This window comes from Vidua macroura, chromosome 4 (assembly GCF_024509145.1).
Source record: "Vidua macroura isolate BioBank_ID:100142 chromosome 4, ASM2450914v1, whole genome shotgun sequence".
In the NCBI taxonomy this organism is placed as follows: Eukaryota; Metazoa; Chordata; class Aves; order Passeriformes; family Viduidae; genus Vidua; species Vidua macroura.
The window spans coordinates 25,740,002-25,851,262 of record NC_071574.1 but is presented as its reverse complement, the minus strand read 5'-3'; the positions used below and the strand labels follow the sequence as shown (position 1 = coordinate 25,851,262).

General features: G+C 39.0%; 3 protein-coding genes across 10 annotated transcripts; 1 reads left to right on the top strand and 2 right to left on the bottom strand.

Moving 5' to 3' along the window:
• Positions 1–4,861: 4,861 nt before the first annotated feature.
• GSTCD (glutathione S-transferase C-terminal domain containing) lies at positions 4,862–50,518 on the bottom strand. 5 transcript variants are annotated; one of them, XM_053975790.1, is made up of 13 exons: positions 50,499–50,518; positions 48,091–48,195; positions 46,305–46,736; positions 44,655–45,116; positions 41,178–41,432; positions 40,309–40,402; positions 16,748–16,863; positions 16,468–16,512; positions 15,954–16,082; positions 13,420–13,553; positions 11,697–11,727; positions 7,808–7,877; positions 4,862–5,542 (listed from the first exon to the last, which is right to left on the bottom strand). In XM_053975790.1, the coding sequence occupies exons 2-13, from the start codon at positions 48,181–48,183 to the stop codon at positions 5,406–5,408; spliced, it is 1,998 nt and encodes a 665-aa protein (XP_053831765.1). In that variant the 5' UTR covers positions 48,184–48,195; positions 50,499–50,518; the 3' UTR covers positions 4,862–5,405. The 5 variants fall into 5 exon arrangements, with proteins under 5 accessions (XP_053831765.1, XP_053831770.1, XP_053831767.1 ...); XM_053975795.1 differs by lacking the exon at positions 15,954–16,082; XM_053975792.1 differs by lacking the exon at positions 50,499–50,518 and having other exon boundaries at positions 48,166–48,190.
• A 63-nt stretch (positions 50,519–50,581) lies between these two features.
• On the top strand, positions 50,582–68,119 carry INTS12 (integrator complex subunit 12). 4 transcript variants are annotated; one of them, XM_053975797.1, is made up of 8 exons: positions 50,582–50,670; positions 52,026–52,179; positions 56,987–57,150; positions 59,016–59,162; positions 59,673–59,860; positions 63,573–63,732; positions 65,027–65,179; positions 66,926–68,119. In XM_053975797.1, the coding sequence occupies exons 3-8, from the start codon at positions 56,995–56,997 to the stop codon at positions 67,505–67,507; spliced, it is 1,386 nt and encodes a 461-aa protein (XP_053831772.1). In that variant the 5' UTR covers positions 50,582–50,670; positions 52,026–52,179; positions 56,987–56,994; the 3' UTR covers positions 67,508–68,119. The 4 variants fall into 4 exon arrangements, with proteins under 4 accessions (XP_053831772.1, XP_053831774.1, XP_053831771.1 ...); XM_053975796.1 differs by lacking the exon at positions 50,582–50,670 and adding an exon at positions 51,312–51,520; XM_053975798.1 differs by lacking the exon at positions 50,582–50,670 and adding an exon at positions 51,836–51,955.
• A 5,811-nt stretch (positions 68,120–73,930) lies between these two features.
• Positions 73,931–109,853, bottom strand: ARHGEF38 (Rho guanine nucleotide exchange factor 38). Its single transcript, XM_053975788.1, has 14 exons — positions 109,664–109,853; positions 98,925–99,121; positions 96,348–96,471; positions 91,602–91,749; positions 88,583–88,600; positions 84,385–84,584; positions 83,753–83,886; positions 81,918–82,022; positions 80,617–80,739; positions 78,501–78,821; positions 76,598–76,738; positions 75,265–75,463; positions 74,827–75,086; positions 73,931–74,116 (listed from the first exon to the last, which is right to left on the bottom strand). The coding sequence occupies exons 1-14, from the start codon at positions 109,848–109,850 to the stop codon at positions 73,931–73,933; spliced, it is 2,343 nt and encodes a 780-aa protein (XP_053831763.1). The 5' UTR covers positions 109,851–109,853.
• Positions 109,854–111,261: the final 1,408 nt, after the last annotated feature.

The following is a 111,261-nucleotide window of genomic DNA, read 5'->3' as shown; positions in this document are numbered from 1 at the left end:
CCTCTCTCCACGTGGCTTTGTTAAAAACTGCCCTCTTTAATACCGCAGGGCTGTGGTAATGCTTTGTGCACACACTCAGCTTTCTACCTCCACAAAGGTCTTAAATTAAATCCAAAGTACAAGGAGGAGGAATCCTGACACTGAAAATGTCAGTGGGGTTCCTGCATCCCTGGGGCAAGCAGGTGTGAATTTACATACCTATGCATCCTCTGGGAGAATAAAATTAAAGCATGTCACCCTCTATTTTCCTGAACTGCACCAGGTGATCTGATAATATTGCAGCTGGCAGAGGTGTGGGTCAGAAGAGGAGATAAAGATCATTGTTTTGCACTTGGAAACAAACTTGTCTGGAAAACTGCAGCTTTCAAAGCCTTGCTGTGGATTGCAGAAATAAGGTGACATCTAGATCCAGAAATGTTTGATTAAAAATATTCCAGACTCTTTCCCTTTCTCCACCCATTAAATGAGGATACCTAACACACTGGTTTACTGTGCCAGTTTTGGAACACTGTCATTAGGATTCAGCTGCAGTCCAAAGACAATGCACTAACCTTAGCTGAGCTTCAGTCATTAAGCACATACTTCTATTTCCCATAGCTGTGTCTGACATAAAAAATTAGTTATTTTGTCCCTGTGTGTCGGAAGCAGCAGTAATTAGTGTATAGACAGCATACCTGGTAAAGCAAAATAAGGAAAAGGTAGGGGCTAAAATTGCTACAGCAAGAATTTCAAGTATTTAAGGTTGGGAAGAAGCCCTAACTATTATGGGTCAAATAATCTCACAGCTTTTAGACAGCTCTTTCCAATGGAGCACATGAATACTTGGAGTCTGTGTTTTCTAAGAGAAAATGAGTGACATTATTCCCACGTTACCAAGGGGGAAAAACAAGAGTGAAAGAGCTTCGCATTGCTTCCCCATTGTGGGGGGACAGGGACAGGAGCCATCCAAGGCTCACTCCTGTTTTGCTCTGTATGTTTCATGCCCAGGAAAACACATTTCAGGCCTGAAGTCCAGCAAGTGAGACAAAAAAGGGAGAAAATTGTAATGGCTGATCATCTTTTTAGAGGGTAATAGTGGGATAATGTTAATTCCTCTCCTTGTATTGTTTAAATTCACTTAAGTGATTTATTATAAAACTATCCTCAGCATCTTTATCTATTTTGAAAATTCAAGTATTTTCTTAAATTCCCTATGAGAAGACTGCAGAGAAGGGTACTTCTTTACCCATGTAATTTCTGATTAAATAAAAGCTACAAGCAAAGAAAATTAAGTTGCTTTCAGTTTTACTCTTTGTATAGAATCTTAATATATTATTGACTTAGAAAATTGAATTTCTTTTAATGATAGTTTTAGTAAGCTGAAACTTGCTAAGCACAAGCTACTGAACTGAAACCTTGATGGCCAGGTAGCTTAAGTGCAGGTCTGAGCATGGAAAGTTCCAAGGTTTTCTTCATTTTATTAGAGGCATGTAAGTAACACTAGACATATAGACAGGTAAATGCATGATACCTAAGTTTCAATTTTGTTTAAAAAATGGTAATAAACCCACAGGAACTTAGACTGAGATTGTACATAAGGAATTTGTTATGACAGGCAAATGGTCCAAGGCAAAAGCACTGAAAGTACTTGATCATGCTTAAAGGAAAATGTGCTTTTCCTTCTGCTGACAACTATGCACCGCGACTGAAACCAATGCTTTAACTCTTCAGTTACTTTTTTGCTAATCAGTGCTTTCCTAGACCAATACTTTCTAAAAATTATATACATACATATACATATTGAATGGGTTAATTACTAACCCTATACCAAAATTTTAAAAGAAAATTGCCTCAGCTGATGGTGTTGAGCCATACTAACATCTGTTTAAACCTCTTATAAAATCAGCTGAGTGCCATTTCATTGCAGGTTACTTAAATTTACTTGACCATAAATGGTTTCCTTAAATGCTCCTTTTAATGAGAATACCTGGCATTGCATGTCACCTAGGAATATAGCTTTTAGAAAGACATTTCTGCTTACTGTCGTTGCATCCACCAAGTAGCTAAAAGTCTAGCAGAAATGAGAAACAGAAAACATCAGTCTAAAATTCATGGCCAACCTTTATTAAATAATTTTATTTGTGTCTGTTGAAGAATTATCTTTGATTAATTTTGACCACACATGTAGTTTTCATTAATACCAAAAATCAAAAATGGCTTTATCAGAATAATCGTAACGTTTTACCTTTTTTTGTTTAGATCAAGCGACATAAAAATTAAGGGGCACAATGAACCTACTAGGAATGTCCCTTGTTATTAATGCCTAAATATGGTAATAAGAAGATCTCTTGAAATATGGCTGAAGAAGCAGATAAATAACACAATAAAAACTAAATGAAAAACCAAAAATAAGGATACATGTCCACACAGATTACTAACTTTTAACAAGGCTTGGTCATCTGTTTCCTTTTATAAGGTTACTTTTTCCGGCATTACAGCCTACAAGGGAAACATAAAAGACTGTCAGTGGAAAATCATGACTATGCTAGGACAGCATTTTGTTCACCCTGTAGCTGATCCCAATGGGCCAGACAAATGAAAAATACAAATAGTATTTAGATATGCACCTTGGACATCAAGATAGCTCCTTGCATAACTAGCTGCCAGAACAGTTGTTCACTCACCAGGACCACACTGTCTAGTCACCTTGTTTAGGCAATTTTAGGCCTCTATTAATTCTATACCATTTATGTATACAGAAACATAGGGCAAAGTAACATACCTAAAAATTAATGTAACTGAGTTCGTCTTTCTAGAGAAAAGTACATGCCACAGTTTAGCAATTTAATCTGTGTTGAATTATGTATTACCTCTTGCTGCAAATCTTGATTTTTGTTTTTTTCATCTCTTCAGTTTTCAATAATCATCAGTTCATCTGTAGTATAGTTCAGGCTTTACTATTCATAGTAACATAACTCCATCCTTGGACATTAGAAAGATTCTGTTCTCCTGAGAAGAAACCAGAGCCCAATGATGCAATAGCAACAAGCTCACACCAGTATCACAAACGGATTGCAGCCTCACTAATCCTGTAAGCCACCAAAATTATGGATATTGTGAGATGCCAATAAAATATTCCCAATTTTGGGAAGGAAAAAAATTTGTCATAAACTCACTTTGTATAGTTTGGCTCATCCAAGAAAAAACAGGATGTCATGCATATAAACACAGCACTACTTCTGCAGGTCTTCTCCCTTGCTTCTATAAATCTTTTCTTCCTGTGAAGCCTATTTCTTTGTGGGATTGCAGATACAAAATAATTTACTTAAGTCACAAGTAAGCAACACCTGTGGGAAACTGTCATTAACATAAAAACAGGTACTTTAATAAAATGGGAAAAAAATTCAACAAATTAAACACAGATTGGTATTTGGATTCTTGTTTAACTTAACCTGTTTTTCTAGACCATCTGAAGCACCCAATAAACTCTTGGACATTTGTCCAAATAAAGTTCCTTTTCCACCTGTCTTTTTAAGAAATCCTGGTTTTGCCTGTTAAAAAAAAAAAAAAAAAAAAAACAACAAACCAAAAAAACCACACATCCCAAATATATTCCTTCTTTTCAGGTAGATCAAAAAACTATTACAGACACTTGATACAGATACTGTAAAAAAATGTGAAGCATGTAAGAGCACAGAATTCTGCTCTGCTGAAAGTTCAGTATTAATGCATAGTATCAAACCATGCCAAATGTTCAATACCACCATAATTAAAACATTGATATTGCTACCCACACTCTGGAGCAGAAAAGTGTGAAAACCCTTACTGTAAACAGCATCACAGTTTCCAACAGGTGCCTCACCTTGACAAGTTCTTCCTTCAGCAGGAAGGAGGTCATAAAGAGAAATTTGCTCACTCCAGAAAAGTAATTTAACATGACTAATGTTCAGATTGACATACCACTAATTCAGAAACTGAATTCCCATTGGGCAAGTATTGCAGAAAACTCTTGAGACAACTTGGTATCGCCATGTATTTTGTATTTGTCATATATTCTTCAAAACTCCAGTTCCTCCTGTAACCACAGATAGCTGTAGAAAAAGTATTTCATCATTATCTATGGAAGAACTCAGGCTAAAGGTAGGAATTCACTCCTCCTTCCTCACTTTTGTGCTTTTTAAATAAGTGGGTAGCGTTCCATGTGTTCACATTTAAAAAAACCAAGTATTTAGATCTTTCAGATATCTAAGTTTCATGAATAATAAAGTATTTTTGGATCCTTTTTTTGCTCCAATACCTATTGTTTGTAATTCAGTTAGCCATGTCCTGAAGCTATGGTCACAGTTTTCAAACTTCAGATTATTTAAATTGAAACATGGCAGAATTCACAGATGTGTAAAACTCCTAAATATGCAGTAAAAATCTCATTAAGAGCTACCTTCCATTGTGTTTGTGTCAACAGGCGATTTAAAATTTGGGGGGAGATGGAGCACAGGCAAATGCTTATTTTCATTTTAGAGCAGTGTAACCACAATTATCTTTTCAAATGGTTCCACACTGCAACTTTTGTCAAATTTTAAACTGAATATCAAATCAATGAAGATGATGTATGTAGACACATGAACTGTTCTTAAATATTTCTTCTGGACAGCAAGTTTTTTATGAATAGGAATCAACACACTTCTATTGCCAATGCAACAGTGAAGGATCCATTCGCTAACATCATGTCTAGCTCCCACTTTCTGGTCAATGGTTTCTTTCAACCAAATGTCAAATGCCTGGTTACAGAATCCTTGCATAATATTTAAAGGTAATTCTGAACTCTTTAAAAAATTATTGGCAAGGTATAATATATTTTTAATAAGCAGACTGAGGCCCAAGGTATTCTGATGAACTTTTATTAAAAATAATCTTCCTACAGTAGTATGGAATTCTTTAGCAAAGACAGGCCACCACCTGTTGCACAGCCATCTTCAGTAACACAGTAAATTTGATCTTCTCTGTTCCTCTGGTGATCAGCACTGCTGGCTGATAACTGCTCTGCTTATGAACACAAATGCTGTTTTGACCATGAATGCAATTTCCAAGCAGCCAAGACACAGCTTTACTGAAAAGGAAATCACCTTTCCTTCAACAAAGCCAGTTTTTTCTAAGCTTTTACAGATGGATAAAATTCCATGCACAGTCATTAGATCCAGAAACTTCTCAGTATGAGAACCAAAAGTTGCTTAATGACACATTACAAGTTGATTTGTGATGCTCTGCATGCAGTTTGCTTTTTTAGGACTTTGGGGGCTGCTTCCCTTTCCGAAGGCAATGCGTTCAAGATGCTGGATGTCTGCTTCCCAGCGTTGCCTCTATCTGCTGGATGCCATTACACACTGAAAATTTATGTTCAGCTTCAAATTGAATGCAAGTTTCACACTCTAAGTAGGGATGCCCACAAACATATTGTTCTTTGGAGAGCAACTCTCTGGCTCCATAGATATAACTTGGACAGAGTAGTTATGTTCTTCTGCAGCCCATGCCCGATCCAGATCCACAAGTCCCATACACTGCTTTCCTAAAATGAGATCAAGGGAGAGCACAGAAACTCAAAATGTAGAAGCATTATCAGAAATGTGCACATAAATATTCAATGTCAGGAAAACACATCAGTAAGCCATCTAAAAAATAAGTTCCAAATCTACTTTAAAAAACATCTTAATCTGGTTTACGTTCCAAATGACATCTGTGACTTCTAACCCTCATTTAGTAAAGACCTTGAAGAGATTATTAACTTTTTATATATGAAGAAAGGCACAACTATTTAAAAGTATTCTCAAACTTCCAGAAAAAAACATGCTTTAGTGTAAATGGGAAGAAGAAAAATGCCTAGTTTACCCCTTAGCCCTCTCAATTACCAGACTTCTACTCCCTTTATAATCATAGCTGTTTCTCTCCTGCACTTTCACCTAAAATCTGAAAATCTCTGGTTATTGAACATAAACAATAGACTAGAATACCAAAAAAGTGATCCAGTGTAATTGATATGAGACATATTACTGTAACTACTTATAAAAAAACCTACTAAATTGTTAATGCAAAATAAGCTTATTTTAGATTTACCTGCAGAGAAAAAACAGGAAGGATAGAGGGTTTTTTCTGCTTAAAAGTTTTTTATTATGATACAGCCATGACAAGATGATGGGACCATTTGTCTTTACTTATTTACTCATTATAATTGATTATTATGTTCCAAAAAACAGAATTGACTTGTCAGATTGTATTTTCAGCAGCTTGAAACTCTATTGAAAGGAAAATTTAATGCTACTTTGAAATGTTTTATCACTAGTAGTTACAGTCTCAAGTCAACAGGGCACAATCCTGCTTCAGTCTCAAACACAATGATCCTGCCTCTTCCCTTGTGCCTGATAGAATTCTATAGTTAAATGTATTTGGGGTCTGAGATGAAGAGACAGGAGCACAACCTGTTTGCCTTTAGAATAGGAGTCTGGCATTCCAAACTACCCTCTGGAACAGCTTACCTCTCTTCCCTGAATATATAAAGAGCTTTTGTGCCTGTATCATTACCAGACCTGTTATGCACCCTGGTCAGGTGCCTCTAGAAGTTTTGGGCAGGTGGCACCAACACACCCTGCAGTATCCTTGTATTTCAGAGCAGTTGGTGCACATCACAACTGAATGCAGGGCTCAGTCCAACCTACTCTGTCTGTCCACAGTGAGCCCATGCCCAGAACTATCTTCTCCTTATCAGCTGGATTCCTTAGTTACAAAAGAATTTCAGTACTCTGAATTCACTATTACGACATTTGGACTCAGTTCTGTTGGTAGCTTGAGATTTGAGAGGGGTAGCAATTAGGTTGGAGACAATTTAAAGATACAATTATAAGGGAGGGCCTGAAAAAGATCTTTCGAAATCAGTCCTGTATGAATTTGTATGTTGCAGGGAGAAATCACTAGTTTATATAACCAACCAGAGAGAACTCTGCAAATTACATTTTGTAGCCCTATCCTTCCACATTTGTGGTTTCATAGAAAACCACCTTCTGTGGTTTGTTGAACAAAATGGCCACTGTCTCTAATATTACTATTACAAGTGTACACCCTGTCAGGGCAAAACACTTAGAAGTTGCATTTGTGGGGAAAAAAAAAAAAAAAAAAAACCCTGCAGTTTCAGACACTAAGAACAGATAAAAGTTACAATCTCTCAAAAAAATTTTTTTGGGTCCAATTTCAATTTTCAGTCCACAGCATGGAGTCCAACACTAGTAAGTGAATACTGACCTTTTTAAAATTTGTTTTTCAAATATTGTGATGATGACAAAAGAAACTGACAAATTTACTGTCAGCTTTTATACAGGATCTTTATTATTTCCTTTTTTGCAGCGAGTATAAGAAATACTTTCAATTGTTCAAATTAAGCTTCTTAAAAATATTATGCTTATTAGCTAGTACTGCTTTAATATACTTTGTAAATGTTTATTCTAAGCCTAAAAAGCAGCCTTATCTCTAAGCAGACTTTGAGTTCCTAGCCCCTTCTGTCTTTTCTGACCTGGAAGCTAGTTTACAGCTTCCATCAAAACAATAATGCCAGACAGTAAAATGCAAACTGTCACTTTAATATTGATGATTTTGGAAGAAGAAAAACGTTCCTATAGCAAGAAGGGAACAGCAAGAAGTGAAATGTGACGAAACTTAAATTTTTGAACTGTCATCTGAAGACATCTACTTAATTCCCCATTCATAAATGTCCTACTTCTTCCTTTATGCATCAAGGTAAAACCATTACTGGCATGGTTTATACAACAGCTGCAGAAATTCATACCAATTAGCCTGCGTTCAGGTGGAAGCTGAACAGCTGTCTGATCTGCAAATCTGCAAAGGATCATGTGCTCCTATAAAAAAGAAAAAAAAAAGAGATTCATCAAGAAAAATCAGATTAAATGCTTAAGTGTATCAGAAATGCTACCACATTGAAGCCAGTATTTCTAAAAAAATTCACTTGTGTGGAAATCCCAATTTTTATAATGCAAACACGTGTTTAAGTCAAGAGTTTGTAATCACTGCCTCATTTCTCCTCATAAGTATTTGTTTCTTGCTAAACTTCCTAATTCTTTACAGTAGTTGAATGGGATGCAATGTATACAAGACAGCATTCTTCAAAGACATCCTGCAGACTAATTTTGCCTTCAATAACTGATGAGCAACACAGCCATCTTTTAGCAGAGTTACAACAGGGCAGCCTCCCTGCATCAATAAGCAGCAGAGACAAAATTCTTTAACAGTTGATTTGAACATTTCTCCCAAGTAGTGTTTTTGAATCCCAGGATAGGCTGGTGTGTCAAACTTCCTCTGCCCTGCCAAATCCAATCAGATCCTGAAGGCAAAAAATACCTGGCTGTGAATAGGAAAGTTTCCTCCAACAAAAGGAGCACAACTTACTTTCAAACTACCCCTGTTTCATTAAAATTTTCTGCAGACACTTCTATAGAAGAATTTCTCCCTGCCCACTCAGCCAGGGGGATAGTGCAGGGGAGGGTGCAGCAGCAGAGCTCCATCCTCACTTGCCTTCAATGCCCACCACTCGTGCCAGCACAACGGCTCCTCAAAGACCAGCCAAGCCCAGGAAGGTAGGTTAGCCAGGTGGTGAGAGCAAGAGCCTTGCAGGTGTCAGGGCAGAGTAAATCAGAACTATCTTAGAATCACACAACGTTCCCAAGTCTCCTGCAATGTTATGGGGAGGAAACTGAAATGGGCAACAACACAAAGTGCTCTCCCAAGCAAAGTTTCCAGAGCTATAATTCTGAAACAAGGACATGTGTCTTGCATCAAAAAGATTTTTTTTTTTATTCTTGCCTGACATAAAATTATGATTTTAAAGATTTGTTTCTTGTAACAGGTGGAGAGAGTAATTTCACCTAAGGATACTTCAGGTTCTTCCAGTATTCTGAAGTAAGGATACTTACTCCAGCTTTTTTTAGAGGGCCACAAACATCCAAACCTTCACTCCACAAAAAACCTTCATATTAAATCAAGATGGCAATTCCCCCAGTACACTCCACCAATTCATAAATAGACATCTGACCTCAAAAAAAATTCCCATATATTATAAAATGAAATATTATAATCGCTTGATACAGAAATATCACTCATTTAAACATATTTATAATATCTTGATGCAAGGATATTTGTTCCCTAGTACAGTGCATTGACAGGAAGATTTCCAGCTCAGAGCTTCATAAAAAATATGGAAGCAAAATAAGAACATGTCATAACACATTTAGGGCTTTAAACATGTTACACCCAGTCAGTTCAGTTCAAATATGGCTACTCCTGTAGTACAAAAGAGGTGAAAATGTTAAACCCAGATGTGACCAATGAAGAACAGGGAAGAAGGGGTCCCATGGACTATGTGGCCACTGTTAGCAGAGAAGCAGCAGTGATGGGCAGCTTGGGGAGAAAAAGAGGGATCTATAGAAGAGGGTGAAGACCCACGTTAGCACACAACTCCTCACCAGTCTTCACGCACCTGACAGAACTTGGCTCTTTGCAACAGCAAGTTCCCAGCTCTTTGGACCAGACCAGAGCCAAGGTAAGTCTTGTCACTTTACCTGAAAATCTGGACTGACTCCAATCCTTGGCTTCTTACGGTGTGATCCAAAAAGATAAACTAGAATCTGTTATGACTACATTGTTTCTCCCTGACACAATGATTACATTGTCATATTCCCTGTTGGGTGAAATAAAAAAGCATTTCTAAAGCAATGATTAGAAACTTCCCAAAGTGTGCACACAGAGTTAATTTGTTTACTAGAACACCCACCTGTTCAATTCCTATTAAATTTCCAAAGCTGTATTTGCAAATTTATACAGTTCTACTTTCCAATTCTCTTTGTGTCTTGACAGAGTCTCAAAATGTATCATAGTAAAAATCTACAGCTACCATAACCTTATTCCTTGCAACTATAAACAAATGAATTATAACATAATGTTCTCATCAAAAAAGTTCTGGAAATGCCAGACTTCTGGATGTCGTTTTAGATCTCACTAAAATGAAAGATAAGAGAAATTAATTTAAAATGGGAACTGGAGTGGGTGACACAGACAATGTCTGGCTAACACATGGCAACTTTGGCTGCTAGCCAATAACCTGTAAGAATTTATTAATATGAAATATAAAAACACATATAGCTAGCTGCATAACAGAAGTTATTTATAACTAGGATTATCTGAGGCACCAACCAGCCTAGACCAATTGTATAGACTCTCATGTTACTAAGAGCAGCAATATTTTTCAGCCTTATCTTTGACTCCTGTGCCCTTCTGCAACACAAATAATAAAATTCTGGAGCTTCTGCAATACCAACAAATCCCATGATTTAAATCTCCATGGTTTAACAGATTAAGAAGAAATTCATGAAGTTGCAATGAGATTATACACACTATCCTAATCTAGGCATCCTTGACTTTATAATTGACACCATCTCTCTCTGTACTGTCAGCAGGTTTAATAATGCTAGTAAATAATTTTTTTCTGAACTGAAACCCGAGTTCTTTGAAATTATGTCGCAGAGATGCTGAAAGGAACATTAATCATGGGAAAAAATAATGGCAACTCCAAATCCATCATCTGGCTTTTGGAATCTCAATCTCAATCTTCGGAATTTCAAAAGGCATTTATTACCTGATAACTGAACTTCCCTTATAAGATGGCTGGAGATTTTCTGAATATTTAAAACTCCCTCTAATTTAGGGATTAAAAAAGGATAATCTCTGTTTTCCTGCCACAAAAATTATCTTTGCACTGCCCACTGTTTCCAAAAACATTTGGATATTAGAAATACCCTCCTTCATTTCCATATTTCTGTTACAAAGACTTATTCTGCACTTCCAAAAAATCATTTCTACATTGTAAAAGCCAAGAGTCCTGTCTAGGATTTGAGCTCTAAATTTACATAACCCTGCTTCTCTCAAAAGGAAACATGTTCTTTCCATGCCCCATTAAGTGCCTCTAACCTTCAAATTTTGGGTTGCTCATCACTAACTAGTTTAAACAAGACAAAACTTAACAGCCCAGTACCAGTTTTCTGCTGCCCACTTCTCTGCTCTTGTCCTTTTCCAGTCTCCTGTTACCCTTCACTCTATCAGATCTGTATGCTTCAGTGATAATTTCTCCTGATTTCCTCTCAGATTATCTTCACAGACCCCAGCTGCTCAGGGTCAAAACACACTTTAATATTTTAAAAATAATTTTGAACAACATTTTAAAAACTGTATAAAATATAAATACTGTATTAAATTCTTGCTGATCTGTTTAAGCTTTCCCCATTTACTATGTCCAATGTTTTAGACATAAATTAGAGGGAGGAATCTAATGTTTATTACAACAGTTGTATTTAACACCTAAACAAATTGGTATCCTGTAAGTTTTAACTGATACACATTGAAGTACCTCAGGAATGGCTCACTTATACATTATGACAAAAAAATGGGGTTTTTTTGTGGAGAAACTATTTAATTTTATTGAAGAAAAAAGCCTTTAAAATGGATGGTGGAGAGAACACACAGTGGCACCTGCACAGATGATGAACATTTCACTTACACATGCCCCTCCTCACAATTAGAAGATAACCACCTATATTTCATTTGATAAGAAGACCCACTGAAATGCAGGAGACTGCACATAAACATCTTGCTTCTGTCCTTTTACATACCTTGTAGGACAAAATTTCTTTGAACTGATGACTGAAAAAAAAAAATAAATAGATCAATTCACATGTGAAAACAGCAAAAGTGGAAAACAGAAGCAATCATTATATACTTGAACACATTTTAAAAAACCCAGCATTATCTGTGTCATACAGAAAGGCTTTAAAAATGCCAAAACCCATTACAGTTCCAGTTTTCCTAGTATTAATAAAAATTCTCACTTTAAATCATTAAAAATGCTAACAAATACTTACTGTGGTTTTCTCATTGTCACACAAATACTTTACAAATATTTAATAATACACATATATTTTGCTTGTATCACAAAGCTAAAAGGTCTTAACAATGGAATTGAGTACAGAACACAGCCATTATGGGGATACAGCCAGGCTATCATGTTTTATGATCCTATAACATAAGGAAAAAAAGAAAAAGCAAAAACTAAAATGTAGCTCAAGACCAGGTCGATAGTTTTTCATAGACTTATGAGGTTAGATTGAAAATTTCAGCAAACACAAACATTCTTGCAGCATCCACAGCAACAAAAGTTTTCTAAGTGATCATTTCCAGTCTTTGTAATCTAAAAATGCAGCTGATGAAAAGTTAAACATAAACCAGCCAATTTTAAAACAGCCAATGAGAAAAATCATATGCCTGATTATTTTTAGAAAGCTTGGAACTTTATTGCCTCTTCATTAGGAGACTTATTTGTTTTATTTTGTCACAAGACAAAACAAAATAGATGGATGTATCAAATTGAGTAAGGAAGAACAGTTATAAGTTATAAAGTTATAACAAGTTATAAAGGATTGCTTTTTATGCACTTCTGTGCATAGAAAGAACACTTTGATATTATAGAAAAGTATGAAAAATATTCCACATGAATGTGTAATATCTCTTTAGATTTGTTGATACCTTTTGAGACTGCATCTGTCAGTTTCTTATTTTAGCAAATATATACTTAAGTCATTGATGTAATTCCTGGTAGAATTAAATCTAATTCATCTTGGGCATCCAAAATGCAAAGCTCAGTTTTATGAACAAAAAAAAAAGCCAACCAAAACACAACTCTTTTCCTCTACCTAGTTCTGACTCAGAAGGCTGTTTAACCTCTTCTCTTCTGCCACTTTATGCTTATCTTTTACATTTTATTTATACCAAAGGCATTAAAATTCTTAAGCATGAGATATATTAGTATCTCCCACAAGGCAGATTTGAAGACAAAATATGTACACAATTCATTGAAAAAGTATTAAAAATATGAACTGAAACACAGGAGAGCCTATCTACTTGGGAATAAATCAAAGGAGTTCTACAAGCAGTAAACTGTGGTAAAAAACAGACCGATTTCTTTAAACTGACTGCTTACATCTTCCCCCAACATTAAAATGTCAATTCCCCTTTTTAGAGTAATTTTCATGAGCTTTCTATGAACTTTGTGATTTTAAGGTAGAAGGTCTGTATATAAGATACTGTATCTACTATGTTGATTGTATAAAGCCTTCTGAACCATGACTAGATAAATCCAGAAAAAAATAATCCAGGAATTACCAATCTGCCTGTGAGGATGGGTTGACAAACAGGAGGAAACAGTTTCCTTGTAAATGTGAATCAGCTTAGCCTAGTCACTCTCAATGGCCCTCAAATGATTAATTCTATACTCTTCTAGGATTTTATTCCCTTACTTAAATTGATATTTTAGGGCTTATCTTGCAAGCTTGAGTTTACCTGCGTGGATATTTGAACTTGACTGTATTTTGAATGAAGCCGTAGCAGCAGGGGGAGATGACAAAGGATGCCCGTGCCCTGAGGCAGTGCTCAATCACCATGTCTGTGGCCACCCCGCAGGCGTGCAGGGCCACCTACAGCAGGAAAACAACCAAGGAATCAAGAAAATTCATCACTGGAACATTCTAAATACAATCCAGCATTTTTTAGTTGACTTAATTAAATGCACGAGGAAGTTTTTGCAACTAAAGCTGATACACCAAAGGTCTGGTCCTCAATTCTCCAGTTTTTCATTCCACTCCTTTATATCTACGTTGAGGAAAATTTATTTCATTAACAAAGAATCAACACTGAAGAAGGGTCACTCACCAAAATCACTCAGAAGGCAGGTGCACTTCATTGTGATATCAAATAAACTAAAAACAAATCTCCAGAAAAATAGTAGTTGCGGAATACATAATAACAGAAAAACTACATGGTGATTTGTCAGAATTTTTTGTCAAGCAAAAAGAACTCAGAAATACAAAGAACTATGTCAAAACTGGACTTCAACTAACCAGTAAGAGAAGAAACAGATATACCTGAAGGTCACATCTAAATAAAAAAAATTATGCATAAATTTAGATAATTTGATTTTCAAGTACTGAGAAAAACCTATAGGAAACAAACACTGGAGCTGGGGGAGGCATCAAATACAATTTGCCCACCTTTAATTTTTTTTCCCTCTCCGTATTCTTTTATTTCTTTTTCTTAGTGAGGGGCTCTTCAACTAAAACTAAAATAACATTTGATCACAACTACCTGTGAGCACTGACGTGTTTGGGCAACACACATGCTCCACCCAAATTCTTTTTGCTCTCCTATAGAAAAGCAAATGACTGCAGTACTCAGTCAGGGAAGGCAGGCAGCTCTCTCCTGTCTATACCTGGGATGCCAAATGCACCACTGAAATGGGGCATTATCTTCTCTGCCTCCTCCCAAAGAGTAGGCCTGGTGCATACTTAAACTAAGGACGTTTTTGAGGCACATATCTGCTTTTATGCAGCAGTGTGGATTTATAAAACTACATCGTTTGCTTTGTTTTTTGTTCACTGTACGTTTAGAGAAGATGTTTAAGACTGCAGAACTCAGATTTCAGAGTTCAAAGCTGTTTTTCAAGGTAGAGCAACTGGGAAGGTAAAAACTTTGCTCTCAGATATACATTAAAACAAAGTCTTTTTTGTTTCCAGTCTGCTTGCTATAAGCTCAGCTGAGGAGACCATTAATCATCAACTGAACTGTAATTGCACACAGATGGAAACAAATATTGTCTCAGGCAAAACACTAAAAAATTTACAAGAAAATAATTGTGCAATGAAATTTTCTGCTCATATGAATTTAACAACAAAATTAAACTAGTTTAACATCAGGAAGAGATTCTTAATATCACAGCTATCAGATTATCATGGAATGCAATTATAGTTACTTCCTCATCTATCCAAGTGGAAAACAAAGATGTCTGCTTTGCATGCAGAAAAAGAGACCTTAAAACAGCAGCAGATAAACCAGTAGCTTTGCTGAGCCTGTATGACCTGTTACACCAAATGACTTCTTCTTTGGCTTTCTGAAAACCCATTTAGTTAAGAAAAAATCCCAAATAAAATTGAAGACAAAGCTTTCTCAGTATACCCTATATATTGAACTCACTATCTGAAACAAAATAAAATATGAAGACTAATGCAGGTATTTGGAAATGAAGGGCTGGAAAAGAAGGATTTCCAAGTGGACTCTTCTGACATATACTTCAATATCTCCCTTGTCACAAAACTTGAAAGAGAGAATATAATACTTTTTTTATTAAATAAAAACTCCACAGGGTTAACACTGTATTAACCTTTAAAATGGGCCCCCAGAAATCAAGACAGGAATTCCAATGACCACAAAATTGGAGACTCACTTCATAAAACAACTATTTCACACACACAATTCAGTGTATTATTCATGAGATCCTGGTATTTTGAAACAGCTCTCTAGTTCACCCACAGATTTATTGACAATGTAGCACAGAAAATAAAGCTAGAGAATTGGAAATTTACACTTGGAAAGACTGGGCTAAAACAATTTATTCTCTCCTCTTTCTCCTGCACTAAATTTCTTGTCCTTTCTTAAATAAACCAACCAAACAGTTAAACAGCACTGTTCATGTACCATAAACCTTCAGCATTACCTATCCCCAGCTACAGTCAAAACAGGCTTTTAGATGGATGATTTAAAGAACAGTCAGTCTTGCATGGAAAGCTTGCGCCTTGTCACAGAGGTTCATATTCTATTAACAGTATGAAAAAAATAGATGACAGAAGTATTTACAGAGCTACAAAACACTATTTATGCCTTATTCTTCACTAGAGCTGCAAAATTCTAGACAGGACATTCATCTCATTTACTTTCACAGTCTGTAAGGACATACAGAATTTTATTCTCTCATGTATATCAGTTGTTTAAGAATAATTAATCAGACACTGAAGTTTTGAAGTGGAAAAGTTATAATCACTTACCCCAATGTTAAAAGTCCCATTAAAGTAGTCCAAATTTGCTTGAATGAACCAAATGTTGTTTAAACCTAGTTCATCACTTCTGTCTTTAGCACGGATCAGAGACAACTCCTTATTTTCTATGAGTATCACCTAGATTCCACACATAGGAGAAACTAAGGCAAAATAATACTGAGAAATCGAAATACATTACCAAGCAAAAAACTTTGTAGTTTGTTGAGAAAACCTCTGACTCACTTGTGGCAGAGTCTGAGATCTACAAAATGATTAGCTGGAAACCCAGGAACAATCAAAGGCATTTAATACTTGCCAATATTAATCAGCTTGAAAATATTTTATATTTTCCTATAACTTTTATCTTCTCTGGAAAGCACCACACACATTTGGGGACTATGCTAAAAAATTTGCATGTTTCAAACCTAAGTCCTCTGCTGAGACAACTGTGACTTTTATGTGTCCTCTCTACATACACATCTTTTTAAGATGATTACCAGAAATCTTTTTATTGAGGATTTACCTGACATGATGGCATCATATAAGCAAGAACAATTCCAACATGGCCCTGTGAAAACGGAAACAAAAACCAAAATCTGAGTCACTTTTCAACACTGAAAAGGGAACACTCGCTGTTCCTCACTAATTATGTGATGAGCATTCCCATACCAATGAGAGAACCTTTGAAAGCAGCTAAAATTTCAACATTTGCACTTCTGCTTTGCTTAGTGGCAGCAACCACCCAGCACTGCAAAGATGAAAGTTGAAAGAAAATGCACCACATAAACAAAAATATACATTACCCCTCCACTGCAAAAATCCACAATCAAATCTCCAGGTTTCGCGAGCTTTGTCACTGCTGCTACCAAATTATTCAGCTGCTGCTGCTTCCTGAGAGCCCGGTCTCTAGACATCTTTCCTGGGGATGACAGAAAATGCCTAAGCATGGGTAACTGTAAAACACTGCAAATGCCATTTATAGCTGAGATTAAAAATGACTGGAACACTTGCACATCTTAAGCCACTTCAAGCTAAATTAATATTTAACGTATTAAATATTTGGTAGAACCTTCTCCAAAATTAACTTTCTAGTTGTTGCTGTTAATGTATCCTTAGGAACAAACTCATATAAACTTAATGTAAAGCAATCGAACTCCTTCCTGTAAGCTCTGGCCTAATTCTCCTCCAATCCTGTGATTATGCCCAGAGACAGAGTTCAAACACATTCACAGTAAAGTTATCAAAATAAATCCTCATTTACTGTATCTATATACACTATCCTTTAGCATTTTGGTTTTAAAACTTGTACGCTTTCTACTGTCAATTTTTATTTTTCATACTAACCCGCCCTATTTATTTAAATTACTGCATGTGCAAGAAGGTACTTCTCAAAGTGACTATTTCTACATAGCAAAGACTGGCTTTCCATCACATCTGTAATAACCAGAACCGGAAAACCTATTAATTTCTTTCAAATGTGCTTGGAAAAGTCCAACACAGAGTTGCTTCAGATATAACGAATTTGTTTAGTCAGCACTTATCTATTTGTAAGGCTGTGTTTTCTGTCAGTGGGGCTGAGTGCTGACAGATCTATTAAAGACTCTTTTTGCTTGTTCAGAAAGCAGAGTTTGACACAGATATTGACAGCTCATCTTCACAATAAGAAAAAAGTACTGCAATGACTCTTTAGTATTAAGTACAACTCCTGAAAACACCATCAAATTTTCATACTGTGCAAAATCAGCAAACAGATTTTAGGATTCCTAAAAATTAAAAAGTGAAAGAGTCACAGGTTTCATCAGCAAAACCAGATCCACTACTTAGTACTCAGTTAGTCGACTTCATGAGTATTGAATTATTAAGAAAAAGAATTGTTTAAGAATTACCCAATGGTCTTCAAACACTCTCGCAATTAACTCTTCATGGTCACCAACTAACAAGCTTCATCCTCTTTTACTGTGCAGGCAATAAGTAGTAAATAGTCCCTTGAAAGATGGATAAAATCAAGCTTGAATCAATAGGACTTTTGCCTGCTCTACCTCTGTATTTTGAGCTTGGTAGCCAGAATTACAGAAACACAGCAAACTGTGATGTTGCCTGCAGAGAATGTTAGTTAGCATGGCTAACTAGTCCTTCATTACAACAAACAGGAAATCTATTCAACCAAAACTTCTGCATCTAAAAATACTACAGTTCACTTTGCATTTTACGAGCTGTGATAGTAAGCAATGTTAATTGCTGTCTTCAAGAACAGTAAGAAAAAAGTAGTTTGAAATTTAGTCCTATAAGACAAAACCTTGAGGAACTTGACATTTTTATACAATACACTGAAAGACCCCCATAAAATGATTTTCTTCCTTCATTGAGAACCCAACCAGTAGATTGCCATACAGCCCCAGAAAAATTAGTTTTCAATAAATGGTCACAACAAAAATATTTTATTTGGTTTCACAAATCCAACATTACTGTTAATTCAGCCCATGTCAAGCAGAACTTCAACGTTTCTGTGCATTCAGAGGTCTTGCACTTTGGCACAAATAAATATTAAATTTTCAGAAGGCAAAGCCCCCATTATTTTTGTATTATCTTGGTCAGCATTCAAGTTCTTATAATCCTTTAGTCCTCAAATAATTCTTCCATATTTCTCAAGTTAAACTTGAAAAGTCACTAAAGTACCCTTAAAAAAAAAAAACACACCCCATACATCACCTCTAAGAATTTAACTCTATTCCACTTCCAAGTCCTACCACAGTACATCTGCACATACAGCTACCAATACAGACATGTAATACAGTATGTGCTTTCTCCTATTACATACAGTAGGGTTGCATACTTCTATTGTTTCAGCAGAAGTATCTTTTTCATTTTACATAAGCCTTGGTTAACTAATTCAAATGATAACAAGATTCTACTTTTCATGGAAATTCAGGGGAAGTGTATTCATTGCTATACTCTTTAAGTACGGCAAAAAGGCTCAGTAACTACAAAACAACAGATAACGTTTTACTGTTTTATACTAAACTGAACAAGTTTTTCTGAAACCACTGCTTTTTTTAATGGTAGTTCCTTAGATAATTCAGGATATTCTAATTATTTCCTGTCATGGTTTGACACTGGCGCAATGCCAGTGCCCCCATGAAAATGCACTTTCTCTGAATGAGTGCTGTGAGATGTAAGGAATCCAGCTCAGCTAACATTTATTTACAAAGAAATACTTTCAACAGTCAAAAATAATACCGACAAACCTTCTTCCAAAGAACTCTGCCAAATCTTGCAATAAATACAATTAGCAAAGCCAATAACTTTGCTGAGGTCCATTGGTCACCTTGGTGACTTGAACAGTGTTCTTCTTCAACTTCAGCTGCTTTTATTAAATCTATGTGGGCCAGTGCTGAAAGCTCAAGATGTGCCCTCCCCCTCTCCAGCCTGGGACCACCTCCCAGCAATTCTCTTCCTCTCCTTCCAAGCAGCAACCTGTTAGCTTTCAGTAGTATCTGTTCCCTACTTTTTGCATGACCACACCAGAGGAGAGAGGGGAAGAAGCATCAGGAGATGGGCCAGCCAGTCTCAACATCATCTCCAAGGATGCCCTGGCAAAGACCCATTGGAATCACAGTCTGAAATACACACTACATCAAAAGGCAAAGAGGCATGCAGGAGGCAAATGTGTCTCAATTCTCTTCTATCTTTTATAATAGTGGAGGAAGACAACTTTGATTGGGCAGAAAGGATGATTATATTTTTTGAGCACTACTTGAATTTAATACAGCAAATAGTGGGTCTGTGGCTTGTTCACTTGGGCGCAACTCTAAGTAGGGGACTCAGCAAGCACGGCTGTTGAGAGAGAAGTCAGACCACATCCTGCACTGGGACTTGAATACCTCCTCACTGAGATAAATCTGTCTATTTAGAAGCAAAAAGTTACATTCTTATGGTTTCAGCTTTGGGAATAAAGCAGACTTTCACTCCAGAGTAGCTATAAAACAATTAACACCACAAAATGTCTCTAACCAATTCCTCAGTACAATCTAGATTGTAGAATAACACTGACCTTGGCTCTTCACTTGTCAGGCTCAGTAGAAATTGTTTTCCTTACATTCAACTCCCTTACAGTTGTCAAATAATTCAGTCTAGCTGTTTGAGTGATACTGGACTAAACAGTATCTGACACTGGAAGTCTGCTTCTTAGTTACAAAGAATATACTTCTTTAACTATCTGTGTTAAGCCTAAGGGTCAGACTTTGAGCTCTGACCTGAATGCAGAATTCAAAGGCTGGCCTCTAAAAGAGTGGTTTTAAAAAACCTGTTGAATTTGATCATTAAAGTCTTTCTTATAATGTGGGATACCTAATCTGCTGGAATTCACAACGAAAACATCATCAAATTATTAAAAAAGTTTCACAGCTTTTACATTTTCTGCTCCATCAGAGCCCCCAAAATCTAATGCAACTAACTTACACAATAGGTGAAATTTCAAGAATCACTCTCATTGAAAAGTAAATGGAAACATTTAACTCTGAACAGCATGAAATTTTAAAATAAGTATTTAATCAGCACTTTCACTATGTTGAGATAATATTTCTATGTTATCCTACCTTCAGCAATGTAGAAGTCTAATTCGCATTTTGGAAGGCCAGGGAAAAAAATCATCAGAAAGAAAAAAAAAAAAAAACACTTTGAAGCATCATGAAGTATCAAAAATCCTTGCAGCCAAAACTCTATGCTGGACTTTTTTTTTATTTAGAGAAAACTACAGCAAATGTTAATGTTTTTTTTTCATTCTCTTGATCTTGTTGCTTTACCGAGACTTTATTCCCAAGGTATACCCAAAAGGAACCTGTAGGTGGGAAAGTATTATGCTTTCTCACTCTGCAGAGAATCTCACAGAGTTACAATGTGCTATGAAGACAGAGGGGCCAGAGACCTCTGAATACCACCAGGAGAACTAAATGCTCACACCTTTCCAAAAGGCACATCTACAAGCTGCAGCAGAAAGATGCAGTTAACACAAGATCATGTGGCAACTCTGCTGGCTTTCTCTGCTCTGAGTTTGAGCCCTGTTACTGCAGAGGCAAACAAAAAATTCCTTTCTCTACCATTCCCTTGCCTGTACTACTACTTCTAGGGATGCCCAGGCTCTCTGTGGGGTGCTACACCACTCCATATGGCGTGGGTCTCTCACTGCTTGTTGAGCTATGTCCCAGTGCTGCTTGCCATATGTAAACAGAATATGTACACTTCAGCTTCCTCATTGGCCTTCTCCAGGCACTGTGACACTGGTGCAGAAAGCCAAACAGCTTTTAGCACCAAAAAGAATTGTTGTGTACTTACAAAGAGAGATTGTAATAATTCTTGTAGGTTTTTCAATGCACACACTCGTAAGTGAAGCCCTCAGAGTGTAACTCACTTCTTCTCTTTAACCAGGTATAAACTCCTATGCAAGGACTAAAGGATACGCTTTATTATTTGTGTGACCAAGAGACAACATTTACCAACCTTTTATTTTTCCCTAAATTTGGATATTATATTGAAAGAATTGCAAGGAAGGAAGCTTGCACACTGAACAATTCTCAAGAGAAAACAGTATAAAACAGAATAGCATCTACGGTCATTGCCCGTTTCCTAACTCTGCTAACAGAGATGACTCAAAACAATCTATTATCACATTTTAGTTCTCAGTGAAATAGAAGTCTATTATATTATAACTAAATGGATGTGTTTGTTTACAAAGGCTAAAACATTTGTTCAACCAGATAGCTTAGGGTTATTATTGATTCATTTGCTCCTTCTTTACATTTGAAAATTGCTATTCTGATCTCTCTTTTAACACAAGTGATATGAAAATACTGATTTCCTCTTAAAGCACTTTTCCGATTTAAGTTCAAAAGTAATGGAGTTGGGGCAAATTAAAACAACCAAACCATCTAGTTCTGATTGTATAAGTATTTCCTTGCTTTTGCATCAGTTTTAATGCATTAGTCCCATCACAAAATATACCACTTTATCCCAGACATTGAAAAAAAACCACCCAGCAACACTAACCAAAGGGCTGTGCTTTTATTACTGTCCTCCAGACTTCACCTCCTCCCATTTTTAAGTTCTCTCTCCATTCATTCTTGGAGAATTAAAATATGAGCTAGAGATTCAGTGAAAACACTGTTTTATAGATGAAGTTGCAATGCAGAAAACCTAATTTTCCTTCCTTTTTAATACTAACTTTTTATGGAATACCTTGTTTTATAATATGCCTGTATGAAGCAGAAGCAAACATATCCTGAAGGCCAGAGTGTATTTTTATGAATAAAAGCAATCAGCAGTCATTTATCCACACAGTTCAGATGCAGGTGGTTGGGCTTTTTTTTGTTGTTTTTTTAAGCTTTTTTCCACCCTACTGGATGTTTATCGAAACATACTTTGGAACTACGATGTTTGGAAACATCCCACGTGCCATTACTAGCTGGTAGAAGGGCTTGTAAATCTTTACTTTTTTTAAGAGGTAACAGGCACATATGCCAACTCTGCAGCTTCACGTATTTCCAAAAGCAGCAATCTCTATCAAATGAAGAAAACTGCTATTAAGTTGTCTTGGCCTAGTTGGAATCCTATCAGAGCACTGCACTATTTCAGTTCATCCCAACAATTACTAGGTTTTCAGGAAACTTGTGATTTGCTTTTTAAATAACCTTTGAGAAGCTTGGGACTAACAAATGGCTTGATAAAGGCCAACATTTTTTGAACACATGGCTACTCTGCACTTGGTAGCTGAGAAGGCATCAGTCTCCATTCTGCAAAGACCAGACTTGGAACACTTGAATGTTCCTGAGAAGCCTCGGAGAATGAGCAGTATTCTAAAGTCACTCATCTGCACATATTGTAAAAATGGCCTTAGCATTCACTGGGCTGGGGGAAAACAAACAAACAAAACCTCCTAAACATTACAAATGAAGCCTATAAACTACCCCTCTGGAGAATGTGCAGCATTCACTTTGAGTCAACAGGTAAGGCCAGAAAAGGAAATCCCACAGGCCATATTACTTTTTATTACATAGGTTATGATGAAATGTGATGATGTTTTAGCTACAGTCAAGGGAGTAGGAGAAGAGAATGCTACAATGCGTGATTTAAAATATATTGGGCAATAATCAAAAGGACAGGAAAGACAACAGCACTCCATGAGAGCATTTTATTGGGCTTTTTTAGATAGGAGTCCCTCCTGATGTTACTAACCAATCTGCTCTTTATTAAGGCAAGCTGTGCAAAATAGTTTTATGACTTCAGAAACAAAAACCCCCCTACATCTCATATACACTATCTTGGTGTAGTCTAAAAAGGTCAGACAGCTATGAAAACTGACCCTTGACAACCTAAGCAGGAACTTGGCCTGCTTTCTTTTTTTTTTTTTTTTTTTTTTGCATTAAAGTATTTTAAGCAATAAAAGTCATCTTTAAAAACCATAAAGACATACAAACATTAGTAAAAAATGAAAATTAATGTTGAGGTCCCCCTGAATGTAACTACGTTCTACTTTAAAAAGATTTGTTTGGTTTTTTCCCAATTATCTTCAAAACTTTTCTAAATATTCAGCAAAAAGCAAACTAGAAAACAAAGACCTAACAGAATGTTAACACATTAATCTACTGTTTACACTATTTTTAAACTATTTTGTACTAGATTATGAAGCCTCTATATGTACTTAAATTAATGAGTGCTATCCTCACTAGTATGTATTTGCTAGCCATGTTCTTCCAAGTTTTTCACATTATGTTATTGCCAACAGCAATCTTCACAAATATCATGTGTCAGCACCTTTCCCAAAACATTAGATTAGTTACAAAGTTCTCAGCTCCTACACATTTAAGCTGAGAATGTCGGTTCACCCTTCTTCTCATTCTGAAGCCTTTGAGAGTCATACTTCCAAGCTATTTTTCTAGAATCCCTAAGATTAGGGAATTATTTTGTTTTAAAATGTCATGACAGAATTATGGGCAAAAACAAAAGACTCTGCAGTCACCCTTCTTTCACTTCTTTGCACATGTATTCATACACTCCCTCTCTCCCACTCTTCTTTCTTCACCTTTCCGCCTTACCTTCACCCCTTTAGGGTCAAGATTCCATCAAGCCAGCTGTTTTGCCTGTATCTTATGCTCCTTACGTGCCCAAACCCACCTACCTCTTATGGCCAAGTGTAAGATGTGAGGGAGAAAGTACAGCAATACAAAACTTAAAAAGTGAAAGATGATAAAACATTTGGTGAAGAATGAAGGAAAGGGAATAGCAGCCTCTGCTGTACTAAATGTGGGAAAAGGTCTCTAACTCCAAAAGGAGTGCTGTTCTACCTATGCACAGTCTTATACCAAATGTCAGCAATATCCAGGCTTGGGAGGCAGGGGTTGCTTGCTTTCTGCAAAGTATCTTCAAATTAAGATGTCACTGCCTGACAAGGAAACCAGAATCAAATGTTTTGTTTACCTCTCACAAGCCTAATATACTGATTAACAGCTACTGTCTGGCTGAGAAAGGGGAATTGAAGTCAGTTCTCACCGGGGACTAAGAGGGCTTGTCTTTGTGAAAACAGGAGAGCTCCTTCCCCAGCAGGTACCAGAGGCAGCTGCTGCCGAGGTCAGAGCAGAGGCCAGAAGCCCCTGCCATTCACACTCACAGCTGGCCAGCAGCAGCTTGCCTGCAGGGGACCAGCTCTCAGCAGTTAAGAGGCAGCAGGAACAGAGACTTCCCTTTCTGAGTTCCTTATGCTGAATTGTTTATAACTGATTGTTAAGGAAAAGGTAAGGACTGAATTGCCTCTGTACAGGAAGGAAGTCGTGAATTGCAAAGAATTAAAGGAAAGCCCAAAAGAACCAATCCAATACATTGTACACCAACTCATGAATTCCCATCACCACCTCCTGTCTTTGATTTGCTTATCAATAAGAGTGAGAGAACCTAAAATAATAAACTAGAAACAAAAAAAAACTGCTTGAAAGACAGACATGCTTCATTTAGCCCTTATGTGTCAAGCAATTGATGGCTGCAGGACAAACAGCAGGACTTTCAGCTTAACTTCACACATTAAGCCTGTTTACTTTACAAAGATGAATGGCTGGAGGAATTCCTCCAGAACATCCTGATGAAAAGGAATTCCATCCTTGAAATTTCATCCTGAATTTCAGTCATTATGAAAATCAAATCCCACACTGCAAAGGTTTGATAACTGAGATTTCAACATGCAAATAACATCATTTCACAATGGCTGTATACAACTTCCAAACAAAGACATCCCATCCGAGTTGCACATGGAAAGGCCAAGGTTACACATTTCTCCATTCTCTGAATTGTCTGATCTACACACTGCAATTATCACAGCACTTATACCTTGATCCTGTATAAATCTGGAGTTTATGAAATTTTTAGGAAATTCAATCAAATTTGCTGTATGAAATGAGTGTCTTTGGTATTCATGTGCTTTATGTTAGCTAAAAGGGCTGAAAAAACATTCAAGAGTTCAGAGGAAATACAGGAATTACAGAGCTCCATCATAAGGTTTTAATTCAGTAACAGTAACTGCTTGACCACTCAGCTTTTTTTCCTTTCATTTCTTTTTTTTTTTTTAATTAATTTTTGAAGCAAAGTTGGGGCAGAGAGGAATCAAAATGAACTGCAGGTTAGATAGCAAACACAATTATTTCCTTTGAATATATAGCTAAATAGGATATTTTCCATATAATTTAAGTGACTCACCAGCTTTGGATAAGTGTTCATTTAATCTCTGATGTTGAGTATCAGTATCTGCTTGTGCCAGGTTACCAGTTTACCACTGTAAATGCTGATGATAAACATTAAAGTTTGTTTAACCTCCAGAGCTGCACTCTGGAATAAACAAACTTTTGCCATTAGTAGTTCATATGACAGATTTTAGAAAAGCAAACAATCAAAACCACGACTAACAAAAAATTTCAATCAGCATTTCTCTTTCCACACTCTTTTCCCTCCAGTGCTTTCTCGGACTATGAAGGCACAATGAGTAAGCCCCAAGCTGCTGAGATGGCAGTCCCTCAGCCACAATTAAGCGCCTGTTACAGAATGCCTGCTGTGCAGCTTTGCAGGTAGCATGCCACGGCCAAGTACAGTTCCTAAATTGCCCTTTAAAATGTCTATAGTGCTCTTAGTAACCAGTTCGGGTTGAAACCAACATGTATCTCAGCATTCTCAGCTTGGAAAAGTGCTGTAACTAAGCAGAAAGAACCAGACCACTGGCTAATCAAGACTGGCATTTACTATTAGAGAAAATAACCCAGGCTTTGTAACAAACACATTCCTAAAGACAGCCAGTCCATTGGTACCACCACCACCTTTACAGTTGTAACAGATATTTATCCACACTAACAGAATCAGGGCATTTTGCAGAATGCTTCTGTTCAAAGTGCTCCTTTTCATTATTGTCAGTAATCCAAATGACCCATTCAAATCCTGCCAAGTTAGGTAAAGCACAAATTGACTATAATCAGCACAAACAAATTATGACACAGTGGAAGACAAACCAAAGAAATAAACAAAATAAATACCTACTCCTTTCCTTTCAGTATATATAAACAATAGTGTAGTCATCTGGATCATATTACATAGCAATAATCACCCATTAGCAAGTAATGCTACTTTATTGCACCCTTTATGTCAGAAAGATTGTGAAGTTTAACAATCCTGCCATCAATAGAAATGACAAGTCAAAAACATGCAACATGAAGACAGTAACATTTTACATCAAGCTTAGAAGATGAGAATTAAATAAAATTTCAATGTGTTTTAATGCATTTCTGAAGGACTACACACTAAAAAAAGGGGGAAATTCCTCTCAAATAACACAGAACTGGTCAGCTTATGCTACACTACACATCACAAATACATTCCTAGAAGGTTTTCAGAGCATGTATAAAATACCAGTTAAGAGACAAGTTGATTATATCAATTCAAAAGCTGCCTAACGGTGGATTTTTTTTTTTTTTAAATTCCGGCTAATTCAATGAAAGATAACCTCAGAAATACTGAATACTCAGAAAATTTAGTTCTGCACACAGTTCTCCACTACCTACATACATGCTTGACAAAAGAGCAGAAGAGGGTGTTCTGTTATTATAAGGAATAAAAGTATCCAAGCTTGAAAATACTGTCACAGGTTAATTCATTTTCCTGAAATCCAAAGCAGAGGCAAGAGTTTCCAAGACAACAAATACATGAAATTGGCACTTGTTGCCCAATCAATGGCTCTAATAATAAAAGGTTCCTTTTTCTTGTGTCGTAAGCAGCTTTGTGCCAGGTGGCCTTTTGTATTATTCTTACATAGTTTATGAAAGCAAATAATCAAGAAAATCCATAAATCCCTTCAACCATCTTTGAAACAGAGAGACCTGGATTTAAACAGGAGAAAAAAAAAAAGCTAATGAAACTGTGGGCACCAGCCCAGTACTGCACTCCAGCTCCCCAGGCTTTTCAAGTAGGAGCATTAGGAAACAAAGTCATGACTTCATTTGGCCCTTCCACAGCAAGAGACTTGGAGCAGCTGGCTGCAGACAAAGAGCAGCACTTTCGGCTTTACACATCACTTCTGTTTACTCTACAAACTACCAGCATACTTAAGGCCACCTAACTAAACAGAAAGGTCAGCCAGAAATTTATGTCCCACACAAAAACTCTGTACTAATTAGTTTAAAGGAGAAAATGTACAACAGTATCCCCTATGTCCTCATATTGTTACTTTATAATATGTGAACAAAATTAGACAAAGTTTTGAGGGGATGGAGACAAAAACTGTGCAGCATGAACCAAAGTCAATTCAAACAGCTTGCTGAATTTCTGTAAATTGAAGCCAACAGAAATGAAAAATTATGAACTCTTTTCCAACAGAAATTAATCAACTCCCTCAACTAAACAGACTCAGACTGAAGAAATATCTGCCTTCAGAAATTTAAAAAGAAAATATATCTCCCACTAACTGCCAGAAGGCATGTTCATGAAACATCTGCTTTAATGAAAAAATACACAACTAAACATAGACTTATAAACCTAAGATAATCAAACAACAGATAATTATTTCTAGTGTGTTATGTAGCAAATGGGCTTTGACACAAACTTTATGTGCCAGTATAATGTCAAAGGAGCCAAAAGCTGGAAAACAAACAAAAAAGCCCAGTACAAAAAGTCATCACAACAATGTTTTTTTGGGTAAGACCTCTGGAGGCCCTACTGCCCTTCTAGTGCAAAAACCATCTCAGAACTCCTTTTCCTTCACCATCACCAAATGTGGATAGAGTTGTGGTACTGCAGGTCATACAGACAACATTTACTCCGTCATCATCTTTTAATGCTGATGCAGAAATTGATCTAATAGGTCACCAAGTATCTGTGGCTATAGACCCCATAATCACTTAGTAAACTGTAAGAGGGCATGTCTAGCATTGAAACAAATGAATAGTTTACAGAAATTTACTACTTTACAGAAGTACCTGTTGAAGAAATGCCTCAGTAGTGCATCTGCTAGGCAGTGTCTCAGCTAGCAGCTCTTAAACATAAAATTTGTTCTAATATATAAAAGCACACATTTCTGATAAATGGCTATAGGAATGCTTCACATCATTTAAAAAATGAGGACATTCTAAAATCCCTACCATAAAGAGGAAAAGAAAACCTCTATACTGCAAGGATTATTTGGTATATTTGAACAACTTTGGCCTGTCATATGAACACACACAAACTGGGCTTAAGCAAATGCATATCAAGCTCAGACAGCAATAGTTACCTTCTTCAGAATAGTTAATAGTTTGCATGTTCTGTTATGTCATGTCCACTGTCCTAGGTTTTCCTATTCACAAAGCCCACACAGAAGAATCTGCAAGATTCCTACTGCACCCCATTCAACATACAATGTACACACTGATAGCCAGCATTCTTTCTCTGGACTTTTAGCTGTGCAGGGAATTGAGAAGGAAAGATCCCAGTAATACTGGTCTCAAGGAAATAAAAGCTCCCCTAACTACGTGAAAGGAACTGAGAAACACTGGGATCCTTCACCTTTGCATGGACCCCACCTTTGAGAGCAGGACACATCCACACTCCTGTTGGGAGCTCTGAGACAGATGTTCTGCAGATGTTTGAGCCCTTATTTACCCAGAGAGCAAAGGATGCATTTGGAGAACAGTAAGCTAATGGGGTATGGATGTTGTGTGCAAGTTCTCCTCAAGCCAAAGGCACAAAACTGTTCTGACAGTAACTAATGCAGCACAGCACAAAGCCTAACCCACAGTGAGAAGGTTCATCAGTCAAGCCAATAGTGTTATACAAATAAAATCTTTTAAATGGGTGTTTCTGCTTTAAGAGTGGGATTATTTTGAGGCAATTTGATGGGATTTTTATTATACTTAGATTAAACCACTTCTGGAGTAAACCAAGCTGAGAAGACCCAAAGTCAGAACAAGCATATCTATAAAAAAAAATAATACTGCAATTACATGGAAAAGTGCTTATTACAATGGAAGAAAGAAGACTGTATGGGACTACAGAAGTATCCTTAACTGAGTATTCAGTAATTTTAAGAGGTCTTTTTAATTCAATAAGCCATGAAAATCTGAGCTGCAAAATGGTAATCACAACCTCCACTGTGTACCTGCATAATGGCAAATAAAAGTGGCAGAAAAATGCAAGATAGTCTACAGGCACTGAAATTTGAGCATGGAAGAGAATCAATGGTTTCCTGTTCAATTCCCCCCTTAAGTACAAAGGAATTCAAGATCCTTTGATAAATCAAAGTCTGTAAAGCCTATTTCTTCTCTTGTAATGCAGCTTTATACAAAAATATAATAACAAAGTATGCTTCTAATTTTACTCATGTAGCAGCCACTGGATGTCTTACAAATGGACAACAGACCATATTCTCTAAGATTTGAATTCTCCACAAAGCTGTATTGAGTTAATAACTAAAATATTACAGTGCTAGGGTTTTTCTTTTAATTAATTAATTAGTAGTGAAAATACTTCAGAAAAATTTGTTGAGCACTGTGCTCTGTCCCTCTCTGACACACAACAAAATTAAATGAAATATAAAATTCCTGCAGTAGGGAGCGCTCACCTATGTATCATATTTCTGATACAAACTGAAAGAAATAACTAGTCATTGCTTATTTCTTCAGCATTGTGTATACTGCACAGTAGCAAATCTGAGTCATCTTAATGAAGAACATAAAATTAAAAAGTTATGATTCTACTGAAGCTCTTGTCGCTCAGTTTTTACATGACCTCAGCAGGACTATTTCTACTCTGAAACAAAGTACACATCTGGTTGCAGTGAGGAAGAGTAAGCACTACATGCCACTGCAAAAATTAAATTTACTAAATAAAAACAAAGTCAAAAGGATGTTTCCTTATATCTGTTTAGCTAGCTTAAGAAACAGACAGTTTTTAAACAACTATTTCCGTATTTATTAAAATTATCAACAACTTATTAAAAAAACCCTCTACATTCATAAAGAGTCTTGAACTAGACATGAGATACTACCTAATTATTCAAGATTAACTAATCCTTGCAGGACTTTCAGGAAAAAATATACCACAAAATCTGCTCATCTTTCCAACAGCACAATCAGGAACAAGTGTGTCCACCTAAACCTGCATGTTTTGAATGTGACACAAACCCAGGCAATGTGTAATCTACAAGCAACTCCAGTGTTTTGCAGAAAGTTACTCCTGTGATTTTCAGCCCCACTGTTTGTCATTGCAACAACCTACCAACCTGATCTTTACATTAAATTCCTGACCTTGTGGCTCAAATAGGAGTTCAACGTTGATAATCTCTGCCATATGTTCTACTTGCTCCCTACAAGTGGGAATCAGCTGTGACCATGATCTTCATGGTACAGTTAGAAACATACAGAGGTGCAAAATGCATGTATTAACCACAAAAAAAAAAAAAAAAAAAAAAAAAAAAAAAAAAAAAAAAAAAAGAAGTGGGCGACACAAACAAGAACAAACTAAACTTTGTTTACAAAACAATTAAGATCCAAAATGTCAAGAAAACTTGACTGAAGGTATGATTTCTTTTCTGCATTATGCCTTACCTAACATCATCCAACTAAGTTACAGAGAGCTCATAATGCCAATATACATCAAGTGAGATCACAAGTGGGCCAAAGCATCCGGTAACAAGCGCAAGCAGAGGAATGTCAAATACGTGCTGTAGATAAGATGGAAAGCAATCCATTTGGCAGATGTTTTTGAGTAGCATAAAATAGAGGATTAAGAAGTGTTTTGTCTCAGTTCAGGCTGGGTTTTTTGGAGGTTTGTTTCAGAGAAGCAGATTATTTTAATGAAGAAATCATTTTCAGGCTTTCAAAAATGATGAGAGCATACTGAAGAAATAATGGCAATGCTTCACAAAAATTGTCAAGTAATAGACTGTGCTCAAAAAATACTTTATAGAACACTAACAATTTTGAAAGATGGCTATATATCAATTTATGTTGGCTTTCATGATTATATTCCTCAATATTCAGTATTAGCACACATAGAAAAGCTATACTTTATGAGTAAAGAACCAAATTAGCTGCAAGAATAAATTCAGAAGCTGTTCAAGAGCAAACATCCTTTTCTTAACCCTTGATTCTAAAAGTACATACAAAAAAAAATATAAACCTCCTAGTTACAAGACTTTTCACAGTATTTGCTTACAGTTTTGTAATAGAAATATGGGGCATGATTCAAGATATTTTATCTATAAATTGACTTATTTCTTGCACAAAACTAGCAAATATTGTGCAAGTAAAATCACCGTGTTGTTTGCTAAAGACACTGGTTAATTAAAGTCCCCTTAACTTGTACCAAAACTCATGACCCCATCCAGGATGCCGTATGAAATCTAGCTCATGGCAGTCCATGACATCCACCAACATTTCTCCCCGTCTCAAGCTATGAAGAGAAAGAAAAGCAGTTTCCATATGCAGCCTTGAATGTTATGTATCCAGCCTAGAACCATTTACAACCTGAGCGGATGTTTGTTGCAGCCATAAAGGCATCAGGTACGAAGTTTAGGACAGCAAGGAGTGTTTGTATAAAAGAGCAGAGTTTAAGAGTCCATTTTTACTTTTGTCCAGCATACTCTGGTTCCTAACAAATGAAATTCTGCAGAAAACATGCAATACAACCAAGAGCCAAGGTAAAAAGTTTGTCCATTTGAGCTTCATGGAAGCACTCAGAAGTATCTTAAACTTCGAGGTGAGAGGATGTTCTTTTGTTTCTTATATCTTGTCACTAAAAACACAAGAACACATGGAAAATCTGCAAGTGGGATATTCAAGAGCATTTAAGCAGATTTAAGAGCCCTTCACCAATCAGATACATCAGAAAATTCTAGGGAAAGTGTGCTGATGGAATGACTACATTAATGATATCTCAACTGGTCTACTCACACTCATGACATTAGCCACTCAAACATCAGCACAAATACCAACAACTCCATGACAGACGCACAAGTGAAATACAAGCACCATAACTCTCTCCATTACCTCTGGATGCTTAGATCAATATTCCACACTAGGAGGGGACAAATTTTATTGCTTCAGATCAGGTTTGACTCATTTTAATATTGAGATTATTCTCCAGTTCTTCTACACTTACAAAATAATTCTACAAAAGAGATGAACTTCCTACTTGCATTTGCTCTTCAATACTTTAAAAGTTCCTAAAGGATGTGAACTCCTTTTGATACTGCTATAGTAAGATGCCAGAAATTTGACATGAGACATGAGCCAAAAATTAACTTTTCAGAAGCATTTCCAAACCATCTGGAGAAGAGGCATTTAGAGTACAAAATAATTAATACCACCTTCAATAAAACACTAAACATACAGTAGTCTGACCTTTCCTTTGTGTAATTAAAATTTTTGAAAGCATCAAACTACTCAGAACAGATTATGAATCATTCAAAATAATAACTACACTTTTTTTAACACTATTAGGTTTGGGTTGTTTTTCTTAAACACAGCAGTACTGACTTCCTTGAAATTGCTGATTAGAACTTTAAATTAACAACTGTGCATAAAAACTTGCCTTCAGGAAAAGCCAAAAGCAAACTCGTGACCTTATCCAATGTAAAACTGTATCCAAATCAAGTAATGCATTCATGGTTCTTAACACGAATATCCAAAACCAATGAAAGTGCAGATGGAAGCCATAAGCAACTCCAAGAGACAGAAAAAATCCTCCTTAACTCACGCTTTGTCACAGCTGATTTATGGTTTGGAAACGAATTCCATACCTCAACTCTGCAACATAGCAAGACTGGGGGAAGGAAGAAGAAGGTGAATGCAGCCCCTCGCACAGCGCTCACCTTGGAACACAAACATTATCTTCAAGGTACGTTTTATGTGCTGGGATGAAATATCCTGTAATTCATCAACTCCTTATAAAATGTCAATGAAGAGCTCCCAGAAATTCACTAATGTTGCACAGAACTTGACAATACCTTGGTAATGATTCTGATGTACTCTTCTATACTTGTTCTATACTTGCAATGTACAAAATTGTGACATTGGAAAATAAGTTGTTCAAAACATGTCTGCCTGCATTTCTGAAGGAAACTGTTTAGTTTAATAACCACAAAATAAAACTCCATTTTATTGACTATGATAATTTATGAATGCACATAAAATCTGGGCAATCACAGACTCTGGAAACTATCAGTAGCCTTAGAAATAACTACTTAAGGATATTAAGTAATAAATAGCAGAGATTAATAGAGTTTCAGTAATCAGGTAAAATCAAAACTGCAAATTAAGAACACAGCTTGAATTATCGATTCACAAATAACCTACAAATAATCTAATGGGTTCTCCAAAGAGCATAAAAAAAATTAAATCATCTATGAAGTATTTCGACTTCCAGCAAGTCCTACTTTCCCCTCAAAGAAACAACAAATAATGTTTTTCAAGGACTTAGCACCACAACAAAATATGAGTGCCAATAAATTTGAGTGAGAACATAATTTTAATTCTTTTGATGTGTTTGCACAATTTTGTCACTGAGAAAGAGAAGTAGATACACTTGGGCTCAGTTTCATTTGCTTTCTAGGTAGTAGTCTTTTCTATGCATAAGCAGAGACTACACCTTCCTTCTCATACTTAGTCAATCTGATCTTATCCTCTGTGTAATTTCCCAGTGCCTTTATTTCTGAAAGCAAGATTATATCAGGAAGAGAATTCATAAGAGGTTCAATTAAGAGAGATAATCTTTTTTGCCTTGTTTCTGGGGTTCATTTTCAATGTTTTGCTCCTCTGCAATGTTTAGGCCACACAGCTCTTCACATTCTGACCTCCATTTTTCTCCCATCCTAATGGGGATGGTCACATATGTGCTCAGAGTGCTGTTACAAAATAAAAAATTAGTGAGTTACTGGTTAGTTCCTTTACATCCTTTCATTTGTATATTTTTTCTTCTAACATATTCAATAAGTTATTTCCCTTTCCTTTGAATTGCAGCCACAGCCTAGCCTACAATGCTTTTTAATTCCAAAACATTGGCTCTTGAACTACTGCCGTATTTATTGACCAATTAAAAGAAAATCTCTTGCATAAATCTCTGCATGTTGTTACTTGTAAGCCAGAAAAAAATTTCCAGAAATTTCCATTATGCTCCTCATTTCCTTAGAAATATCTTCCCAGAATTACTCCTTTTCCCCAAAGAACATAAAACTCCAGCAGAAGCTGAGCTGATCAACTTTCCCTCTCCTTCACTCCCTGCTCAGCTGTTACCTCTTTTCTTGGACTTGAAAACTTTCAAGGCAGAAGGTGTTACTCTGCTATATGTTTATACATACTCAGCAATTAATGCTTTCAGGTGTACTCCAGCACAATGAATGTGTCAACTGTTAAATTACCAACAGTAATTCAAAGAGGGGGAAAAATGTTTTAAATCATTTTTTACAACAGGGGTTTCCAAATTTTGGGACTAGAGATTACTGAGCTGAAAACTGCCACATAAAAAGCATCTTTCTCAAGGATGACTCCTTAGTCCAGGATACAGCTCCATCCACCCAGGTACAGCTCGATATGCAAAGAGATTGTGCTGCCCTCCTGTGGTTTGTGAAGATTTTAAGCTCCAGAAGTCTGAGAAAAACAGAGCTGAGAAAAACTCTGATTCTGCTCTTGAAAGACAGTTTGCACAGCTAAACATTACACTTTGAAGAAAGTCAAAAAACCAAAGTGCTGTTGCAGGGGTACCAAAAGTCTCCTGATGCCTTTGCCTGAAAGGACCACTTAGACTTTGCAGAGGAAACACAGAACAGCTATGTTAAAACTCACCTGTCCCTCAGTTACAATGTGCAGAAAACAGCAATTTAAGTGACCCACAAAAATACTGCAAAGACAGGTAAAAAACCCAGAAGTTTAAATCCTTGTGTTAATTATGCCACACAGGTAAGTGAATTATGAATCCCCACACGCTGGGATATGGCAAATGGGTGACACAGAAGAGCTAAAGGACACAAGCCATACACCCTACCATTGATGTAACTGGGATTTAAGTCTAATGACAAAACATACAGAACAATCTTCAAATAAGCAGTGAAAGCATTTTACAGCAAGAATAGTAAAGCAGATCAAATATCCCTGTTAAAGTCAAGATTGGTGCTAGAAAAAATCAATTTAAATTTTACAATAACTGGAAATACTAAGATATTAGTATATTCTGGAAAAAGATTATGAAGAGTAATGTCAACAACAATTTAACATTTTATCCAATAGCATATCTAGAATATTTGGAGATAGAAAAGTGTTAACTCCTCCTCCTCCTAAATCTTTCTAATTAATACAAATATGATAAATATGTCATCACTGCCTTCTCTACAAAGTGACACTCTGTAGCACCACATCACTCTTAAGTACACCTTAATGACCATTAAAGGATATTAATTTCTATATTTCTATTCCTCAAAAATACCTCTGATGATGATTTTGAGCCATGTTCAAAAGAAAATGTCTTTTTGAATCATATTAATCATCTGTATATTTGCTGGACATTGTTCCACACCATAACTGCTAGAATGGATCAGCACTCCTTCACTCCTCAGTAGTGATCTTCCACGAAAAATGACATATACCTCCATACTCCATACTCCATGTGGAGTACTTTAGTACAAATGTAACCTCTAAACCTCTGGTTTAAGAGATGAAGAATGTAACTTTGGGGCTCTGTGATCCCATGAATAAGGAACATAGAAATATAAAAGGGAGAAGGAAACTAGTAAATTCTACTACAATTATATAAGGAGTAAAAGAAAGACCAAATAGTTTAAATGAAACAAAGGGCAGAGTTACTTAGCAGGCTACTTAGCATTTATTAAAGATTTCTCATTAAGATATGAAAAATTAATTTAACAACTTGTTAAAAAATATTTGCTAGGCACCTATGAGTTAATGTTTTTGGGGTTTATGCCCTCCCACATATCTAATAACTTCAGAGACAAAAGAGCAAAAAACCTCACATTCTAACAAATAAAACTTATTTTTCTATCTAGGGCAGATCAAATTCACTCAAATTCTATGCAGGTAAAGTCAGTTTAGGCCACTGACTGTCAAGTGCAGACATTTTGTCAAAGTTAATTGTGGGTTAATCAAGAACATGCTTCAACTATTAGAACCAAGACAACTGTGAATTTACAAAAACAAATCACTATGAATTGTCTTCAATACTCAAGCCATAAATCTGTAAAACATTTCAACTGCCAAATTGCAGTATTTAATTCTAATTCTTTAGTATGTTCAGTAAACAAAAACAAACCACAACAGGACTAAAAAAGCACACACTGAACTTTATGTACAGAACTCTACAAAACAAATCTCTCCAAAGCCTAATAAACTCCCAATTAACAAGGACTTGCGAACAGTAAAAATAATCAGTAATCAGGTAAAATTAAAACTGCAAATTAAGGAACTCCAGGAATTAGACCTCATCAAAACCTGAACTTCTGTTGTAGGGGATATTCAATACGAAGCATTAAGGCTTCAGTAATTCTCTGAGGGCTTACACTTAGTCCACAAAGCACAGCACTGAAACAAAGCTGACACCTTCCAGTACGACTATCAGCCACATGAAAGTCCATCAAACACTCATCACAACAAGACTTTACAGAGCAGGCCAAACACCAAGGAGAATGTGTCCTCACCTGAATCAAAATGCAGCTGTTAGAACCTGGTATCACTCTTTCTAGTATGATTTTTAATAAGATATGCTAGCAACAGTAGTTTTTTCTTTGCAGATTTTGAGCATTTCAGAGGCTGTAGGTTTGTCATTTAGATCAAAACATCATTTAAGAAAATGCAACAGACTTCAAGCAAGCATAAATATACTGAACTTGTATTCCTTACAATGCATATGCATTGATTTCATGAGGCATGGAAACCAGCTATGTTTTCAAAGAGTATTCATTTTAGTAAATCATTGTACCTAAAAATCATTACTACATACTAATTTAACTTTAACATGTAATAGCTTTGCCTCCTGTCTCCAAATAGGTATTATAAAAATATAAAATAATTAATTCCCTTCCCTTGTTTTGCTTGGTAACCCAAGACAATCACAAAAGAAAAGGGGAGGAAAACTACAGTAACAGTAGGAACAGTGTACATTGCCATCCATGAGTTATCTAGTTTGGTGACATGCCTAAGCTATTATTTTCAGTTAAACCTGAAGAATTTTTTGTCTAAAAATTACTAATTGCATTCAAATTTGCATGAAAATTGTCCTCAGGCCAACTACACAATGTTATATCCCTGAAAAGATCCTAAGAAGTCACATATGAAATACAAATTTTTGCAAGAATACTCTTTTTAAGGCAAGCCAGTAAAAGATGATACACCAGTATTGCCTATATTACAAAAATGAGCATCTTTGCCTTCTCTTTTTTACTGAAAATTATTTACTTCTCAAGTATGTATCAAGAATGTGAAGCAACCTGGCTGTGTTGCCATCCGAGATTTCCAAATCATGAACTGCAAAATATAATGCACACACAAATATGGTTTAAACTTATTTAAATGAGTGCAACAAAACTGAAACTTAAGGGAAAGTTAATGAGAAGCAGCTTCAGTTGAATTTTCCTTGGACTGCTGCACCCATGTGGCTTGCAGGCAAAGAGCTCTCTGATATGGAAAGATCAGCTGAAGAAGGATGAGTTCCTGCTTCAGGATGCCTGAGACATTGAAATAGGCTAAAACACTATTAAAAAAATCTTCAAAGTCTTTCAGAAAGTTCTGACAGGCCTGAAAGGGAAATAGAGAACTTTAAAGTGTTTCTTTAAACTCTTTTTGTTTTACAGAATAAATGACTGTCTGGATTTAATTTTAAAAATACAGTTGCTTTTAACTTTCAAAATAAAATACACAATTTGCATATCTTCATTAGCAAAAGTTTTCATAAAATGTCAGATTCCCTAAACCATCTTTGATTTTTAAGCATAATGTATTCTCAACTCAGAAAGCACTTTTCAAGTCAAAATATTCAAAAGGTAATACCAACATAAAAAGCAGAACAAATTAAGAGTGACCTAGCCGCACAAAAAAAAAAAAAAAAATCCCAGAAATAACCTGGATATACTGAATCAATTTTGGCCATTTCAAATCAAACAGCTCTGCATCTAATACACCATTTATTCCACAATTATAATGTTATTCAGTTCTACGAGCAATTACAAACAACTTTAACATGGACACAAGGTCACAAACGTTTATATTGGTTAGAAGGTAATTACATCATTAAGTGCTGTTCCTTTCATTAAAACTAATTTTGTTTATGATGAGGGTTAGAAAATTTTCCAAGTTTTCTTTTCTCTGTTGAGAGGCCATGCTGCAATAAACTATCCCTTACTTAATAACAGTTCTGGAAACTGAAGCTAATACTGATCCTTCAGGATTGTTGTTTGGTAGCCAAGACTGTTTAATCAAAACATCAGTTAATTCCACAGAACTGGAATACCATGCTCTGTGTTACTGCTCTAGCCTGTGTTATTCAGAGGTACTTAAATTTCAAAGATGTTTCTAAACTACAAATGTAAACACTGTTTTACTCTGTAAGTAAAATACCGTCTCATACATACTGTTACTGAAATGATGGTTCATTTCAAATGAAATACCATAAATAAAGCAGTTCTTTTAAGTTCTTTTACTTCCTGCTTAACAAGTATTTCAACTCATGAGAAAAGCAGTAAGGGTTTGTAAGACTGTAGGTCAGTTACCTCTCATTCTTGAATTCCACAGTTGGACAAAAAAGTCAAGTTTTAAACTGTTTTAAAGGAAAAAATAAATTCTTGTTTTAAAAAAATCTCTTTTTTTGTTTGTTTCACAGTAAACACAATGTTTGATGAACAAACGTGACACTACCAAAGGCTTCTATCTCCATATATCCTCAGAGTAATAAAGCAGCAACAAGGGTTATCACTGTCCAACCCCACATTCACACACTTTCCCCTTCCCTTTAATGTGCTTTGGATTAGCCTAAAGGAAGCACCTCTAATCATATCCAGCCAAATTGATCTTAATACTCACAAAGCCTTTGCAGCAAGTAGGAAATGAACCTGAAGACAATGAATCCATTCACACACACAAGCAAAAACGCCACAACTGACTGAAGTTCCAAAAAGGAATAAAACCCCCTTTCTGATGCTGCCTAATAAAACCACAGAGAATATGTTGCATTTCTTTGTTGGTCACAAATTAATCTCCTCTTTCCCAAACCTCACATATAATCAACAACAGCACAGTATTTTCATTCAACAGTCTTATTTCAATAAGCCCCTCTTCCCAAAATTTCCAGCTTCTGCCTTGCTAGGGAAAAAATGAAAACATTTCCTATGATGACATACATCAGTACAGGGAAATAATCACAAGATATATCTGATTTTCCTTCTGTCTCACATTGTGACTACCTACACTTTTATACTCTGACCTGCCACCCTCCTTTTACTGTCTGTACATAATGACAACCGCAGTAATTTCATTCCTATGGAAGATATCTATGGATTGCCTTTACTTCTATGGATAGAAGACTCAACACAACCAAGCACTGAGCTTGGTTAGGACTTTTGGGTTGTGTCAACGGCTGACTGAAATCAAGGCCAATCTTTTGGTCCCAGTTTGCTCATCAGCTGTTGATGACCTGAGGGAAGTTATGTCACATGTGTCACAAACAGACTGAATTTTAATACAGATTTGAAATTGCTTACCTGTCTTAGGTCTGGAACATATTGAAAACTGGCATATTTTCTTATGAAACAGTTAAGTAGCTTCACCATAAGAAGACCCTGTTAAATACACACAACAGACATACAAACCCTCACCTTCCCCAGGACTGACTGCAGATGGAAGACTGGTCCAGTCTAGGGTCCAGCTGGGGCATGGATGAAGAGAAAACTTTGCTTCAATTCCATTTTCCTAAATGAAAGGAGGAAAAAAATAAATTAAAACCTTTTACCCACTTAAGATGGTATCAGAATTCTCACTAAATTTAATGGCATCAGATCAAACTGCAACACTGTCAGTGAAACACAGTCAGTGAAACTGGACAGGCAGATAACTCTACATTACACAACATTCAAATTATGTATTTCCCTCATTCTCACAAAAAAACCCTCCTAATTTTTTTTTAGGAAGTGCTGTCAGCTTCTATGCAAAAAATATTGAATTATGGAACAAAACTTATTAGGGTTCTCAGATGGTCAAAGCTTTAATCAAACAGCAAAACAAAAAAAAACAAAAAAAAAAACAACAACAAAAAAAAAAAAAAAAAAAAAAAACACAAAAACAAAACAAAACAAAAAAACAAACAAACAAAAAAAAATACCCAACCCAACTGAAAAGGTTTGATAATGAAGCCAAACATAAAAGCAACAGTTTTTTGTCATTCTTTATATAAATATGTTTAAAAGAGAAAGACAGTATTGCAATTTAAAAAAAAGTTACTTTGATTATTCAGAATTATTGATAGGCCTCCAACAGTCCTATCTTTGCCCAACTCCTGAATGAATCAAATATCAGAAGAGAAGAAAAAAGTAGAATCATTTCTAAGTCAACATGTATCAGACTTCAGACAAACAAAGGACATTAAATTGTTCAAGGCTGTCAAAATTAGCTTGTGCAATTCTAATAAATTCTACCTACTCCAAGCAATTATGACTATAAAAATAACTCATTAAACAGCTTAAATTACCATTAATTTAGTCATGGTTGGCCTTGGACCACCTATAAAATGACTGTCTTCATTATCCTCTTCTAACTCATCAGGAACTGAAGTGGAGTCCTGTAGCTGTTCCTCAGGAGCAGACACCAACTCTGGAAGCTGGAGAAGCTGCATGTTGCATTTGCCAGCAGCTTTCTTTACTCCAGGTACTTCTTGAACTCTTTGATACCAACTGGATATCAGCGGCAAGTTTACCAGATTTTTGCCTTGTTTCTTGCTGGAAACCTAAAATAATAAAATGAGAAGTTTAGTGGCTACAGTAAATTTCTTACTACAAGCCACCAAAAGGCATAAACTACAGGAGTAAGCTCAGCTCCATGCTGAGCACAAGCACTCACAGTGTGATGGCAATACAAAAATCAGCTGGTTCAGAGCTCCAGGTGGAATTGCCAGTCAGCCATTTAAACTTTATCTGCAATTCCCATTTGCTCAGTAGGATGAAAAGGTTCACATGACCAATTTTAATCATAATTTCAGTCAGTAACAGGAAAACTCCATATAAATAATACTCTTAAATATGTGCTATTTCCTGACATAGGAATTACTCTTTTTGGTTGGTCGTTAGACAAAAAACCCCAATGCAGTAATTTGCAATGAACTCTTAGCATGACATTATGGTACCGGAATGGTCTTTCCCACAAGTACCCCTTAAAAGCTCATCCACCAACAGCTGTTTTGCTGGGAACTACAAGCCTGAAATACCTCAGACTTTGTGGTTAACAGGCATACATTACTCCTGGTCTTTAATCAAGTCTTTGCACTACATCTGCAGCTTTTTTTTTTAATTAGTACTGATTTTTTAAAATCATGTATTGCTTTCTACAATCTTAATTTCACATTTTTATACAAACATGGTAACTAGTATATTTATTTTCTGAATTAAGTGTATGTGATTATGAGTTAATGTAGCCTCCAATAGAAACTAGCATTTTAAGTGTAAAAAATGAAATAAAAGCATTTCTTAAGTAAGAATATGTTGCACATATTTAAAAAAAAATATACCCAAATCACTTTTTAAGATGCAGTCCAGCTACTTCTTAAAAGGATGCACCTGACGAAATTAAATAACTTTTGTTTCGATTCCCAAATGTTCTAGAACAATGGAGATCATCCTCTTACAGGAGAGGTTGAGAAGTCTCCTTAGAGACACTCAAAATATAACTGGACAGGATCCTGGGCAACTGGCCCTAGCTGACCCTGCTCTGAGCAGGGTGCTTAGACAAGATGAGCTCCAGATGTGACTTCCAACCTCAGTTATTCCAAGTTCAACTATTCTGTGATGCTGTGCCTGCTTTAAACAGAAAATTAAAAATCATGATTACAAGAACAGGCAGAAAAGGCCATGCATTCTTCCCCGGGGCTGTCCGAAGACTGGAAATAGAAATTGGTAAAGAACACTTGAAATTACATGAAATTTCCAACAGCTCTCCTGCATGCTGTGTTTATAATATGCTTAGGGCAATCACAAGTAATTAGCAATAGCTAAAGGAGCAAAAGGATGAACTGTGTAACTTTAGTGTCAAATTTAATAACCTAATAGTAACACAGGCAAAACCACATTAATTCAGTTAAGAAAGAAATCTTTTGGAAAGCAATTCTAAGAGGCACTGTTAAACTTGTTATTAAGTGTTCTAAATTGTATTTTAAAAAGTGAATAGTGTTTTTTCCCAGAGGAGGACCTGAGCTTTTGTTGTACTTCTATTCATTTTCAACAGTTACAACTAATAGAAGGCATAACAAAGGTAACCTCAGAATGATAACAGCAATGAAATGAGGTAATGAAAAACAACACTTTGGCTTCATTATCTTACTTTTGGTAATTATAATTACAATCAGCTAGTCAGGTCTCCTCATATTTATAGAATGATATTTTCCAGACACATACTTAAGACGTCATTATTATTCACACCCTTAATTCCAAGTGGAACTGCAACTACATTGATTTTTTTAAACACAATCCAGGAAGTCCAGTTATACAAGTGACAAATAACACTTTAATACAGAATTGAACTCTGGGAATTCAATTCCATCAACAAGAGCAGTTTCAACTCACTGCCTGCAAGAAGCTTTCAAATGCAAGTTTTTCAATTTTGATGACAACTGTAGGCATCAAGGTATAATTGCTTAGAAAATGATCATTCACCAGAGAACAGAAATAAACAAACATTATCCCAGAGCTCTTGTAAATTAGATAAAAACGAAACTGAAAGCCAGGTTTTCAGGGCAATCCTTGGTGTAAGCTAACACAAGTGTATTGTAAAATACCTAGCTCATGAACTGCAGAACACCAGGGCTCAAGGGTAACATATAAAAAGTCAATAAAAACAAAATTCTTGGCTGCTCACAGTACCTCCAAAGAATGATCCCAACTATATTGCTGAAATCAATTAAGCATCTGATGCAAAAATCTTCTCATGCCTAGCACCAGTAAATCAAATATTACTGTACAATGTTATGCTCTTATTTAAAAAGGTCTTGGAAAAACAAAGGCTGAAATACATTAAAGTTTTTTAAATAGCAAGAAAGCTTTTTGTCTTAATACTTTTGTTTAGTATCATCCATACAGAAGTTGCTGTTTATCTCCAAATACGTGATTTGCAAAACAAACAAAGCAGATGTGAATTAAGAAGCATTTCTGTAAAATAACTCATCTCAATTCAAAGGCATTCATATTGCTGCCATCATCATACAGAAATCCACTGAGGATGATGATATCAGTTAAAGAAGTTATAAAGTGGACACTTGTCATATTATTAATATTTGATAGTCATTATCTTGATTTTCGAGATTGTTATCCTTTGTCTGACTAACAGCATCTTCTCCAGGAATTCCATTTGTTTTCAAACACCATAAGGGAAATTTGGCAAACCAGCTTGCAAAATCAAAATGCAAATGTTCCTGGAATAGACACCAGCTTAGCTATAAATCTCATACAGTAACTGCAGGAATAGAACTGTAGGAGGCAAACTCACTGAATCATTTTACAGTGATGGAAAATAAAGACATAGTTGTAATTTCCTTAAATCTCTCCTATGCATCTATCCCCATAAAACTAAGTACACAGATTGTGCTGAGCAAGACTCTTGCACAGTCTTACCACAGAAGTTTTTCCCACTGTAGAACTAGTTTTTAAGTTGAGCTCAAGTCACCTGTACTAGTATTTTTAAATTATTATTTTCTGGGCAAACTGGTGCCAAAATATTTCAGTATAATATTTTAACAGTGCTTTACTAACCATTGATATGCTCTGTATCTAGAAGTAACTTTAGTGACCTCACCAATCCCTGTTTTCTGTGTTTGTACAAAAACAAGACAAATCTTTGATTTCGGGTTAAGGTCACATTGAAAAAACCATGATATGTTTCAAGTTAACATATTTTACAACTTTCAGGTTCCTAAAAAACATACAAGTACACTAATTGATATTTGCAAAATTTGTCAGCTTACCAAGAACTGATGGATGCATGGCAAAAGCACTAGATCTGCCACAGTAAAATAAAGCCCTTCTGCAAAAACGTGGTCCAAGAGCGGAAGGTCAGAGGTTTTTGTTCTCCTGATGTGAGGGGCCTCCCTGCTGATTGCCTCTGGTGCTTCCTGGGCAAGTAGTTTGGAGAAAGCTACGCTCAGTTCCAAACTTGATGGTGGATGTTCATGGACATCTCCTACTTTTAATTCCTCTGCTGCTTCTTCACCAAGCACAGGCACTGCAGCCTTGGCACCTGCCTTCTGTTGCTGAAGTTTCTGCCTTCGAATTTTGTCATCATTGTGTACTCGGACAGGCTCTCCAAGCTTCCTTTCCAACAGTAAAATGTCAGGAGGAATAGCCTGGCACTGCTCTGGAGAGGCTGTCAAAAATCTTTCAACAGCCCGAGGTATGCCGATCTCACACAGCCTGGTCCACTGGCTAACCTGTCAAATAAATGTACATAATTAATCTCTCTACAGAAAGAGAAACAAAATCCAGGGTAACTTTTGGTTATTCAATCACTTCAAACAAAGGAATTCCAGCTTTAAATATATTCTTTGTTAATCTTAGAAACTCAGATATTTCTGTATTGCTTTTACAACAGCAGAGTTAGGAAGCTAAATCTTATATATAACACAACGGTTATCCAGTACAGCATATTTTTATTTCCTTATTATTGACATAAAATTAGGGTGGCTGTGTAACTCATAAGAAACAAATCTGTGAACTGAGTTGAAGGCACGGTGATCAATGGCAACCATGGAAACAGCAATCATGCCAGGGTGGAGTTCTGCCTCCTGAGAGGCGTGAGGAATGCAAGTCTAGATGGATGAGCTGCCAGATGAGTCAACTGCTGTGTGATAAATGGACTGACATCTCAACTCAAAGGGTAGTGTTGGTTAACAGTTCACACTCTACCTGAAGGCCAGTTAGGAGTGGAAATCTTTAAGGATCTATGCTGAGGCCTATCCCATTTCATCATGTTTACCTAAAGGGGGGAAATGGAATACACTCCCATCAAGGATGACATGGAATTGAGAAGAGCAGACAACAAATTCCCAACAAACTCCAAGGTAGAGCTGCTATTCACATGAGCCTGTACAGATTAGGGAATGAGCTGAGAGGAACTGATGTGAAATTCAGAATATTCCACACCTAGGAGGGACTTATCCCCTGGAATGGCACAGGCTAGGGACTGACCACCTGGCCAGTTAGCCACTCTGCTGAAAAGATACTGGACAACCTGGTGAGGAAGCTAAACAAAAGTCACCTTGACAATGAAGGCTAACAATATACAGTGCTCTTGAAATCAAAATCAGCAAGAAATTAGGTGTTTCTTAGTTTACTTCAAACTTTATAATTCATACTGCTAGACATAAAGCAAAGATCTGACCTTCTTTTTAACATTAAGGTTCTTTTTGTGCTGCTAAAAAGTAGGATCTTCAAAAATAATTATTTTTCATCTTTGTGCAAAAATACAGGTACTTCTCCATAGAGAAAATTGCATTTTCTAAGCCAATTTAAGTTTTTTTACTAAAAGAACTTACTTGACATCAATATTAAGAGTCTACTTCAGAGCATTTAATGCTTATTAAAAAACCAATCAATGTATCTAAGAGAGAGACACTCACTTCAGCACAGGCTTTCAAGCAGGTCTTCTTAAAGCCCAAGAGTTCCAAAACATCCTTTTTAGATGGATCTGCCTCAAATGTTTTCTGTATTATATGTCTTAAGACCACAGAAAGCCCAGCTCGGCAGAATTTGTCATCTTTCATGACAACAGCAGGTAAACTGCAGCTCTGCACAACCACTGGAAGCTGACACCTGGAGATTAAGTGGACCTCAAGATCGCCAACGAGGTTTTTTGTCACACACTGATCACCCACATCTTCGCCAGTTGGCACTAAAAAAACTTTAAATAATTTGCAGTCACAGTAGGATAGCAAAAACAGTGAGATAGATGTATGAAGAGGAAAGATACTATCTCTGTACTGATGAGAAAAAGCCAAATATAAATGTTCTTCAGCGACATTATCTTTCATCTTCTTCCTGAGATGAAGTTCCTGAAATAGAAATTTGAGTACAACATCCATAAAAGAATACAGAGTAAAAAAAAAAAAAATTTAAAAAAAATTAGATCACTGGTTCTTCCACTATCTGCTACAATTAATTTTAACATAAGACACTGCTAAAGACATCCTGCATGAATAACTGGTGGGCCCTTTCTTAAGAGAGAAGAATGGTTTCACATATACACTGTCTCTTCACATACAAGATCATGGATAGGAAAATGTTCTCTGTAATTTTTTTTTTTTTTTTACATTTTAGCATATATCTGACATCAACTAAAACCTAAAGAAAATGTTTCAATTTTTAAGTGCATAAACATTTTAGAGCAAGGCTTTGTTTTCTAACGTTAAAATCTTCCACAATATTAACCGTATATTATTTAAAAAAAACAAATTCCTGAGCACATATCTACAACAGTCTGTTCTCTAATACAAACATCTGTCTTTTTGTAACTGCTAAAAGGCATTCATAGCAGGTATTTAGGCCATGGGAAGTAATATTGGTTTCTGTATTAAAAATTAATCCAGAGCTGGGTGAGATAATAACTGAAGGACTCACAAGCAAATAAATATTCATCTCATGATACTACACAAACACCTCAAACACACAACTACTTTAAAGCAGTCGAATTCAACAGTAGTAAAGCTGAAATTATTATCTTCTCAGTATATTAAAAACTCACATTAATTTTCCTTCCAGTGGGTTTAAAGCTACATTTTTTCCTATTACAGTATTCCATAGGAGTTTAACATAAGGCACTGGTGCAGTAATTTTTCTGCTCCATCACTCAGCAGAATTGCCCATTACCTGAGAGATGACAGGTGACACTGGAAAGCCTCAGACACTAGATGGCTCTCTTACCACAAGTGACACAGGCCACAGCTCCAGCGCAGCGAGGAAGAGAAATTTAAACGGTGCTGAGAAAGGCCAGAATAGGGTTTTATATATATATACAAAAAGCATGAGTGACACTGGAACAGCACCAGTCTTTCACATAACTGTCTAGATTAATAAGGTCTTTGCACAATTACACGTATGATGCAAGTATTTTTTAAAAAAAGTTTTCATTTCATACATCTTGATTATTAAATTTATTTTTTCCATGTAGACATGTACGTCACACTACTTTATATTACCTACCAGAGGGCCAAAACAATTGCCCAAAAGGAGGGAGTGGAAGAATAAAATCAAGTCTACCTGGCATTAAGAATACTAATGTCTGTTATAGTGAAACATTTTTAAACCACTAAATGACAAGAACAGTGGCTCTGCTAGGAGTACTGTTGCTTTTCTTTAATTAATACACTGCCACACAAAGAACAGGAGAGTACACAATGCCATACCTACTTTACCACAGGATATTTTATTTGGGTAAATCTTGACAGCAACGAATTTGAGACAGACTCTATATCCTAAGCACACCTCTGTGGTAGAAATCATCCAGTGAAGGCACTGCCAGAGAGGTAAATGAAGAAGAGTTACTGCTACCACAGTCACACCCATAGCTTCTAGCATTTAAACTCCTATTCTTGACTACAGTACCTCTTTCAATATTAAAAAGTATTCTTGTATGCATTTGGGTTAATATTTTTGTTCTCCATGGGAACTCAAAGAACTCAGAAGTCCATCTTTTGCTGGGCATGCAAACCACTCAAAAATACACATTCACCTAATCACTCAATTTTTTCTTCTAGTTGATGTTCCTGGACTCAATCAGCTACATTGGTCATTTTCATGTTATGCAAAACTGCAAAATATTTTGGTAAACCCTGACAAGGTTTCTATTTCCGAAGTATTCAGAAATACTAGTATTATTCTATAGTTTCCATCTATTAATCACCTGTTCTTAAAATTTATTTTTAAAAACTTCTTACAAGTAATTTTAACAAACTGGGCTTCCATAATGACTGCAGCTTGATACACAAGTCATTAGAATATCAACACATTCAGTCTGGATTTATTTGAATTGTTAGTTATTGCAAAAATTTCTGTGTCTCTCCACCACACCAGTAACTGAACATCTCACAGACTTTCCTCTCAGAGAGCCTTGCAAGGTGAAAGTTTCCTGTGTTCCTATAACATATGTGAAAAAGCAAAAGCACAAAGAGAATTTATAGTTCAGTGTCGCACTGGAAGTCTGTCCTAGGGCAAGCCAAAAATTTGGACATTTTTCTATAAGGCTGTGTTGTTTGGTTGGCTGTGAGATTTTGGGGGTTTTTAAGGTCAGTCTACGACAATGAAAATTACAGTCAGGCTAATTTTATTCTCAAATCTCGCAGGGAGAAACTAAAATAACGTGTCCAGGAGTTCTGTCTATAAGCGACTTTACCTCTGTTTCCTCATTGTTTCCTGTATAGAAGAAAGGCCTTCTTGAATCATCACTTCAACTGAGCTGTACACCCTTACACTGCCACACTCAACCCCTCTCCCGTATTTTTGGAGAATTCCTCTCAACATTTTGTCTCTAAACACTGACATTATAAAGTCGCTTCCTGTATTTTTTGTTTCTAATACCAGTGCTCTTCCACATTGTTTTGGCTCTGAAGAATCTATATTCCTTGTGGATTCATGCACAGATTTTCAATTCAAAAACTTAACAGCCTACCTGGTTGTCCATTCTCGCTTAAGTCTTTTCACAAAACTACAACCCATCCATTAAATGTGTTATTAGTTCCTTGGCAGCTTACTGAGACAAAAGCAGATGCAGACATACACAATAAAATGAAATGTGCAATACAGAATTAACCAAACCTAGTAAGACATTGCACCATTTGCTCACGGTATTTTTTCCTAGCACTTTTTTCTCTAATTAGACCATAAATTCTGTGGGAAGAGATGGATTTTTGTTCTATTGGCCATATTTACAGTAGCCATTGCTTGAAAGAGAGAAAATTAAAAGCAATGATCAATATGGGATTTGTACCATAATTTAAACGGCAAAGATAAATAGCATTGCCTACCTTTGGTATAAAAGACACCTACTTTAAAATTATAAATATTATATAAGTGTAACTTTCACTAGCTGTGCTATTTTTTACCATTTTCTCCTCCCTTTCAACATGCTCTAAACCACAGTTAAATTAGGTTCACTCTGCCCTGTTAACAACGTAATAAAGAAAAACACTGTTTTAAAAACAAGTGTTTCCCATAAAAACTAAAGACAAATAAATAAGTACATAAACATCCTCTTCCTTTTGAAAGGAAAAAGATGAAAAAGATCCTATTCATTTGTTGATTACTACACAGTAAAATGGAACTTTTGTTAAGATGGCGCATTAGCATTTAAGAAACGTTTAATATAATGCCACTTAAAAACGCGGCAAACATTTAACTTATCGCAAAGCATTTTTTGTGCTTTAAGGCACATAACTTGAGAGCCTGGAGTTGTATTTCTATCCAAGACGATCCATTTACTGGACGCGTTCAGGGCCACCCTGCACACAAGGGGAAGCACAGAAGAGCTTCGGACCCGAGCTGCAGGCGGGTCTACGGATGAAGTGGAAGTTGTGGACGGTTCTGGAGAGCCAGATGCGGGCGGGACACGGGGGCCGGCGCCGGGACACGGCACAGCAGCACACGCCTGAGCTCTGCAGAGAGCGACACCGCCGAACCACAGCTCCCTCGCAGCCCCGCTCCCTAAAGCCTCTGCTCTCAGCCGCTCTCGGTGCCCACGCAGCGCTGCCGAACCAGCCCCGGGACTTTGCCACCGCCACCTTCCCTCTTATCCTGCCCTTTCTCCCGCTCCTCGTCCTTACCCCGGCCCGGCCGCTGCCGCCCCGGCTCCGCCCCTTCCTGCGCGGCCCGGCCCGCACGCACCGCCCGGAACTGCCGCCCGCGGCCCGCGCTGCGCGGGGGGACTGCGGTGGCGGCGGACCTGCCTGGGCGCCTTCCTCGTCCTCCTCCTCGTCCTCCTCGTTCTCGTCTCCGGTGAGACACCAGCGGGCGGGAAGAGGGGACTTGAGAGGCGGAAGAGAGAATCGGGAAGAGGAAATTTGAAGTGGGAAGGGGAAAGGAAGAGAGCCACTGGGAGGATGAAGGGAGAGGGGAGTTGAGAGAGGGAAGAGGGGGTTTGGCAACAGGAAGAGGGAATTTTGGGGTTGGGGGGAGAAGAGGGGTTTGGGAGGAGGGGAGGAAGAGGGATTTAGGAGGAGACAAATGGGGTTTGGGAGCGGGGATGAAGAGGGAGATCGGGAGAGAGCAGAGGGGTCTGGGGAAGAGAAAAGGAATTTAGGAGGGGGGAGGAAGAGCAGGTTTGGCAGCGGGAAGAGGCATTTGGGACGAGAAAAAAGGAGTTGGCAGAGGACAGTGAGGGCAAGCTTGGATGGGAGAAATAGGATGTTTGGCAGGAGGGAGAGAGAGAGAGCTCTCAGGCACAGCTGGCCGCTCTTCCCCTCGGGCCCGGGCGAGCTTTGGGTGTCCGGGGGGGCCCGGAGGGAGCGGCGGCCGCGCTGTCCCTGTGGGACACGATGGTGCCAAGGGACGGCCCCTCCCGTGCCTTATATATATATATATATATAATGGTTGTAGGAGGGTGGCATTTTTATTCTTTCGAGCATTCTAAAGTGTTGCTTTCAGATGAGAGGCCTTTCCTTCGTTGGTAAAAAGAAATCCCAGGGAGACATTTGCAGCGAGTAGGTTGCGGAGGGTCACGTCTTGGCTTTGGCGTAGCTGTTTCAGAAATTCATTTTTAACTAAAGTTTGCTTCTCTCTCTGAGAAATGATACCCAGGAATTTGTACACTTGATAAGTTTCAGTGTGGACATTGAATAAAGCAAAGGTGAATAATGCAGTAGTGGGGGTGTACTCAATTTGCCCGTGTTTTAAGCCTATGAGCAGTGACATGTTGAAACATCATCAGGTCCATTTTCTGCAGAATATTGAAGCTCAGTGGTAGCAGGGCTTAGCAAATCTCAGTTGTGCAGGTACAATTATCACAAAATATCCTGAGCTGAAAGGCACTCACAAGGATCGTGCCATTTATCAGGAAAGGGATTCACAAGGAAAATACATCACCACTGCTGCGTGGAACAAGTTTGTTACTGACAGCAGACACAGATGAGGGTCAAACAGTTGATGTCTTCTTTGCCACAGACTTGACCTGTAAGGTCTCCCAGGGCCTTTTGCCACAAGGCAGAGCTTAAGGAGAGGAGGAATATAAGTTGTGGAAGAGGATTGAAGCAGGATTGTTTCCCTGATAAGTCCATGGGCCCAGGTAGACTTCATTCAAGGGTGCCAGCAACTGACAGCATCTTCACAAAGCTGCTTTCTGTCATCTTTTAAAGGCCATGAGACTGAGGGAGATCCCAAAGAGTGAAGAAAGGCAAATCTTATCTTCATAAAGGGCAAGAAGGACAAGCAAGAGAACTACAGACTGTTCAGCCTCATTCCTTCCTCCTGTGAAAGGATCGTGGAAGAAGCCATTTGTGGCAAAAGAAGGTAGAAACTGGGAAGAGCCAGATTGGCCAAGGATAAATCATGCCTGATCAATTGGCGTGTCCTCTGTGACTAAATAGCTAGATCTGGAGTTGGAGGGAGTGTTGGATACCAGCTGCTGTGGGCTTACGGGGATATAATGGAAGCTTGAATTTTCCTGAGGGTATTATTGGAAAGATATAGAGCCAGTCTTCATACTCACATGCACAATGGGAGAATGAGAGACAGTACAACTTAAAACCTCCAATTCAAAGCAAGGAAATGAGGACAGTGAGGCCTTGGGACAGGTTGGCCCGATGGATTTTTGCATTCCTGTCTTTGGAGATTTTCAGGATCCAGCTGGAAGAGTCCTAAGCAAGCTGGTCTGAATTCAGTGTTGACTTTGCATTGACCAGGAGGTTGCACAGGGGTCCCTTCACACAAGGAATGATTCTGTAAGCCTGAAATAATTCACTGTTTTTGTGGAGAAAACAGCAAATATAAGGCATTAATGTAATTTTTAAAATATTGGATAAGCTGGTTGTAGTGATACTGATTGGAATACTAATTTAAAAGAACATTATAAAATATGTTGTAGAATAGAATGTAAAATTAAGGATGCCAGTACTAGTAACTTCATAGCAGGAGATCTTACACGTGTCTCAAAAGATTCTTTGAAGACGATGACAAGGAAATTAGAATGGATTAATACAATTGTTCTCATTAATACAGTTATCCAGACTACTGAAGTGCGTGAGTTTTGAAATGTCCCTTGTGGAAAGTAACTGAGAAATTATCCTGTCATAAATCAAGTGCTGATTAAGATAGTTAAGTAGCTGAAAATAGAAGTTCTTTTTTTCCTGCTTTTAAGACTTTCCTAGATCTACTTTCTTAAGACTCATCAGATGTGAAAGTGACCTGGAAGAAGCATTATTGGTAAATAAGCAAAATCTGCCACTGTCACTGTTAATAGATGTAGTCAGGGAGAGGGTAAATTCTGAGGAGCAAAAGGATCCAAAGTGACAGGGAAAAGTGAATTGTTTTTATGGTGGTAAATGAAAAGCAGTGCAGTGAATGTGTTGGAAGGAATTATAAGTTGTTGATTCATGTGACTGTATTTTAAGGTAACTGCTACGTATCTTGAAGGTAGCTGAAAAGGATATGTGAGTGAAAGGCCTTTTAATCATAAGTGGCAGTAAAAAACAAAAATATTGATGAGTTTATAAAAGGATGCCATTATAGCAGAAGTCTTTAATAGCATTGCAATATAAATAGAAGGTGTGTACTTTCTTTGAAAAACATCTTTAGTAGTACACATGCCTCAGAAAATAATAGGAATAGGAGCTCAGAAACAGATGGTTGAATATATGACCATATCTGAAAATGGAAGTAGATCCATTTAGCTGCAAGTTATGATGAATAAGATAATACATGGACAAGTATGCAAAGCAGTGGATGGCAAATGAATGAAAAAAGGCAGAGGGCTCCTACATCCTATAAATTTAATAAGTCTTAAGTTGGAAGACCGTGTATTCTGTAGAGTGCACAGTTAAGGTTGATTGTATTTGGCAGAAGACAGTGGTATACTCAAGAAATGAAAGAATCCAAAACTTCTTGTATGTTTTAAGAATAGCAACTCACTGATTAACATCTATGTTTCCCCATGGATTTAGATTGTCGCCGTTGAGCAAGAAACGACACAGATTCAGCAGAAGGCTGTTTGCACAACAGCCGCTTTAATACGAAAAACTCTCCTCTTTTATAGACAGCTTCGACACATTCTACTTGATTGGCTAATTAACAAAAACATCTTTCTCACAAACAGTCCTTGAGAAGAACAGAAAAACAGAGTAGGAAAACACCACCTGCAGGTTGTTTATACTAACAAGTTATCGTTTCTTTACAACTCTCTAAAAGTCTCACAAGTTCACTATGAGAAAACGAATCTCATTTTCTCGCTCTCTGACCAGGCTGTCACATCCACATTTAGATCACTTGGAATAGTCCACCTTGGTTGAGAAAGATGCTTTTAGGGTTAGGCTGATGGGTGAATGCTGGGTTGCAAAAGGATGTGCTTGCTTGGTGCAAAACTTGTTCTGCTCAGAATTCAAAGGTTTTAACACAGCCCTCTGATCTCACAGCTGCATTATCAATCTAATGCAGAAAAGACAGTGTCATACTCACTCTTTTCTAAACAGCATTTGAATTATTTCCTGTACAAAGATTCTACTTCAAGAAGAAAGTCAAGGAGGTCTGTCTTGCAGAATAGCCTATGGCATCATCATTGAAACGCTCTGCTGTCCTTGTCGCAAGGCTGTCACATTGCTGTATGCTGACTTGACTGCCAGAGGAACAGTTGTGCATGAAAACACGAATGAATGAAATTGGATCTTAGGTTTATAAGTGTCAAACCACTGGTTGATACTTAGAAATGGTTTGATCTGTGAACATCTGGAAAGGGCCACTACCAAAGGCAATAATTTGCCTTTTGGACCAGGACAGATGTTGTTAGTAGCCTGTTTGACAGCAGTGTTACTATGGTCCCATAAGGAGAGCATAATTATCAATTTGCTTTTTTCAGATAATGTTATTTTTAAGACAGTTACTGATGTGTTCATCTTTCCATTGAATATACTTACCTTCTCTAACTCACTAATAGAAATTTGAAAATACATGACTAAACTGAGCATACTTGTACTGTTTACTAAGCCCAGTTTCCTCTCTTCTCTTGAGAAATCTCTTGTGATTTGTTAGTCGTAAGCGTAGTAGCCTAGAACATTATAATTGTCCTCAAGAACAGAAAGAATTGCTGCAATTACATAGCAAATAAAAGAATAAATATGGAGAACCCTTTTAAAAATTGGGGTTTTACAGTCCCTTTCAATATATGTTTTTTAAAAGCTATAGCTAGAAACAAATCTGGGAAGTGTTACCTTCAGAGAGGTGAAAATTGAATTATGTTTACATTTATTCTCAAAATATTAGAGAATGGCTGTTGAGGCTGCCTGTTTCTCATGTACACAAGTATATACTCCTAGTAGAATTCCTCTTTTGCTCAGAGAAGAACTTGAGGGATGTTTTTTTTAACAGGGAGTTCTACAAAATTTCTGAAATTAGTGTATCAATTCTGCAGTTTTCATTCAACAGAGGGTTTAGCAGAGTCCTGGTTTAAGAGTGTGTGGTACTGACGCTTGGAAGGCATGTTCACTGAACAAAGAAATGTGGGACATAATCTACCCACAGATCTCAAGAGCAGCCTGAACATTTATCAGAGGTAGATGGATAGAGAAAAGAGGGTATGTGCTTTCTATGTGAATTCACTTTTTGTAATCATCAGAGAGAGACCGAATTGCCGGGACGGGGCTTGCGCCGTGTGTGCTTGATCAGTGATACAGCCGAGTGAGTAGCTGGTGTGTAGCACTTCCTGGCAGAAGTTCTGTGGCCACCAGAAAATGAATTGTCAAGTACCAAAGATTAAGGAAGAGAGAAGGGGCTCTTGAAGAGGTTTCTTAACTCTCTGCTGGGTCCATTGATAAAATCCCTATGAAGTTCTGTATGTTGAACCCCTTGATTATCTCAGTCAAGTGATTCTCTGGTGTCTCGTGAAAGCTCAGCATGAGATAAAGGTTCCTGGGGACAGGTAGGCAGGTGTTGAGTGAGCAGCCTGCCAGTGCTGGTGTTTTGGCCAGAGAGGTAAAAGTTCACTGCCATGAATATCAAAAGGAATTCATTGGACAAAACCTTAGAAGCTTCAGCTGAAAACGCTGTCCAGACAGTGCTTTTATGAAAGAACTAATGAAAGGCTTTTCAAGAATGTCTTCTAGATTAATGTAGGTAAAAACCCAAACCTACAAACATCGTGATGTATTTTAAATTAGACTTAAAGGGATTATTAACAATAACACTTCTCATACATTTTTAGAAAAGATCAGGAAACTTCCCATATTATTTCTTAAATTATTAGTTGTCATTTACTGATTTAAGTTAGGTACCTATCTTTGTAGGAACAATTTCTGGTGTAAATGCTGTTCCTTAGAGTTTTTTAAAGAAATTAACACAGTGCTCCAGAGTGTAGGAATGCTATGGGGCAAACAATTTTTTAAAGTTCTTGTAACCTTTTCCTCAGTTGATTCAATTTCCATGGACATTGTGGCATCTCGCAGCTCTGGATAGTCATTATCTGACATTACATTTGGACTGTCACATGAGTATGTGGATAGGTCACAATCTGAGTTACAAATTTTTTCACTGTTTCAGCTACATTTAAAAATTTATTTTTCAGCTATTTAATATATAAATATATAAAACAATACACTAGCTGTTTATATCTTATCTGTTACAATGAGCTGTTCTTTTTAGAAGTTTCAAAAGTTAATTTTTCTACAAGTAAGATTTTTCCTAGTTTCTCATAAATGATCAACGAGGTAGAAATCACTGTATGTGCAAAAAGTATTAAGGAGAACGGTAGTAATTGCTTTTCTTGAAGTTAATATTTATTTTGCATACTTTTCAATATTTTTATATGTGAAATATCAAGAGTATGAATTTTTTTTCATTTACGTAAGTATGATGAGTTTCATTTCTGAATATCATATATGCCAAAGAATAAATTTGACATTCCAGATGTCCAGTCATATTCTAAGTTCTACAGCACTGAAGTTCATAGTTATCTTCTAATGATAATTAATTCACATATAATCCTTGCTGTGGTTTAATATAATTTCATTTTAAAAAGAAAAGAAATCTTCTATTTGCCACATGCTGTTTGAATTATGCTCTATGTGAATAAAGTTGTCATTGTTTTTCTTTTTTCTTTTAACTCACGTTGAAGACACAACTATGGCTGCTACAGTGAACTTGGAGCTGGATCCCATTTTTCTGAAAGCCCTGGGCTTTTTGCACTCAAAGAGTAAGGACTCTGCTGAAAAGCTGAAAGCACTTCTTGACGAGTCGTTGGCCAGAGGAACTGACTCGAGCTATCGTCCCTCTCAGAAGGTACTGCTGTTAGGGAGCATGGCTCCTTTTTGTGTGCCTTAATAAAGCTCCTGCTGTTCCTGGTTCCTCTTTTACAGCTGAAAGGTTAAAAGAGAATCAGAAGTTGAGGAAAAAGAAAAAGTAATTATGGAGTGTTCATATTCATCATTCCCCTTCTCCATACAACATAATCCATTCAATTAATGGAAGTTAATGGGAAGAAAATCTTTTTACCTTGTTGATCCACCAAGACATAAAAGAGATATTCAGCATTATATCAGACATGCTGTGTAAGGTGCACCCAAACTTACATATTTCTGCAGTTCCATTTCAGAGCTAAAAGTTCTTTAAAATATAGATTACCTTTGCCACAGAGAAATAAGGAACAAAATAAGCTATTTACCTATAAAGATGTATCTCTTTCCTTGAAATTCTGTTGATGAAGTCATATGAGAAGAGCACCAAATGGTTCAAAACAGAAATTATTTGCAGGCTGAAACCATTGCTGTCCAATGGACAAACATTACTTTTCATCTACTGAAAATCACTGAACACCTGCTAGAGAGAATATTTGACTCTTAAGATGAGCGTATGGAAATAGCTAAGCAGGGACATCCTTGTGCTGCTGTGTATTGCCATATGGATAATGAGGTCTTGTTCTCCCCTAGGATGCCTGCATGTCAGCCTGCTGTGTTCTAATGATGGTCTGTATGCTGATACATTTGGCAATATTTCATTTCTACGTGGCTCCCAATAACTGAAAGGCAATAGTACTGCTCAGCATACATCATACTTTACTGTGTGGTCTAACTCCTTTCTGTTCATCTTGTTAACTCCCTGAAACCTAACACAGGTCTCAAAACTCTCAGGTGCCCTTTATCTCAGAGCTCAAAGAAGAAATGTGTGGTTTAAAGATGAAGCAGGGAGCTGAATAACAGTGCAAAGAGGTTTGGGAAGCCAATTCTAATAACAGCTTGGCTGGAAGTCACCTACCCTTAGGTGAAATTGAGGTTCAGGCCAGAGGAAGAAATCTTCTGTTCTCTTTTCAGTATATATCTAATATCAGCAGGACTGCAAAGGTCAAAAATGAAAAAAAGTACAAGCATTCCTTTCCTTGCATTTGCAGGCTGCAGGGTGAATTTGTGGTTGACCATGAAATCCAAGAAGAGAGTAGGGAGCACAGGATTACCACAGTCAAGTCAAGGAACTTTGGAGGGCTGAAGCTCAGGCCTTAGGACTTGTCCCAGTATACAGCAGAGAATTGCTCCCATCTTACCAGCTGGGAGGGGATACCTTGCTCGTGCCCATCAGTGTGACTGGTCATTCATTTACAGGATCTCCTGATTATTCATTTGCTGACATTAATGTGTCATTAGTGATCACCACTGATTTCTGTTGAGATCTAAATTTATTAATCTGATAGACAAATATGGACTGAGATTAAGAGGAGGTCAATATTTGTCTCCATGAAGGAATGAATTATTGATGTCTGGTTATATCAGTTGTCAGCTTGTGTTTTTAGCTTATATTGAATTTTGTCCTTAGAACTGTCTGAAAATTCATGTTCATTGCCTCTTTGAATTTTAAAAGCAGAATCTCCTTTTTAATTAATGTTCCAAAGAGGATCTGTCTTTGGAAAAGGAGCATATTGTCCTCAGAAAGGTTAGTGGTAAGGAAAGATTTTACTATTTCTCTGCAATTTAAATGGTGATTTGTTGATATGATATGAAAATATTTTAAGAAATGGGTTTTTATTTTAGAAAGTCTATATGTAGATGATCAGTGTTGTATGGCATATTGTTTGCCTGTCCTGTTATCTCACTACTTGCAAATTAGGTAGAAACTCAATAGCAGAATTTGGCTTCAATTTTTGTTTCTGTTTCCAGGAAGTAGAGCAACCAAAAGTATCTGTCACCAAACCCATTAAGCAAGAGCCTAAAGCTTCATCCAGTTTGCCTTCTGGCAACAACAATGGGAAGCCCACTGCATCAGAAAAGGTGAAAAAAGAAACCGAAAAGAGATCTGCAGACAAAGTAAGTTATTTTTGTTCTCTAGTGAAATAACTTGGTTAATAAACCCAAAGGTGTTTTAGACAAAGCTCCCCTTTTCAACTCATCTAGCCTGTGAGCTACATTAGCCAGTCATGTTGCCATTTCAGCAATCTAATAAATGTCTTCTTGTAATTATTCTGTGATTGTTTTCCCTGCTCATTGTGGGGAGGCTGGACTTAAGGGGTGCCTTCCAAACCATTCTGTGTTTTAAATCCTAAGATATTATCTCATAAGAGATTACTAAAATGTAGCAAGTTGAAATAGGATATTCCCAAAGCTTTTTCAAAGATTTTGAGGTGAAGTACAAAAAGGCGGCTTGAGCTTCGAGTTCATAAATATTTTGAAGAAAGTATGTAATTAAAGAAATACATTGTGTGTACGCTGCGTAAAGTACACCTTCTTATACTGTGAATATAACTGTTCCATTTTAACGCATTTTAATAATCTGTTAGCTCATTGTATTTTCACATTCTCTGTGTGTGTGTTTAATAGACAAAAGGGGATCCTACTGAAGGAGCTGATGCACCAAAGAAGCCCAGGGTAGAGAAGCAAGAGGCTCGTTCCTCTCCTATTACAGTTCAGACAAGCAAGGATTTATCCATGCCTGATTTATCTAGCTTTGAGGAAACCAGTGCTGATGACTTTGCTATGGAAATGGGATTAGCCTGTGTTGTTTGCAGGTAAGTCAATGTTGCTTCTTTCCAGCTAGGTGTAGTTACTTTTTTTAAAATTGTGTACCACTGAGTTAATGCTTCTCAAAGTTTTTATTCCAGAAATCACTTAATCACTTAATATCCAAAATTGCTAATACATTTAATGCTCCTTCATGAATAAGAATGGATTCTTGAAAATGGGAATTTCAGAGAGTGAACCAGCTTTTTTTCTGCAGGAAAGGACAAGTGAAAAATAAAACTAGATAAGATGCAAAACCTATAATGACAATTACATTTTTCAATTATTGGAAAACAAAATATTAATATCTAGCAATAAGCATTTTTTTAAAAATCAGTTCTCATCTGAAAGCACTTTCAGGTGGTATTACTATGAGATCTGTATGTGTTGCTCTACTTTTTCTAATCATTTGACATTAGTTTACACATAGCCATGTTTTATCAGCAAATATATCTTGCAGTGAAGACAGGTTGTTTTTAGGTTCTAAAACTGGACTTATTAACATGGTACTAGCAGTCCATTTAGTGTTAACAGATGTACAAAATACTTTTGAATAACTATCCTAGGATCAAATCACTGACATCAGGATTTTGTTTCACAGATCATTTATATCCTTGTTAGGCCCCAGTGCTGCCAAAGGGAACAGTTTGGCTCTCCCAATTGTACCTCCTTCCCTGGACTGTTTAGGGGGGTGTATTGCCAGTACAGTTTGTGATCAGCTGGATCAGCTCTCCACGTGGGTTTTTCAGTAGGTTTGAGTTTCAATCAGCTCAGTAAGAGTAAATTCTTATGCTGGCACATGTGTGGATGCAGGAGTGTAGAGCCAGGACAGAGAAGAAGGACAGGCCTTTTGGCAGCAGTATGTATTTTAGCTCAGGTTGAGTCAGTTGGGAAACGGTGTCCTATAATATTATTCTTTCATCGTTTCCATGGTTGTTCCTGTTGTGAAGATAGGGAAGTGTTGTCAGTGCCCAGAGGATAAATTTCTGTAGTTACAGATTATTATGCTGGTGACCAGTTGGGGACTGATGGGATTTCATGTTATTCCCATGTGTTAGATCAAGTATTTAGTTTCTTATTATAGATATTGAAAAAAGAAGAAGTATATAAATATCTGAACTTTACCTTTTTTCCTGTAAATTCTATTTTTCCTGTCTCCTAAAAGAGGCAAAGCCCCATTTAGCGGTATGTTAAAATGCTACTAAAAATAGTAAGGTATTACCTTGTTTGGTAGGAGGGGATAATGAGGTTCTGTTTATACAGTCTTGACCTGCTGTGGATGATTAATTCTGTGTCTTCCGTGGCAAAGTAAAACACTTGCAGGCATTATGAGAAATGCCTGCAAAGTAAAGAAACAGAAGAAAGAAAATGCAACTCCTGTGCCCAGTGTAGCCAAGACTTTGAAAGGCACAGGCCAGATACATGGTTCCATTAGCTGTTCCACAATCCCTGTTTATTTAAACTGGCTCCTGAAGGCTTTGCTTCTACCCATTCATGGTCACCAACTCAAGTGTTCTTGCAAAAGATGTGTCTACCCTGGCTAGCTAAAATATCTCTGATGCCAGACAGTGGGAGAAGCACTGCTGGGGAAAGAACAACTCATTAGAGAGAGAGTGGCAGCAGTCACCCCAACACTCTGGATTGTTTCCATTTTACATGGAACCTGCTGAAACTGATGTCACATGGTTGTCTGTCTCCAGCTCACGCTGGACTGGATGTTTTTCACAGGACTTGTGCTTTAAATTTCTGAATCCAGCACATTGGTCAGACAGTATTCCTCTATTTATTGCACCCTTTTTTGGGGTAATATCTTGAGCCAAAATAATAACATCCCTGTACATTTTTAAAATGACATCTTTTAATAACTAATTATTCAAACAGTTGTAAATGAAAACATGTCAAATTGCAGAATAGGTGGAGTTCATAGCAAAAGAGTTTATATTGCTTAAGAAGACAAGCTATCAAGAACCCAGCTGTGGGTTCACAAATGCAAAAAAGTGCTTTTGAATATTTATAGAAGTAAAAACTAAAGCAGAGGCATGGAATGTTTCTTCAAGATTTGCCAAGTGTAAAATGTATTTTCATAGTGATTAGGTGTAATTATTGTTGATGCCTGTGGTGTTTTTCTTCTTTTTCTTTTATATCAAGTTAGTTGTTCTTTTTTACTAAGTTAGGCATAAGGAGGGAGGGAGTATTAAAATAACTTCATCCTCTCCAGTACTTGTAGTCTGGGAAAATCAGGACCACTTACCAGTTATGGAGGCTCCTCACTGGCTCCTCAGTTGTACAAAGAGGAAATACTACATGCCGTTTGTAGATGATAGCAAAGTTTTCCTCTCAAAAAAAAAAATTTTAAAAGACTGGTTTGGAAATAACAACCTAATTTTCTATTAATACTTCTTTATTGGTTGGTTTTTGAAGGTAAAAAATCATTAGGTTTGTTTCTTAGCTGTCTTAGAATTTTAAAGTAAGTGGTTTAACGTGTTTCTGAGCATGAAGAGTTCATTTGTTTTTAATCAGTTGGGGATTGTTTTTTGTAATTTTAAAATGGGGTGAGTCTCCCTTCTTGAGACCATTTGTTCTGATCCAGTTTATTTAGGAATAAAAAACAAACCAAATATCTTTTAAATATCCTGAATGCCAAATAATGGTCCCTAGAATTCCAGAAAGGTTTCCCTTTCTCTTTTTAAGTAGCCTGTTTAAAAGAGAAGTCTTCCTTAGAGAATGTTCCAGTACTTACGTGGACAATACCTTCAGACTTTGTTTTTCTGTTATATAAAGAAATAAGGGATTACCTTTCCCCATGTATCTACAAATAGAGTTTCCATGGTTACCTGGGTACCTGCTCTTCGGGGATATGAGCAAAAGCAGCTTAGCAATTAAATAGCTTGATTTGTCATCTGAAAGAAGGAATCATTAGGAAAATGGTATTTGGGTAATTCACAGGCAGACTCCCAGCCATGTATATATCACTAATGTGTCATTTATACAGCATGATTACTTTCAGCAAGGCCCACGCAAAAATGAAACCCTCATCACCAGCTTGCATGTTTGCTTCAAGGCAGGACTGCACAATTAATCCTTTCTATTCCATCTCTCCATGATTCTGGTATTATCTCAAATTCCGCGTGTCTGTTTATGGGGTAGAGACCAAAGGGATGGCTAATAAAACATCTTCAAAGTAGCGTAGAGCTTGGGTGATGATGTTTTTAAATCCTGCAGCAGAAAGCACTCCTACACTCCTACATGCTTGTCATTGAGAAATTATTTATTCTTGAACTGTACTGCTTTGCAGCTGACAGCAAAATTACCCAAATGGAGACTGTCCCTCATATGCTATTTAATGAGGAAGTCATAATTGGCGTGCAGTGATGTATCCATAAAACGCCCAGATGAACCAAAGCAGGCAAGACTTGCATCTCTAATCTAAAAATCAAACAGGGAAATCAAGACTGTCACATACACATGTTTAATAGAATTAGGAAGTCTTCAAATCTCTTGAAATAAATTGCCTTTAAAAAATACCAAATTTCTAAAATGTTAGTTAGGAAGAACTGATACAGGAAGAAAAGGGATACATTCAATTTGCCACAGGTAGAAAATATATGTGAAGAAAAAATATTTTTGTTTTTTTATCTTAAGCCTTGCAAAATTTTCAACAATTGGATAATCCTCTAAGTGCTTTCTCCCATAATCTGTTCTTAACTATTTGCTCTGCAGGCAAATGACAGTTACTTTTGTGAATCAGCTAGTGGAGTGTCAGGAGTGCCATAATCTCTACCACCAGGATTGCCATAAACCTCAGGTGACAGACAAGGAAGTGAATGATCCTCGACTTGTCTGGTATTGTGCCCGCTGTACCAGGCAGATGAAGAGAATGGTAGGAGTCAGTTTTTTGTCTCATGTGAGCACTATTTGAATACAGCAGGCTATTTCTACTGTGTGAGAATATTTCCTGGGTTAGACGAGTCTTAGGAAGCACGTTGGAGAACCATTTTTCTCAGCAGTGCTTCCCTTGCTGCAGCTGTGGTTTTCAATGTAGCATCTCAAAGAGTATTCTGTAATGCACTTCTTAAACAAAGCTTTTTAAAAATCAGAAGGTGAGTGAACAAGAGTGAAATAGGATTGTTTCCTGCTTGGCAAGCAGAAGTTAAAACCTTTTTTTTTTTTTTTTTAATTTCAGGTGATACTCAGCTTTTAGTAATAGCCCAGCAGTTTAAGTTTTCTTATCAGCTTTGGATATGAGTGGTTCTTTTCCTGTAGGACAAGACTGCCAATTTCAATCTGATGTGTTGAATGTTCTCAGGGTCAAAAATAAGCTGAGGGTAGCACATTCCAGTTTCAAAAAAAAATATTTTAAAAAGCCTTTATTTTGATTTATCTGCATGACTGAACAGTATTCTACCAGATTCCCACTCATCTCATTATGAGAAAGAAACATAAGAGCTTTGGGTGCATGCAACATTAGTGACTTTAGTTCTGATGTTTTAAAATCACACCCAGAATACAGAAAAATACAGCAGAAAATGTCTTTTGAAACTGTTTTGCAGTAACTAGCAAGTGTTATCTGTTGAAATGGCTCCACTAAGAAACAAGGAAAGAAGGGAAAGTAAGATCCTGGCCTAGGATGTACCAACATTGACTGAAATACATGATTATTCTGATGATCATCAGGCCTTTGAACTCAGAGGAGTGTTTGCTCGATGTCAGTTCCTGCACAGGGTAGCCAGTTTAGCCATTGAGCAGTTGCTTTCAGTATGGCCTTTCCTTTTTTTGTTTTGGCATGAATTCTGCCATTTTGCCTGCCACTTCTTAGCAGGCTCTTGCAGTCTACATCCCAGTACTGCTGGACTGTGTCCTTGTCTTCTGCAAGTTCACCTGTCTGCCTTATTCCTGTAAATGCCCAGTGCTTTCCTGCTCTCCAAATATCAACACTGCCACTCTCTCCACACTGAAATAGCAAATTCTGTTCAGATGCTTTTTGGCTGGACCCTGTCCCCAGTACCATACCCAGCACACCTCCACATCCCCTGTTGCCTCATTTCTCAAACCTTGTAATTGTAAAGGCTAGATTGCAATCTTAAAATGCTCATGCTGTTTGTTAACAGTCAAAACAGTCCATGTTATGTGGCCCATAACTTATTCAGGGTGTTTTTTTCCTACCATTTACACAGGCTCAGAAGACACAAAAACCACCTCAAAAACCAGCTCCTGCAGTGGTTTCAGTTGCACCAGCTTTGAAGGATCCATTGGTCAAGAAACCAGAAATCAAGTTAAAACCTGAGACCCCACCAGCTTTTCTGGCATTCAAGAGAACAGAAGTCAAGGTAATGTAGTTTAAATTTACCAGAGGAAGAGTTTGTTTCACTGCACAGATAATAGGGTTTTTTCAATTAGACCAATCTTTTCACATAAGAACCATAATTGAAAATAGTCTCTTACACTATGTGGACTGAGTAGTAGCACAGCATAGTGGGTTTGCATGAACACTGAAAGAATGTGGGGGGAAAGCCTCACTTCACACATGGATACTCCATCTCTGGAAGTGTTCAAGGCCAGGCTGGGTGGGGCTCTGAGCAAAAGAGATTGGAACTAGATGATTTTCAAAGTCCTTTCCACAACCTGAATAATTCTATGATTCTATGAATTGTATAAAATACATTATTTGCTCTCTCTAGTCAAGTAACTTATGTGTATTTTGACACTTGGAAGTCTTTTTCTCATGGCAACAGTGGTCTTGACAGTGCTGGGTTTACACTTGAATTTGATGATCTTGAAGGTCTTTTCTAGCCTAGATGGTTATAGGGAAAGTGTTGCTGACTCTGTGAGGTTTAATTTAGGAGCTTCTTAAATATAATCTGATCTAGGGGGTGGCATTCCTGCCCATGGTAGGAAGGTTGGAACAAGATGATCTTTAAGGTGCTTTCCTGCCCAAACCATTCTGGGATTCTCTTCTTTAATTCTGTGTTGCCTCATGTTTCTGTTTCTCCAAGTTAAAATATTGTCAAAAGGTCAAATTGGTCAAAGGCGGTAAACCAGAAGCAGTGTTATAAATAACAGAGTAGTCTAATAAAGCATGATCTTTTCTTAGGAAAACACAGTTTTATCTGCAAATCAAAGCATTTATTCATGTGCTCAAAGTTATATTTGCCATTGCTCTGCCTGGATGCAAACCATCATGAATACTAGGATGGGTATTGCTCTAGCACTTATACTTGTGAATTACTTTTTTTACCTCAGCAGAATGTGCCTAAACAGGTTGTAAGACCTGGGGCCTGATTTCTTCCATCAACTTTACTGTTTAGAAGTTGTCTGAGTATAGTATAAAAGGAGTATTACTTTAATAGAGAGGTTTAGTTTTTGTTTTGACTCTGCCATTTGGTTGAACTCTGATTTAAATCAACAAATCATCTTCACCTGAAGCCTGGTGATTGTAGAGTTTAAGGTGTGGGAACTCAGTGTGGATAGTGTGCCTGCTTCACAGGCAAAGGGAACCCATGTTTGCAGAAAGTTTGTTTTTTGCAGTACCTGAATGGGAAAAGACTATAGGATAGTATTTTTTTTTTCATTCTCTCTGTGGTACAAGTTGCTAAGAACCAAGAAGAAAGGAAACAGTTTAGATACTCCTACTTCAACAGTTTCTTAAAGTACATGCAATACTTAATTGCTCAGTGTCTGATTTTGTCGGAGCATCTGTCAGCTTGTTGAAAAGTGACACCTGGTAACAACAGTAAATAAATAAAAAAGAAGCCACCACCTTTTATATAGTTCACAAATTTGGGCTTTTATTGTTCATGGAGAGATCACAGTGCTGTGTGGTAGTCTGTTAAGTGTACAGAAGAAAGGGGAGAAGGGATACTATGTTCTTTGTGCCTGGGAGATTAAAAGTTGGCTGCACCTGGCATCCTTTCCTGTTCTTGTTAGTACTTTTCAACTGTGGTGACCAGTGGTGAAATATTGTCCACTCACTGGGTGTTCCTGGGAAAAGAACTGAATCAGAGGCTCAGTGTATTCCTGCTGTGATGTGTTACACAAATAGATGCTGCTATAATAAGAATGCTTATTTATTTTAGACCTCAGCAGCAGTTTCGGGGAACTCTGCCAGTACAAGTGTTTCCTCCTCAGCAACGAGTGGCCTTACAGGATGGGCTGCTTTTGCAGCCAAAACCTCCTCTGCCAACCCATCAACTGCCAAACTGGGATCGACAGCGCAGAGTGCCAGCGGGAAACCTGCAGCTTCTTCAAATAACCAGAAACCCGTGGGTTTGTCAGGGCTGGCGACTTCAAAGACAGGACTGGGGGCCAAAATAGCTTCTGCCAACAACAGCACAAACCCCGTTCAGCTGAAGCCTCCTCCGCCGCTGACCCTGGGGAAGACGACGCTGAGCCGCTCGGTGAGCAGCGACAACGTGAGCAAGGCGGGGCTGCCCAGCCCCAGCAGCGCCGCCCCCAGCACCGGCGGCCAGGCCGGCGGCGGCAACGGCGGCAGCGGCACCGCGGGCAGCAGCGCGGGCGGCGCCGGCAAAGCCGCGGCTGACACCGGCAACCAGCCGGCGCCCCTGAAGGGCCCGACCTCGCAGGAGTCCCAGCTCAACGCCATGAAAAGGCTACAAATGGTCAAGAAGAAGGCTGCTCAAAAGAAGCTCAAGAAATAGTCAGGCTGCTTGCTGATGTTGTTGGTTGTGTGCAGTGAGACAGCAGCGTCGGTGTTTTACTTAAAGGAAATCTCCCAGGTACTGGACTGAAAGAGGTTAAATCAGGGAAGCCCAAACTCTATGTTATACAGAAGGTCAAACTTTAATAATTCTGATATTCCTTCTGCCTTTCCAAATCTGTGAATTTAATGTTAGACGAATTCATTATTACATGCTCCTGGTTTTGTAGCTCAGAGCACTGAAACTTGAAATTGTAGATGTCAGGTATTTTTTAATATTAAAACCCCCACATTTGTGTAGATACTTAATAAATTGAACTTGGTAAACCATCATTCTTAGATGTTAATAATAAAAGGATTATTAATCTGGGAAGTCATTGCCACTCTTCTTTCGCCCCATATTCTAATACTTAAAATGCTTCAGATGTTCAACATTGTGCAGTTTATTACCTCAAATTATAAAGCTTGTTAGAGGAAAAAATACTTTAATTTTAAAATTTAACTGTTCAACAACAGTGTATTTAAATTGAAATTTTTGGTTTGGTAGTTTGCTAAATTGGCTTGTTTTGGTTTTATACAGTGAGAAACTTCAAATAAAAAGAACAGAAGAGAGTCAAAACTGTCTTCAAGTTTTCTTAAAATGTAGAGAACCATCCTGTATTTGAGAAATATCAGGTACTCCAGCTCTCCACTGTTACCCCTGACCTGTACTTCATGGTTTGTGCTCCCTCTTTTCATCCCAGCTGCTCCAGGTTGTTTTCAGCTTGGAATTGGCTCAAGGTGGGCACTGGAAAATGACCTTGAGTCTTGCTCTCTGTGACCAGCATGTGGCAATTTCCCTCCATTCCTTCTGTGATGAGGGGAGCATCTCTAAACATGAAAACATCTTGGACTGTATTGGGTTTGCATGGCCAGTTTGATTTTCTCCTTATCACATTAATCTTCCCAAAGCAAAGTCTTGCCCATGATGGTAATTGGTGAGTGATCTCTCACTCCCTTTATCTTGACCTATGACCCTTCCATCTTATTTCTGTGTCCCCCTACCTAGCTGAGGAGGGGAGTGAGTGACAGAGCAGCTGGGGTGGGCGCCTGACATCTGTCCATGGTCAACCCACCACACAGACTGGCACAGGTAGGTGAAAGCTACTGTTTTTCTTTGCTGTCCTATATTTTAAGTGTGTGTAAAGCTGAAACATGGCAGCTATTTCCCATACCTCATTTCTTTCTTCACAATTAAGATTTAGGCTAAAGTTCCTTAAACAGCCAAAGGAATAGTTTCATTTAGTCAGGTTTGTCTCAGCTGCCTGAAAAATGTGAATATTTTTTCAGCTATTATTTCCTGTGGAGGGAAAAAAAAAAAAAAGGTTTTATCTTTGTAGTGCCTGCAGCTTCCAGGGCTGTGTAAAAATAACAGCATGAGGAGGAGGAATCCAGAACTTTTACTGCTTTTTGATCAGCCCATCCTTCCTCCTTTCCAGCACAGAGGGTTTTTAATGGTAGCCTAGTAGGAAAATACACTGATGCAGGTTCCATTAGCAAACAGAAGGCATATTTTCTCCCTAAGTGTTAATCAGAAGACTGTTGCCTACACTAAAAAGTAGTGTGAAGATAGATTCTCTAAATGACCAAGTGCTCCTATGTGAAGTGTTCATTCCAGTAGTAAAACCTGCTCCCAGAGGAGTGTTCAAGGTGCTAGGTGCCTCTGTCTTGCCTCTGAACATACATAAAGCTTTGCTTGTGAAAGTGCAGGAGCTTACATCTCAACTGTGCCCATTACTTTAGGTACCACCAGTGGGTGAACACAGGCAGAAAAAGAACGATCCTTGTTTTCAAATTGTGGTAGCTAGTGCCATTTAGAATAGTCTTCAGACCTGATTCATCTTTGCATCTATAACTCTGGTGTAGATGGACTGTAGGGTCCCTCCATTCAGAATGAAATAAGTGATGCTGTGCTTTTTATGCGTGCCTCTCTTTTCCCTCTAATAAGGCCAAGTCTGGCTGCACTCATTGATAGCACTGCATTAGCAAAATCTGCAATACAGGTACAGTTTGCATCAGCAAAAGACTTCCTTCCACTGTAACTTTCCCAGCTTCCTAAATGAAATACAAAGTCGTCTTCTGTTGGTATAAAAATGTCAGTTAGGATTGTGATTCTTTGAAGTATTATATCAGAAAGGATTTATAGCAAAGACCAGGTTTTTTAAATCAAGTGTTTCGCTTGAATATGTTAGATAGGTACTGCTGAAAAATAGAGAAGATTGAAGGGAACAGTTGCTTTCTGCTTTGATGTTACAGTTAGGATGGAATTAACAACTGTATTTTCAGGAAAGGAGTCTGTTCTACAGGCTTGTTTGACTGAAGTCATGTGTCAGGTTGAGGAATGTAGTGTAGGGCAGGAAGAAGGAATGCCCGTCTGAAATTTGAGAAGCATGCCTCCTATTTAGTAAAAATAACTGGAAAATAGTCCTGTGATTTTTCTATCCCCAAACCAAATTGCTCTGTGATTTACTATAAAAATAGCTACCTGACTTTTCTTAAATGTTTTAGAAAGTGGTGTGGTAGTATTTTACTTCCACTTAAATAGGATGTTTTTTTTCATAGATGCCCAATTTCTGATACCCTCAGTAATTATCTTCTACAGCTCATAGTGGTCACAATCTCAGGAGCAGCTGGAAAAGAACAGAGCTATGCTAACATCTGGAACCTTGAAGAGTATTTTTAAACTTCCTTAGTATTTTTGATAGTGCTTGAAAAGTCTAATGTATTGATCAATAAGCTAGGATGCATCCTAGAGATGCAGCATTTTATCTGAGGCAACTATTTCCTCTGCTAACTTTGCAGGCAGATCTTGGATAGCATATAAAGCTCTTTGCTTCTGGAAAACATAATGTTTAAAAACATAAATAAGAAGAAACATCTTTGCAAAAATAGATTTTTATTATTACAATAATTTAAAAGAAGATTTTTTTTTTTTTACTATTTCTCAACAAACTATATTGTAATAGGAATTATCAGTAACGGATCTATGGGAACAAGGATTATCATGGCTGTGTTTCCTAGTGCAGGTGGTAGGTCCACTTCATCTATCTTCATTTTTAAAAGCTATCTTAAAATGACAGCAGAAGTATACTTTAGAGTTTGAAGGAAGTAATTTACTCAGTGAAGCTTCCAAAGATGAAAAGTCAGAAGTAATAATTCTTCAATCTGTGTTTGCATTGAAAAGCTGAACCCCTACTCAAAGATCACCCAGCCAAAGGGAAGATGGTGAAGCACAGAGGTGCCAAAGGTCAGAGCCTAGGATTCCACTGTGTACTGGCTTGGACATTTTCTGGGTTCCAGGTTATCAATGGCAACACATAAAAACATTCCCTGAATGGAGAAGCACTTCAGTTTGAGTGGACCCAATCTTGGAAGTACTTGTACATATTTATTGTCACAATAGCTCAAGTAAAACACACATTTGAACAAATGCAAGATCAATCCAGCAAACTGCAGCCTGTTCCTGCTTCAATCAAAATAAATTAGTTTTGTCATTAATGAGAATAAGAAAGCTCTTAGACTACTGTAACCTTCCTTATATTAAAAAAAAAATCCAGATCAAAACCACTGCATATTCTTACGAATTTCTGGAGCCCTAACACAGCTCAGTTTCTAGTATTTAAAGCACTGTCTTAACAAAAATATGAATTGTTGTAAATCCTTAATTTGGAAGGTTTTAGATTCAAGGCACATCTCTTAATTTTCTGCAATTGCTGTTTGCATTCATCTGTTTTAAACAAAAATAAAAGTGCGATATATTCATAGTATCAAATGATAATGGCTAACAATTTGAATTTCTGAAATGGACTAAGCCAATCCACCTGGGTACCTAATTACATACTTTTACTGGATCCCAAGTTACAAGGTCACAATAAAGTCATACAATTATCCCACAATATAAAAATTATTATGGATCCTAATCCTACAGGGATTTCATTTGGCCTACTAGGAGTTCCCAGATCACCCAGAAATTCAGGTGGTCAACTCCATTCATCCTTCATTCCTTGTTACTTCAGGATCAGGATACCTAGCGAATATTTTGGAAAGAAGCATTTGAGTACTCCTTGAGACAGCTTCACAGAGTCTGATTCTTCATGGCAAATGTATCTAACACTCAAAATCTGTGCTCTCCTGTGACTCAAGCTGAGTTCTCAGTGCTAAGACTTCAGAAATCTTTTTTTTTCCTCTTTCCCTTGATTAATTTCACTGTCTGAAATACAAAACTTCATCATTGTGCTTACATGACTGCATTAAGCCTATTAAGTACAATTCAGTAATTTCTAAAACTGTTTCATCTATTGGAAAGTATAGATCTCAAAATAAATTTTAAGACATAGCTGAAAACTGTCTTATGTTTATCTTCCCCATAATCTCAAAATGTAAAAGCCAAAGCAGTAAAAGGATAGCAGTGAGTCTTTCAGTCCATTCTTCCAAGCTGATACTCCCTCTGCACTTTTATTTTCTTCTTTTAACCAAAGGTGAAGCTTTCCATAAAAGCAGCTAAATTAATTCATTAAATGATTGAGAACCCTTTTTGCTTGCTATGGGAACAGCAAGGCTTAAGTGCCTGAGGTGATATACAATAAGGCAAAATAATGCTCACTGGATAGCAGTAGTACACAAAGATTCCCACACCAGATTCTGGATATCTATCTCTGAGAACTCTAAAAGTTTCTCTATCATATGATTTAATCCAGCACAAATTTCAGGTTTAATCTCTGTGATCCCCTGCTGCATTCAGTCTCGGAGCAAGACTGACAACTTTTTCTACCCTTCTATAAAAATAATCTGAAAATTGAGGACATTAAAGAAAATGAAACCAGGTTCATCAGTACAGGAGAAGCTATTGTGTGTAGCAACTTCCCTAACTTTTCTCATCCTTTCTTTGCTGACAGGTTATTTTCTATTACATTTCACTAAGCATTGTGAATCATTTCATCTTCAAACATCACTCTTCAAATTATGGGGAGTAGAAACTCAGACAAAAGCTTTAGAACAATTTCTATTTACCCTTGATCACCAACACTACCTGCCCCCCCACACCCCTTGATTGTAACAGTGTTGTCATTTTTGTCATCAGCACAAGCAATTATGCAATACAGAAAATACCTGACAGTTTACTTTCAGTTGCACTATTTGCAGCAGGCATAATCACTTTTTTTGTTTCCTTTCTGCAGTGCTTTACACCAGGTCTTCGTTAATCACTAGAGGACCTTGGCATTGCTGTGGTGAAATACCTTGTGTCGAGCACTCAGATACCAATGAGAATCACAAGGAAGTGTTTCCTGTTTGCTGTCACCATTCAGTCTATCTTAAGTGCAGGGCACCAGCCTGATCTAAGAATCACTGCAGTCAGTGAACCTAAAGAAACTTATTGACTAGATATTATGATCCCTGCTTAAGGGATCTTAAGTCATTCCTTAAGTCTGACTTAAGGAATCAGAGAGGCACTAAATAGTCATTGCAAGGCACCACTCGGCTTTTCTTTTTTTCTTTCTTTTTTTTTTTTTAAACAGTAAATTTCCCAAGACTAATAACACAGGTTTCATTTCACTACACAGATCTTGCACTAAAGCAGTTATTGTGGAGACATATGTGAATCTCAAACCTGGGGCACTTCCATATTGCTGCAAACTGTTTCTACCATATGAAGCAGTTGCATAATTAATTTGAAAATTATAACTTCTTTATGTCACAGTACCTGTTTCCAGTGTCCCCTCTTTTCCTTCCTGCATTTCTATATTTAACTAAACATCCCTTCTTCCCTGGGACTAGTCACTGGTACCACCACACCTGGTATGTCTTAAGTTGAAATGTTTCCTTAAAAATGAAGCCCTTTTTCTTTTCCCAATCCAATAATCTCCACTGAGAAAAAAAGATTCTTCACAAAAACAGCTGAGGATAAAAACAGACAATCAAAAAAGCTCAAGTTTTAAGATGTGTCTGTGTTCACTGAGATAACAGCTCAGGAACAACTCACCCTACAGTATCTCTGATGACAGAATTTGTCCTTTTTCAAGGCTAATTCTCTTCATCTTGAATATTATTTGCTAAATACCATGGAAGAAAAATGTAATTTCATCTGTGATTTGTACTTGTAGGTTGAGTCTTGATGTACGACTCTTTGACAAAAGAGAAAATTATGGGGTAATAGAAAAGCAAGCTCTTCAGCACGTTAATCAGAATCAGTCTTCCTGTTAAATGTTTCCTCCCTCAGGTCTTGACAAGGTGATGGCTTTTGGAGAATGGAGGTTCTCAGTATCATCTGTGTGCTGGATACCATGGCTTCTGTCAATCACTTGTGAGCTTGCTTTGCTTGCAGCAAACCTAACAGCTGTTTATTCCATCTGCTTCAGAGAGTCTGGCTCAACAGGACCTTCCCCTCCTAAGCATATGTCATCTTCCCTAGATAATTAGATGGTACATATCCCTTCTGACCTTTTGCTTCAGCTAGCCACCATTCCTTATTGCCACTCAGATCAGAAAACCGAAGTATCCTCACCCTCTGGTACTCCTGAAGGCTGAGTTCTTGATCACTTCTAGCTTGAAATGCATAAACAGCATAGAAGATCTGAAAAAGGAAAGCCATATAAACAAAAATCAGAATTGAAAAGTGTAGCCACATGTTACTTGTGTAGCTGTGTGTCAGTAGGAGTTCTGTATACAGAAACATCATAACATGTACAAACCAGCATTCAACTCCATGGCTTGAAATTTATAGACAGGGCCAAATAAAAAGTAAAATTGAAGCATCTGCATGACAAACAAATCAATGTCCAAGACCTCCTCACCTTACAACACTGATAAGGTTTTCAGTTCACACCAAGTGGTCATGGATTGGATGAAGAATTTTTCAGCAAGGTTTCCTCACAGAGAATCACCTCTCCTAAAGCTCCTGTGCTCAAATGTGGCACACAGGTCACTTCTGTGCCTTGCTGATCAGCATTCTTGTCACAGCTTTCTTGTCACCAGTAAGTTGGAAAACTCCCTGAACTGAGCTATTTTGCAAGTTCCTGCTCCATATGAGAACCTTGAGGCATACATGGAGTGGGATGATGCAAGAGTGTCTTCTGTGACACGGGACTGTAATTCACAATTTAACTGATTCTCTTTTCCTACCTCACAGATATTTAAGAGTAGAGAATAACAAATTCCTGTGTCACACTGGCAGATTGGTGCCACTCTTTTCTGGTGTGTAAGGAAACCATTTAAATTACTAACAGTATAATTTCAGATTTTAAATAGGAACAACAAGACAGGCACAGTGTGTATCACACTTACCTGCTGATCATCCATACCCTGAAGAGCACCAGTCCCCGTGCCATTAATTACAGGATTTTCACAGAAGTGAAAAGGTGAGGTGCTGTCACTCTTCTTGTACCCTGGACTCTTTGTGCTGCTGTCAGTAGGGGGCCGTGAAGAGACAAAGAGGCTGATGTCATCAAAATCATCATCACCAAAGCCATTTTCTGCTACATCCTTCTGTGCTTTGGCTGGATTGTAAGGCCTCAGGAAGGAGGAATACACATACCCTGTGAGGACTAGAAACCAGAATAAAGGGACAGAAAAATAAACAGCAAAATGCTGGTAAAATCATTTCATAACCAACCATTTTATGCAGCTGTCAGTATGACATAGGCAAACAGATGGGGCCAGAATGAAAAGAAATCAATATCCCAAAGGGAAGCTGTTATTGGGATATTTGTGCAGAGAACTTACTTCCTGTGTCAACAAGCCATCTGCTTGTGCTTCCAAAGGGGTCCTTTTGCTCCACAACAGCCACCAGTTCTCCTTCATGCAAGTCAATATCGAATTCCTGCGCGGCGTTGCACTTGCGCTTAGCCTGGTACAGCGACTCGGTGCTGTACGTGGACAGCAGCTTGGACCTGTGCTCCTCTGTTTGGCGTGGGGACTCCAGCTGGAAACAAACAAATTATATTTGTCCTCAGTAATGCTGAGACCATTTCCAGATAAAAATCTGTGTGTGCTGCATGTGGCAAGTGACCCAGCGTTTTTACACACAGACCAAGGAGTTACTTACACCGGGACCAAATCTCCTCTGCATATGCAGGAAGAACCTGTCCCACTATATTATTGCTATATTAACAGGTGAGCAGTAAAGGGCAGATTTTAAAGAAATGTAGGAATTTCACTAATTAAAGACCTCTTAGTCTGTCCTCTGCTCTCAAAGAGGTGGTGTTCTGTATGTGAACTCTCTCCTGCTTAATTGGTTTTCTGTAGCTATGACCTTTGTATTCCCATGTAATATCACAAAAAAAAGCATAATCCAAAAATGGGCTTAGGTGAGCTAAGGCCACATAACAATTTCCATGATAAGGCTTTAGGCAAAAAAATCAGTGGTACCCAAACTGGCTGCTTTTTGTGTGAAATTACTGCTCTAAATGAGGGCAAGATGCCATCAAACCAAGGGTTTGGTTAGAGGACAGGGAGGGGGGTGCTGGACATCAATGGGATCTTAACATACCAAAAAGCAAAAGTACCTGTGCCTTCACTGATGGTGAAAGGAATTCTACAACTGCCCCAGCTTCTCCTATAAACCTGCACCCAAGTCCTTATTTTTCTGTAAACTAGACTCCTAAAACCTTCAGAAATAGCTGATAAGATTTGGAACACAGATTTCCTGGTGGATTTTCTGAATCTTCTGCTGTGGGTTTGTATGTTTGTGTATGTATGTGTGAACACCAGTACACGTAACCAGAGCTAGGAAAAAAAATTTCTGAATTAGAAGACTAAGATGCACCATAAGAATATTTAACAAAAGAAGGTACTAAAGTATACCTTAGCCTTACCATGTGCTTAAGGGCCTAAGGGCAATCAGAGGTAATTTCAAGTGGAGTTTCAAGATATTAACATGAAAAAAAGTGAAAAATCTTCAGAAGTTAGTGGTCAATGAAAACTTCACTCCAATAACCTGATTCAGCGTCACAGTGGAGAGACAAAGCCCAAACCTTTAGGTGGCATAAAAATTGATTTGTTTCAAAAGTGATCAAAACAGGATGGTTCATAGACAATTTGGATGTATGGAACTCACCGGAGAAGGAACAGGTTTCTTTTTTTCCAGGCTCAATTTTCTCTCAATAAAGATTGCACTGCTGTTTTCTTTTACAAAATTCAGCTTGTGAATCTCCTCTATCAATTGATTCTGCACTTCACAGATGCTTGAGGAGGACAGCTGCAAACACAAATGTGGGTTAGATCTCATGTACAAAATGGTAGGGAGATTGGAGAGAGCAGATTTAATTTAATTTGCTGAGTGCTAGGAGTCAGGAAATCTGACAAGTTATGCCTATTTTCTGCAGAGCCCATAAGCAGTGCACTTTCTACATATGAGATGTAAAGAGAAGAAAGGTCTTTACTTAAAGAAAGTTTCTAATAGATGCTATTACATTTAAAAGACATAGCAATTGAAGTTAAATCATTAAAAATATTCTAAATGGTGATGAAAATGAAGAGCCTTGCATTTATGCTACTAAGCCACCTGCTTTCAGATGCAAATGGGCATCTCAGCAGCTGTCAGAGTGGCCAATGTGCTGCAAGGCTTGGAGTAGTTTACCCCACAGCTGTGTGTTTGTGCAACTGAGAGCTGCCAACAGGTTAAGAATTGTTGGATAACTGAGTCTCTGTCTGCGGCACTGGATAAGTGCTTTACATCTACGTGTAATACCAAAAGCATTTGCTGATGTAAACAGGAAAAAAAAAGAAAAATAAGGTAATTTCATAGCCAGAACCTCACAGAAAACAATAGCCAATACAACAGCTTTCAACACATGAAAATATCAAATTACAGGGATGAGATTTCTTCATGCAGAAAAAGCCTTCATTTTCCCATTAAACACCATAGCTTGTTTGCTTAATTTTTCAGCTGCCCCTTACTATAATGTGCTCTGTTCCAGCCTTGATGGAAAGGAATACTCCAGAATTGCCTTACAAGAGTGTGTTTCTCAAGCAGCCTTGCTTCTGTTCAGATGAGTGGATTAGTATGTGTGGAAGGCATTGTTGCAGCTGTGTTTCTCAGGAGGTTCAAGTCCTCCAGGCGAGGCTATTCATTATTGCCAAGAGATATCTGCAGGAGTTTCAACATCATATTTGGGGTTTAAAGCAACTTGATTTTCATAAAAACTATTTCATTGGATCTCCTAACTTGTTTCTCTTTTGCAGTCATCTGTGACTCTGCAGTCTAGCAGCAAAGGAGGCATTCATGTACTTTCTTATAATTTCCTGTGTTTTCTGGGCTAGTCAGGGTACATGCTAAAATATGCTAGCAGCTGCCTTCTTTTTGCGTCCCTGTAATATTCTTACCATTACTATCACTGCAACAGCAGGAACAGTTCCATTAGGATCATTCTCAATGGAAAGCCCAGGTCTGACAAAAGTTCAGAACAGAGGTTTCTCAAAATTCACTCCAGAGTGATCTTACTGTGGCCTTCAGTATGGAAAGGAGGCCAAGAGGAAAGCTGGAGAGGGACATTTTACAAGGGCATGTAGTGACAGGACAAGGGGGAATGGCTTTAAACTGAAAGAGGGCAGGTTTACACTGGTTTACTGGGACCCTGGTGAGGCACTGAAATTGCTTCTGCAAGGAAACTGTGGGTTCCTTATCCCTGGAAGCTTTAAAGGTCAGGTTGGATGGGGCTTTAAGCAACCTGGTCTAGTGGAAGGTGTCCCTGTTAATGGCAGGGTAATTGGAACTAGATGGTCTTTAAGATCTCTTCCAACCAAACAATTTTGATTCTATGAACTTAATTGTACTAAGCTTGCAAAGGAAAATAACCTCAAATCTGACTGTGCTCAGCAGAACAAACAAAATCACGAAATCAGTAAATCAGTGTAGCTTTGTAGATATGTAGATAAGTCCTACATAACTTTAGCCAAAGCATACAGAAAGAAGAAAAGAGAAATTAAGGCACAGCTACACCTGTTTCTAATGTACTTACTGGAACAGGCACCACGACAGCGGAGTTTGATTGAAGTGCTTCAAACATAATATTCCTGAGGAGGGTGATGAAGCAATGTAGAGAGTTCAGCACAATCTTTTTGGCTGCTGTGTTGAATACCTGAAGTTCTTCCACTAGTTGTGCATTTAGAGCCTCATAGTCTTTCTTTGCCAGGTCCAGCTCTTCTCCAGCTGACCTCTGAAGGTAGCTGTTGTAGTCCAACAACTTGTCATAGCGCTTCTGGATGAGCTTCTGAGGGCCTGGAAACAGGGCTTGCAGTGCTGAGAGAGGAGTCAAGACAAGCTTGTCCAGCTGAGCCATCTGGAAAGTATAAACTTCTCATTACCTTATTCATTCAGTCCTTCAGATGCCATAAGGGGTTGAGCCTGATGGCAGCCCATCAAGCAATCTGTTAATCACTCTTCACAAAACACTGCTGCCAGAGGCAGTTTCAAGCAGGGTCCAGCATGACTTATAATCTCGTTCATAATGGGAGATGTTATTTTTTTAGATCTTAGTTTTTCAGTTTACAGTGTCTGCAAATGGCAGTGGTCCCTTGGAGCATGCAGCCTCAGGTACTGCTCCTAGGGAGCTGCCACTGGGGGAAAACAGCAAGGATTGGTCGAGTGATCAAATAAAATTGGTATTTCCTTAGCTGGAAGGCCCACACCAATATACAGTCTAAAGCCAATGAGGTCTTATTAAGTGGCAGCCTTGAATTCTCTCAAAGCTGTTTTTTTTTCTTTTTTTTTTCTCGCCTGGAAACAGCTGTAACTCAATTCCTGTTTAAGCAAACACAAACAATCATTTGATTTGATTAAATTAGGTTATGCTTGTTGGTTTTATCTCTAGTAATCAACAAAATTAGACACCTGGTAAAAAAACCAGTCTTCCTCAGACTTTTCCATTAGTCTCTAATTGTCTCAAGGGATTAATATTGCATGAAATAAAATTTATTTTTGAAAGTCATTTGTTCAAATAAAGCACAGGCTTGTAGTGAGTGAAATTCATCATCATATTAAAGCTCTTGGACATTCTGTGTGAATTAAGTTGTTGGATTGGATGTGAGAATAAAAAAGCAGCTGCTTCTGCATTCTCGAAAACATGTCAGAGGTGAGGACAGATCCATTTTAGCCTCAGAGTTGCTCTCCAAGGCCAAGATGATGTACACTGGCTAAATAGCTCCTATTTTATTTCCACTTGAAAAACTGGGCTGTGTTTAGTGAACTGATTTTTAATGCATTAAGAAAACAATTCTTCCAAACTGCTGGACCTAATTTCTTAAAAAGAGGCTACTGGGAATTTCTGGCCTGAATTTTTTTCCAAAAAATCTTATAAGAGAGGAAGGTATACATTATTGTCAAATGTACCTCCATCTCTGAATTTTTCCAACTTGAGCAGCTGTTTGAATAAGCAGCCTGTCCCATTTTGAAGAGACATTTAAGTATCTTATTATAGCGAGGCAATAGAGTTCATTTTAATTCTGAAAGCAGAAGACTATTGAAAAACTATTACTATTTTTTAAATTGATTTATTAATTACTATATGCTATATTTGGATTTTTCATGGTTTCCCTATATGAAGGATTTGACAGCTCTGTGTTAATATCTGGACTTGATGATCTGAGAGGCCTTTTTCCAGTTAATAAATCTGAGATTTTTACAGATCTGTGATTCCAGGAGCTAACAGTACATAAGCACGCTATCAATCACAAAAGTCACTCAAACTGCAAGTGCTGGTAAGAAAAGTTGCAAGGCAACAATCTGCTGCTCTTTTCTAAAGTTCAGGTGAAACAAATAGAGAACTGTTCAGGTGATACAAATTTAACACAAAGATTTTAGTATAAACCCAGGAATTTAGCTTGACAGGTTTGCTTTAGTTCTTCTAAGGAAAACACAATGCATTTATATTGTATTTTATCTTAGTTCTTACAGAAATTCAACCAAAACCCCCAATTATCTTTCCCAAAAGATTCCTATGTCGCTTTCTCTCTCCCCACCACATTCCTAAGCTTTTTTTTTTTTTTTTCCTCTTTTCTGTCTTAGTCTTCCTCACATACAGCTGTTTTCTCAGACATACAGATAGCTGTGTAATACTGGACATTGCATTAACTTACAAAGTCTTCACATAGATTTGCAGTGTTGGTCTGTTTTTCTGAACAGTCATTGACTTCGTCATCTTTATCTTGCAGGATTTCCTGAAGCCCAATTATATTCTGGGCAGCCAGATGTAGAGAATCCTAAATGAAAAGATGGTAGGAAGATGAAACTATTACAATCTATATTAATATGCTGCATTCACTCATGCATCTACTCAATAATACTGCTGGAATCAGAAATATTTTCCATCTCTGACACCTGTGCAGTTGCTGTGCAGTTTCCAGTCATTGTGAGGTTGTTTAAGGTGATAATATTTTCCTGTGCTTTGTCTATTTTCAATGTAAACTACTTAAGAATCAAGCTGTTAATGTTCAACTGAAAGAATTATGCCCTAAACTAATGAATATCCCACTGGAATTCAGCTACTCCTCAGCAAGAAGCTAGCTTACCATGCATCCTCAAAAGTCTCTTTGGGGGACTAAGTAGGACTACACTGGTGTATTTCAGTTACTCAAAATTTAAATTTTAATGAAGTGTGGATCCATTTGGATAAGGAGCAGTCAGCACCACTCCAGGCAACAACCCTCATTGGCTGAGCTCCCTGGCCTTTCCCTGTTTGCAGAACCAAACACGGTGCATTTGCCAAAAGCCCCGGCCAGCTGGTTATTGATCTTGCCTATCTCCCAGACAACCTCCTTGCCTGGCTAGGGCACACTTACACTTGGACAGGCCTCATGCCATCTGCAAAGCTGGCAAGTAGTCCATGGGAGGGGCAGGTTGATAAATCACAAACCAACCTTCATCTCTGGAGAGGAGGGTTGAAGCAAAGACATTTTAGAGAACTCGAGCACTCTGTACATCTAATGCTAGCCCTCAACACAACCGAAACACAGGAAAAGGGAAGGAGTCCTTCCATCCAGGATATGTATTTTAGAATGTTTTAATTCATGTGGCTGCAGCTCAGTTCTTCAATCTTTAATAGAAGCAGTTAGTGCTTCACTGCAGCTAATGGGGGTGACAGCTTCACACAGAGATTGAAAGGCCTGACTGTGCCACCAGACAGAACCTTCTTCTCTGCACCTGTGGGTCTCCACAGAACCTGTTTCTGTCAGGGGAAAAATGCAAAAGTGTGGGCTTCAAAACTTCTTTGCCATAGGTTCAGTAATGCAGTGGCAGAACAGCATATTTATTTAATATTCTGATGTAGACAGCCCTGCTTATAAATAATTTGGTGTTGCCCAGCCAGTGGCAGAAATGTGTGTAAAACTGGTTATGGACAGAGTTTGTGACCACAGATTGCAAAAAGGCCTGTACCCACCTGGAGATGTTGCGAACAGAGCGAAATGTTCTTCACACACAATTTCACAGTCTTCTCTAGACTTTGAAACAACTTTTCTTCCTTATTAAAAGTTCCATCTTTCACCTAAAATAGACATTTGCTCTGTTATTTTGGCAGCCCAAAGGAGCCTGGCTAATGAAAGAAACATCCAGAGCGCTGCTAGAAAAATCCCTGAACTCCTCCCTTTGAAAACAAATCAACCCCTAATTCTCCCAAGCTCCAGCTGTAATTCAAGAAAAGTCAAAACCACTGGACAACACAGCAGAGAATTTAATTTTTAATCCTTGTGGGAGCAGGGAGTTGCTTTACTACAAGACCGACAAAACACTTCATTTTCCTGTGTGCTGTTGCCCCACCTGAGGAAAGGACTGAGGAAACGGTGGGATGGATATTTCCGAGGAAAAGGTGGGATGGCTATTTCGGAGGAAAAGGTGGGATGGCTACTTCGGAGGAAAAGGTGGGATGGCTACTTCGGAGGAAAAGGTGGGATGGATATTTCGGAGCGGGGGCCGCACCCGCGGTGCCGGGGCGCTCTCCCGCACGCCGGCTGTAGGTGGAGCTGTTATCCCGGAGCCGTGCCAGCCTTTCCTCTGGAAACGCCGGCAGCCGCCGATGGCCTCGGGAAACTTCTTTATGCCGGCTGGGAACACCCTGAAAACGCGGTCATTTCTGCCCGTCTTTTCCCGCAGGGGCTTCAGAAATCTCAAGTCACGTCTTAGTGCTTTTGCCGTGGGGGTGTCAGCGTGTTTCAAGACGTGAGTTGGGAACTTTCTCAGTCTAATTAAGCAGGAGAGACGGCTGAATCTCTAACAGATGCATTCTGATACTAAAATGATCCTCAAATGTTTAAAGCTTAATTAGAAGCAAAACCAAGAAAACATAAACCAGAAGTTTCTAAAGAGAAAAAAAAAAAAAAAAAAAAGGAAAAGAAAAATCACATATCCTCTTAATCAAATTTAATTCCCTTTTTCTCTGATCTTATAATCTTGCTGGTGTCTGTCACATTCTGAATACAAAAATTTCCACTGTATAAATAAATGGACAGAAAAAAAAATATGTGGGTGATTTGGGTCAGAGAAAGAGGATAAATACTGATAAAAAACAAACCGGGAAAAAATGGCATGTATCTTGTGAAGTCACATCTAGGAAGGCAAGTGACCTTGTATAATCAGCCATCTCATGCAGTGAGGTGCACTGGATATAATTTTCAAGGTCATTTATAATTGATTTTCTTTGAGATTTCGATTTAAGCTTTCCTGAAAATGTTTATCCTGATAGATTTTGAATTATAACTTTGAAATTATGAAGGAGGATTTTACTTTTGGCCGCCCAACACCCATCAGACTCATCACAGAGTTCTTTGTAGTTTTGATGTTTCCAGGTCTTTGCACTTGTAGAGGCAAACCCTGTGGCCTTTCCTAATTAGAGGTATTGCTCATCTTCCTTGGTGGATTCCAAACCTTAATGCTACAATATGAGCAAGATGGACTGAACACGTTCTCAGCCTTGACAATAATTATTGCCAGGGTATCTGCAAAATGCTGACCTCAGGCTGAGTTTCACAGAACTATCTCTCACTTCCTCTCTGCTGAAGACCAAAAGTTTGAGAAACTGTTGTGTGAAAAAGGAAAAGGTGGAGAACACATGACATTATTTTCTATTTCAATCACAAAGATCTTTCCTGTCTTCTGTGACAGTCAGAAAATGACATTATAAATTAGGCAGGAAAAAAAGCAGCACCACAAACTCCATTTCCAATACGTTTTGAAAAACTGAAGCTGTCAATGCAAATCTGCAGTTGGATGAGTAAGTACCTGAGGTTCTCCTCTCGTCAGTATTTTCAGATGGCTGGTGACCCTCTTGGACTTCTTGCTAATGGAGTGAATATTCAGTCGAGAAAACTTTTCTTTAAGGGTTTCATCATCATCATTCTTCCTATACTTCAGCACTGCAGACAGAGAATTTCATTACATCAGTAGTCTGTATTCGCAGGACTTTTCACAGGGACAGGCACACAAATATAAAACCATTTGAGAGCAGACACTTTGATATAATTTGGGGTAATCTTGTGTGAAAATGCTCGAGGATGAAAACCCCATTATAAACACTAACCTTGGGAAGAGTGAAATTAGGGCTTTGACCTGGCAAATCTAAAAAAAAAATATTGCTATTACTGCATCTTAATTATTATCAGTGTTTGCAACTGCATTACAGACACTATAACATGAATTCTTTCCCTATTTTCATACTGGAGTTACCAGTCAGGTAACATAGTTGGCTGAGGTCAAGGGACAATAAGGCATTGTTACCCTCTTGAAACTCAATGTGTTACACAACTTGAGTGGCACCAGCTAAAATTTATATAGTGAAATATCTGAGCTGAAATATGTCTTGTAATGGCCAGCTCAAACCCACAAAGAAAGAACTTTCTGTGCTGTTTTCTTACCTAAATCTTTTCTCCTTTTAAGTTCATTGATGTTCATATTAATGTTTTTCATAGCAAAAAGGGCATCTTGTAGTGCCTCGTGGTCAGGGTGAGAAGCAGGAGTTGAGTTCAAGAGCTCACGGAGTAACAAGGGATATTTCATCAGCCGTTGCACTGGTTTGATCAATAGGGATCCCAGGTCCATTAGATTTGGCTTTCCTCTGTAATTTACACCAAAATAATTGTCACAAAATTAGAAATTCCTTGAATTGCAATTACCACTCAAGTCAAAAAATAAGATAAATCTGTGAGGGAACAGGGGTGTTGTAAAGGAAACCCTGTTGCCCCCTCAATGAGAAATACACCCCAGGTCTCTGAATTTTCTGTTTTCAGAACTTAGCAGACATTAGCTCTGAAACCATCCCACTCAGTCTAAAGGTGCATATGGTATAACTCACACATCACAACACTCAGGAAGGGAGATGTAGGTGGAAGAACAAATAACAGGAAGTTTGAGAAATGCGTGTGAGCAAGGCTGTTGCATCCTGCTCTGGGCCCTCAGGCTTAAAACTGCAACATCTCCATGCTGTGAGTAACTGGGATGCCTGTTCACAGTGCATCCCTTCTCACAACACCCCTGACTTGGCACAGTAACCCTTAAGCTCTACGGCCTTTCACCTGTGGTTTTTCTTTGCTGCCTGCCAGTCAGTTATTTCTAATGATGCCTCAGCTTCCAAAGGGTACCAAAGCTGGCCTGGGGAAATGTTGAACCCACAGGATATTCACACAGGCTTGATCCAACCTGCTGGAAGGATCCTTTACATAAAGGCAAAGCAGGCAACTGGCCAGGGTGGCAGAAGGATGAGAGCAGGTCAGTCCCAGCTTCCAGCATGGGCACAGGGATGCTCTGTGGCTCTAGGCTCAATCCCCACTGGCTGGGCAGGGGCAGCAGAGCAGCATCCCCAGGCATTCAAGTGGCTCAGGCCATGAAGGCCCCCCTAAGGTCTTGGGCCCCAGCCAGCTGAACTCACTCCCTGCTCCAGACAAAAGCCTTTGCTTTTACTCTCCAGGCTGGAATGGGAGAGGCTGTGCAGTTTGTGAGCTGTCACAACAGCCTCAAAGGAAACAGGGAAGGACTGAACCACATGTGCCTTCACTACCTTCATGTGGCTGGTAGAAACATGGGTTTCCAGAATGGGTAACACCAGGTGGCCAAGACCAGGGCCAGCCACTGCTGAGATTCCAGCAGCAGGACAGACATGTCCACGGCCTCCCCTCATGACAGCACACTCCTCAGCACACCAGGCACAGCTCCAGCACCAGCTACCTGACACCTCCCCATTGAAACTGAACATGAGCTGCTGGTGACAGTGTGGAAGGCAATAAAACACCGCAAGCTTTCCATTTGCATGCCCAAAAAGGCTTTTTTGGAGCAGAAAATGTTTTCTGACATTAACTGTGCAAGAGTTAAGGGTAGACAAAGAAGGATTTTTGCATATGGAAAGATGAAATAACACAATGTAGAAGGAAGTACAGAAAATAGGGAACAGCCAAATGGTTTTGCAGGCTGACATCTATTGTTTTGTGCAACAGAAAGCGTAAAAGGAAAAACCCTTCATTCCTACTTTTATATGTGTAAAAAGTACAAGAGCCAATCCTTACTTGCTGACTAATTAACTAACAATTTGAATGCCTTTGAGAAGAGACATCTGCATATTTAAACCATCTCTCTCAAACAGGCATTATCTGTAAAAAAGTTCTGCATGAAAAAAATTTAACAGTAGATGCCTTTTAAGGCTTCCTCATGTCCTGAAACATTCTCATCATTTCAATCCCCCTCATTTCCCCTGTATCTTACATTAAATAGAGAGCTGTTTTTCCTTCTTTCAGCTTCTGGCAGCAATAATGAAAAAAAATCTTAAATTGTTATTGTTTTCTCTGAAAAGCCCTATGAATGCAAATCTATAAAAGCTGCCTCATGAATGGAAAAATCTTCAACTGTCTTCTCTTTATATAGTTGCACTTTGGACAGCTGCCCAAGTGATAAACAGCCCTCTGTTCGGTATCTGCATGACACAGTCTTGCAATATGGTGTGAGAGATAGCAGGTTTGTTATATGATAATGACTCCCTGGGGCTCTAAATGCCACAAAGTTTGACTCATCTAATTCTCCCCAGCAAGATTAGCTGAGATAGCCACTCTCCCTGGACGAGTCCCATTTGCAGTGCACCCTGTTAGGACCCACCGGCCACTGGGCAGGACACGGCCTTGCCACACCACTCAAGCAGGAGAGTAACGCCTTGTGACATCTATTGTGCAGAAAATTAAGTTGATAATTCATTTGTGATGCTACTTCAGCCTTTACCCCACGTTATTTTGAATTTAGCAAGTATCCTAAGTCACATGTGACTGTACTAATCTCACAGCAAATGATTACCGTAGTGCTGCAGTGAATGCAGCTGGCAAACTGCAGTACTGGCAAACTGCAGTGAGCTCCACGGCACAGCCTCCCTCCTGCCTCACAACAAAACAAAGTCACTAATACAGACACATTCCCACTTGTTTAAAAAGCCCGTGGTGGTGAGCTACACAAAGGCAGGGGAGGCAGGATTTAGTTTCATTTGCTCTCACTACAAGGCAGCTTGGTCCAGTGGCAAACACGACAGCCAGCATGGTACGGGCTGGGCTGAGGCTGGTGTGATTTGCAGCTGCCAGTTCTGAGATGGTGAGCAGGAATCAGGCTGCAGCAGAATCTTGGGCTTCATGGTCTGCTATGCATGGCTTTATTTTACAAGACATGCAGGGCAAATAATTCACTGTGCCATAAGTCTCTCAAGCAAACCCAGGGAATTCACTGAGGCTGCACAGTTGTTAAGCCAAGCAGAATTTAACCTATTGAGCTGCTAGCAAAGGGCAGCACTGTCTGGTATTTATGTAATTGTTTTCTTGATCGTGCTTGAATGAAAAGCAGTCTGGGAACAGCAACATCACAGACCATTTGGGGGGAGTTACGCTGTATTTTCCAGTTCAGGAGTAATCAGATTTTTGGGTGCAGTCCTGCCCAAGGGCTGCTGCAACTGTGCAACCTCTGATTTGCAGGTGATGGGACTTCTTGAGTGAACTGCCTGTGAGGTAGCCAAGCTCAGGGAGGGTCCCACAGCTAAACCTGCTCATTGCACTCTGCACAGCTTTGTAAGAGTCCTTTTGAACTCTAAAGTGAGTTGTCTCCTACATTCCACTGGAAACTGTTTGAAGGAGAAAACCAGACATTCATATCTATTAGGGTTACACAAGGCAGAACAGCCAGTGTTGTGTGATTTCTGTATGTGTTGCTTCCTCACATGATCATATTGTGACCCTCTGGATATTTTGTATCACTTGGAACCACACTCCTTGTGGGACAGGAGTACACAGGAATATCCCTTATCAAAACAAAACGCAGAGAAAGTATTTCCTATCACAGACAAAAGCTTGAAACCCCCAAGAGTAGAGTTTCAACATGCAAGTCTTTCAAAGTGTATTTTGTGCAGATCATAGTTATAACATGCAATTGACTGGCTAACAAATTCTCTGACTTGACTTGAGGTCTGTTCCTCTCCTGCCAGTACAGACCACACTTGCTCCTCCTTTCTCCTAACACTTTGTCTGGGGTTGTAATCTTTCTCTTCAGTTCAGACAATTCCTCCTCTGACCTCTCACTGCAGGTAACTACAGGCAGTGCTGCATTTCAATGAACCCAACATGCTGGATGTTCAGAAACTGCAGCTGTGATAAATTATCCTTTACAGCTTTTCAAAGATGTCACATTTGGCACAGAAGTACCTTAACCACAATTCATCAATGGCTGGGAGAGTTTTCTGGCTAAGTTGCAATGAGCTTGTTCTTTTCTGACGTTCTTCTAGCCACTGTCAGCAGAAGATCCTAAGGTGGGCTTCTCACATAGGGCTACTGAAGGGGTTGTCAGCTCAGAAATAGCTTTACTTGCAGGCCTGCCTGAATTGTAGCAGGAAATTGGATTTCAAAGACTGATACTATGCTGTTGACACTCTTGCAAACCTCAGAGCATTCTGTATATGTCCTGGAAAATTCTCCAGGTTATACTGACACAAAAGGCTTGTGTTCTTAAAATTTCCACCTGTACAGCTTTAAACATACTAAAGATAAATCAAAGATAATTTAAAGATTATTTTACATGTAAAAAAAAAGGCATAGTACTTACTCTTCTTCATATCTCTTTCTGCAAAAGAGAAGAAAACAAAACATGCATTAGATTCCTCCTAAAAGGATTTATACAGACCAAGAGATTCTCAGATACACTTCAGTGACACAGGGTAGCCATAATTGGCAAGCTAACTTAGGTTTATGGCTGCTATGTGTCAGCAGAACTGCACAAAGCAGCCAGAGGGTACTTGTGAGTCTGACCCTATAACTTTTTGAATGGACAGCCCCAAATGAGAAAGGATTGTCAGAAACCTGGCTTTGGCTGTGAGACCCAGCCTTGTCCTCACACTGTTAGAGAAGGAAGTCTGGATCACTCTGCAAACAATTGTAGGTAACATCAAGCCATTAATGCAAAAAGTAAAACTAAACATCATTCTTACAATTTACATATATTTCTGTCTACTCTCTTTAAACAGAAATGTGTTTTTAAAAGAAAAAGAATGTATTTCAGCATTTTAGGGTGTAGAGTCAACGAAGCTGTGAAGTTTTTTGTAGACTACATATCAACTGAAACCTCTCAGGAGTAGGATGGTGTTGATACATATACCGAAAGCATCAGGGACTTAAAATTGTAGTTTGCAAACTCGTGCATAGAATGTTTTCTTATGGTATGAATACACTCAAATGCAAGAGAACCAAACATCTCCATCTCTGCATCAGGCTTTCCTGACTGACATCACATCCTCAGCCACACTTTTTTGATTGCCTGCACTCTTATCTCCTGGCCCACCAGTGCCTATCTGAGCATCTGGAAGCTGCTGCTTTCATTGCTTCTGCACTGTCAGTATTTTGTGTGCTTGTGACGTCCCTCTGCCCCTGTAATAGTTGACCGAGCTACTTCAGGCTGAAAGCTGAGCAGGTAGTTGCCAGCATCCTTTCATTTTTACCAGCTGCATTCTTTTGGCTAGGCCTAGCAAACAACATCCCCAGTTTGCATAATCACTGCTGAAACACGGGACTCTACAGAAATTGGATTTGCACGTGTCTCCAGTGCAGACACCTACATTTTGGGATGGATTTTTTCCTCTTCAGTCAAAAGGAACAGGAATCTCAACATAGCTAATTAAATCTGATTTGTCTGTACAGATGTGCGGAGTGCCACTCTCAAATTGCTCCTGATATAGAACTTGTTTTTCACATGTCAGATATTACTCAGTGGAGGAACAGAAGCCCCTACTAATGTCAGCTCATTTAAGATGTTTTAAAGTGGAACAATATTCTTTCCAAGGGAAAAAAAAAATATTTAACAAGTAAACATTTTTCAAAGATAGTCAGCACCAGCCCCCACATTTGTTATGTCTCACAATGGAAAACAGCCTGTAACTTATTTGGTAACAATCCTGCATAGTTTTCTTCCTAGGGCAAATATTCTCCAATGGGTAGAAACAGTTTTAGATGATCACAATTCTGTATCTCAGCATGCACTTTCAGGTCTTAATACCTGAATTGACTGCAATCTTTAGGCACTGGGAAAAATCACAACATAATATACACACACCGGTGCTTCTATTGTTGGTTCCTATTTAAAGGCTAATCAGAAAAGAATAAGACAAAACAAGGCTTCATTGTAAAGAAGTCCTTGTCACTTCCTGCTAGCAAAGGCTACAGTGGCTCAGCACAAAATATCCTTTCTCTTCACAAAGCCTAACTCTGATTTAGGAACAGGAGCACCTCTTGCTGGCTGTGAAATTCAAGTGGCAACATCAACCCTGGGATGTACATGGACATAATTTTTTATCTTTATTTCCTTCCATATCCCCTTGCCTCAGCAGCATGAATAAATGAATGACAGTAGCGGCTTCTCTTGATTAGTCAGGAAAGATTATTGTAGGCATCAGCACCAAAACACCCACTTAGGGGAAATACCTGGCCATCCATTAGCCTGAAGGCTTGATTTTATATGAAAATTTTTCTTTCAACTTCCAGGGTAGCTAAAAATTGAGAATCCTGCACATATATTTTGTTATATATTTAGTAGCCAGACATGTTGCACAAACTTCATTTTCAACATAACCTGTCTTCAAGGCAAACATTTCTCTTATAATATTATTAGTATTTTCCTTCACCACTCTTTCCAGATTTCACTTGGACATACTTCCCATCTCCTAAGTCTTAACAGATCTCTGCAGACCAATCACAAACTAGTGTGTGATTGAAATATCTGTTGCTGATGTACACTCCTTTATTTGTGATAACTTTATATCTCTCCTACAAGTGTGCACCATGGGCCATTCCTGGAGCTGGAGCCAGACCTCTGGTCTGAATCTGCAGCATGTTCCCTCCTAACACCTCTGTGTGATGCTTTTAGGAAAGTGAGGGGCAAGGGGATTTATGGGTGGGAAGAGAAGCACTCTCCATGGAGTGGATGAGCTGGTCCTTGCCATTAGCTGCAGGAGGAAGCTGTGCTGGAAGACATATGGATCCATTATTTGGCAACATCCCCAGTTCTCCACACATTTTCCCGAGGGACTGGCATTGGAGCCAATGGCACAAAGCACCTCCCTCTGGTGGGAACTGGCAGCTTGCTCCACCACTGTTTCCTCTCAGATATCCCCTTCATGAGGAGTTGGGAACTACACAGCAGCTCCAGATCCTGGGGCCTTGTAGCAGCAACCCAGAACTGCCAGCGCACCTGTGTAGCTCCGTAACAGGCTATTCCAATTCAAGGAGCAGACTTGCTGAAGACAGGGGACAGCAAGTTTCCTGGGAGCTGGAAAAGGTGTTCCTAATAGGCCATGGTGTGATGCAGCATTTTTTTTTCTTTTTTTGCCAGTATGGGGCACTGAAACTAAGGAAAGAACAACCTTTCTTGTGCTATTTTTGGCCATCTTAGAGAGAAAGAAATCTAATCATGGCCCCTGGCTTGTCATCTTTTCATGAAAGCAGCATAAGCCAGAGCTCCCAGCAAGCCTTATAAAACTCCAAATTTACAGGGGACCTTTCATCTACATCCATTTAAAATGTTCCCTGCCAGGCAACTGACTATGGACGGAAATCATCATTTGAAAAGATCTTACTTTAAGGACTGTACACAGTCTCTTAAATGCTGCTTCAGTTCTTCATCCTTTTCATAGTATTCCAGCATGGTGTGTGCATCATCATGGTGATAGCAATAGATTTTATATGTGTCTTCTAGTGGGCCTTTAATCTGCAAGAACACTTCCCCTGTTAAGGAGAAAAACAAAGCATGTCAAGTCAGACAACAGCATCTCAGAAGGAGTTTTATTATTCCACCACATTAGCCGTGAGCTAAAAAGGCTGGCTTCCACTTTACTTCCCTTAGAAATGATCCTGCATGTTTATGTGCATTATTTATTACATGTATTTCTCAGCTGCTCATCTTTGTCATAGCCAGGCACCATTATATCCCTGTTAATGCACAAAAATTCCCTCAGGGGAAAAGCATGAAATCTCTATACCTCACACCCCTTCAAACACAGCCTCCTAATTCACTGCCCCAGCTTAATGCCCCTTCATTGGAAAACACACAGGAGAGCTTAACTAATAAAGGGAGACCATTTTTGTGTCATGGGCTGGCAGGAGGGATGAATGTGAGCCTGTTACTTTTCCTTTTGACTTTCTTTCATGAATGTGAATTTAAATGAGTAATAACAGGAATAATGACTTTATCTTCCATTAGCCATTTCAATTTTATCTGTTTTGCAAAACCTGAAATGGCAATTATTATGACCTAGAATAGAGAATTTTCTCCACACGACAGAAGAAAAACCTCCAACCCTCCCCTAATTAAATAAAACCACCATGGATTACAGCCATTTTTATATAATATCTAGGTTTATATACAGCTGAAGAGGAAGAACACTTCCATTTCCAGTCCTCCACACCACCATTTTCCCAGAAAGAACAGTTGGGAATTTTAGAGGCACTAAAGTAGTCCTACACTCATTTCCCATTTACTTCTGGAGCCTAATTCTCTCAGCCTAAAACTCTTGTGTCTGGTTCTGTGTATGTAAGAAATCTGAGCAGGGACAGCATGCTTCACCTCTTCTGCTGAGATACTATTTCAGTTCTTACACACTTATGCAGCCCCTGATCAGCATCTTTGGAAATGCACATAATAAACAACAGCAATGCTGAAAACTCCTGTCGGGCATTTACTGAAAATGATATCTGTGTGGCAACCAGTCCAAATAGATGTTTATAAACATTCCTGTTGAGTTACAGCAATGATTATTAAAGTTAAAAGCTGAACACTGCATTAATTGGGAGCTCTCTATTCATTCACAGAGCAAGCGCTGAGCTGTCAGGCATCCTGCATGTTTCATCCTGACCGGAGTGTGCTGTTCCATAATACATTGCATTGAACTGCTCCATCTTAAAGTGAAAAATGATTCAGTTACCACAGTAACACAGCCCTGGATTTTCTCCCCTAGCAGCGAAGGTTAACTGGGCTGTCTAATGCACATTGGTTTCAGGGTGCAAATAAGGGAAAAAACAATGAGGAGCTAAGACCACCACAGTACATTTTAGTTACTGTAAGGGCACAGTCAGAAAAGCACCAGCATCCTATAGTTAAATGCTCTTTAGCTGTCTTCTCTGCCTTGTGCTTAGTGCTAATGCTGATGGCTAACAATGCACATTACATCCTGGCTTTCCCATCAACTCTATACAGGTCTTTATTAGCCAATAACCTAAAGGGAAACCTTAACAAGCCTTAACCTTGATCCTGCCTGCTTGGCACCCGATTCTAGAGATCATGAGCTCTCACAATTTTCGCTAACATTAAGCAGAACTCCAAGTGCTTAGCACGGTCTGAATTATGCTAAGCCCTCAAGTGAGGTCACGTAGTCTTACAGCTCATTTCAGCATATACTACAGGCTGAAAATTAGCTTCTCCAGGAGGAAAGTGCTGGGCAAGTTCTGTTCACTGAAGTATTGTGCCACAGTGACAGATACTGCCATTGATGCTCAGTGATGAGAAAAATCATGTGCTGATTTCATGAACAGGGCCTTTTAACAGCAGGTGGATTTCTAAAACCTAAAGCCCATCTTGGTTCTGAGCTGTACGGACCAAATCAGATGAGTTTTGGGTATATCACTCTGGGAGCTTGCTTTATGGACCAAAACCACATTGTATATGGCACAGCTTTAAAAATACTCCGAGAGATGCAAATCTCCTTGATGCTTCTTCTGGAGTATGTTGGTCATCAGTCTCAAAGAGAAATTCCTAGGGAGGAAGGCTTGAGTAATGAAGCAGTGAATTTTCTTCCTATTGCTCTCAGTGGTGCTTCCAGTGCGGACAGCAGTAGGAGAGGGAGGAAGGAGTCTAATAGCTAAAGCTAAGTCTTCATATTCTTCCATAGACAGAGGAATATGAAGAATATGTATCCAGAACAGAGAGGAGAAAAAAAAAATCAGGAAATAACTACAAAAGGTATTTAACCTATTTTAGCTCAGATTAGGAGATGGGGTTTGAAACCAACCACTCATTAGTCCTTATCTCCCAGGCCTTGGCTGTGTGGTGGAGCAGTCACAGTGACACAAAGTGGATCCCTTTGAGGATGATAATTACCAGAAGACACACTCCAAGGGCACATCTTATGCAGTCCAACCATAAGGGGCATGTCCATCCACAGGCATAGGCTACTTACTTCAGCCAAGCTGAAGTAAGAACTCTTAAAATGTGTAGTATGGATACCATCTCCTTAGCAGAAACTCTCACTCTGCAAGTCTGCTCCTATTGGACATTACCACTTGTCGATGTGGACATAGCATAAAGTGTGGAGAACATAGACTAAAATAAGACATGAATATGAGCAACCACATTGCTTTGCTTTCAAAGCAGGGAATTATCACTTTTTTTGAACCTCACCATGACTGGGTTGCCTTCCAAAATAAGATGCTTCAATGCAAGATTTTTAAATACATTAAACATGATAGAATATGATGAGTGTGGTTTTTCTATAGACTGGCTTCAACAATTTTTACACTGAAGATCCTGAAAACAAAATTACTACTTTGATGGACTTTCAGAGGACAATAAATCTAGTAAATTACTGCTCATAGTGATGCAATTATTCTCCCTATTTTTGTCTCAGCCTTCGGAAGAATGTCTCACATCTTACTTGACAACCTTTTTCCTGTTATAAGTTAGCCGACTCTGTGACCAATGATCCCATGCATTTTCATGGTTCTTTGTCTGATTCTGAAGAAATCCCTAATAGGTAGATGAAACTGTTTTTCTTTACTTCTGAATGTGGCAGGGAACTAATAGCATGATTCTCTTGGCTGTGAGAAAGGCACTTCCTGCTAGAATAGAACATTACTTATTAAGAGTATGACTCATCATGATGCACTTTTACAGAAATACTGCCAAACAACACAGACGCATCAAACTACGTTAAACTGTTGCCCTGGCAAACCAGATTGAGACGTGTTAGGATTAATACTTTTCCCATGCCTCTTATGCTTTAATATCCTGTTTCTTAGTAAAGTGGCAACTGATATTTTTACCCGATTATTTGAGAGAAGAGGGGAACTTTTTATAAGGTGGTTCCTGTGGTATGTGGTCAGGTTAGGAAAGAAAGAACCTCTCTTGACCTCTGAATCACAGCTGGAAGTTTTTTAAACAGAACTGTTTAATTTTTAAAACTAAACTGTCTGGCTTTGCACTGAAGCAAATTCAGAATTCTCACCTGATCCCTTAAGGTAGCTCACACTAAGGTGCCTCTGCACAGACAAAGCAGTCATGGGAGAGCTGATGTGTGCTGGTAACTTCTTAAATCTCTCCAGCTGTGCCAGAATGTCAAGTGAATCACAGCCTTAATGTTCATGACCTGACCTGCAGAACTTCTGACTGTCGTGACATACCCAGGGCCAATCTATTTGCTGAAAAAAACTGTGATCCCTACAGACATTCCCACACAGAATCCCACAAACTTCAGATTCATTACATCTTTCTCTACTGTCCGTGTCCCTGTCAAGCACATTTAACCACCTCTTACAGGAACTGTATCACCAGTAGATACATGTTTAGAGTGTTTGGGGTGGGTTGGGGTTTGACATGCTTGTTATTCCAAACATTTTTAATGCTTTTCATGAATAGCACAACTCTGAGTATGCAAAATAAGAGTTTGAGTCAGCACAAGTGGATTTAGGTAGGCAATATCAATCTAGATTAAACAGATCTTAGCAGTAAGATGTATAACTCAGTGCAATAGGTTTTCCTCATTCTAAACCAATTTCCTTCCTTCCTTCCTTCCTTCCTTCCTTCCTTCCTTCCTTCCTTCCTTCCTTCCTTCCTCCCTTCCTTCCTTCCTCCCTTCCTTCCTTCCTCCCTTCCTTCCTTCCTTCCTTCCTCCCTCCCTTCCTCCCTCCCTTCCTCCCTCCCTTCCTCCCTCCCTTCCTCCCTTCCTCCCTTCCTCCCTTCCTCCCTTCCTTCCTCCCTCCCTCCCTTCCTCCCTCCCTCCCTCCCTCCCTCCCTCCCTCCCTCCCTCCCTTCCTCCCTCCCTTCCTCCCTCCCTTCCTCCCTTCCTTCCTCCCTTCCTTCCTCCCTTCCTTCCTCCCTTCCTTCCTCCCTTCCTCTCAGCATTCAGATGGATGGGAAAAAAGCATCATAATCATACAAGTACAGTACAGCAACTGGACAGGTTTCAAATGTCATTTTTCCTGTGTCATTTTGGACAGCTTCTAGCATGCCAGCCTCTGAGAGGGGTACTAGCTAATTCTGATAAGAGTAGAGGACAGGAGAGTGTTTATTCTTTCACGTAGCTTTGTAGAACTCAAGAGGACAGTAAACATACCGATTATTTGCATGGGTGGTTCCACATCTGTTGTGGCTTCTTCCAACAATGACAGCAGTTTGGCTGATAGTTGATGGACCAATTCAATGTTGCTAAACAAGCCATCCACGTCAAAGCGAGCAATCTAATGGAATACAAATATTAAGCAGCTACTGACAAAGGATAAAGAAGGACATTGTGTATTACACAGCTTCTCTTGCTATGCCCTGAGTGTTCAACACTCCAGGAAGCACCACTTCTGCAAAACCTCATATAAACATCCTCCTTTTGACTTCAAGGACACATACACAGTTTTCACATTAGTATAATATGGTTGACGCAGTTGACAAAGTGTATGTTATCAAGTGTTTTTAACCTTATTTTGAACTATCCCTAATCTGAAACTGTTTACCTAGAAAGGAAATAAATATTATCATCTGAATAAAGAAAAGATCCTTAGCTGGCTTTGAAATGTTTGTTTACTTTCCCATTGGGGAAAACAATACTTCACAGTGGGTTTGATTCCCTGATTACCTCTCACTATCAGAGGCCACTACATAAACTGAGAGCTTGGCACTTTGGTGACAGCTACCAGGTACAAAGACTTCTAGATAGCTGGTGCCATTTTAAGTTAGTTGTCCTATAAATCCAAAGTCAAGATCATATAACTTCCACTAAAAGAAACACATTTCTAATTCGGGATACTAATACAACCTAAAGAACTTCTTACAGAGCCTGGGCACACAATATGGATTTCAGTGAATTGTATCAATTTCTACCAACAGAAAATTTGGTTCTGTGTCCCTCCTCATCTTACAGGAAGTAAAATATTTCCAGGACATGTACTTTTCATTGCACAGCTGGGCAATAGTTACTATTTGGGGATCATTGGAGATTACCAGTGGTAATGTGCTCATACTGAGAATAAAGACGAGACAATTTCATCACCCATCTCGATAGTCTCTGAACCTACCTCTCCATTTGGAAGAGAATTGCTGATTTACATAGCAGCTTACCAGATGCCAAGAGGATCAAATTGCATGCTACTGTAACAAAATCAGAAATATGCTTTCATACTGATGCAGTTAATTTCTTTATAAGCATTATAGGGGCTAAAACATGTTTTATCCATTTGGAAATATGAAACAGATTCATTGTCTAGACCAATTTTCTACACACATTATAAACTTTCAATATGGTAGTTTATTGGACTACTAGCATTAAAAACATATAACATTTCTGAAAGCCTTTCAAAAATGCAGAGGTTATTAGATTAGGACAGATTTAATCTCTAAATTACTTTTCCTGTATATATCTAGCACAGGACTTCTGACCTCCTCCCTGGCATGTCTACATAGTATTTGGAACTACGTCATACATGGACACTTCCACACATTAACACAGTGACAAAGGACATAATAAAAAATAATTATTTCAGTGGGGTGAAAAAGAGTGATGGAATATGGCACATTTGTCAAAAATCTCAGCCAGTTCAACCAGAGAATACTCTTGCTCACTGCTAGTCAGGCTGGAAAGGAAGTCAAGTGGGGACTACTTCTAAGTGGATGAACGAGTGAGGGAGGAAGAAGTCAAGAACTCCTTAAAGTAATGTCAGCAGATGCCAGCTCTTCTGAAAATGGGTTGGAACAAATTCTGACAGAGTTTCAGAAAAGCAAAAATATCCTGCAGGAGTTTTAGCAGCACAGGTTAAGAGGCACTGCCAAAGTCACCTAAAGACACTTTGGTGTCTGCACCTGTATTTTGTTACCAGTTTAATACAAAACCCTGCATAAAGATTATGTGGGCTAAGGTCTCTTTAAAATTATTTTTATTCTATTTCTGCAGCAGATATCATTCGTGCAGCCTCTGTGGATGCTATGTTTCAGGCCTCACAAACACAAATCTTTCTCTGGACAATCTCCTCTATTTCCAGCACCATTTTTCTTCAAATTGAAATACTGCTGAGGAAACAGTGCTCTTTGAAGCCTCAGCTGAAAAGAAAATAGGTATCATTGGCCTAATAAGGTCTTTCCCATGAAAGGTAGTTTATGAGCCTTCTTTCTTAAATGTACCTCTTTTGTGTGGAATACAAATATACCAAGTCCTCACTAGCCTGTCAAGCATGGTATTTATCCCCCACAGCTGTCTGAAAGGATGGGTAAAGTTATCTTAACAATTGAATTTAACCTTGATGCAGAGGTTCATGCCACTCCAAAAAAAATCTTCATTTTGGAGGTACCAGTAAACATCTGCCATGGCACGTAACAAGGGTTATAACTACAGAGCAGTTGGGAGAGCTGGAAGCTGCTACTGCAGTCCATAGGCAGGGACTGCAATATTCAAGCTGACCTCTGGACAAGTACCTCAACGCAGGCTTTACACAAGCGCAGCACAAGTGATCAGGAGCATATCTGACCTTCCACACTCCTCACCAGAGCCCTGACGCATCACATCCCAGAGCACCGGCTCCAGACCCACTCGCAGCACCATGTCTCTCTTGTGCTGACACTTGTGCTTACATGGAGATTGTCTGCAAGCAGAACGTGGCTGAGCTGAGACCTCGGCATCACCACCTCATCCTCTACCCCTGGCACTCACCTGCATGTTTCTCAGGGGCTGAATCACTTCCTTGATGCAGAGATCCAGGTCGCTGATATAGTCTTTCTCCGTCTGCAAGAGTTCTGCAATGATTTTCACCCTCCTGGCCATCATGCGTCTGCTGACTTCTTCTTCTTCTTTGTCCTCCTGCGGTGGGGTGGCAGGGGTTGAGGACACCGCCTGTGGAGCCATTTTTTCTGGTAAAAAAAGGAAGAGATTTGTGAGGAGTGTCATAATTCCACATGCTCACCCAGCTTGCCCTGCGTGACCGTGGGTGGTGGACAAATGGCCATGGTGAACAGGAAAAGAAGCATAAGAAATGGCAAACCCAAATCAGACTGAGTGTCATCCCATCTCCTTCTTCTAAAAGTGGACAGGGGTATGCCAAAGCAACTCATCCATTTGGCATTAAGGGGATAACCCATTACTGGCTCCCTGGTTTAATGTCTGGTATCGGAAAGAAATTTTCTATGGAGCATGGGAGAGTCTAATTCTTGTCACACTGAAATTCAAGGATAGCTGATGCCCTTCTACTCCTTTGAAAGCAGTCATGGTCTGACTTCTATTATGATTTGGAGGATGGAAAAAAATGTGCTCCTGTGAAAGAAAAAGGCTGTTTACCATAAAAAAGCTTCACGATAATAACCTTTGTTCTGTACAATGTAACGTTGAGTCTATTCATGGGAAATTGAGGACTGCAAGTACTGGATGACAAACTTTCAAGTGAAGACAATGTTACTAACAATGATGATGAATCCTCCAGCTCTGTTTAAAAAAAATTTTTTTTTTTGAAAGAGACAAAGGAATTCAAGAAGAATATGAGAAAATCTTTAAGGATCAATAACAACTATTTATTGGAACAGAGATCATTTGGATTAGGACATTCTTCACTGTTTTTCAGTACTTTCCACCTAGGATATCTGTTTTGTTTCAAATACATGAAAATGCAAGTGACTCTTCTACAGATGGGTAATTTATGTACATTACAGGACCTGCACACAAACTACTTATCTGTAATGATGGTCTTCCCACTTGCTGGTGGCTATTCTGGTGTTTTTCTGCTAGCCAAAAGATGGTGCAGAGTACCAACAAAGATGGACATATCATTAGCCTGCTCAAGTCTGCATCACTCGGGCTGAGCTCTGACAGCCCCAGCTTTCATTGCTCAGCAGCAGAGGATGGGAATCTCTGCTGACAGTCAGACTGCTACACCTTCATGTCAGCTTCTTGTACAGACTGTACTGAAGGAGGTAATAGAAAGCAGTATCAGGAGCTTTGCTCACTGATTATATTGCAGTTATTTGAATCGATTGTTAAGGGTAAGGTCATGAGCACTCCAGTGAGCATCAAACAGCACAACTCGCCCCTACAACACCAGCCAAGGGTTAGAGGATAGCCCAAAGATGGACTTGTGGGTGCCAAGCAGCATTCAGGACAGAGGGATTTGAGCCATCTTCCAACAAGAGGTGCAAAATATGATAAATCCAATATATCATCTTTGCCCATCCCTTCTACAATTATGCTGGCCACTGATATCCAGAAAGGACAGATTTTTATTAATGAATCTTGTACCAGGTATTCAAGTGAGACTGATGTGACCACAGATAGCTTTAAATAGCTGCTTTTGGGATAGCACGTCTGTCTCTGCACCACTAGTTTTAAACAGTGAGGACCAAGAACCTAAACAGACCTGGGTGGGGGAATGGAAGGCAGAGGAGTAGGGGAGCTGTTTTCTCAAACTTTTTTGTATTTAGATACGCTTTTCAGCTTGGAGTTTTTACCCTTGAAGTTTGTGTATAACACAGGCATGAACATTTTGTCCTCGAGTTTGTAGAGAGACAATGAAATGGAAACATAAAGAGAATGTCTTCCCTCTGCAAGGCCTTGGCTATCAAAAGAATTTTAGGCTTAACCTTGCACTGATGAGTTTGTGCTGGTGTGAGTGCATGAACTACACAAGGGTTTGCACTGCTGCAGAGTTCATCCACCAAAGGTGCTGTGTGCTGAATATTACAGACTCTGCCTTTAGTGAGAAGGAGAGCAAAACTGGTACCAGTATCACTTCACAACTCCCTCTGAGAAATTTACTGCTAGGGTTGCAGAACGGGACCGCCGTGCCTGCTGCTGGCATGTTAAAGCAGCAAGTACTTTTTTGTCTGAAAACTTACAGTATGTAACCACATTTATAAATTCACAAGGAACCACATGAACAATCCATTTCTATTTCACTTTTGCACCAAAATCAGGATTTTTCTTCAGATTGGGTGTGAAACTGTTTGCATGCATGTAACTGCGTGTGAAGAGTTCAGGGCAGCTCCTGAGAAAGCATAGAGAGGAAGATCTCAGAAGTGTAATTTTGTCTTAGACACAGATGTTATGATATCAGATGGGAATTTTAAGGTAAATACAAGATGCTATATAAAAAAAACAACTTTCTAATCTGTTATACTGTTGGCAGGGGAGGCCATTATATGAGCAAAATAAAGCCACTGTATTTCACTTCAGGCTGGAAGTCATAATCCCTCGAGAGGCTGTTCTTTCAGTTTGTGTCATTAGATAGCCCTGATCAAATTTGATTCTTGAATTAGGTCAGGGCTCATCTATTATCATTATTGCATGATACATAATAATGCCAGGAAAGAAAAATTATTCTCAACAGGAAGAAGTAATCATGAGAAATATCAGTTAGATGCTGTTTCCTTATAGAAAACATGTTTTTTAATAAATGTTTCCTTTAGTTAAATGTAATATAATTTTCCATTTTCACCTGATATGTTCACTTTTTCATTTCAGGCGTATCTGTCTCTATAGAATGCAACAGCAAGATTTTGATGTGATGATTACAGCCAAAATGTATGATTTCATGTTCAGCTGATTGCTTTTGACCAGTTTGAGAACATTAGTAGTTTGCTGAAATCCTTGTGGAGTAAGTGCAAGTTTAATGATTGCACAAACAGTGAGTGCATATCTGGAATATAATCAGACTCATTTCTACCTGGTAATGTGTACCAGCCCTGGAACAGCTGAAGAGAGGATTAGCAGGAAAAGACATTGCTGAGGATTAACTGCTACAGTAAGAATTTGACTCATTTGTCCTCAGAGATACCAAGTATAGAAAAATGAAAAAATAGTCTGTTGAATAGATTATTAAACCATTATGTCTTAAGCCCGGTTTACAAAAAATGAACTGGAACTTTTATTAGACATAAGAATAAAAAGTAGAAGACAATGTTTGTAATTAATGCTTTTGTGATGTCAGCTATCTGCAGGAGTTGCCTTTCTAGAGGACATTCCTTTGGAGATGACTTAGGTTTTTCAACTGTGTATTGAAGTACATGACTGTAGTTGCACGAAACAAGAGGTTCATTATGTGATGACAAGGACAAAAGCTACAAAAGCAGTTTCTTGCAAGTGTGAAGTCTAAAGATGTCCCCCAGATGGAGACATCCCACAATGTGGTGAGGGCATGGAGGAACAGAGCTTGCAATGTGCAAATGCAGCAGCTCTCTTCTAGTCCCAGGGGAGGTACTGGGGGACTGTTCCAATCTGCTTAAAGGGAGGAGAGGCAGGTTTGCCTCAATCCACAACTGCAGAAAAGTACCAGGTGCTAAACATACCTGAAAGCGAGATTAAAACACAAAGGAGGTTAAATGTTGGGATCCAGAACGATAATGCGATTTTATTTTTCATAAAAGAGGAAAGAAACAGAGAAAATCAGAAAAGTAGGAAAATGCCAGAATAATTACAAGAAGCACAGGAAAGGGGTTACCACCACCATGGGTCCAGCGCTGGCTTATAGAGTGCGATGGCGAAGATCCACAAGGGTGCAGTGGGTCTTTCTCCGGTGAAGTCTCTCCGAGAGCAGTCCAGTGACCCAGCGAGGGAGCAGCGCCACAGCAGCAGGACCAGAGCGAGATGGGGAGCATGGGCAGCCTCATTGGAGCAGCCAGGACAGCAACGGACAGCACAGACAGCAAAGATTCCAGCACTGTGTAGATTTTTGGAGCGCAGTCCCCCCAGTGACAATTTAGGCGTTTGTTTTTAGAGGGTTTTGAGAGCGGCAATCATCACATCCACTTCATGAAGTTCATTGGCTGGCTCCCTGGTGTATCAAAAAGTTTGCTTCTTGCTCGCTTAATGTATCAAAAGTTTGTTGCTCACTGCTCTGGTGTATCAAAAGTCTGCTGATTGCTTAATGTATCAACTAAAAGCTCTATGAATAACTTTCAGCAGGATGCCTCATTTTCTGAAATAAAGCAGTTTCTAGCGGTTTGTTTTAAAGGTAACTTAATACTTTAATTTTCAAACCTTAATCTTCAAAGAGGTAATGGAGAAATACTCTTTACATTTTGTTCATTCACTACAGGGACCCACATCAAGCGAACAGAGGAGCAGCCACTCTGTGCATAAATCTCCCTGGCTTTCATGTCTAGAGAGTGAGCAGCTCCAAGAGGTCTGTCCTATCCATCTTTGCTCCCAGGTAAGATGCTCTGATTGGATATTACATTTGCTCTTGGTGTGGGGACCCAGATTTTTCCCCATTCCAGTGCTTCCCATGTGGAACCAAAGGAACTAGCACAGAATATAGGAACAAGTACAGTGATGCTGGTGTGTGGAGTGAGTTACAGACCTTTTTGTTACTTAGGCCGCATTTGAAAGATGCCAAAGGAATGTGAGTTCTGTACTCGCACTGCGCAGATATGAGGATTTTGCCTGGCACAAGGGACTGGTGAAAGCATAAGTTATCAAGGTATAACAAACAAATTACAGAATTACTGTGTTTTCACATGTTAAACATGAGTTTTTTATCACCCTGGATAAATTATTCCTCTGTGAAAGCAAGTCCTCAGATAGCCTTTACCCTCAGATAACCTAGCAATTACACAAGGGAAGGTACACCGACTTTTATCAGCTGGATTTGGGAATGAAATGCAGGCAGCCAAGTCCAGAGACTGCCGCCAAGGCAGCTTTCCTCTCCCTCCTCATGCTGTCGCTCTGGCTCTGTTCTCTACACGCCTGCATCCACTGCAGGAGCAGTGGAAGGCTGGGAAGGCTGCAGGGCACTGAGACACTGGGATCCATGGAAGTGAGGGAGCCTAAAACAGGACAAGCAGTGGGGAAAGATGGAGTGTGACTCTGTGCAGAGGAAGTGCATCATATTAGATACACACCAGTTTTACTCCAGATGCCCCTCCCTTTGTGAGGGACCACATGGGGTGTCCTTACAGTTCCCACCAGAGTTCTTACAGTGCAACAATACGGTACAAACATGGTGCAAATTAGGCCACTGAAGACCAACTTGGATATTGAAATAGAAAAGTATTGGGAGGGGCTTGAGGAAAACCTTTTTTTTTTTTCTTTTATTGAGAGGCTCAATAAAAGAAAAACAGCAGCATTGTACAGGAGCAGGTTTGCTGTGCACAGGCTGTGAGCAACACATGCAAAAAGCCCCTTTTCTGAACCCAGTAAGAAAACACTGCAGGACTGGAATGACCTTGCACCTGTATTCCTGGGCAACAGGTTTGCTTATAAAATCTGTATCAGAGACTTCTGTGCAATTAGGTCATTCAATCTTTGATCATTTTTCTGTTCCATAAGGTACAGAGAATATTTACATTCAACATGCAGGTTCTTTCTTCAATTCCTTGACAGCAGACCGCTCTAATTATGAGTGTGCTGACAGGACTACAGAGAGCTCCCATGTGACCGTGGTGGAAGGGAAGAAAGCTTATCATCAGGTGACAGAAGAATGCCCTTATTGTTAGCTCCAATACTTACAAATAAACCTTCCCAGGGTGTCACATACCGGTATAAATACACCATCCCTGTGGCACTGAGCTAGTATGTTAATAGAGCAGGAACTGGGGAAGAGCTGTACCTGAACCACTTCCTCCAGGACACAAGCACCTCAAGATTTGGCATGGATTAGCTGTATGAACTGTGGCCCACAATGCAAAATATCCCAATTAATAAAATGTTTGCTAATATGCTCAGAGGAGGATCTGTAACCCTCCTTGTGTCCCAGTCTTCCCTTGGGCTGCAGTTGCCAGTTCTACTGTGGTAGCTCCTAGGAGTCCTCAGCCCCACAGCAGGGCTTGGTTGTGCTAAGTGCTGTGCAAACACTGCGGCACAAAATGGATTCTGCTCTAAAAAGATAAGCTCACTTCCCAGCCTGACAGACACTGCAATAAGTTCAAGGAACAACTCCAGCTTTATTGCAGCACAAGTTAACAGAATTAGATCCCCCGAGCCTAAATTTGCATGGGAGAAAATAGAAGTATTTGTTAGATCGTGACTTCTTATCACAGGGGGGACAATTTGCATCGAGCCATCTCCTGCACATCAGGAAATAACCTGAAATTTTACTCCTTACTGTACTTTAGCAAGCCAGCAGCACCACAGATCAATACATTCTGCAGTGAAATAAGATATTATCTGCATTGTAGTCCGTAGAAAGTTAACACAAAGTAAATAAGGAACTGAGAAGTGACACAGAGGATCTTTACACCTGGTGGGAGGTGCAAGAAGCTGACAGCATGGGCAGCCCATGCAGGAAGGAGTGGTGTGCTCTGCAAGCAGGAGGAAGATGGGATGGAGGAAGGTGCCCTGCTTGAGATGGAGCAAAGGTGGATGAGCTGCCTCTGACTGGGCTTTTGTACAGCAAGAGATAGTAGCTTTCCAAGAATTTGTATAATTTTGCTGGTTTCTGCATCATTACTGGTGTTAGTTATTTCTCATAACTACATTAGACAGAGAAAACACACGGCATTCAGGGATCAGACATGAGCTCTGAGGCAGTGTATTATGGTAGCTGTGTGATTTGAATCACTATCTAATATGGGTATGTCCCTGATGCATTTTAAATTGAACTGTGTGCAAATCATTTACCAGGGCAGTTGACCCTTTCACAGACAGAGTTGTAAGGGAGTTAATATGTAATAATTTGAAAGACAGGATGCTTTTTTTGAGGCATTAATTGTTTCGCTGAGCACTGAAAACGTGATCTCTGAGTCCTTCAGGAAACTCACCACTTTCTGTAGCTCATTTTTCACAGCAAGCACAAGTCTGGCATAGAATTATTAACAAAACCCAGCAATCTGCCCAAAACCTAACAGATAGTGAACTATGTTTCAAATGCCTTTTCATGGTGTGCCCTTTTTAGTTAATAGCATCTTTATGCTAATTTGCCCTGATCTTGCAAACATTTATGTGCCGATAACTGCATCAAGCAAACCCCTTTTATTGAAATATACAGGTACTCACAGACTGGAAGCTTTGGGTTAATTCAAAGACTGATCCCAACATTCATACAATATATAAATATTAATATAGTTACTCTTAAAGCTGCTACTGATGGATTTTCACTGTATAAAAGATAATTCATACCAGCTAACCAGCTATAGATAATACATTTGAAAATAGAGATGCTAAATATCACTTTTTGTTTTGCAACTTCTTCATTCCTCTTGAAAGAATATACTTGCTGAATTTTGTAGTGAATGTAGAGCAGTGCAATGCATAGAAATGTCACAGGAGCTCTGCCTGAGCTCTTATAATGATCCTTGATGTTATTTCTGCATCTTCACCACAGATGCTAGTGAATATATCTTCCTCAACCCCACTCTTCCCTCTTCAGAAAAGTAATGTCCAGTTGATGGAAGAAATATATTTGGCCTGATCAAGGTATTTTGGGACTCTTCCAAGTATGCAAGTGTAATCTAAGTTCTAAATGACTGCATGGTTTTATCATGAACCTGGCATTTGATGGCAATCACCTTATTTTCCCCTATCTAAAATGAGGCTGGCAGGCATTTGGTTATCCCACAGGATGAGCTGAAGTACAGGCAGGAATGCTTGCCAAGCTCCTTGAGAATATAATAGTTACTTTGCATCTTATTTCCTTTTTAAAAAGAGTAAAGTCAGGAAACGTTGCATGGCCATTCACACCAGATAAGCTATTGAATAGATGCATCTACTGTAGTCATTAACCAAGAAAATGCTTTCTTGTGTCTTAACGAATCCTTAATTTTAAAGTGAAAAACACTTGCAGAAGTTTTCACCTTTGGCAATGCTATTGTGCACTGCTGTTTGTAGACTGACAGAACAAACCACCTCGATTACCCTGGAGATCCAGAGTGAGAAAATCTCTTTCTCACTCTTCATAGAAAACACTGGTCTACTGTATAAAACAAAACTTAAAAGAAATCCAAACGCAGAAATTGGATTCTTGGGAGTTTTTATGCCTGACTGCTTGCTCTCTTGGTTTTTTTGTTTTGTTTTCTTCACAGGCTTTTATTTGGGGGCCTCTATTTCCACCACACTGAGCTGCATTTTGAGCATATACCTCAGAGCTGCTAGAAATGGCTGAGGAGGGCAGCAGCCCGGTTCCTACTCAGGGAAAACTTTAGAGTATGCAGGGGGCTGGAAAGGCCCTCGAGAGGTGCCTCGCCTACGCTTCACCTTGCACAAATGTACTGCAATGCTGATGTAGGCGCCGGGGTCTGTAAAGACACCTTGGTCCCTGTGCTCTGCCTAGGCTGCCCGCCACTAGCACAGATCAGGGTCCTGCAGCCCCTGACTTTTACCTGTGCAAACCTGCCCCACTCACAGATTTCCTTCTGCAGGGCTTGCCGCTGTTACATCTCTCTGTCTTACACATCCTTGTCTGTGCTAATACCTAGCCCAGGTCTGCAGATTATGTGTTAGAGAACATATTAACGGGAGCCAATAGAAGGGAGAGGCAACAAAACACAGAGCTTTTCCCACAATTCGTATTGGAAGCAAGTGCAAATTACTATTTGTATCTTTTTACAAAGCATTTACCACTCTAGGGTGATCAGAAAGTCCCGACCAGGTGACACACACCAGACAAGCTGTCACCAACAGAGCTGCTGGTTTTTTTTAACAAGAATGAAAAACTCAAAAGCTTTGTGCCAACAAAACCACTTCCTTGCTGTAAGCTGCTTTTCATCCAAGTACTACGAGAAAAACGCAGAACACAAAGGTGTACAACCACAGCACAAGGTCAGTGCGGGCAGGCAGCACATTAGGTCCGGGATCCGTGATCGTTATCAGATTCAGGCACATCTTCCTCAGAAAAATTTGATCCAGGTCAGATCTTGGCACACAACTGCATTTCTATGGCGACTGCAAATATCCTTTATAGGAATTTCTATCGCCTTTGTATTTTCACTCTGACGACAGGCAACTTCTAATCCAATGCAAAGCCTGCAGGTACCTTTTTAACCCATCACTGTTTTTCTTAAACAAACGCAAGCAAACAGAGTGAGCTGATACCAGACCGTGCTTTGCAATACGCGGCCATGGCAGTCTCAGCGCGTGGCAGGAGCTGTAAAGCTGGATTTACTGTCTCCTTGGACTGCTGCCATAAACATAACCTCACGCTCTGCCATGACTTCCTGGGCTTCCCCACTGCTTCGGCTTCAGATTTTAAACAGGAGACATTCATGGCTTGAATACGGCTGACACAGGACAGAAAGATTTCACACCTTTTTGCTGGATACTTCTCTGATAGCCTGGACCTCACCTGGCCAAGCCCATTCACGAGTTACAATCTGCTGTTTTGATGGGACATGTGCCAGGAGCTTGCCACAGCGATCCATGATTGTGCCCTGAAACACCCCAGCCAGATTCCTGAATCCTGGGCCTGACCTAACTGAGTATTTTTCACCTTCTCATTGATTAGCTGTCATGAGAAGGGAATAGCACAACTGATGAACCTCTCTGTTCTCAGCATATGCAGTCCCCATAGAAAACCTATTATTTTCAGGCTTATTATTTTATTTTCTGCTTTTATTGTCTCTCTGAAGCAATGCAACTTCCTAATTAAGTGCATCAAAACCACAGTACAGCAATCCAAAGTATTTTTCTATTTTATTTCCTCATAAAGGATTATGGTTGCAAGAATGACTGTCACTAAGCAGTTATAGCACTATTAGTAATACACAGTTATAATAATACTCAAACCCTGTTGTTCAAGACCCTGGAAACCCACAGAAATTCATCCGTTAGTGTTCCAGAGCACTCCCAGAAATTGACATTCACATTCTTCATGCTTTTCCTCAATTTGTGGCATCACATTTAATTTTTGATTGACAAATCCAGTACTGACATACTTTACTACAATTTGCGGTTCATATGCAATTTGGTTATTTGAAAAGCAACTCTCTCCATAATCACAGAATGGTATAATTTTCATCAGTATATCCATCTGAACATGTATTTGGACATACTTTAGTTTAGGCTTGTACAATCTATGCAACAGTTTATAGACCACAATATTTTTAATTGAGAAAAAAAAAAAAGTCCTTGATGCTTCTAATGACTTGGCACATACCCCGCTTAATGCAACAGCCAAAGACAGATAGGATGGAGCCATCCTATTTTCACATTACTGTTTGTGCTGCAAATGCATTCTGGTGAATGAGAAAGATTTGGTTGCATACGAGTTTTGCAGGCACTCACCAAAACCTTCAATTATATTTTGTGTCCCGTCTACAAAACACCATTTAGAAAAATTAGGGGAAACATCTCACAGCCTGGAGGTGGGGGACAAGGCTGAGAGGGGCCATTGCTCATTGCAGCTGTGGGTGTGGGGGCGGGGGGGCAGAGCCTGCCATTCCCTTCCTTATCTGAAGGCTGCAGCCTGGAGAGCATGGAGACACCTCCCCAGCTCAGAGCATCCCTGGCAGCAGAGCACCCAAAAGCTTCCCCAGTACCTTGCAATTTCTGGCTGTACTCTGTCCTGTCGGACTGACTCCTCCTCAAGTTGCCGTGGTCCCCGGCGGTGGTGGTGCCCTCTACCACGGGCTCCGTCCTCCTCCTCTGCCCCATGTACAGCTTGTTCCTTAGCAGGGTCAAATTCCTCTTCCTTCCCCCGGTGCCTTCCTTCCCCGGACAGTCCATGCTCGCCAGGGACAGCTTTGCGTGGTGGTGGTGGAGGTGGAGGGGGAACAATAGCTCGATTTTCAGGGAGGTGGCCGCCCTGCCCAGGTGAAGACTGGTTGCTTTGGCCTTGATTTTGCAGCAGGGCTCGCCAGGCTCCGCAGGGCCCCGGGCTCAGCCCTGCCACCTGTGCCGGAGCAGCTCCACCCCCGGGAAGCTGCCGCCCCGGGCAGCGTTTGCATTCACCTGCCCTGTGTGCAAGCGCGCCTGGCGGGGCCGCTTTCAGAGCCAGCCCCAAACCGCAGCCGCTCCCGGGCCCTCTCCCTGCTGCAGGGCACGCTCCTCACCCTGCCGCAGGGCCGGGGGTGCCGGCACAGAGGAGCGGGAATTGCCTCCTCCAGGCTCTGGCAGGGAGATGCCCGAGCGTGGCACGGCAGCCCCCTTCCCTCTCTGCACTGCCGGCCAGGTGGAAGCCGAGAGCAAGGCCAATGGGAAGGGGAGGCCAGCCACCCACTCGACCATCACTCCGACAGCCTGGTCAGGTCCCCAGCTCCTTGCATATCAAGTTGCATCTGCCAGTCTCCTGACCCCACTGAGAGGTGTAGCTTTTGGGCTGGAAACACCGGATCTACAGGTTTGAAAGGCGATCAATCCCCCAGGACAATGAAGCAAAGGGCTGAGAAGGACATGAAAGCCCCTCCAGGAGGTAGGAAGCAGCATGGAGCTGATGCTTGTCTCAAACCAGGCTCTGTCCTGCTCCACACAGAGGGGCCAAAACCAAGGTGAAAGCCTGCCAAGGGCCTGAGAAGGATACCACAGCCAACCACCATGCTGTGATAGCCAGGGGAGCGGACACCAAAACACCTGTTCATAATACCCTCTGGATTAGCTCCTGAAAGAGATCTTATTATCCTGTCTGTTAGCAATGGCCTCTGGCACACATGTGCTGTCTAGTGATCCTCTGTAGCACCAGTCTAATCAAGCTCATGTCAAAACAGCAGGAGTTGCTGGCATCTAAGCTTGGACCGGACTTATCCTGGGAAGAGCCCCAACAGCCATCAGTAGCAATCACTGCTGCTGCTGTGATACCCAAACCTGCGGCCCTCGCTGCTGTAGGAAATGCCTGGTGGGAGCCCCGTGGTGCAGTCTAATCGGTGTCGGTCTCACGCACAATTATTGCCACAACATCTGCCAGGGGACACAACTAATGTCCCTCTGACAGAGGCTGGCAGAGCGTTTGGCTTTAGCACTGCCACGCTATGTCCCTGAAGGACTGTCTAGTAAAAAACAAGCTGGGATGAGACGTAGTAGTGTAACCTCTTTTCCAAGTTTTGTTTTTCTTTACAAAACTGGTCCTGTAATGCAATCTCCTCATCAAAGCCCTTCATTTCTACCCAGTAGTGAAAGTAAGAGGTTATGAAACTGTTAAGCA

Bases quoted from the DNA above. Each gene is read 5' to 3' on its own strand.
- GSTCD (XM_053975790.1), bottom strand. From the start codon at position 48,183: ATGATTTCTACCACAGAGGTGTGCTTAGGATATAGAGTCTGTCTCAAA. The intron at 7,878-11,696 runs GTATGTAAAAGG...TCTTTTTTATAG, and splicing joins AAGAAATTTTGTCCTACAAG to GAGCACATGATCCTTTGCAG. The intron at 5,543-7,807 runs GTATGAATTTCT...ATCTCATTTTAG, and splicing joins ACCTGAACGCAGGCTAATTG to GAAAGCAGTGTATGGGACTT.
- INTS12 (XM_053975797.1), top strand. From the start codon at position 56,995: ATGGCTGCTACAGTGAACTTGGAGCTGGATCCCATTTTTCTGAAAGCC. The intron at 59,163-59,672 runs GTAAGTTATTTT...TGTGTTTAATAG, and splicing joins AAAAGAGATCTGCAGACAAA to ACAAAAGGGGATCCTACTGA. The intron at 65,180-66,925 runs GTAATGTAGTTT...TATTTATTTTAG, and splicing joins TCAAGAGAACAGAAGTCAAG to ACCTCAGCAGCAGTTTCGGG.
- ARHGEF38 (XM_053975788.1), bottom strand. From the start codon at position 109,850: ATGGACTGTCCGGGGAAGGAAGGCACCGGGGGAAGGAAGAGGAATTTG. The intron at 83,887-84,384 runs GTAAGAAAACAG...CTCTGTCTGCAG, and splicing joins TAAAAGGAGAAAAGATTTAG to TGCTGAAGTATAGGAAGAAT. The intron at 76,739-78,500 runs GTAAGTACATTA...TTGTGTTTGCAG, and splicing joins CTGTCGTGGTGCCTGTTCCA to CTGTCCTCCTCAAGCATCTG.